This window comes from Delphinus delphis, chromosome 12, assembly GCF_949987515.2.
Source record: "Delphinus delphis chromosome 12, mDelDel1.2, whole genome shotgun sequence".
NCBI classification, from domain to species: Eukaryota; Metazoa; Chordata; class Mammalia; order Artiodactyla; family Delphinidae; genus Delphinus; species Delphinus delphis.
The window spans coordinates 67,749,384-67,866,764 of NC_082694.2; the positions used below are offsets into that span (position 1 = coordinate 67,749,384).

The 117,381-nt window shown below is 38.3% G+C and overlaps 4 protein-coding genes and 1 pseudogene across 7 annotated transcripts; 3 read left to right on the forward strand and 2 right to left on the reverse strand.

The window, feature by feature from the left end:
* The first annotated feature begins 348 nt into the window (after positions 1-348).
* TRMT61B (tRNA methyltransferase 61B) lies at positions 349-19,088 on the forward strand. Its single transcript, XM_060026884.1, has 6 exons — positions 349-1,062; positions 5,633-5,735; positions 8,750-8,940; positions 16,690-16,781; positions 17,493-17,719; positions 18,435-19,088. Exons 1-6 carry the CDS (start codon positions 349-351, stop codon positions 18,629-18,631), a joined length of 1,524 nt encoding a protein of 507 aa, XP_059882867.1. The 3' UTR covers positions 18,632-19,088.
* On the reverse strand, positions 18,901-52,641 carry SPDYA (speedy/RINGO cell cycle regulator family member A). Of its 2 annotated transcripts, XM_060026885.1 has the most exons (7): positions 49,848-49,865; positions 48,427-48,679; positions 46,340-46,398; positions 43,881-43,966; positions 39,198-39,369; positions 32,600-32,897; positions 18,901-18,989 (listed from the first exon to the last, which is right to left on the reverse strand). In XM_060026885.1, exons 1-7 carry the CDS (start codon positions 49,863-49,865, stop codon positions 18,901-18,903), a joined length of 975 nt encoding a protein of 324 aa, XP_059882868.1. The 2 variants fall into 2 exon arrangements, 1 of the variants encoding a protein (XP_059882868.1); XR_009521472.1 differs by lacking the exons at positions 18,901-18,989; positions 32,600-32,897; positions 39,198-39,369; ... (1 more) ...; positions 48,427-48,679; positions 49,848-49,865 and adding exons at positions 45,175-45,542; positions 52,523-52,641.
* A 7,300-nt stretch (positions 52,642-59,941) lies between these two features.
* On the forward strand, positions 59,942-63,297 carry LOC132435477 (phosphatidylinositol 4,5-bisphosphate 3-kinase catalytic subunit alpha isoform-like; annotated as a pseudogene).
* A 2,105-nt stretch (positions 63,298-65,402) lies between these two features.
* PPP1CB (protein phosphatase 1 catalytic subunit beta) lies at positions 65,403-102,997 on the reverse strand. Of its 3 annotated transcripts, none has more exons than XM_060026889.1 (9): positions 102,915-102,997; positions 102,560-102,699; positions 84,280-84,411; positions 81,732-81,962; positions 79,758-79,862; positions 77,578-77,649; positions 73,045-73,196; positions 70,137-70,271; positions 65,403-67,205 (listed from the first exon to the last, which is right to left on the reverse strand). In XM_060026889.1, the coding sequence occupies exons 2-9, from the start codon at positions 102,609-102,611 to the stop codon at positions 67,101-67,103; spliced, it is 984 nt and encodes a 327-aa protein (XP_059882872.1). In that variant the 5' UTR covers positions 102,612-102,699; positions 102,915-102,997; the 3' UTR covers positions 65,403-67,100. The 3 variants fall into 3 exon arrangements, with proteins under 3 accessions (XP_059882872.1, XP_059882873.1, XP_059882869.1); XM_060026890.1 differs by having other exon boundaries at positions 102,873-102,953; XM_060026886.1 differs by lacking the exon at positions 102,915-102,997 and having other exon boundaries at positions 102,560-102,754.
* A 5,425-nt stretch (positions 102,998-108,422) lies between these two features.
* Positions 108,423-108,806, forward strand: LOC132435479 (ubiquitin-fold modifier 1). Its single transcript, XM_060027603.1, has one exon. The coding sequence runs from the start codon at positions 108,435-108,437 to the stop codon at positions 108,657-108,659; it is 225 nt and encodes a 74-aa protein (XP_059883586.1). The 5' UTR covers positions 108,423-108,434; the 3' UTR covers positions 108,660-108,806.
* The last annotated feature ends 8,575 nt before the right edge of the window (positions 108,807-117,381 follow it).

Here is a 117,381-nt window from a genome sequence, read left to right on the forward strand (position 1 = left end):
CAACGCTTTGACAGGCTGTGTCTCTCTTAATCCTCTCATCCCCGGACGAGGCTGGTGGAGATTTGTCAGCAGTAAACTGTTTGCTCTGCACACATTCCAAAGAGGAAAATGGGCCCCTGCGCGGGAAAGAGGCCCGCTCCCGGGACAGTTACTCAGCGACTACCTCACCGAACCCCGAGCTGCCAACTCGGCCGCTGCGCCCCTCCTCGGGACGCAGGCGCTGTAGCGGAGTTCTTCCGGCGAAACAGCTGTCCGTCCCCCAGGCAGCTGCGTCAATGCTGCGCGCAGCGAGAGGCGGAGCCTCGGCCCTGCGACAGTCGCCTGCGACAGCCGCCTGCGCGGGTCGTCATGCTGTCAACCAGGCGCCTGGGTCTGGTCTTGCTACCGCTGAGGCGTCTCCGGAGGTGGCCAGGGTTCGGGACCTGTCCATTCCTGCGCTGCCTTGGGCAAGAGCCCTTCGAGAGAGCCCGGTTATTGTGTTGCAAATTCTCGTCTAGAGACGCGCGAGATGAAGAAGGAGAGCGCAAGGCGGCACAGAGGAAAGCCCCAGACGTAGAGTCGTCTCCATCTCTCCCTCCGCTCGTCCGGGGACTTGGGACCAGATGTCTTTCGTCACTGGAAAGCCTCAGACTACCGACGCCGCGAAAGGAGTCACCCCCTCGAAAGCGCGAGGGCTCGAGTGAAGACCAGGGCCAGTCGGGTCCCGCACACCAGGGATCCGGCGGTCCCTCGCTGCCCTGCGTGGCCCAGTCTGCCACCAAGGATGACGAACTTCACGTCTCCTCTTCCTGGTCAACTACCCGAGAGGTGCCTTTTCAGGCTGGGGAGCTGATTTTAGCTGAGACTGGGAAGAGAGAAACACAATTTAAAAAATTATTTAGGTTGAGCAATGCCGGACACTTAAATAGTATCTGGGGGGCAGTCCCGTTCAGCGAGATCGTGGGGAAGTTCCCCGGCCAGATACTGAGGAGTTCCTCTGGTAAGCACTTCATGCTGAGGAGGCCAGCATTGGAAGACTATGTATTACTGATGCAAAGAGGGCCTGCCATAACATATCCTAAGGTAATGCGATGGGAGTTAGGTTCATTTGGTTCCACCAAGAGCAAAACGGATGCAGTACTACAGACCTGATTAATGTACTTAAAGCACATCTCAGCACGTTTCAAGTTTTTATTGTTCTCACTTTTTTTTTTAACCAATGGCTATGACTTTTACATATTTTATGATTACTAATTTTAGGAAGAAATAGCCAGATTTTAATTTTAACTTGGGAGCCTCGATTCTCAGATCTGTAAAGTGATTTACTATATAGAGTGATGTGGACTCACTAGGCAATAAGAATGTGTATTTATTCCCCATAATTCTTAAGGTTGCGAGTTCAGCATTCAAGAGAACGTTGAACTCTTGGGGACAATTTTTTAGTACCACTGTGGCGATATTTTAAGCATCATATTTAATCAGGCATGTTGTTAGAGGTATATTTTGTCAACAATAGATATCAAACTATGCTTTTTTGAAATATATATATATATTTTGTTGTTGTTGTTTTTCGGTACGCGGGCCCTCTCACTGTTTTGGCCTCTCCCGTTGCGGAGCACAGGCTCCGGACACGCAGGCTCAGCGGCCATGGCTCACGGGCCTAGCCGCTCCGCGGCATGTGGGATCTTCCCGGACTGGGGCACGAACCCGTGTCCCCTGCATCGGGAGGCGGACTCTCAACCACTGCGCCACCAGGGAAGCCCTAAATATATTTTAAATTTTATTTTATTTTTGGCTGCATTTGGTCTTTGCTGCGCACGGGCTTTCTCTAGTTGCGGAGAGTGGGGGCTACTCTTCGTCGTGGTGCACGGGCTTCTCCTTGCGGTGGCTTCTCTTGTTGCGGAACACGGGGTCTAGTAGTTGTGTCACGCGGGCTTAGTAGTTGTGGCGCATGGGCTTAGTTGCTCCGTGGCATGTGGGATCTTCCCGGACCAAGGCTCGAACCCGTGTCCCTTGCATTGGCAGGCGGATTCTTAACCACTGCGCCGCTAGGGAAGCCCTCACTATGCTTTTCCCATTAGAAGAAAAAATTTATATGAAAACAGCTAAAATTAGACACTAAACATAAAAGGAATATTATTTATAAGTAAATTATCTACCTAGTTTCTTGTTACAATCTTATGCTAATCATCCTTGCTAGTGGTTTATTTTAATCATTAGTCACAGTCACTGTCCTTGAGCAGAATGTTCCTTTGTAACAACTCCTCCTCCTAGTCCTAGATGAGGAATCATTCATTATTTCTTTAGTAAATACTCGCCTACCTTATATATTCAGGGCACTATTTTAGGGAGGTGAAGCGGTGAACCACAGCCCTTGCTCTCAACATAGACCTTATGTCCTAGAGGAGGTGACAAGGAACAAACAAGTAAATGAAAGAATTCGATAATTTCAGGTAGTGCTAAGTGCCATGAAGACAAGTAGATTAACAATAACATTGTGTTGGGTAACCTGGGGGAGGAGAATACTTTATGTCAGGTGGTTAGAGAAGGTCTCTGAGGAGGTACATTTGATAAACTAATTAAGGAAGAGGGAGCCTTGCAAAGATCTAGGAGCAGAGTGCTTGCAAAGGGAAGAGTATTGCAGAGTTCCTGCTGTGGGCTGAGTGGGTTAGGTGAGGGAGAGAATGGTATGAGATGTGCTGTGGTTGGAGATATGAGTATTTTATTCCATGTGCATTGGGTGACTGTTGGAAGGTTCTAAGTAGGAATCCAGTCTATATATATGTATATTTTTTAATAAATTTATTTATTTTATTTATTTTTGGCTGCTTTGCATCTTCACTGCTGTGCACGGGCTTTCTCTGGTTACAACGAGTGGGGGCTACTCTTCTTTGCACTGCAAGGGCTTCTCATTGCGGCGGCTTCTCTTGTTGTGGAGCACGGGCTCTAGGCGCGGGCTTCCGTAGTTGTGGCTCGCGGGCTCTAGAGCGCAGGCTCAGTAGTTGTGGCGCACGGGCTTAGTTGCTCTGCAGCATGTGGGATCTTCCGGGACTAGGGCTCGAACCCACGTCCCCTGCATTGGCAGGAGGATTCTTAACCACTGCGCCACCATGGAAGTCCCTCCACTGACTTTTGAAAGCTGGTCTCCTCTGTAGAATTATGTAGTATTATCTTAATATTAAAAGTTGGTCTGAGGGAGCAATTTTGAATAAACTTCCTAATAGTTACGTGTAAAGTGTGAACATTTCACAGGGGTCAATATCAAGCACTTTTAGGTTTGGAGTAGAAGTATAGATGGCAACACTCCCTAAATTTTTATTTTTATTTTATTTTTATATATTTATTTATTTAGGCCACACCCTGTGGCTTGCGGGATTTTAGTTCCCCAACCAGGGTTTGAACCTGGGACCATAGCAGTGGAAGTGCCAAGTCCTAACCACTGGACCGCCAGGGAATTCCCAACACTCCCTAAATTTTTAAATTAATCTTTTCTGCTGATTTGCGTGTTTGGAATACTTATATAAGAACCATTGGAGAGTAGGAATTGTTGCCACTTAAGGCTAAAGTGCAGCCCAGTTATTAAAACCTTCTGCTGAGGATTAGGTTTATATTGTTGAATTAGTTAGGAAAGAGATTAAAATTCCTGCCAAGGAAAAAAAGGAAAAAGTCTGAAAAGATTGTTTGAAAGCCTAAAGTTTTAAAATGTATAGAAAACTCAATAGTAGAGTGATATTTCATAACTTCAGAGGAGTCTCCCAGTAGCTTCAAATCCCTTTTGGAAAGAGGCAAGGAAATGAATAAATGCTATTCCCACCCCAGTTTGGGACTGAAATCGCTAGGATGTGTAAAATGGGCTCCAACCTCATTCCATGGAGACCAGGTAACCTGAATGGCAGGAAGCAAAAGTTAAAGTGTGCTAACGTTTTTTTTTTTAATTTTATAATTCTAGTCTTATATGAAAGAGCCAAGGAAATAGAACTGCCTTCTCCAGGGCATTTCACTGAAATGGCTACTGGAGCTGCCTCCCACTCCTGTGTGAAGTTATCTGTGCCCCCTCCCACCTCTACTCCCACGTGCCTGGCAGATGGGAGAGGATATGTATGTCTGAAAGACTTTGAATTTGTTAATGAAACTTTTTGACTAATACACCTTAAGAATTATGTGTCTAAGTATCATTTGGTTCAAGCCTTAGTCCATCATTTCAGAAAATACATTTTGAGGGCTTCCCTTCCCTGGTGGCGCGGTGGTTGGGAGTCCGCCTGCCGATGCAGGGGACACGGGTTCGTGCCCCGGTCCGGGAGGATCCCACATGCCGCGGAGTGGCTGGGCCCGTGAGCCATGGACGCTGGGCCTGCGCGTCCGGAGCCTGTGCTCCGCAACGGGTGAGGCCACAACAGTGAGAGGCCTGCGTACCGCAAAAGAAAAAAAAAAGAAAATACATTTTGGCTTTTAATTAGATAACTGTACCTGTTAAATAGTTTCTTATGCATCTAAACCTATATTTAATACACAACTTTGTTGTGACTCAACAGAGGATCCTAGAAAACCTCCTGTTTCTTTTAGAATTTTCACATCAGCTTTTGCCAGAGAAGGAAAAGATAGTAAAACCTTACCAGATGTGCTGCTTATTAGCAACTTCGAAAGGTTTGTTATTGGGGGGCTGTTGAAATAAATGCTAACATTTAAAATTTTCTCTCTCTATAGCATTTGTAATATATAGTGAAATGATCAACAGCGTGGTTAGGAGATGTTTGGGAGTTCAACATCAGGTCTACCCCTGACTTGCCCACTTGATTCCTGGCTGTGTGACTTTGGGCAAATTACTTTTTTGATTTCTCATCCTTATAATGGGGATGGTGATACTTTTCTCATATTAGTATTCTGATTAAACAAGATAATGTTTGAAAGCAGTTTGCATAGTTAACAGAAGCCTGGCACCTGGTGAAGTTTCAATAAACAGCTATTACTACTATCATCCATGATATTCCTGTTAACAAAACAATTCTTTAGTTATAAAGTTTGGCAAATGAGTCCTCCTGTCTATTCCTGGTATCCTAATTCTAAATGAGCATTCATCATTTCATGCAGAGATTATGTAATAACTTCCTAACTGGTCTTTATACCTCTAATTTTTTTCTATTCTAGTACATCCTGTATTCGTCTCACAGATTAATCTTTATAAAATGCCATTAATATTACCTCAGTGACATGCCCCAGTTACTTACCAGGTTAAGTTCAGATGCGTTAGCATGAATTCAGGTCTCTCCTTACCGCTCCTCCTGAGATGGGCAAACTGTGTTTATTACTCTACCTCTTTTTTGTTTAAAACTGTTTCTACTTTGTGACTGTTTCCTTAAATTCTCTATGTCTTTAAGGTAGGGCAGTCTGCTGATTTCTCCTTTCTCTGAGCTCCTATTCTTACTTATTTTCTGTAATTTCAATATTATACTGAAGTGCTTCTGTATTTGCTACCTGATTCTTGAATCTCTCATTTCATCAAGTAAAATATAAACTTTTGGTAGGCAGGGCCAGAGTTTAATCCTTTTTTTTTTTTTCACTTCTTTTCTCCAAGTCCAACATAGTGTTTGTAAGCCTAGGTGCTTAGTACATATTTATTGGTCACAGAGTCACCCATGCTGTGTTTCAATCATAGGATATGAATATGATACTGTTGATGATGAATATCCACCCAGGTGATACTGTTTTGGAAGCTGGCTCGGGCTCTGGTGGAACGAGCTTGTTTTTATCCAAAGCAGGTAAGAGATTGGGATAAATGAGTTGAATTTAGATGACAAAGAAAACATTCAGTCTGTCCATAATAACGGGAAGTTAAATAGATACAGATGTTTCAGAAAATATTCACATAACTTTGTGATAGAGAGCATTCTTGAAATCAAATGTAAGCAACTGTTTTTCTTTCCATTTTGTGCATTTATTCAAGTCATTCTCTGTCTAACCCTCTCTCTGTTTGCTTTCTGTTGCTCCCTCCACGCTTTTTTTTAACTAAATTTTTTTTTAGAACATAACATAGCTACAGAAAAGTACACAGATCATAAGTGTATACCTCAATGAATTTTTATATCGTGACCACACTCACGTAGTTATTACCCAGATCAAGACAGGGAATGTTATTGTACCACTGAAACCTCCTCAAATCCCTTCTCAGTCCTTATCCTACCCAAAGGTAGAAGGTAGCCACCACTCTGACTTTTATCACCATTGATTAGTTTTGCCTGTTTTGAATCCTACGTAAAAGGACTCCTGTAGTATTGTACTCTTTTGAATCTGGTTGCTTTCATTCAACCTTCTGTTTGTGAGATTCAGCCACTGCATGTAGCGATGGTTATTTCATGTTAGTTGCCATTTTTGTAAGTAAAGCACAGTTTATCCATTCTGCTGTTGATGGACATTTGAGTTGAACGTTGTGAATAGTGCTTCTCTGAACATTCTTGTACTTGTCTTTTGTGCACACATGTACATGTGTTTGTTGATAATAGTGCCAAGTGAATACTCAGTATGAGAGAATATAGAAGGAGGAGGGCTGTCAGCTGCTGGAGAAGAGTCATATACTATCAGGGGCAAAGAATTATTTTTGCTGTTCATGAATAAATTAATACGTAATATAGAACTATTAAGCTAAAGCTAGATCACGAAGAATTTTCCTTTCTTTAAGAAAGTCTCTAAGTATTGTCAGTCGGTAAAAGTACTGCTTGAAGGTAGCACCTAATCAAAACTCAAGAGGTATATAGTAAACATAAATATCTGTTCATGTTCCCACCACTTGATTTCTGGTTACTGTTACTGTAGTTGATTATTGCTCCCTTTGACCACTTAATTCCTCTGATTGTCAGGATGGCTTTGGCTTGTTTGGCTGCCTCTGCAGTGTTCCCTTTCTCACCTAGTAATAGACAGCATTCTCTTTTGGTAGATTTTTTTTTTTAATCATTCATGTTGGTTTTATAAATGCATTCTTTTTTAGCTAATAAACATTGTTAGAGCAGTTGTAGGTGTATGTGGGTAGATTTTATAAAGATTACAGATAGACATATACTGAATTAAACTTAAACCTTTTGTTTTTTGACCTAATGTCATCACATACAAACATAATCCAACTTATACTGGGTCAGGAAATTCATTTTGGGCTCCTCACATCTTTTGTTGGACTCTTTTCTGTGCATAGTTAAAGGCAGCCATTTCTTCACAATCTGTGACAGATTCCTAAATGCATTTGACAAAGTGAATTTATAAAAAATTTGTGAAACAAGAGGAATGTTTGTATTTCTAATATCTATAGTGTTGGAGGAGTGTCATGGCATAAATAATCCCAAACTATGAGTGATCAAGAAATTATTGCTGTTTACTTTCAGGATGGATTTATTTTCACCATAATTTTCTAAGTGTTTAGCTTATGCTACTATTAACATTAACTTTTATCCCTTGAGAACATGATGACTTACAGCTGGACTTACATTTTAAAGAGACATGCTGCAATTTAAACTCTTCATTTTAACTATAGACTGATTGATCTGGGACAGCCTCCAAATGGTATCAAATCACCTCATATAGAGGTGGGTAGAAAATTAATTGCTGTAAGTTAAAATGTAGTAGTTTTCTGTGAAACTGCAGCATTACTATGATAAATAGTTTGAAAGTTTTTCAGACACACACAAAAATACAAGTATTGGGGCTTTCCTGATGGCGCAGTGGCTGAGAATCCACCTGCCAATGCAGGGGACATGGGTTCGAGTCCTGGTCTGGGAAGATCCCACATGCCATGGAGCAACTAAGTCTGTGCGCCACAACTACTGAGCCTGTGCTCTAGAGCCTGCGAGCCACAACTACTGAGCCCACATGCCACAACTACTGAAGCCCATGCACCTAGAGCCCATGCTCTGGAACAAGAGAAGCCCGAGCACCACAACGAAGACCCAACACAGCCAAAAATAAATAAATTAAAAAAAACAAACAAACAAGTATCTTTTAAGTATCTGAAAGGCCTAACTTCATCCATATGACATCCAAAAGACATGCAAATTAAAACTACAATGATAAACTATATGCAATTTTTAGATTGACACAGGTAAAAAGTTTGATAACTCTTTGTTGGAGAGAATATGGAGAAATAGGCACTCTAATACATTGTTGGTCGAGTGTAAATTGGTATCATTGTTTTTTTGGAGGACAATTTGGTAATAATTTTCAAAATAAAAATATTCACATATCCCTTGAGTCAGCAATTCCATTTTTAGGACTTTATCCTATAGATATACTGGCTCATGTGTACAAAGACTTAGGCAAAATAATTTTTATTGCAATATTGTTTGTTATAGCATAAGACTAGAAACAAGCTAAATGTTCATCAGTAGGTGACTGGTTAAATAAACTGTGACATTGTCATACAATGGAACATAATAGCTGTTTTAAAAAATGCAGTAGATCATTAATCACTGAAATGGCATTGGTAAATAAGAAGGAAGGTACAGGACAGTATATATGATAGATAACAACGTGTGTTAAAAACAGAGAAAGATACTTGTACACTTGTACTATAGGCAGCGACTTTCTCGGGAAGGGTAAATAACTATGGTGGAATGATTGTCTCTGATGAGGGAGATTGATTGGGTATTTGGGACAGGGTAGAGACTTTTGTAACCTTGAACTATTTGAATTATTTTTTCACATCCATGTAATATCTTTGCAAAATAAAATTTTGACATTCTTTATGTACTGATTAATACTGTGTAATGTCGTGATTTTTTTTTAAATTAAGTTGGATCACAAGGACGAGTCATAAGTTTTGAAATTAGAAAAGACCACCATGAACTGGCTAAGAAGAATTACAAACACTGGCGTGATTCATGGAAAATGAGTCATGTAGAAGAGTGGCCAGACAACGTGGATTTTATTCATAAGGATATTTTAGGAGCAACTGAAGACATAAAATCTTTAACATTTGATGCGGTAAGTTTTCTAAAGTAGTCCTATGATATTACCTAATACTGAGTACAAAGAAAACAGGGACCATGCTTCTTTTATATGGAAAAGGATCTTCTTTCATTATTTGCCCCATTTCTATCTCTAAGAGTGGGAGGAATATTTTCCTTTAATATCATGGTGGGATTCAGAGCAGAGAGATATACTGAATTAGGTGCCAAAGTTGTTACTAAATGTAGGGTAATGATGAAATACTAGGAGGAGTAGTTGAGCATCATGAACTTCAACGTTTCTAGGATAAAGGAATAATAATTTGGAAGCAGCATTGGGAGCATACTGAGCCCCGCACCTGACCTCATATTGTGAGATTTGGGGGAATAAATAGCCTTCAGTTTTGAGGGAAGAGGCAAGAGGCATCTTTAGACAGTTAAAGTCAGGATGTAGAGGAGTGTCAATTAAAGATGTTGAGGATAGAGGCATATTTATTGTGAACAAAGCTCCAGAAAGTGGAGTGGAGGGATTTGGGAGGAGAGGGAGGAGTGGGAGGTTGAGTTAGGGGAGGAGAAGCAGAGTAGTATGAAGATAAAAGGATAGACGACGAGAGAATGCCATTTTAAGCTGTGAACAGTGATGATGGAGATATGGGCCATAGTGCTATTAGATGACCTCAGAGTTTCACAATTCTAGTTTAAGTTGCCTTACCCTTGATGATGCCATTATCAGTTCATGGCTTGACACTATGGACTGAGGTCTAGGTAAGAAGTCTTCTTCGCTTTTCTTTCTTTTTTTTTTTTTAATAGATTTATTTATTTATTTTTGGCTGTGTTGGGTCTTTGTTGCTGCGCACGGGCTTTCTCTAGTTGCAGCGAGCAGGGGCTACTCTTCATTGCGTTGCACGTGCTTCTCATTGTGGTGGCTTCTCTTGTTGCGGAGCATGGGCTCTGGGTGCGTGGGCTTCAGTAGTTGTAGCACACGAGCTCATTTGTTGTGGCTCATGGGCTCTAGAGCGCAGGCTCAGTAGTTGTGGCATATGGGCTTAGTTGCTCTGCAGCATGTGGGATCTTCTGGACTAGCGCTCGAACCCGTGTCCCCTACATTGGCAGGTGGATTCTTAACCACTGTGCCACCAGGGAAGTCCCTTCTTCACTTTTCTTAATTGGCTATTGGAAGCTTATTTTAGGAACTTTATAAGGGAAACTAGGTGAGAAATGAAGTAAAGTTCAAAGAGGTGATTTTTATCAGGACTGCTTCCTATCTGTGATATAACTAAAGCCAATAGCTACAGTGGCACAGCTTCCTGGACACAAGGACCACAGTTTGTGTTTTTTTTTCCCTCATCCTTGTTTGGCTTGCACATTATATAGCTCAATAAGGGCAGAAAGAGGACTTGTTCTATGTAGGCCATCCATAGGAACGTCACAGATACGTGGGAGTTTAATTGGTCATCAGAATTCTGCTTGATGAGCATGAAACACAACAAAGGATTTTAACAGTATTGTTACAGCCTTGTGGAAACCTGCTGAAACATCCATCCCTGTTCCAAAGGAAAGAATACTCCTTACTAGATTTTTTCAATTGAATCTCTCTTGAATAATAGTGACAGATGAATACTCAGAGCATATAGAAGGAGGAGAACTGTCAGCTTCTGGGGAAGAGTCATATACTATTGGGGCAAAGAATTATAGTTGGTGTTCATAAATAAATTACTCATAATATAGAATTATTAAGTTAAAGCTAGATCATGAAGAATTTTCCTTTCTTTAAGAAAGTCTCTAAAAATTGTCAGTTGGTGAAAGTCCTGCTTGAAGGTAGCACTTGACCAAAACTCAAGAGGCGTATAGTAAACATAAATATCTTTGGGGGAGAGGATGTTTATTTATTTATTTTATTGAAGTATAGTTGATTTACAATGTTGTGTTATTTTCTGGTGTACAGCAAAGTGATTCAGTTGTACATATATATACATATTCTTTTTCATATTCCTTTCCATTGTGGTTTATTACAGGATATTGAATATAGTTCATACAGTAGGACCTTATTCATCTATTGATATTTTATATATAGTAGTTTGTATCTGTTAATCCCAAATTCTTACTTCATCCCTCCCCCACCCCCTTTCCCCTTTGGTAACCAGAAGTTTGTTTTCTATGTCTATGAGTCTGTTTCTGTTTCATAAATAAGTTCATTTGTGCTGTATTTTAGATTCCACATATAAGTGATATCATACGGTATTTATCTTTCTCTTTCTGACTTACTTCACTTAGTATGATAATCTCTAGGTCCGTCCATGTTGCTGCAAATGGCATTATTTCATTCTTTTTTATGGCTGAGTAGTATTCCATTGTGTATATGTACCACATCTTCTTTATCCATTCATCTATCAGTGGACATTTAGGTTGCTTCCATATCTCGGCTGTTGTAAATAGTGCTGCTGTGAATATGGGGGTGCATGTATCTTTTTGAATGGCAACTCTACTTTTAGTTTTTTAAGGAACCTCCATACTAGTAAACATAAATTTCTATGCATGTTCCCACCACTTGATTTCTGGTTATTGTTATCCTAGTTGATTTTTGCTTCCTTGACTACTTAATTCCTCTCCTAGCTGCCATCTCACCTCCTGGGCCTTCACACTTCCAATCCATTCTCCTCATCTTTAGACTAATCTAGTTCTCATACTGTCACTCTCCTGCTGAGAAACCAATTAGGAACTTTTCATTCAAAGATTTATGGTGTCCTTCAGCATCTGATCTCAACCTTCCTTTCTTTAGCTTTTTTATATAACCTGCCTATACTCCTGCCATCTCAAATGAGGGTAGATGAATTAAAAAAGGTGTTGAACCACAAAGACAAAGAGAACAGAAGAAGAAAAAAATGGCTAATAAAAGATTTTAAACAAATTTTAATACATTTTGTAAACAACCTAACCATCAAAAGAGGAATGGACATGGTGGAATACTAACAATGGTATTATTTAACATAGTGAAATAAATGTACTGTATCTACATCAATAAATCTCCCTGAGAAAACCATAATTCAAAAAGACACATATGTCCCAATGTTCAATGCAGCACTATTTACAATAGCCAGGACATGGAAACAACCTAAATGTCCATTGACAGATGAATGGATAAAGACTATGTGGTACATATAGACAATGGAATATTACTCATCCATAAAAAGGAACGAAATTGGGTCACTTGTAGAGATGTGGATGGACCTAGAGTTTGTCACACAGAGTGAAGTAAGTCAGAAAGAAAAAAACAAATATCGTATATTAATGCATATATGTGGAATCTAGAAAAATAGTACAGATGAACCTATTTCCAGGGCAGGAATAGAAATGCAGATGTAGAGAACAGACATGTGGACGTGGAGGGAAAGGGGAGGGTGGGATGAATTGGGAGATTAGATTTGACATAGATACACTACCATGTGTAAGATAGCTAGTTAGAACCTGCGGTATAGCACAGGGAGCTCAGCTCGGTGTTCTGTGATGACCTAGATGGGTGGGATGGGTGGGGGGTGGGAGGGAGGTCCAAGAGGGAGGGGATATATGTATACATATAGCTGATTCACTTCATTGTACGGCAGAAGCTAACACAACATTGTAAAGCAATTATACTCCAATAAAAAAAAATCTCATAGAACTTAGTGAAAAACGAATTATTCAAGAATAAGTATGGAATGGCTACATATATGTAAAATTTTAAAAACAGTACCATGTGTTGTTTGTAGCTATATACATATGTTGTAGAAGCATAAAATTATTTGGCAACATTACCAACTTCAGGACAATGATTATCTCTGAGGAGAGAAAAGGAGGGAGTGAATAGAGGGAAGTAAGTTTTGGAGTTTATTCATCCTGGTTCACTTAGGCTCCATAGTAGCCAATATGACCATGGGTAAATTACTTAATCTTTCTGTGCCTCAGTCACCTCATGTATTAAATAGGAATAGTAATCAATACTAATACCTATTTCATAGTGTTGTTGAGGATTAAATGAGGTGTTTCTGTAAAGTGCATAGAACAGTACCTGATATATAGTAAGCATTAAATTAGTATTAGCTATGATTTTCATCATTATTAGTTTTCTCCTTTTCCCTTTTCTCTACCTGTTTATTTTACTTTTTAAAATTAATTTATTTATTTGTCTGCATTGGATCATTGCTGCGCGCAGGCTCTCTCTAGTTGCGGCGAGCAGGGGCTACTCTTCGTTGCAGTGTGCGGGCTTCTCACTGCAGTGGCTTCGCTTGTTGTGGAGTACCGGCTCTAGGCGTGTGGGCTTCAGTAGTTGTGGCACACGGGCTTAGTAGTTGTGGCTTGCGGGCTCTAGAGTGCAGGCTCAGTAGTTGTGGCGCATGGGCGTAGTTGCTCCAGGGCATGTGGGATCTTCCCGGACCAGGGCTCGAACCCATGTCCCCTGCATTGGCAGGCGGATTCTTAACCACTGCACCACCAGGGAAGTCCCTACCTGTTTAAATTCTACTCTTCCTTCAAAGCTTAGATAAAAGGTTGTCTCCTCCATGGAATATACCTTAATCATCTAAGTGGAGGATTATCATCTTTCTCTGAATTACTGAACCACTTTCTTGATTCAACAAATATGTATTAGAGACCTGCTGTGTGCCGCCTACTATGCTAAGACAAAAATGAATTATACATTTAAAGGAGGTTTCGATATAGAAGAAAAGGTAGACATATAAACATTTATTAGAAAGACTCAGAAGCATGAAACATTATGGCTGTAGAATTGGGTCTAATGAGGAGATGAAGATGCAAATACAGTCATGAGGGACTAGATAGTGAAGAACACTTGTGTGTATATCAAGCTAGGACATGTGGACATTATCTTTTAGATAATGGAAAACTATTGATGAGTTCTTAAGTAGGGGAGTAGAATGTCCAGATTCCTGTTTCAGAATAATTCTGGTGAAAGAATGGAATTTACATAGTCTATGTAGAAAGCTATTGTAATGTTTCAACAAGATATGATGAGGTCCTGACCTAAAGCATTAGCAGTAGGATGAATCTGAGAAATACTAAGAGGTAGATTTGTAGGACTGGATAATTTTAATCCAAATAAAAGCATCAAAACCCCACAGATTCTCAAAAAAGAATTCAAGGTAAAGAAATAGTGACTGTAATTTCCTGATTTGAGTGGCTAATGAATGGTAATGTTGTTAGCTGAGCCATGGAGCTTTGGAATGGCAGGCTTCTTGGTAGTCTTATTTTTGGTCCTTGTTGATAATATACTAAAACTACAGTCACAGAGACCAATATGTCCACACCGTTGGCCCTTTGATTAGTCATTGAGATCTTTACTTGGATATCTAATAGGCATCTTTTTTTTTAAGTATTTATTTATTTATTCATTCATTTATTTATGGCTGCATTGGGTCCCTTTTGCTGCACGTGGACTTTTCCCAGCTGTGGCGAGTGGGGGCCACTCCTTGCTGTGGTGCGTGGGCCTCCCATCACGGTGGCTTCTCCCATTACGGAGCACGGGCTCCAGGCGCGTGGGCCTCAGCAGCTGTGGAGAGCAGGCTTAGTTGCTCCCAGCAGCTGTGGTGCACGGGTTTCAGTAGTTGTGGCTCACGGGCTTAGTTGCTCTGCGCAATGTGGGATCCTCCCGGACCAGGGATTGAACCCGTGTCCCCTGCACTGGCAGGCGGATTCTCAACCACTGTGCTACCAGGGAAGCCCTAATAGGCATCTTAAACTTGTGTCCAAATCTTGAATTCTCGAATATTTCTCCCCAAGCTTATTCTTCCCATTGTCTTAAATTATTTTCCTCAATAGTAAATGGTATCTCCATTCTTTCAGTAGCTTAGGATGAAAACACTGGATTCATTCTCACTTCTTTCTCTCACATCTGACAGCCAATTCTAATTCTAATTGGCTCTGTGTTCTCATCACATCCAATGCTATTTGCTATTGCAAGTCACCATCATCTTTCCTTGCCCAAGTCAGAATGTACTTAATGCCACTGAATTGTACACTTGAAATGGCAACTTTTATGTTATGTTTATCACATTCAAAAAAGTTTAAAAAGTCAGACCATGTCTCAAACTCTCCAGTGACTTTTCACTTCCTGAGTAAAGTTAAAGTCTGTAAGATTCTGCATAATCTGTCCCTCCCCATCCCCACCACATCCCCACCATCTGAGAACTCTTCTCTTACCACTGTCCCCCTTTTGTCTCCACTGCAGCGACTGTGGCCTTCTCAGACTCACCAAGCATCCTACAGCCTTAGAGCATTTGTATTTGCTGTTCCCTGAATCTGGAGCACACTTCCCCCCTCAATTTCCACAGGGTAACCTTAATCATTTTCTTTAGGTATCGTCACTGACCAGCCTATGTATAAAATAGTACTTCCTTCCCCTGCCCTGTCATTCTTTCCTTCATGTCCTCCTTTATAATCCTGTAGTTCTTCATGTCACTCATTACCCTCTGAATTACATATTTATTAGATTTTTGTTTACTGCCTATTCCTTAATTAGAAAAAAAGTTCCTATGAAACAAAATAGAATATAAGCTCCCATTATATTTTTACCACTTAGCAAAATACTTGGCACATGGTAGATGCTCAGTAAATATTTGGTGAATAAATTAATAATGAATGATGACCCATTATTACTGTTTTTTTTAAAACACATAAACAGAATAATTTCTAATTTAGTAAATATAATGATGTGCCAACTACATTAGATTTCTAGAGCTATCTATCAGTAAGTCACTTTATTTTCTATTTGACCGTATTTTTGTTTTCAGTGAATTTTTTTGTAATTTCATTTACTCTGCATTCATTCAACATCTTTTGAGTACAGCCCTGTATTTTGCAACTGAATGAAGAGTAAAGAAACAAGGGACATGATTCTTGAATTTTAGAATCTCTAAAATTAATATTCAACACTTTTGAACATAAAAATACATATTTGAGATAATGTGAATTTCTATTGCCAAAAGCTGAACTAAAGCATTGAAACTTTACATATACAGTTGACCTTTGTTTTTTTTTGTTTTTTTTTTCACGGTACGTGGGCCTCTCACTGTTGTAGCCTCTCCCGTTGCGGAGCACAGGCTCCGGACGCACAGGCTCAGCGGCCATGGCTCATGGGTCCAGACACTCCGCGGCACGTGGGATCTTCCCGGACCAGGGCACGAACCCGTGTCCCCTGCATCGGCAGGCGGACTCTCAACCACTGCGCCACGAGGGAAGCCCACAGTTGACCTTTGAACAACATGGGGTTTAGGGGCACCCCTCCTATGTGCAGTCAAAAATCTGAGTATAACTTACAGTTGGCCCTCCCTATCCATGGTTCCAACATATCCAGGGTTCCACATCTTCAGATTCAACCAACCGCAGATTGTGTAGTACTGTAGTGTTTACTATTGAAAAAAATCCTTGCATTAAGTGGACCCGCGCAGTTCAAACCCATGTTGTTCAAGGGGCAACTGTGTGTGTGTGTGTGTGTGTGTGTGTATCTAGGTATGTGTATAAAATATAGCTAAAGATTCCTGTATTATCAATATTGCCAAGTACAAGACATGCCATTACAATTTTTATGTAGTCAAGTACTATGACAAATTGTATAATTATAAGTATGCCTTTTTGAGAGGGGTAAAATGACAGTCATTAGTATTACATTCTAAAAAATGAAATACTTTAACTGGGTAATTGCTTTCCCAAAGTGTATCATTTCACCTCAATAAGAAAAGAAAACACATGCTTTATTTAAACAAAACTCAGTCTGATTCTCTTTCCCCCACTACAGGTAGCTTTGGATATGTTGAATCCTCAAGTTGCTTTGCCTGTTTTATACCCAAATCTTAAACAGGGTGGTGTATGTGCTGTGTATCTAGCAAAGTGAGTAATGTGACTTTTTGGTAATGATATTTTAAACACAGTTTTGTTTTAAGTACTAGGCTAAAGTGTTCATTTTGTAACTGAGTTAAGTGTATATGTTATCTCGTAAAACTGTTATGAAGGGCTTCCCTGGTGGCACAGTGGTTAAAAATCTGCCTCCCAACACAAGGGACATGGGTTCAAGCCCTGGTCTGGGAAGATCTCACATGCTGTGGAGCAACTAAGCCCATGTGCCACAACAAGAGAAGCCACCACAATGAGAAGCCCGCGCACTGCAACAAAGAGTAGCCCCCTCTCGCCACAACTAGAGAAAGCCTGCGCGCAGCAATGAACACCCAGTGCAGCCCAAAATAAATAAATAAATTTTTAAAAAAGTCAAAAAAAACCTGTTATGAAACAGCATATGTCCCAAATTCAGTTATATTGCTGTTTAAATCATCCTTTACATAAATGGTAATATAAGATGAATATTTCTTCTGACAATTTAGAAGAAAAGTTTTTAAAAGTGTAATGTGAACAATGACGTTATAGTCTCTTTATTGTTTTTACTTAGTATTCTCCTCTTATGTGCCCTAACTTGCATTTTTACATTTTTTCCGTTTTGATTTAAGCATACATAGCATTTAAATTGGCGTAAGAGGTATAGTGAACTTAAATATAAAGTTATTGTTGTAGTAGAAATTTAAACTATATTTTTCACTTTTTTGAAAGCATCACACAGGTTATTGAACTTTTAGATGGAATTCGCATCTGTGAACTTGCCCTCTCATGTGAAAAGATAAGTGAAGTTATTGTCAGAGATTGGTTGGTTTGCCTTGCAAAACAGAAAAATGGAATTTTACCTCAAAAAGTGGAACCTAAAATCAACAGAGATTTACAATTACATTCTCAAAAGAAAATTAGAATTGAAGGTGAGATGTTTCAAGAAGATGACCATGGTGAGCTTCAGTTTTATTTTATGCATGTGTTTGCAATAATAAATGGAGACTACATTCCTGAATATATTGGGCAATACATTATAAAAATATTTCTCAGGGATTTATTATGTTTTTCCTATAGAAATTGAAATGTAGTATTTATTCTGTTAAATTAAAATCTTTTAAGAGACAGAATCATGACTTTTCCTGCCTTTTATGTAAAACTCTGATACCTTTGAAGAACTGAACTTCTTATAATATTCATATTTTACTTGTGACAAGGGGATTGGCTTATGAAATACTTTAAATATACTAAATAATGTTGTAAATTTAGATCAGTGATTATCACTGAAGGGAAAGAATTTAATAGGACCCGATATGCAAATAGCTAATATTCCAAAAAGCAACTTCTAGGAATTTTTCAAAGAACTAAATTTAGGTCCTTGTTGTATGTACACATTACTTAGGCCATAAACAAGTTTTCAGACATCCATTGATTTATGATATGAGCTTATCCATTTGGTTATAAAACCATATATAGGTTTATCATGTCATCCTTGACAAGTTGTTTCTGTAAGATAACTGTCAGAATAGCTCCAAGACAAATGCTAAAAAAAAAAAAGTCTGAGAGGAAAAAACTTACAGGAAAAGGACAGTAATTTGTTTTTTAACAGTTTTGTGAACAAATTATAAAGTATTTTATGTAGCTTACAATACATATTTTGTTCTATAACAGAAGAATCACATTCTGATTTTCCCTATGGATCATTTCCCTATATTGCTAGACCTATACACTGGCAAACTGGTCATACAGGTAAGTTTTCCATGCTATATTATATGGTGTTTTCTTCTCAAAATTGCAATGACCTTACCTTTTCCTCCCTTCAAATTAGCTTTTCTTGTCAAGTTGAGGAAGTGCAAACCACAACTTAACTGAGTACCTCAGATGACAACTGATTTGAAGATGTGAAGAAAAATATCAAAATAGAACTTTGTATTGCAAATCACTACTTTCATAGATTGGTATTCTTAGCTACTACTATGATTTGTATAACTTTTACATGTAATTCTGAAAAGTAACAAAAGCTAGAGAAAGATGTGTAACATTTCGAAACTGCTTAAATGTCCCATTTTGACACTTGTCTTGCAGTTAGTTTGACATTTTGTAGTTAATGATTCCAAGTTTGTTTAGTTGAGCCATCTCATTCTTCACTTCCTGTAAACCACTCCATAGATTTGTCTTCCTTCATGAAATTAGTTTTCTTTTCTTTGTTTGATTGATGGTCATTGGCTACCAAAATAAAATATGCATTTTGAGATAAATTTTAGGTATCTGTGTATTTTAAGTACATATTTTAATGGCTTGTATGTGTCTTAAAAAATAACAAATCTGGGCTAAAGTAAATAATAGGGGGAAAACTGATAAGAATAACTATCTTAAAAATTGTAACAAAAGATGTAGCAATTCTTGAATCTCTTATCTTTCTCAGAATCATTTTAACAGTTTGAAAGAACATCAGAATTATTCTGTTATATAAATCAAATGTTTGGGGAATTCCCTGGTGGTCCAGTTGTTAGGACTCGGCGCTTTCACTGCTATGGCCCAGGTTCAATCCCTGGTCAGAGAACTAAGATCCTGCAAGCTGCACGGCGCAGCCAAAGATAATGTTTGGAGAGATACACTTTTTATACATATGAATTAATTAGGACTAGGGCTTATTATTATTCATAAGCACTATGAATAATGTTATTTACCATGTGCCTTACATTGTTTTAAGAACGTTATAATATCTTTTAATATGTGTAGCTCATCCTTAAGATTATCCACATTTTACAGATAAACATAAGCTTATAGTTATTATTTAAATATAGATGTTTTATAGGTTTTGAAGTAGTAGTGCCTGGGAGGATATATGCTACTTATCCCTTAGGCTAGAACTACTTAAAATAATGTACATATTCTAAATAACATTTTACATATTTTTCGTTCTGTGGAAAAATTTAGTCTAAAATCTCTGCCTTTTTAGACTTTACAGCCTATAGTAGAGATAGACATTAAATAATCACACAAATATAAAACTAAAACAGTTACAAATACTTCAGAGAAGTACAGGATTTAGTAGAGGTTTTGCTCTGATCAGGTAATTACCTATGCAAATGTCAATTGAGCTGAGACCTGAAGGGCAGGTAAGAGTTAACTACATCAGGGAAAATGAGAACAAAAAAGGCCAGTGATGGGGCTGACTGAAAGATAGGTAGGGGTCAGGCCATGGAGGATCTTGTAGACCTGTTAAGGAGTTTGTCTATCCTAAGAAAAATGGGGTGCTATTGAAAGATTTCATGAAGTAAGTGGTAACATGCTTAGATCTGTGTTTTGGAAAAAAATCACTCTGGTTGCATCTGGAGAACTGATTGAATCATAAGCGGAGTAGTCTTCTGGTACCATTTCTAAATGGTAAGTATCCGAACACTCATACAATAATAATGGCTTTAAAGTTTTCATAACATTTCCAGATCTATAGACGCTCTGATGTATATTTTTAGATTCCATCATGGAATACTCCCCTTTCTTCTGCCTTTCTATTTAACTACTAGTGAAATTCTGTCCTTCATTTATTGTTTTGAATGCAGGCCCTAATTGTACTTCTTGGAGAAGGGGCTGACTTAAGAGCAAAGAAAAGTTGTGCCTTCTCCTATTTCATGTAGAATGGCTTCTGTTCAGTACACTATGCTCAGTAGATGCTGAACTGAACAAGAGCTAACAGTGTCCATTCTAATAATGAGTTGAAAACCAAACTATATAAGCAAATAAACATTTATTTATATAGTTAATCAAAGTCCAGCTTAAGCCCTTTATCCATCTCTCCATTGAACACTAAGCATGTTTATAATCTGGCTTGTGGGACAGGTGCCTTCTTCTAAAGTTAGCTTTCTATGTTCATTTCTGGTTCTCATTTACCATAATATAAACTCCTAGAGATTTGTGAGTGGTTCACAGCTGTCTTCCCAGTAACTTCCAAAGGCCCTGACTTTTCCACCCAGTAAATCAGTAAAAGTTTGCTGATGGCTTGAAGCTTACACTGGATCAGGTGTTATTTCATCTGCTGACTTGGTTGTTCTAGGGGGAAATTTAAGTATATAGCTCGCAGGTTGTGGAAGACTTTGAGTTTAAACTTTATACTTCAGAGTCAGTAGGGAACTTCTGAAGTTTCCATGGTCATGTAAAAGCAGATACTTTTTAAAAGTTAGTCTGTTAGTGGTGTCTGAGTATTTAAAGGAAGGAAAATATTAAATCAGAAATGTCATAGTAATACATAGTATACAACTATGAGGTGATCTGTATTAATATACAACTATGAGGGGTGGAAAAGGGGCAAGTGTAAAAAAATATTGTGAAGGAAGAACCAGATAAGTTGGTGGTTCATTGGATGTAGAGGGAGAGAAGCTATATATATTCAAACTTTCATCTACTGTTCAGGCAAACAACTACTGTTTGCCTTATTTCTCTGGGCAAACAGGATTCAGCCCAGCTCATAAATAACTTCCTTGGAACAGCCTTCACTATGTCTCTCACCCTACAGAATTGATTCTGAAATCTTTTGTGCTCATAAATGTTGACCATATAGTTAGCATTGCCTTTATCACATCATTAATTTATAAGCCCTGATTATGCCTTCGTTAAGGATTTTAAATTGGGATGACTAGAACAGTGGTAATGACAAAAGTAAATAAGGAAGTTCAGAGAAGGATTTATTTCTGAGGAAAAATTCTTTGGTTTTAGATTGCATAATGGAATGTCTTGTGCCTGCCTACGTGACCCAGGACTAAGGTTTGGTATACTGCTTTTTTCCCTTGGCTTCACTCTAAAATCTGGGGAGTCCTCAGATAATACATAATAATATGTACCCATGTCTCAGATATACTAGCCTAGGTTAAGACAGCATAAGGTAAAGAGAAACAATATAGTTCAGTAAGTATAAAAATGTGCTGTCTATTCAGATAGAACTGGGTTCTCATCTTGCTGTTTTCATTGTTGCTGTTTTACTTTGCAGCTGTGACTTTTCTGAGTTTGTTTCTTCATCAGTAAAATGAATGTCATAGTGGCACTTCAGGATTTCTTGTGGGGGGTCAGGTGTTAAATGAGACTACCTTCATAAGGTGGCTAGCACGTGATTGGTGATTGTGATGCATGTAAGTTTGTAAAGAATGCCTCATCTATCTCATCTCTCTCATCTATCTCCCATCTATCTATCTCCCACAACCTTATCAAAATCAACTATTTTATTCTTAGTAAATGTCATAAACATGTTTATGTAAAACTTGTTCATTGAACGTGTTGTTTTGAGAAAAAATCTTAAGGCAGAAAAACATGTTTTTAACCTGAAAAGCAAGAAGTTGCTTGCGTTTGAAAGAAGGATGGAAGCATCGATACCAGCTATTGGTAAGTTTTATCATAAAAGCCTAAGCAGAGCATCAGCTCTTTGTGTCTCTCCTGGAGAATGAATTGAGTTGTCTGTAGCCACAAACCTTAGGTGATTCCAACCACCTTATATAGACTGGAGGAAGAAAGTTTTGCTGGTAGAGGCCATTTACTGAGCATCAAAACAGCTGCTGAGGCAGTAAGAGACCACTGTTCCTGATAATACCATGTTACCCTTAATCCTCTCCACCCCCCGTTAGCCCACTGACTTGTTAAGCCTACTGAGGGAAAATGAATGTAAACGTTTATTGGTCAAGTGTATGTATGACCAATAATTTTTCTTTGTATTGCCTACCCTCTGTCATCCTGAAACAATAGGTTTTACATTTAACCTTGAATTCCCACTCAGAACAAAACACAAATGAGTAAATACTTATTTCTTCCTGTAAAGGACCTATATATCCTAAACCAGGGTGTCAGGGCTTTCGTCCAGGGACAGGAAGAAAGCACAGTTCCATTTACAACTGCCCTAAGTCAAGTGCCCCACTTTTCATCCAAAATCCCTCAAAGACCTGCTTTCCTTTTTTTCCTCGAAGCAAGCTGACTAGCAGAGCCCCTTACACCCTGGGTGCACTCTGATTTCCCATTGAAATATCAAAGCCTAAACATAGGGTGTGACTACTTTTGATATCTAAGGCATTAGTTTGAATAAAATATAAGTGCTTCTGTTCTGCTTTCGTTAAATATGTGTTCAAATTATGGTTGGAATTCTCTCCCAGTTCACTCCATACAACCTTTCATCAGGGACTTTGTTCTTTTTTTTTTTGTTTAATCTAATTTATTTTTTTATACAGCAGGTTCTTATTAGTCATCAATTTTCTACACATAAGTGGATACATGTGAATCCCAATCGCCCAATTCATCCCACCACCACCACCACTTCCCCGCGGCTTTCCCTCCTTGGTGTCCATACGTTTGTTCTCTACATCTGTGTCTCAATTTGTGCCCTGCAAACCGGTTCATCTGTACCATTTTTCTAGGTTCCACATATATGCATTAATATACGATATTTGTTTTTTTCTTTCTTAGTTCACTTTGTATGACAGTCTCTAGATCCATCCACGTCTCAACAAATGACCCAATTTCATTCCTTTTTATGGCTGAGTAATATTCCATTGTATATATGTAGCACATCTTCTTTATCCATTCGTCTGTCAATGGGCATTTAGGTTGCTTCCATGACCTGGCTATTGTAAATAGTGCTGCAATGAACATTGGGGTGCATGTGTCTTTTTGAATTATGGTTTTCTCTGGGTATATGCCCAGTAGTGGGATTGCTGGATCATACGGTAATTCTACTTTTAGTTTTTTAAGGAACCTCCATACTGTTCTCCATAGTGGCTGTATCAATTTACATTCCCACCAACAGTGCAAGAAGGTTCCCTTTTCTCCACACCCTCTCCAGCATTTGTTGTTTGTAGATTTTCTGATGATGCCCATTCTAACTGGTGTGAGGTGATACCTCATTGTAGTTTTGATTTGCATTTCTGTAATAATTAGTGATCTTGAGCAGCTTTTCATGTGCTTCTTGGCCATCTGTATGTCTTCTTTGGAGAAATGTCTGTTTAGGTCTTCTGCCCATTTTTGGGTTGGGTTGTTTGTTTAATATTGAGCTGCATGAGCTGTTTATATGTTTTGGAGATTAATCCTTTGTTGATTCGTTTGCAAATGTTTTCTCCCATTCTGAGGGTTGTCTTTTTGTCTTCTTTATGGTTTCCTTTGCTGTGCAAAAACTTTGAAGTTTCATTAGGTCCCATTTGTTTATTTTTGTTTTCATTTCCATTACTCTAGGAGGTGGGTCAAAAAGGATCTTGCTGTGATTTATGTCAAAGAGTGTTCTTCCTATGTTTTCCGCTAAGAGTTTTATAGTGTCTGGTCTTACATTTATAAGTCTTTAATTCATTTGGAGTTTATTTTTGTGTATGGTGTTAGGTAGTGTGCTAATTTCATTCTTTTACATATAGCTCTCCAGTTTTCCCCGCACGACTTATTGAAGAGGCTTTCTTTTCTCCATTGTATATCTTTGCCTCCTTTGTCATAGATTAGTTGACCATAGGTGCGTGGGTTTATCTCTGGGCTTTCTATCTTGTTCCATTGATCTGTGTTTCTGTTTTTGTGCCAGTACCATATTGTCTTGATTACTGTAGCTTTGTGGTATAGTCTGAAGTCAGGGAGCCTGATTCCTCCAGCTCCGTTTTTTCCCCTCAAGACTGCTTTGGCTATTCGGGGTCTTTTGTGTCTCCATACAAATTTTAAGATTTTTTTGTTCTAGTTCTGTAAAAAATGCCATTGGTAATTTGATAGGGATTGCATTGAATCTGTAGATTGCTTTGGATAGTATAGTCATTTTCACAATACTGATTCTTCCAATCCAAGAACATGGTATATCTCTCCATCTGTTGGTATCATCTTTAATTTCTTTTATCAGTGTCTTATAGTTTTCTGCATACAGGTCTTTTGTCTCCCTAGGTAGGTTTATTCCTAGGTATTTTATTCTTTTTGTTGCTATGGTAAATAGGAGTGTTCCCTTAATTTCTCTTTCAGATTTTTCATCATTAGTGTAGAGGAATGCAAGAGATTTCTGTGCATTAATTTTGTATGCTGCAACTTTACCAAATTCATTGATTAGTTCTAGTAGTTTTCTAGTGGCATCTTTAGGATTCTCTATGTATAGTATCATGTTATCTGCAAACAGTGTCAGTTTTACTTCTTTTTTTCCAATTTGTATTCCTTTTATTTCTTTTTCTTCTCTGATTGCCATGGCTAGGACTTCCAAAACTATGTTGAATAAGAGTGGCAAGAGTGGACATCCTTGTCTTGTTCCTGATTTAGAGGAAATGCTTTCAGTTTTTCACCATTGAGAATGACGTTTGCTGTGGGTTTGTCATAGATGGCCTTTATTATGTTGAGGTAGGTTCCCTCTATGCCCACTTTCTGGAGGGTTTTTATTATAAATGGGTGTTGAATTTCTCAAAAGCTTTTTCTGCATCTATTGAGATGATCCTATGGTTTTTATTCTTCAATTTGTTAATATGGTGTATCACATTGATTGATTAGCATATATTGAAGAATCCTTGCATCCTTGGGATAAATCCCACTTGATCATGGTGTATGATCCTTTTAATGTGTTGTTGGATTCTGCTTGCTAGTATTTTGTTGAGGATTTTTGCATCTATATTCATCAGTGATATTGGTCTATAATTTTCTTTTTTTGTAGTATCTGTTTCTGGTTTTGGTGTCAGGGTGATGGTGGCCTCATAGAATGAGTTTGGGAGTGTTCCTTCCTCCTCAGTTCTTTGGAAGAGTTTGAGAAGGATGTGTGTTAGCTCTTCTGTAAATGTTTCATAGAATTCACCTGTGAAGCCATCTGGTCCTAGACTTTTGTTTGTTGGAAGATTTTTAATCACAGTTTCAATTTCGTGACTTGTGATTGGTCTGTTCATATTTTCTATTTCTTCCTGGTTCAGTCTTGGGAAGTTATACCTTTCTAAGAATTTGTCCATTTCTTCCAGGTTGTCCATTTTATTGGCATAGAGTTGCTTGTAGTAGTCTCTTAGGATGCTTTGTATTTCTGCGGTGTCTGTTGTAACTTCTCCTTTTTCATTTCTAATTTTTTTTTTTTTTTTTTTTTTTGCGGTACGTGGGCCTCTCACTATTGTGGGCTCTCCCGTTGCGGAGCACAGGCTCCGGACGCGCAGGCTCAGCGGCCATGGCTCACGGGCCTAGCTGTTCCGCAGCATGTGGGATCTTCCTGGACCTGGGCACGAACCCGCATCCCCTGCATCGGCAGGCGGACTCTCAACCACTGCGCCACCAGGGAAGCCCATTTCTAATTTTATTGATTTGAGTCCTCTCCCTCTTTTTCTTGATGAGTCTGACTAATGGTTTATCAATTTTCTTTATCTTCTCAAAGAACCAGCTTTTAGTTTTATTGATCTTTGCTATTGTTTTCTTTGTTTCCATTTCATTTATTTCTGCTCTGATCTTTATGATTTCTTTCTTTCCGCTAACTTTGGGTTTTGTTTGTTCTTCTTTCTCTAGTTCCTTTAGGTGTAAGGTTAGATTGTTTGAGATTTTTCTTGTTTCTTGAGGTAGGCTTGTATAGCTATAAACTTCCCTCTTAGAACTGCTTTTGCTGCATCCCATAGGTTTTGGATTGTCGTGTTTTCATTGTCATTTGTCTCTAGGTATTTTTTGATTTCTTCTTTGATTTCTTCAGTGATCTCTTGGTTATTTAGTAACGTATTGTTTAGCCTCTACGTGTGTGTGTCTTTTTTACAGTTTTTTCCCTGTAATTCATTTCTAATCTCATAGCGTTGTGGTCAGAAAAGATGCTTGATATGATTTCAGTTTTCTTAAATTAACTGAGGCTTGATTTGTGACCCAAGATGTGATCTATCCTGGAGAATGTTTCGTGCACACTTGAGAAGAAAGTGTAATCTGCTGTTTTTGGATGGAATGTTCTATAAATATCAGTTAAATCTATCTGGTCTATTGTGTCATTTAAAGCTTGTGTTTCCTTATTTATTTTCATTTTGGATGATCTGTCCATTGGTGTAAGTGAGGTGTTACAGTCCCCCACTAGTACTGTGTTACTGTCGATTTCCTCTTTTATAGCTGCTAGCAGTTGCCTTATGTATTGAGGTGCTCCTATGTTGGGTGCATATACATTTATAATTGTTATATCTTCTTCTTTGATTGATCCTTTGATCATTATGTAGTGTCCTTCCTTGTCTCTTGTAACATTCTTTATTTTAAAGTCTATTTTTTCTGATATGAGTATTGCTACTTCAGCTTTCTTTTGATTTCCAGTTGCATGGACTATCTTTTTCCATCCCCTCACTTTCATTCGTATGTGTCCCTAGGTCTGAAGTGGGTATCTTGTGGACAGCATATATATGGGTCTTGTTTTTGTATCCATTCAGCCAGCCTGTGTCTTTTGATTGGAGCATTTAATCCATTTACATTTAAGGTAATTATCGATATGTATGTTCATATAACCATTTTCTTAATTGTTTTAGGCTTGTTTTTTAGGTCCTTTTCTTCTCTTGTGTTTTCCACTTAGAAAAGTTCCTTTAGCATTTGTTGTAGAGCTGGTTTGGTGGTGCTGAATTCTCTTAGCTTTTGCTTATCTGTAAAGCTTTTGATTTCTCCATAGAATCTGAATGAGATCCTTGCCGGGTATAGTAATCTTGGCTGTAGTTTCTTCCCTTTCATTACTCTAAGTATATCATGCCACTCCCTTCTGGCTTGTAGAGTTTCTGCTGAGAAATCAGCTGTTAACCTTATGGGAGTTCCTTTGTATGTTATTTGTCATTTTTCCCTTGCTGCTTTCAATACGTTTTCTTTGTCTTTAATTTTTGCCAATTTGATTACTATGTGTCTCGGTGTGTTCCTCCTTGAGTTTATCCTATATGGGACTCGCTGCACTTCCTGGACTTGGGTGGCTATTTCCTTTCCTGTGTTAGGGAAGTTTTCGACTATAATGTCTTCAAATATTTTCTCTGGTCTTTTTTCTCTCTCTTCTCCTTCTGGGACCCCTATAATGCAAATGTTGTTGTGTTTAATGTTGTTGCAGAGGTCTCTTAGGCTGTCTTCATTTCTTTTCATTCTTTTTTCTTTTTTCTGTTCCACAGCAGTGAATTCCACCATTCTGTCTTCCAGGTCAGTTATCCGTTCTTCTGCCTCAGTTATTCTGCTACTGATTCCTTCTAGTGTATTTTTCATTTCAGTTACTGTATTGTTCATCTCTGTTCTTTAATTCTTCTAGGTCTTTGTTAAACTTTTCTTGCATCTTCTCGATCTTTGCCTCCATTCTTTTTCCGAGGTCCTGGATCATCTTCACTATCATTATTCTGAATTCTTTTTCTGGAAGGTTGCTTATCTCCACTTCATTTAGTTGTTTTTCTGGGGTTTTATCTTGTTCCTTCATGTGGTACATAGCCCTCTGCCTTTTCATCTTGTCTGTCTCTCTCTGAATGTGATTTTTGTTCCACAGGCTGCAGGATTGTAGTTCTTCTTGCTTCTGCTGTCTGCCCTCTAGTGGATGAGGCTATCTAAGAGGCTTGTGCAAGTTTCCTGATGGGAGGGACTGGTGCTGGGTAGAGCTGACTGTTGCTCTGGTGGGCAGAGCTCAGTAAAACTTTAATCTGCTTGACTGCTGATGGGTGGGGCTGGGTTCCCTCCCTGTTGGTTGTTTGGCCTGAGGCAACCCAACACTGGAGCCTACCTGGGCTCTTTGGTGGGGCTAATGGCAGACTCTGGGAGGGCTCACTCCAAGGAGTTCTTCCCAGAACTTATGCTGCCAGTGTCCTTGTCCCCATGGTGAGCCACAGCCACCCCCCACCTCTGCAGGAGACCCTCCAACACTAGCAGGTAGGTCTGGTTCAGTCTCCCCTGGGGTCACTGCTCCTTCCCCTGGGTCCCAATGCGCACACTACTTTGTGTGTGCCCTCCAAGAGTGGAGTCTCTTTCTCCCCTAGTCCTGTTGAAGTCCTGCAATCAAATCCCGCTAGCCTTCAAAGTCTGATTCTCTAGGAATTCCTCCTCCCATTGCCCGACCCCCAGGTTGGGAAGCCTGACGTGGGGCTCAGAACCTTCACTCCAGTGGGTGGACTTCTGTAGTATAAGTGTTCTCCAGTTTGTGAGTCACCCACCCAGCAGTTATGGGGTTTGATTTTACTGTGATTGCGCCCCTCCTACTGTCTCATTGTGGGTTCTCCTTTGTCTTTGGATGTGGGGTATCTTTTTTGGTGAGTTCCAGTGTCTTCCTGTCGATGATTGTCCAGCAGCTAGTTGTGATTCTGGTGTTCTCACAAGAGGGAGTGAGAGCACGTCCTTCTACTCCGCCATCTTGGTTCAGGGCCAGGGACTTCGTTCTTAATGCTTTCACCAATTCTTTAGTCCTTAGCAATCTGCTAGAAGACTTCTGTGGCAGCTTATTTTCACTACTGAAGGCAGGATTTCATCAAAGGGGGTAGCAAAGCATCACAGGAATTCAGGTTGTAGTAGAGTCAAACCGGGGTTCAAGTGTCACTCTCTCAGTCATCTTGGGCAAATGATTTAACCTCTCTAAGCCTCTGTTTCCTTATGTACAAAGTGGAGATACTAGTATTTACCTTGGGGTTGGCTGTGAATATTAAGTGAGGTTATGAATGTAAAATCCTTAACACATTGCATGGAACATTTTAAATATCTAGTAAATCTTACCTGTTATGAGGATCAAAGACTGTAGGCAAAGGGGCTAGGAGAGAGGGGAAGGATGCTAAAAGGAAACTCTTATTATTTAGCCTATGATAGACCCTATTTACTTTCAAATATGAGTGAACAAATAAAAATGCTTGGAGGTGTTACAAGGGAAGAGACTATACTGTCAGTCAAATTTGTTCAGTGATTACTATGGCCAGGGAATGGAACAGAAATAGGCAAGACCCCTACCTTCAGGAGTCTTAAGAGTCTAGTTTCTCAGTAAAACTTCAGTAGCCACTGCTAATCTCATAAGAATGTGGTAAAAATAAATAGGTGAAACTCTGAAATAATGTGAGTCTCATTATAGAATTAGAGAGAACCATAAGAAATCTGCCAGTCCCATCTTCAGATGGGTGAAAATCTGGGACAAAGGCATTATAAGAAGTAAAAAGGATCACTGCTGGTAGAATGTCATTCTGGTTCTGTTTCAAATCGAGAAATGTCAGAGAAGTACTCAACCTTTATAAATAATAATTTAAATGAAAATTAGGGTGTGGTTGACAAAGTATTTCCAGTTCATGCGATTATTTTCAAATTAATATAAAATACCATTGTTCAAAACCACTTAAATCCCAACAAAACAGAAATATGCAAATAAATTGTGGTACTTATAGCATGTCATGACTAAAAATCAGGTTTTCAAAGACTAAATAATGACATCGGGAAATGCTTTATGGGAAGTGAAAAAAAAAGCAAGCATAGATACATTATGGTTCTATTTTTGAAAATAGAAATAGAAAAGTGTATAGTATTACAAAGCTATAGTAACCAAAACAGTATGGTATTGGCATAAAAACAGACACGTAGATCAGTGGAACAGAATGGAGAGCCCAGAGATAAATGCACACGTATGGTTAATTTATGATAAAGAAGTCAAAAATATATTGGGAAAAGATAGTCTCTTCAATAAATGGGGTTGGAAAAACTGGACAGCCACATGTGAAAGAATGAAACTGGACCACTATCTTTCACCATGCACAAAAATTAATTCAAAATGGATTAAAGACTTGAATGTAAGACCTGAAACCACAAAACTCCTAGAAGAAACAGTGGGTAAGGTCCTTGACATTGGTCTTGGCAACTGTTGTTTGGATTTCACACCAAAAGCAAAGGCAACAAATGCAAAAATAAACAGTGGGACTACATCAAACTAAAAAGCTTCTGTACAGTATAGGAAACCATCAACAAAATGAAAAGGCAACCTACCAAATGGGAGAAAATATTTGCAAATCATGTATCTGACAAGGGGGTTAATATCCAAAATATATAAAGAACTCATACAACTCAACAGAAAAAAAAATCCAATTAAAAAATGGTCAGGGCTTCCCTGGTGGCTCAGTGGTTGAGAGTCTGCCTGATGCAGGGGACACGGGTTCGTGCCCTGGTCCAGGAAGATCCCACATGCCACGGAGCGGCTAGGCCTGTGAGCCATGGCTGCTGAGCCTGCGCGTCCGGAGCCTGTGCTCTGCAACGGGAGAGGCCACAACAGTGAGAGGCCCGCGTACCGCAAAAAAAAAAAAATGGGCAGAGGAAATGAATAGACATTTTTCCAAAGAAGACATACAAGTGGCCAACAGGTACATGAAAAGGTGTTCAACATCACTAATTAGTAGGGAAATACAAATTAAAACCACAATGAGATATCATCTCCCACCTGTTAGAATGGCTGTTAAGAAATAACAAGTGTTGGTGAGGATGTGGAGAAAGGGAACACTTGTGCACTGCTGGATGCAGCCACCATGTACAACAGTATGGCGGTTCCTAAAAAAGTTAAAAATAGAACTACCATATGTTCCAGCAATTCCACTTCTGGGTATTATCTGAAGGAAACAAAATCACTATCTTGAAAATATACCTGCACACTCACACCTATGTTCAGTGCAGCATTATTTGCAATAGTCAAGACATGAAACGGAAACAACTTAAGTGTCCATCAGTGGATGAATGGATAAAGAAAATGTGACTATCTTTTTATCTATCTATATATATCGATCTATATCTATCTATCTATATCTATATCTATCTATCTATCTATATATATATCTTAAAAAAGAAGGAAATCCTGCCATTTGTGACAACATGGATGGAACTTGAGGGCATTGTGCTAAGTGAAATAAGTGAGACAGAGAAAGGCAAATACTGTGTGATCTCACTTATAATATGTGAAATCTAAAAAAAGCTGAACTCAGGACTTTCCTGGTGGTCCAGTGGTTACAAATCCACTTTCCAATGCAGGGGACATGGGTTCGATCCCTGGTCAGGGAACTAAGATCCCACATGCCACGGGGCGACTGAGCCTGCGCACTCTGGAGCCTGTGCACCACAACTAGAGAGAAGCCTGCCCGCCGCAACGAAGAGCCCGCACGCTGCAACTAAGACCCGACACAGCCTAAATAAATAAATATTAAACAAAAATTAAAAATAAATTTAAAAACCTGAACTTATAGATACACCACCAAATGGTGGTTGCCAGAGGAGGCGGGGAGAGCAGGGGGAGTGGGTGAAGGTAGTGGAAAGTACAAATTTCCGGTAATAAGATAAATAAGTTCTGGGGATATAATCTACAGCATGGTGACTGTAGTTAACAAGATTGTATAAGTTAACAAGATTGTGTATTTGAGAGTTGCTAAGAGAGTGTATCTTAAAAGTTCTCATCACAAGAAAAAAAACCATAACTGTGTGGTGATGGATGTTAACTAAATTTATTGTGTTAATCATTATGTTATACACCTAAAACTAATACAGTGTTATATGTCAGTTTTATCCCAATTTTAAAAAGTGTGTAAAAGAAACCAATAGTTAATTACTGATAAAGCTGCATGGTGAGATTACAAGTAAATTTATTCTCTTCTTAAAACTTCTTTTGAATAAAATAAACATTTCAAAGAAAATGCTTCAGGCTCTTAAAATACTTGAGATCTATGGTGAATTAGGTTTCAGTTTAACAAAAGTCACATTAAAAATCTCTTAGTTTAGGTAAGCTACCACAAAACAATACCAAGACAAAAAGTAGTACTTGAAAAGGGGAAAACTTTCAATACTACTTTAACTCATATTGTTGTAGTATATAAATAATTATGTCCTCCTGCCTATAAGGCCTACTGGTCAATAGATAACTTGGATTTATTAATAACATTCATAGATCTAATTCTGACATATCTCTTAAGTCATACCTTGAAAACAGCTATAAGCTTGAGAAGGATCAACTATTATGTCCATTGGGAATGAGTTGTGTGATTCCTGAGAATGTTTCTCCACCACCTCTACTGTATCACTGGATGAAGATGATGATGAAGACAATCCCAGTCTAACGTATCTTCCTTTTCTACCACAGAGTGAACAATCTACCGGTGTGGCACTAGGTCCCCGGGGCAGTTGAACTTCATCTCTGTGGTAGTTTCTAACAGCTCCACTGTGATGCACAGAGCGTTCTCGTTGCCATATATAATGGGTTGGAGCAATGGCCATAACCTATGGTGGAAAGCTTTCTTTTAGAATTTTAATAAGATTTTAAAATTTAGTAAAATTAAGAACAAAAATTATAAATCAAGAACAAGCTACCTGTAAAACTAGATCTAAAAATCTGTCACCGATTTTTTTTTTTTTTTTTTTAGAAAAAAAGCATTTCCAGATAAGGCAATATTACCTATAAAGTGATTCATTGCTTGGATCCGTAAGATAATAATTGACAAAGTATTTAAATTATTTCAAACAGGAAATAGAACTGAAGCAACCTTCCAGGTTGTTCAATTCTGGATATTATAGGTTTGGGAAAAATAATACAGTTAGTCCAAAACAATACATAATTCTCTGGAATGTACTGGGTTGAAAACAATATTTTTAATTGAGGTTTCCAGCTATGTATGTGAGGCTAATCTTAACATGTTTGCAATCACAGCAAGAGATATGGTGAATGAAAACACAGGTTAAGGTGCTTAACCTCTCGGTTCCTATTCTCTTGTCTGTGGTATGGAGAGAATAATGGTGTCTATTGCAGAGGGTTGTTGCAAGGATTAGATGAGGGATTATTCAGAAAGTACTCAAGATTCCACACTACCTCTCAGGCATTGTTCTCTAAGGTCGGTTAGAGAACACACTGCCTTTAGAGTCAGGATAGACTTAGTTTCTTATTCTGGCTCTGCCACTTCCTAGTTGTATGATACTTTGCAAGTTACTTAACCTTTCTGAGCCTCAATATCTTCATATGGAAAACTGGGGATACCATCTGCCTCATAGGATTGTCCTGAAGGTTAAATATGTGTAAAATCCTTATCACATAGTAAACATCTGGCGAATGATAGCCATTTAAGACAAGCTAGCGAAGTGTACCTACCTGCTGACCTCATGGTGTCTAAAACTTCTAAACAGAATGTTAGAATGTTACTTCTAAGCAAAAATGTTTAGTTGCAGTTATCAGTGACCCAAGGTAAATGAGAATTGTAGAATTTGAGAGCTAGACAGTGCTTTTAAAAAAATTATTTTATTCAAGTATCTAGACAAAATTATTATTCAAAAAAGACAGACAGTGCTTTATTAATTGCCTAGATGAGTGATTTTCAAACTGGTTTGAGGAGCCCTAGGCTTCACAGACAACATTAGGGGTCGCAGGAGGGGCTAAGGGAAGACACAGCAGGTGGAGGACCTCAATTTGGGGGATTGTGTGTAAAATTTTGTTTGGAAAGAAGCCTTCTGCTGTTAAGAATGACAACCTTAAAACCCCCAGATTAAAGCTGATTCCCTCAGAAAATAGGGTTATTGTGCCTCCCCCAAGACAATGCATAAAGAATACTAGCAACCCTAATTTTTAAAGTGTACTTTAGGATTGGATTTATTTTATAATCTACTTCTTAAATCCTTCAAAACAGTTTTCAACCAAAGACATGTAATAAAGTTATATATCTTTTAAAAGGTAGAAGTAAATAAAGATATTAACTCTAAATATACACATTTCTATGCCAATGTAAAACTGGGTGCAGAGATACCCAAGGTGAGGAAGTAGAATATCAAATTTTCTTATTCCTTCCATATTTATCTACTATTTTTCTCAATATTTCTGTTTTTATTGCTCATGTCTGGAATGTCCTTTCCCTTTATTTGTCTTAGTATTTCTTTTCCTTCAATGCCCAACATAAGTCCCACCTTTCTAGAAACTCCAGCTTTCAGATTTTCTTGTTTTATTATTAATGCTATATTAGGACTCAGCATGTAAATGTTAGCACTCAGATGTACCTTTTTTTTTTTTTTTTTTTTGCAGTACGCGGGCCTCTCACTGTTGTGGCCTCTCCCATTGCGGAGCACAGGCTCCGGACGCACAGGTTCAGCGTCCATGGCTCACAGGCCCAGCCGCTCCACGGCATGTGGGATCTTCCCGGACCGGGGCATGAACCCGTGTCCCCTGCATCGGCAGGCGGACTCTCAACCACTGCGCCACCAGGGAAGCCCCAGATGTACCTTTTTATGCATGTAACCTATTCTGCCGAAAGCCCCCTCTGGACAGGAATAGTTTCTCATACACCGCTTTCAAATGCCTTCTCCACAATATTATGCAGTCATTAAATATTTTTTAATGATAGATGAAAATATTTAAGAATTAGAGGCCACTAACATTAGGAGCCTTCAGCAATATGATTTTTGTAGGAATCCTATATAGCAAAGTCTAGTGAAAAGAGCAGAGGGAAATATGAAGTAAAGGGCACAATATAGAAGATTTGGTACTGTTCTTTCTGCAATAAGCTAGACATCGTAGTCTCTCCACATGTTAACCCACCTAGAAAAATGCATGCACACTTACCTATTATGCTATTTAATTCCTGAGATAACATAATAGATATAAGTGCACTTTCTAAACTAACCAACATAAGAGATGGAGGCTAGATGTCAGAGAAAACAGAACACTGGGAAGCCATTAGATGTGAAGTCAAGTTCTGGCTCTGCCACTTAACTGATATATGATCTTGAGTAAATCTCAACCTCCTTGGTCCTCACAAGTATTTTTGTAAAGATAAGAAGATAATTTATATGAAAATATAAATTTGTAAAGCACAATGCAAGTGTATATTATAATTACTGTAAGCCAGTTTGTGGCTACTATCATAACTTGAGTTTATTTTAGGATATGTGACTAAAAAATGGGTTGACAGTATGCCAGTACTGGACTCTTAATAACAAATGCATAGAAAACTAAATTTCTAACAGCATGTCTTGCTACTATAATGCAGCAAACTTCAGGGCAAGGATGATGTAATACTTCTTTATAATAAACCTCCACAACACTGAACTTAGTGTCTTACTCATAAATTAGCTGTTAAATGAATACTTAAGAGAACAGGATAAAATCTACTAGGTAATTTCTTTTTCTGTACACCAATATGATTCAAATGTACCTGGTTGGAACAATCAAAAAAAAAAAGATCTTATCTTTATCTAGCTTATCTATCTGGATAAGGGTCAGTGCTAGGTGAGCTCGGTAAAGAATTATTTTTTGGAGGGCTTCCTTGGTGGCGCAGTGGTTGAGAATCTGCCTGCTAATGCAGGGGACACGGGTTCGAGCCCTGGTCTGGGAGGATCCCACATGCCGCGGAGCAACTAGGCCTATGAGCCACAAGTACTGAGCCTGCGCGTCTGGAGCCTGTGCTCCACAAGAGAGGCCGCGATAGTGAGAGGCCCGTGCACCACGATGAAGAGTGGCCCCCGCTTGCCACAACTAGAGGAAGCCTTCGCACAGAAACGAAGACCTAACACAGCAAAAATAAATAAATTAATAAATTCCTACCCCCAACATCCAAAAAATAAAAGAATTGTTTTTTTAAATTTTATTGATTTTTGGCTGCATTGTTGCTGCACACGGGCTTTCTCTAGTTGCGGCGAGTGGGGGCTACTCTTCGTTGTGGTGCACAGGCTTCTCATTGCGGTGGCTTCTCTTTGCTGCAGAGCACGGGCTCTAGGCATGCGGGCTTCAGTAGTTGTGGCACATGGGCTTAGTTGCTCCGCGGCATGTGGGATCTTCCCAGACTAGGGCTCGAACCCATGTCCCCCACATTGGCAGGCGGATTCTTAACCGCTGCACCACCAGGGAAGCCCAAGAATTGTTTTATAGTTTTGTTTATTTAAAAAAAGTTTTTAATCAAGTATAGTTGATATACAATGTTTCAGGTGTACAGCAAAGTGATTCAGTTATATATTTTTTCAGATTCTCTTCCATTATTGGTTACTACAAGATATTGAATATAGTTCCCTGTGCTATACATTAGGTCCTTGTTGTTGTTTGTCTTCACAGATAAGAAGGTATGAAAAAGAATCAGAAGCTTTAAGTTCCATTCATTCTGTCAGTCAGCTATATTTACTGAGCGCCTACAAGTCAGGCACTGTTACTGCATTCCTCTCTCCCTTCATCCCTAGGCAACCACTTTCTGTCACTTTGGATTATATATTCTTTACAGTTGATATAAATGAAACCATACAATATGTGGTCCTTTGGGGACTGGCTTCTTTCATTTAGCATAATGTTTTCAGGGTTCATCCACTTTGTAACATGTATCAGTACTTTATTCCTTTTAATTGTCAAGTAATATATCATTGTATAGATATTCTGTCGATCCATTAATTAGCTGCTGGACATTTCGACTGTTTTCACAACTATTGACTATTATGAATAAGGCTGCTTGCTATGAACATTCATGCACAAGTTTTTGTGTGGACATAGTTTTCATTTCTGTTGAGTATAAAACTAGGAGTGGAATTGCTGGGTCACATGGTAACTCTGTTTAGCATTTTGAGGAAATGCCAGACTGTTTTCCAAAGCAACTACATGATTTTACAATCCCACCAGAAGTGTATAAGGATTCCAATTTCTCCACATCCTTACCAATACTTGTTATTGTCTGTCTTTTTTTAAAAAAAATTATAGTCATCCTAGTGGGTATAAAGTGATATCTCCTTGTGTTTTTGAGTTTGCCATTTTTCTGATGGCTAATGATGTTGAGCATCTTTTCATGTGCTTTTATGCCCATCTGAATATCTTTTTTGAAGAAATACATATTCAGATCCATATTCTTCATATTTTGAAGAAATACATATTCAGATCCTTTAAAAAATTGGGTTGTCTCTTTAATACTGAGTTGTAAGAGCTGTTTATATATTTTAGATATAAGTGCCTTATAAAACAGATGATTTGCAAAATTTTTCTTCCAGTTTGTGGGTTGTCTCTTCACTTTCTTAATGGTGTCCTTTGAAGAACAAAAGTTTAAAATTTTGATGATGTCCATTTTATCTATATTTCCTATTCTTGCTTGTGCTTCTGGTATTATATCTAAGAAACCTAATCCAAGGTCATGAAGATGTAACCCCTATGTTTTAAGATTTTTATAGTTTTTAGCTCTGAAGTCTCCCCTCAGGTCTGACACTAATCCATTAATTGGTTCCTTTGGCCTGTAGTCATTAAACTAGATATGACTTCATTTTTTTTTTTTTTTTTTTTTTTTTTGGCTGCGTTGGGTCTTCGTTGCTGCACGCGGGCTTTCTCTAGTTGCAGCGAGTGGGGACTACTCTTCTTTGCGGTGCGCGGGCTTCTCATTGCGGTGGCTTCTCTTGTTGCGGAGCACGGGCTCTAGGTGCGCAGGCTTCAATAGTTGCAGCATGCAGGCTCGGTAGTTGTGGCTACATGGGCCCTAGAGCACGCAGACTTCAGTAGTTGTAGCGTGTGGGCTCGGTAGTTGTGGCTCGTGGGCTCTAGAGCAGAGGTCCCCAACCTTTTTGGCACCAGGCACTGGTTTCATGGAAGACGATTTTTCCACTGGTGGGGGTGGATGGTTCAGGTGGTAATGCGAGCAATGGGGAGCGGCAGACAAAGCTTCGCTCACTCCCCCACTGCTCACTTACTGCTGTGTTGCTCAGTTCCTAACATGCTGTGGACCAGTACCAGGGGTTGGCGACCCCTGCTCTAGAGCGCAGGCTCAGTAGTTGTGGCGCATGGGCTTAGTTGCTCCACAGCATGTGGGTTCTTCCCGGACCAGGTATTGAACCTGTGTCCCCTGCATTGGCAGGCGGATTCTTAACCACTGCGCCACCAGGGAGTCCCATATGACTTCATTTAATTACAGCATTATCTAGCCCACATTTACCAAACTTCTTTGAACTAGTACTGGCTTATAGTGATCATTGCCTTCCATTTAATTTTCTACTCCAAATTTTTTTAGTTTGAAACATTAACTTTCTTTACTGAAAACCAGAACATTAGATAAAATAATCTTTTAACTTTTAGTGTCTTTCTGCTTTATATTAATAGAATCTGGCATCAAGGAAACTTTATGTATGCTTTATGAAAAGAGGTATAGTTTTTAAACTTATTTTATACCATGTAGTTCACATTTAACCTTGGGAACTTGAAATTTTGATACTTCAACAGAAATTATTTAATGGAAATTATTATTCAGCTCCAATGTTATTACCATGATGTATTTTGGAATGTGCATGCTATTCTTTCCCAATATACTGGTGATCTTTTTAGAGAAACACTCTAAAATAAAAATACTTTCTACAGAACTAGGCTGCTCTGAAAAACAGAAGTGACAATTTTTAATTATTGTGGTATAAAATTAAAACATCAACATTGTAATATAAAAGTTGTACTCATGGTAATCATCAAGGTTAATGGTTTACACTTCATATACAAAAAAAAAGTGAAACATTAGAAGCACATTAAAAAACATAAAAGGAAAACTACATAAAGAGAAGACAGAGATTATATATATAAAACGCATGTAAAAATCTTACCTCCTCACAGCATCGCCGGCTTACAATAGCCCTATAGTCAATTCTATCCCAGAGTTTGTCCCTTAACTTTAAGAAATCAGGGAATAATTTTCTCCAGTTTTTCCCTAAAGCCCATGGAAAAATTTCATATTTGGATTCTTCTTCATCTTCTTCAACTGTATTGGCCAGATACCTAGCAAAGAAGACCAACAACTCAAAAAAGAAATGGGTAAAGGACAGGAACAGACAGTTCACACACACACACACACACCCCAACTTGTTTATAAACACATAAAAGATGTTCAACCTTATGCATGATTAAAGAAAGGTAGGTCAAAAATAGAGATACAGTGAATTTTACCTTGTTGAGTTCTGGATACTTTTATATTCCTATCAATCTTGAGCTTTGCTCTGGGATGCAGTTATATGGAAACGGTCTGATCCTTTCAAGTCTTGCTTTCATGATTTGTTAGGTGGATCTGGAGCAATGTTCAGTCTAGGGCTAATTTCTCCCCACTAAGGCAAGACGTTCCTGAGTACTGTACTCAGTACTGAATTACTCAGTGTGAATTATAAGTTTTTTCAGTCTGGCTGGTGGGAACAGGCACTATTTCCAGCCCTGGGTGAATGTTAGTCACTGTGTTCCCTCTATTCTTACAGTCTTTCCCTACACTCAAATACCTGAGGGGGAATCAGGCATGCATAAAAGCAGGAAAACCGGACAGATAAGAAGAATCATCAGTCAATCAAAACTGACCCACATGATAGAAGTAACAGACAAGGATACTAAAACAGTTATAATTATTCCAGATGTTCAAAAAGATTAGACACATTGAAAGTATACCTCTAGAGATGAAAACTATGTGTACAATGAAAACTACATTGAGTGGGGTTAACAGCAGATTAAATTTTGCAGAGGAAAAGAATTGTGCATTGAAGACATAGCAATATAAACTATCTAAAATGAAACACAGAAAAAAGGAAACAAAAATAATGAACAGAGCATCAATAAGCTGCGAGACAACTTTAAGCAGCCTAATAAAGGTGAAATTGCAATCCCTAAAGGGTGGTGGCTGGACAGAAAAAACATTTGAAGAAATAATGACTGAAAATTTTCAAAATTTGATGAAAACTATAAACCCACAAAGAATCTCAGTGCACTCCAAAGCACAAAACATGAAGAAAATTATACTAAGGCATATCATAATTAATTACTTAGGACCAGTAATAAAGAGAAAATCTTAAAAGCAGTCAGAGAAAAAAAATAAGACATGTTAGATAACACAGGAACAGAGATAAGGATGGAGCAGATTTCCCACTGGAAACAATGCAAGCTCCATAGATGACTTTCTAAGAAAAACAGGCGACTCACAATAAAAAAAAATTACAAAACATACAAGGGAACAAGGCACCATGAACAGAAACAGTCCCTGAAGTGTGAAGATACTGGAATTAAGAGACAAACACCCAAGAAAAGGGGGTCTTAAAAGCAATCAGAAAGGAAGGCAAATGATCCCAAGTGGAAGGTTTGAGATGCAAGAAGGAATAGTAATCAAAGATATATAGATATATGGGCAAATCTAAACAAATGTTGAATTTATAAAACAACAATAATAATGTCTAACATTTTGGAGGGCATCAGGTAGAACTAATAGAATTGCAAAACAAGAGAATAGAAGTTGGGAAGAGTGATTAGAGTTAAAATGCTTAAGGGTCTTATAATTAAAAATAACTAGGGCAATTGCTAAAAGAATAGATATAGAATGTAAGATTTCCAAACATGTAGAGGAAAAAAAGTGTCAAAAGTAAAAATATTAAAATCTCAATCAAAAATAAGATTAAAATGGAGGGGAAAGAAGAAAGAAAAAAATGGGACATACACAAAATACACAACAAGATGGTAGGAAAAAATGCAAATATATAAGAAACAATAGAATATTATTCTGCAGTGAAAATGAAATGAACTATAGCTACATGTATCAATAGAAATGAATCTCAAAATAATATTATAAAGCAAAAGAAGAAAGTTACAGAAGAATGATAATGGTAATTATGGTGTATAATTATTTTATTATATAGCCCCCAAATAGGAATAACCAAATAATATATTATTTAGAGGTATATACATAGAATAAAGAAAAGTAAGAAAATGATTACTTGTGGAAGGGAGGGGGCTCTAATTGGGAAACTGTGTGCTGTGAGTTTCTAAGATTTTGGCAATGTTCTATTCTTGAGTCATGGGTACATGAGTATTTGTTTTGCTTCTATTCTTTTACACACACATACGTATACATTCCATATACTCTTTTGTAAATATTTCACATTAAAAAAATTTTAAAGGCACAGAAGTGTATAGTACATCTCTATTCATGTAATATACACACTGGTTCATATATAGAAAATTATTCTAGACACATACAGATGAAACTGTTAACTGTCCTTGAGGAGGGAGGTCAAGGTCTTGAGATATGAGGAAGACTTACTTTTTTTTTTTTTTTTTTTTTTTTTTTTTTTTGCGGTAGGCAGACCTTTCACTGTTGTGGCCTCTCCCATTGCGGAGCACAGGCTCCGGACGCGCAGGCTCAGCGGCCATGGCTCACGGGCCCAGCCACTCCGCAGCATGTGGGATCCTCCCGGACTGGGGCACGAACCCGCGCCCCCTGCATCGGCAGGCGGACTTTCAACCACCGCGCCACCAGGGAAGCCCCCAAGACTTACTTTTAATTGTATACCCTCCTATATATATTTTTTAACCATGTGCATATTCATATTTAGTTACATTAATATAAAATGAGTACGTACATATTTTTATCCTCCCTTAAAATAACTATTTTAATATTACCTTATATTACATTATATATATATATTACCTTATTATAAAGCACCTCATTGTTAAACCCATTCAGTTATATGAGTCAAATCATGTCCTTTGTGAAATTACATAAAGTAATTTCTCACTTAAGTATCCCTGAGAGTTCTTAGTAAACTGTAGATAGAGCTGGAGGTTGGCCCCTTTCATGCTTGCAGATTAATGAAAAATCTATAATGGACTATGGTACTCCAGTATCAGGACCACATTATTATTCTATTCTATATTAACAATTTTTCAGCCTCAAGGTAATGAAATATCTGTCTCTTACACATGTAAGTTGTCTTCTAATTTGAAATAGATTTTTCTTGGAGCAGAGTCCATTTCTTTTGCATAGGGTTAATTATGTTTATTCAAATAAAGAATTAAGAACCTCCTATGTCAGCCACTGAAGTATGCAAAAAAAGTAAGATACACATTCCTTGCCCTTAAGGAGTCTACAGTCAAGTAGAAAAGGCAATCAAGTATGAAATAAATACATAACTGAAAGAGGATATAGGAAAATGATAATAGAAATTCAGAGTGTTATAAGAATATATAGAAAGGAAAAGGAGTTGAGTTAGAACTGTGGCTGAGAAAATATTTAATGAGAACTATTGAGTGAGGTTATATCAAAAGAATGATTAGATATAAAAATGTAAATTATAATTCATGTTACTTTTCATATGGAGCTTATAATACAACATGCAACGCAACCTGACATGCTACTACACAGTGTAAGCTAACACAGTGCTTTGCTGGTAATAACATTACAAAACTTGTCAAATCCAATTTGGGGCATCTGGTAAGATTTAAATAAAGTTTCTTTTGGTTTGTTTTCAATTTTCACGTGAGAAAAAAAACTATAAAATAGATATTGCATCAACATACAGATATAATACTAAGAGACACGTAAACAGCAGCTTAGTGTTAAATGGCTGAATTTGGCCATTGGCAAGTCACACCTGAATTTGCTGATTAACTTTTGTGACCTTGGAAAGTACTTAATCTTCCTCAGTTTCAATTTCCCCATCTGTAAAATGGAGATAATTAAAAAAATGTATCTTATAGGGAAGATTAGATGAGTTTATAGAAAACACTTTTGTGGTACCTTGCACATATCAATATTAGCTAATACTATTATATTCCCCCCATTTAGCAATCATCAACTCAAATTTTATATTGAGTTCATATTTTCCTATGCATGGGGAAATGTGTCTGCTGAAAACATGCAGAGATAATTTCTTCTAGTCCTATTTCTTGAATCACTCTTTGATTCTGAATTAAACAGACTTTAAATAAATTCTTCAGTGCTAACGGTTGTTGTGGTATTCAATTTAAATATTTTTATATGTAGTTCCCTAGTTAGGTACTTAAAATTATATTCATATATTCCAAACTGCAGCATTATATCCAGGTACTAGGTAGAAAAGGTTTTGATATTGAGATGTCTAGAGCATTTTCCACAAGCTGTCCAGTGTAAAAGGGCAATAATGATAATTTTTACTATACATTACATTTCAAAGAGAATATTCTGGCTTTTAAAAAAATCTCTAAGTCCAAAAGAGGAAAATTTGGGATAATTTATGTGGAACACTATATAAATTATGGAAATGTGAAAGGTACAATACAAACTCAAGTGGAATACTGAATAATAAATGTTAGGCATATGGCAGGATAAGACCAGTGAAAAGAACATAAGAATATCCTATTAAAGTAAAAAAACATATAGCTTTTAAACAGGAAGGCCTATTCAAAGATATACATCAGGTTTTAAACAGCCTCTATTTTAAATAAGGTATTGTATATATTATAAATAACTAGCACAAAAATCACTTAGTAGAAAGCATACTTACAGAGCAATAAAGAAATTTATCCTGGTATGCTCATTTATAGTAAATTTAGCTCTCTTGAAATAAACAAAGGTCATAGCCAAAAGATACTATAGGGAAAAAAGTTAAAAGTTAATATTAATGTTTTGCTTTCATAGTAAAACTGCTTTAAAATAGTTATGTTTATAAGCTAAAATAAAGCATTATTTATCCTTATTATAGAATTAGCTATTTATTTGAGTCCTTATTTTTTGGCTTTCTTTAATCCATATGAACAGTGAGAAATAGTTCTGGGTCATTTATGATTAAATTATAATTTTATAATTATAATTTTAACCTCTAAATTTTATTATTGCCATCTATTCAGACCTATAGAGAAGCTGAAATAATAATCAAGTGAATAACCACACATCCTTCACCTAGATTCACCAATTGTTTTTCTGTTGCCACACTGGCTTGATGTATGTGTATATGCAAAAATTTTTCCCCTCAACCCTTTGAGTTAGTTGCAGACATCCATACTCACTTTTGAAAATAATTTTTGAAAAATAACTTCTAACCAGAAATTAGAACAACATGGCTCTATTTTCACTGGAATAAAAGTGTTTTAAATGTACTATTAGGAAGACATATGTCTAGCCTGCTATTAGGACCCATGCCAGGTTCTGCCGGTTCTGCAAGTTAAAAACAAGTTATGATACTGATATATTGATAATAGACTCCCTTTCATAAAATGCCTAATTCATGCTACCTTCACAGGTTTGGCCACAAAGGTGATTCCAAATTTTCAAGGTAACTTTCAGTAGAGGATTCTTGATATATTGAGTGTTAAGATACAGTACTCCTGGCTACTTTAAAGGCACTGCCCCCTGCTGTCCAACAACTTTAATTACTGTAAGGTGCTTAAATTTGTAAAATTTAAAACTTTAGAACTCCACATGAACTGGATATTTTACATTAAGGCATTACTGTCAATTTTTAAAAGCATCAGTGACACTGATTATGTTTAAAAAGATCTCACCTTTTAGAAGTACATCGTTAAATATTTATGGATAAAATGTTAGGATGTCTGGGATTTGCTTCAAAATAATCCACGTTTGGGGAGAGAGATTAGAAGAAATAAGAATGGCCATGAGTTGATCATTGTTTTAGCTGGATGACAGGCACATGGAGGGTCTTTGTTCTATTCTCTCTACTATAAGTTGTATGTTTGAAATTTTCTAAAAATTTTCAAAATTAAAAAAACCCTCTGATTTTATTTTTATCTTAAGCTTAAAATAAGAGTTCACATCAATATGAAATTAGTGGGTATTTAATCATGAGCTAGTCTTCTGTTCATTCCCTTTTCTGTTGGTTGGCACATTATTTATTTATTTATTTATTTTTGGTTGCTTTGGGTCTTCGTTGCTGCATGCCGGCTTTCTCTAGTTGCAGCGTGGGGGGGCTACTCCTCGTTGTGGTGCGCGGGCCTCTCACTGCGGTGGCCCCTCCCGTTGCAGAGCACGGGCTCCAGGCATGCAGGCCTCAGCAGTTGCAGCATGCAGGCTCAGTAGTTGTGTCTCGCGGGCTCCAGAGCGCAGGCCCAGCAGTTGTGGCACATGGGCGCAGATGCTCCACAGCATGTGGGATCTTCCCGGACCAGGGATCAAACCCATGTCTCCTGCATTGGCAGGCGATTCTTAACCACTGTGGCACCAGGGAAGTCCCATAGCATGTTATTTTAAATGTAATACGAAGTCATGCTGAATTTTCTGATATGACTAACTGGTCTAAGATGACATTTATAAAGCTGAAATTCTAACTGATCAGCTAAACCTAAATAGTATAGAAACATCACAATCCCTAGTATATAAGTCAGCATCATGATGTTCTTTTATGAAACACTGATTCCTAAATAAAGAACATGATAAACTAATTTTACTCTACAAGATTATTGGGATTTGTTTTATCTAAATTATCTACAAAATATTAAAATGTGTAACAGACTGCCTTAGTGGAATGAATCTCAGATATTATTACCTGATAAAAAGTAATAATTCTGATCAAAACATATTAAGCCTAATATAGCCAATATTTTATAACTATAAATGGAGTATAACCTTTAAAAATTTTGAATCATTATAGTGTACACCTATAACTGATATACATCAACTAAATTTCAATTAAAAAAAAACCCAAAACAGAACCAAAAAACCCCCAACCACCCAAACAAAGAACATATTAAGTCTATATTGATTCTTGTTTTAAATCAAACAGATATGGGTTTAAGGTCATTTAATCAATAATATTTCACAATGCCTCAAGTATAGATAGAATGAATCTATGTTGTATGCTAATGGATTCCACTTTGAAGGAGCAATGTAGGCTAGTTCTTTTCCTAACCTTAATTAATAAGATAGAAAATCCTAATAAGCTTCATTAAAGTCCTGATAGCCTAGTAACATAATAATGCTGGTTAATGATTATACTGTTAACAAATTTACCTTGTCTGCAATTTTACAGCAGCAGTCCATCCACAAGAAATCTTGAATTAAGTCGTCATCTACAACAAAAGATAGCTATGACTTGTCTTTTGAAAACAGGTGGTTTCCTTTTGAAGAATTAACTTTTACATAAGACGATGACAAATGATGCTTAGAAATCAAACAAAAATGGCAGGACCAGGGTTGTCCAAGGTGTAGTTTTCAGTTCTTTAGCGTGTTTGCCATTGCAAGCGCTGTACAAAAAGCTACTGCTTTATTCTTTGGCTTCCCATCTGATTTGCCTTAATATATAGCCCAGACTGCAGGAAGAATGATAGAACTGTTTGATTTATTGAATATTTCTATAGCTCTTTTAGAAATATGTCTTGGGTAGCTCTAGATGAGCCTTTGTTGTTTTCCAAAATCAATCTTTAACAGGTGGAAATGGAATCTGATAAAAGATAAGTCTTTAAGACATAATGACTCAATGAATACTCTGTTTTCTAAATATGTTTTACTTTTTTTTTTTTTTAACTACTTTCTCCTTTTAGGTACGGGGTATTTTTAGTTTTGAGTTTTCTCTTCTCCTACTTATCTCTGTCCAATTATCTATTATCCAAATACACATGAAAATATCTATGTAAAGGAGATTCATAATTCATTAGTTATTTATAACTAACATTTAATTTTGGAAAAAACTGAGTATGACAAAAAGATCAACAAACATACTGTTAAAAAATGAATAACATCCAAAAAATAGGTCAGAAACACTCATTTCAATTTTAAAAGGCTAAAATATATAATCCCAAAATATATGGGTAGCTGTCAGAATATAATTTGAGAAAGATCTACTTTTTTCCATTTCCCCCTGCATTTTAAGTTAAATAAGCATAACTTCTTGTTATATCCTAGAAATATCATCAATGTAGTCAAATAAATGGAAAGTTCCAAGTATAAGTACTGCTTTTTTAAGAATAATTAATTTCTGCCTTGTTAATTCCATTTCTATTTCTTAAATTACCTAAAATGGTAAAGCCATGTATTTTCTCCTATTTCTCACATTCAGTTACAAATAATAATAAAGTTTGTGGGTAATAACTTCACTCTACTCTTAATAAAGAGAGAGGGAAACTTTTATTAACAGTATTCTAGATCCTGACAAGGAACATCTTTATAGTTCAACATTTTCTACCTGTATTATTTACATTTTGTCTTCTATTATCTTATTTTGCTTTTCTTTAAATCTTAACCAGCTTGCCCTCCTTTTTTTTTTTTAAAGATTTCTGTCCTCTCAGCAGGGCAAACACTCTTGTCCCCAACTCTCTCCTCCTTTATGCATATGCTTTCCTCTATAAGCAAGGAAGGCTGTTACCTGGATCTACCAGATAGTGATAGCTACTTGATTTGATTCAGTCCCGCAGATACTTACCAGAATCCATCTATCCAACCCTTTATTCCGTCTACCTTACTGCCTTACCTCAAAAAACAAAAACCAATCCTCTTTCTTGGCCAGTAGAAGTACTATAAAGAAGTTTCTTTTTGGCTATGTTTAAGAGGCTTATTAGCAAAGTAGCACTGTTTCATGATCTGAACAAATTCAAACTCAATTTCATTACATGAGCATGATGATAAAGCATAGTTAATTTTTAATAATATTCCCCAGATATAATACTGAAACTGCTCTAGGTTGACTAACCTTGCCAGTTTGCTCAGTTTCAGCACTGAAAGTCCTGGGAAACCCCTCAGGCCCAGTGACACTGGGTCAGTTGGCTCACCTGAGACTTTATGTAGTATTTATACTTTAGGTCAAACAAAACTCATGCTATGACCTTGAACTGCCCAGAATTTACATTTGACACTTGAATTTAAGTAGTCTAAAAGCTAGATGATGAATTTCTACTCTAAAAGTAATCAAAACAAACAAAAATCCAGCATTGAGGGGGAAAAAAAAAAAGGACTAAGGAAAACAAAAGGCAAATTTGGTTGGAGATAGAAAATCTGACATAGAAAATAACAGTATCCTCTTTATTATAAAAATGATAAAATAGATCTTATATTCTAATTTTTAAGTATTCTATAATTACCCCATTACAATATTTTAAACCTACCAAATAATTTAAAGAAAGCAGTCATTTCCTGACGCTGTATAACTAGACAGGGTCCTTTGGGGCGTTTAGACTTGTCGCTATTATGTGCATTTTTTTCAGATGCTGGCCAACTATCTTTAAAAATAGGACGCTTCAGGTTAATGGGTTTTTTAGGCTGATGTGATCTATTTGACTCTGATTTTACATGTACAGTGACAGTAGGTGGTGTCTCACAACATAGCTGATTATGCCTCATTTTGGTTTCCCACAATTCCTGTAAAAATAAAACACACAGTTATTTATCACACTCTTGTTCACTTCTATATAAAAACAACAGATTGGATGACACTATCAGATGCAGTCATAGGAAATGTTACTGAACTTGCTACTAAAATGTTAGTTATGACAATGACTCACATGAGAAACTGCTTTTAGAATTTAGTACCAAGAAAAGCTATGCTTCCTTTGGGTAACTGATATGCCTTCTCTTCCCAAATAATAAGATCCTGCATACTATTTTGCTTTGACTACTAGGGAACTCAAAACCAAATTTTAAATTATAGAAACTATGCTGAGTTTATAATCTATTTGTGGTATTCCTTTTTCCTGATAATTTTTATTCTGCTTGTATTGACAATTTTATCATATTATTATGTCAGTCAAAGTTTTTATACAATAAGGCAAACTACTTCCAGAACTAAATTATTATCAACATCAATTATTATATTAAAAAGCAATCTCACACACAAAAAAGCATATTTTCTAACTGGTTAATTCCTTGATATGTTATAAAACTCACTGATTCAACAAGCATTGATTGTTATTTATTGAAAAGTTAAATACAATTCTAGCAAAGAAATGCATGGTATAAAGTGCATTGAGGGATTCTCATAAATTGGTCACTTTAATATCTTCTTTTTTTACCATCTTTATTGGAGTATAATTCCCTTACAGTGGTGTGTTAGTTTCTGCTTTATAACAAAGTGAATCAGCTATACATATACATATATCCCCATATCTCCTCCCTCTTGCGTCTCCCTCCCACCTTCCCTATCCCACCCCTCTAGGTGGTCACAAAGCACCCAGCTGATTTCCCTGTGCTATGTGGCTGCTTCCCACTAGCTATCTATTTTACATTTGGTAGGGTCACTTTAATTTCTAAAGTTGTGAGTGTATGACTATGCTATTTGAGTGGCCAATTACCAGTGTGAATGAATGTAAACTGTTATAGACTAATAAAAATTGAAACAAAGTTAATCCATCAATATGTAACAATATGCATAATCATTACCATGTTTGGTGGTAATTAGTTCATGTGATTACTAGTTAGCATTACTTTTACGGTCAAAGTACTTATAGGGTAATAGGAAATGTAGTTATGAATAGCCAAAGCAGGAAACTACTCTAAGACCCTAATGAGAACCTCTGAATCCATAACTCACAGTGACCCAGGCAGCCATGCCTCCCTTGATGTTCAAGGAGTCAGGTACAGATTCTCCTTCCTGACCTTCAGCAACTTCCCTGCTGAAGGAAGGAATGGAAAATAAGATTGGATATAGTGGGGCTAGATCAGCACTGTCCAATATAATGTGAGTCACTTTATATTTCTAAAGCCACATTTAAAAAGTACAAATAAGCAAGTGAATTTAATTTTAGGAATGTATTTTATGTAACCTAGTATATCCAAAATACCATTTTAACATGTAATCAATATAAAAACTAATGAGATACTTTACATTCTTTTTTTCATACTAAGTCTTTGAAATCTGGTGTTTACACTTACAGTGTATCTCAATTTTGGATGCTAAATTTCTAACAGTTAAAGTGAAATGTAGTCTTACCAAAACAATGATGTGGTACATAAGGGAAAAATATTTTACACTCCTTCAGTATTTAATTTTAAATTAAATAAAAGTAAAAATTCAATTCTTCAGTTGCAGTAAAAATTCTTCAGTTGCACCAGCCACATTTCAACTGCTCAACAACCACATATTAGACAGTACAGGGCTAGATTATGAAGAACTAGGCAGAGTAAATTATATTAAATTAATTCTATAATCGCTTCTCCTCCCTCTATTTTGCTTCCCTCCTCTCCTCTCATCTTTCTTCCTAGATCCTAAGGTCCAAGCAAATCGAAGGCAATTATGGAGTTGAGGGTGGGGGAGTGCTACAAACTCCATAGAAAAAGGAATGCGTGATTAATTGTGCCTTGAGACTTGTGTTAAGAACGTTTTGCTACTTCCTGCCCGCCTCATCTGGGAGACAGCTGGAGGTCTCATCTGCATCTTTTTTTTTTTTTCCCCCTCAAAGAAAGAGCAACCTTACAAATCTAGATGGAAAAAACTAAATAGTCAGGATTCTCACATTGGGGTGTGGGGGCAGGCTTGGGGGAGTGCGGGACAGATGTGCCAGAATATAGAATGGTTGTGGCATATCTCCCAGGATGTCAGTTTTACTTAACGTTATTTAATATTAAGTAACTTAAAAGCATTGCTTTGTTAAAACAACCTTGGATATATCATGAAATAGAATGCAAATGTTCTATCAATCAAAAAAATAAATATGTTTTACACTATTCTGCTTCATATAAAATTTGAGAAAACAGAAAGAGGAGGAAATTCCTCAAATAGAGATTCACTGAGATTAATAACCAAACACTGGCAGGAGGGTTATGGAGAAGGACCTTAAGGAGAGAAGCTATCAATGCAACATTTTGGTCAAATTCCAACTTGAGGTAACTTCTATTTTTGCTCTTTATTTAGACATACTAAAAGAATGACAACAGTCAAATTATTAGTAGTATTTTTTAAGTTTGGCCGGCCGCACGGCTTGCCGATCCTATTTCCCCCACCAGGGATCCAACACGGGCCCTGGCAGTGAAAGCAACGATTCCTAACCACTGGACCGCAGGAGAATTCCCAAGAATTTTTTTTTTTTTTTTTTTTTTAAGACATTGGATTTTTCAGCACGACAGAAGGCAGAGGGACAGAGCCACCTGAGAATATACGTTAAAATACTGGAGAATAGACCTGGATTAAGACCTGATTCTCACTAGCGATTGGGTCTTAGGCTATTTAACTTCTGGGAGCCTCCATTTTCTCACTTGTGATACTGAGATAATAAAAGCAGCTATTTTTTTTTAGAACCTGGTACATAGTAAGTATTCAATTAAAGTTACTTACTAGGCATTGTTAATAATACATATTTTGTAGGCTTAGTGAGGAAAGGAACTATACGGATAATGCACAGTGCTGAATGCTTAGCAAAATCTCAATACATGGCAGCACTATTATTGTATCTTTTTTACAGGAAGGGTGTCTTCGAAAGAAAGAAGAGTCCCAATGTGACAGAAAACCAAATTTCACCTCAACTAGTACATGTAATTTAAATGTTAAAATTTTATTGGTAACAGAGACCATAGGTATTTTTTTAATGTGCTCATGATAAAGAATAAAATTTGTAGAGACAGGATCTCAATTTTAACATAGCATGGGTTTATCAGTCTTTAAATGTTAAATTACTTCTAAAGTTTTTTTATTTATTTATTTTTTAATAGAAGCTAGTTGGCCTCCAGTCGTACTGGCAATGTAAGAAAGGGACATTAGTAAATTTTGATAAATGGGCCAAGGGAAAAGGCAGGTGGGCGGGCGTGCTGCGGGAAGGCACGAGCTCTTTCCTAAGGGCCTTCCTTCCCGAGGAGGGGAGCGCCCGCTGAGGAGAGGGCACGGCTAGCACTTGGGGACGCACCTCCCCCCAACCCCTTTGTCCCCTCCCCTCCCCCGCCCACTAGTGAGCACGACCAGCTGAGCCAAAGAGCACTGTGCCGGCGAAGCCCGACAAACCCGGCCGAGGGGGGCGCCCCGCCTCCCTCTTTCTACTTCGCCTCCGTCCTCGGCCCCGCGGCCCTGCGCCGGCAGGCGCCGTACGACCGCGACGCCCCTCCTCCCCGCCGGCACCTGAGGCGGGGAACTCACGGGCGGAAGGGGCCAAGACGCCGCCGCTACCTCACACACTGAGGGTGGCGTCGTTGGGGGAGAGAGGGGACGGAGGAACCAGGCACAACCAAAACTGGAGAGTTGCCGGCGAGGCCCGAAGCCAGGGCGCGAGCGGAGAGTACCTGCGGAAAACCGAGGCTAGTGAGCGGGGGCCGGGCCGGCGGGCAGCCTTCCCCAGACGCCCCAGGCCTCAGACGGTTGCTCTGAGGTTACTCCACCGCGGCACGGCGGGCTCGGAGACCTCCCGCCAACCCGGAGCGAGGCCGGCGCGGGCCAATCAGCGCGCAAAGCCTGTCTCCGGGGGGCGGGGCCAGCCCAAGGCACGCGCGCCTCCCCTCCCACCTCGCGCTGCACTCGCAGCCTCAGCCGCCTGCCCACCTTGTCACGTTACCCGGCCTTGCTTTCCCTCCCGGCAAGGTGCTGGTAAAACGCCTCGACACTCCCAGACCGCTTCTTGCCTTCTAATGTAACGCCTTACCCTTGGACACTTACCAAAGTCAGGCTTGGATTAGAGCCATTTATCTTCCCTGCTGCGAGATGGAGAGGCCCTGCCGGGCTGGGACGTCGGGTCTTAATTTACCCCTCCTCCACCGCACCGGGCACACACACTGGCAGGAACGCGGTAAACGGAGACGTCAACAGCAGGAGGACGAAGAATCAGAGGTGAACTTCGCAGCAGCAATTGTAAATTACTGCTACGTTAAAATAACTGTAGAAACAGAGGAAGAGACAACCTAAACCAAAAAAGAAAGGTGTGAGCACCGTGGCTCTTTGTGAGAAGGGGTAATGTTATTCTATCCTGTTAAATCTATTGTTCCAAACTAATTTCTTCTACAGGAACCTTTTCTTTTTGACCTGGTGCCTGGGATGTAAGGTGCTTAATAAATGTTTGTTCAATGAATAAGTAAAAGGATTCTTCATAGCTTTTAAATTTTGTACGTGACATCTTTTACTCTTCGCTTCCCTTCTATCTAATGTATAACCTGCTTTTTTCCCCCTGTTAACGTATCATGGCCTTTTTTCATGTTGCTACAGTCTTTCTGAGTATTCTTAACGACTGCATAATAGTCCAGAGTGGATGGACCAAATGTAAATCATTTTGATATTTGCATTGCTTCTAGATTTTTCAGTTACCACAACTATCACACTTAAAAAGCAATTTGGCCTTGCGTATTTGTGGCACTTCCTAGCAATTAGTTCCTCAGTCAGCAACTCTGAAGAATGAATATTTAGTTCCCTTCTTTCTCGGGCTCTCACACAGCTAGATGATGGCAAAAAATCACCTACATGAAAGAGGACACAATCTGCAAACTCATTTTTCCTTATAAGCATTTTGGATATTTTCCCCATGGCCCTTAAATGGGGGAATGAACCAAGAAGCATAAACTGGTGGTGAAAACCTTAAATACTGATTCTCCTAGGAAAACACTGCTTTGAGCCTCATTCTCTCTTTCCCTGGTGGTTCTCTTTTCCACAAGGTATCAGGGTTTATTGTGATTACTAATTTCCAGCCTTGAGTACACAGAATGTTTACTGAACAATGAATGACTACTACAGGCATACTGCTTTGTTTTATTGTGCTTTGCAGATACTACATTTTTTACAAATTGAAGGTTTCTGGCAATCCTGCGTAGAGCAAGTCTATTAGCGCCACTTTTCCAGCAGCATTTTCTCACTTCATGTCTGTCACATTTGGCTAATTCTTGCAACATTACACACATTTTCATTATTATTATATTTGTTATGGTGATCCATGATCAGTGATCTTTGATGTTACTATTGTCATTATTTTGGGGTACCACAAACGGAGGCCATAAAAGCAAACTTAATGCATCTATAAATGTGTGTTTTGATTGCTCCACTAACTGGCCATTCTCTTGTCTCACTCCCTTTCCTCAGGCCTATTCCCTGAGACACAATGAAATTGAAATCAGGCCAGTTAGTAACCTTACAGTGGCTCCTAAGGGTTCAAGTGAAAGGAAGAGTTGCATGTCTCTCACTTTAAATCAAAAGTTAGGCCTCGGGCTTCCCTGATAGCGCAGTGGTTGAGAGTCCGCCTGCCGATGCAGGGGACACAGGTTCGTGCCCCGGTCCGGGAAGATCCCACATGCCGCAGAGCGGCTGGGCCCGTGAGCCATGGCCGCTGGGCCTGCGCGTCCGGAGCCTGTGCTCCGCAACGGGAGAGACCACAACAGTGAGAGGTCCGCGTACCGCAAAAAAAAAAAAAAAAAAAAAAAAAAAAAGCTAGGCCTCTTTTCCATAAATGGGATTGCATATAAATTTATAAAAAATGAAATATTTGATATGTACAAAAGAATATTAGTAACATATATGCAAGCTTAGCATAAAACAAAACCTCAAGAAGCCACTGCCCACCCAAAAAGCATGAACCTAAGATCCAAGGAATAGAACATTAAACAATACTGTTGAGATTCTGTATGCTCCTCCTCCTCTCCTTACTTCCCAGCAGAGGTGACTTTTGCTTTTCCCATCCCCCCCTCCCCAACTTACAGGATCTTAGTTCCCCCACCAGGGATTGAAAGTGCCGAGTCCTAGTCACTGGACCGCCAGGGAATTAATTCCCCCATTCCATTTTCTTTTTAGATTTACCGTATTCTTAAACACAAATCTTGTTTGAAAATTTAATACTCTTTGTATTCTTCATAGTTTCAAGATTTAGACACACTAATGAATGACAGTAAATCATTTTCATTCCTGTGTAGGATTATTCTGTAAATATACCATAATGAATCAATGCTTCTGTCAAGTCACTTGTGTTATTTTTTGCTATGAATGCTCTGAGTATTCCCATGCACAGACCTGGTTATCAGCTGCTATGCCTCTGTAAAGCCAAATTAGTTATTTATAGCTTGCACAGGCTCTGATGAGCTGGTGTCTGGTCAGTGCCCGTGTATTAAAGTCAAATATTTTGAATACTACAATACTTCTGTTTATATATGTATGCCCCATGGTGCACTCGTGGTTTTTCCATAAATGCTTTAAAGTGAAACTGATGGGTTTTAGAGTATGCACAGTTTCAACTATCCAAGATTATCAATGCTAAATTCATTTCCCAGGTAGTTTTACCAGTTTTAAGTAAGAGTTTCCATTAGTCGACATCTTGCCAATGTCATATTTTCAGTCTTTTTGTGACTAGATTATCTTTTAAGGTGTATTGTAGAGGACAGCTTTATTTTCAGCACCCCTTTTCTAGGAAATGTTCTACTGAACCTCCCAAACCACTTGGGTGTAGAGATAGCAGCTATATTCATGCAATATCATCTCTCTCCTTCCTCACTCACTGGAGTCATAAGGGCCGGCCCTTGATTCAAGCTGGGCAAAATTCCCTTCCTGGAATTTTGCACTATGACCAAGAATGCAGCCTGGCTGACTGCTCTTTTATATGGTAGAGATAAAGTCTTCAGAAGTATTAGGATAGAACAATAGTTAGATAGAAGGACTTTATAAAATTTCTCTCTAGAATAGTTTTCTCCACTGTACCTCACTTTTTTGCTCATTAATGAAAATATCTTTCTTGATTTCTCCCCATTCTTGCTTCTGCCTATGACATAATCCTTATTTGTTAAAATGAGGCAATAGCCTCTCCACTTTCAAGTTTTGATTCCTGGTTTTAAGTGTGCATATTTACTAGGTGACTTCTGAAACACAAAATGTTACACAAAACTATATCACTTTCCTAAAAATATTCGAAGTGGCTCACAACAAAGATGACTTTAAGGTCAATAAAACAGAACCTAAATAAACTATAGCAAAGGGGAGGCAAGAAAGTACCCATAAGGATCTTGGAAAGTTTGATTCTGAACAAGAGGCAACTTCCCCAGTGTGCCTGTCAGCAGCTAGCTGAGAAACGTTCCTTCAACTAACTGAACACTGACTTCTCATACTTACCAATATTTTACCAAATAAGGATTACAGGTTTGACAACAAACTATTTTTGCCATATAGACCCAGATCAATTTTCTCCTGAGACTATTCCAGCATTCTTGTACGAGACAAAAAGCAGTTAGATGAAGATAAATAAAAACTGCAACTATATTATTTTTTGCTAATTTCTCCAAAAGGTCACAGTGTCTAAATAGTGGTAGTAATAGTGATTTTTGAAACTCATTTGCCATTCATTAAACCAACATTTGCATACGTACTATGTGCTAGGCACTACTCTAGAAGCTGGAGACACATCAGCGAACAAAAGAGACAAAAAATCTCTGTCCATACATTCTAGTCAAAATTAGACTGATCTAGACCCAAAGGCTTCTAAGGACCAAATGGAACAACTTTTTGAAGGAACGCCCAACATATTAACGGATCTGTACAGCAAATAATTGATTTTCTTTCAAAAATGAAATAGATCACAATTTGTGTTAACCTGTCAGTGAGGATACCCAAATAGTTTAGGATACTCACTTAATAAAAGATTAGGGTACCCCACGAAAAACAGGCTGTACAGTACAGTAATAGAAAGCTGTTTTTTTGTAAACATATTTATTGAGTATATATGGTGTACTGCTATAAAGTGGTGTTTTCTTTTTTAAATTTATTTATTTAATTTATTTTTGGCTGCGTTTGGTCTTTGTTGCTACTTGTGGGCTTTCTCTAGTTGCGGCGAGCACGGGCTACTCTTCGTTGCGGTGTGCGGGCTTCTCATTACAATGGCTTCTCTTGTTGCGGAGCACGGGCTCTAGGCGCATGGGCTTCAGTAGTTGCAGCTCGCGGGCTCTAGATCATAGGCTCAGTAGTTGTGGCACACGAGATTAGTTGTTCCACAGCATGTGGGATCTTCCCGGACCAGGGCTCAAACCCGTGTCCCCTGCATTGGCAGGCGGATTCTTAACCACTGCGCCACCAGGGAAGCCCTATTAAATAGAAAGCTTTTAACCTAGATTTTTGATATTATCAAATTAATTTCAGTGGTGTTACCAGGCCCCAGCTAGAGATGGGCTACAAAAACCTGGGGCAATTATCCCAGGAGACAGGGATTTGTTTCTAAAACTTAAGGCATATACTGCATAACAGATGTGTAACAGAGAATGGGACCCTCGGCCTCACATAAGTTCTTCTGAGGTATTGAAGTAGGTTATTAATTTTTAATTTGGTAAGTTGAGTAGTTTCCTGAGTTCGACCGGAATACGATTTTTCAAGTGATTCCACCCCTCACGCCTGCATTCTCAGGAATCCTTATTACACTAAGAGAGCTAGAGACAGAGCTCATGTTTACCCCAAGAATGGTGGGGTAGGTGTCAGTCTGTTAGTAATCTGTTGGTAAGTGACAGCATTTTCAGAAACTATGCCAATATCAGTTTTTTAAAAAATATTGTATTCAATTTCTTTTTTTAATTAATTAATTTATTTATTTATGGCTGTGTTGGGTCTTCGTTTCTGTGGGAGGGCTTTCTCTAGTTGCAGCAAGCGGGGGCCACTCCCCATCGCGGTGCGCGGGCCTTTCACTATCGCGGCCTCTCTTGTTGCGGAGCACAGGCTCCAGATGCGCAGGTTCAGCGGTTGTGGCTCACGGGCCCAGCCGCTCCACAGCATGTGGGATCTTCCCAGACCAGGGCTCGAACCCGTGTCCCCTGCATTGGCAGGCAGATTCTCAACCACTACGCCACCAGGGAAGCCCCCAGTATCAGTTTGAGAATCACATATTGGAGGCAGTCGGATAAAAAAAGTTTCATCACCCCGGTTTTGTTTCCTCGGCTCTTTTTTCCTAAGAAATACACTAGGAGATTTAAGACTTAAGTTATTCCAGTTAAACGTATTACATACATTAAGGACTCCTCTGGACTACTTCTTTCCTGTTGTACTGTATTCTGTCTTTGTGACTTTGTCAATAATCATGTTTATACATGATAGACTATAAATTAGTGTGCTAAAAGGCACACTATTGTAATAATAATTATAGTTGGTGTAAAAGTCTTGATAGCTTCACATGTTTAGTTGTGGTGTCATTGCTCTCTCGGGAAGAATTTTGGCCTGTACATCCACTGAATAACTCAGATTTAAGAAGCTGCAAAAATTAAAACACATTTACTTGGTGAGCCCAGGCCAGGCTTGACTGAAAACCTCCAGGGATAGATCTTAGGTTCCCACCTTTTTGCACGCAGTATCAAAGAAATGCTGATTTTCTTTCTGACTTACTTCACTCTGTATGACAGACTCTAGGTCCATCCATGTCACTACAAATAACTCCATTTCATTTCTTTTTATGGCTGAGTAATATTCCAGTGTATATGCATGCTAACACATATATATGGAATCTAAGGGAAAAAAAAGGTCATGAAGAACCTAGGGGCAAGATGGGAATAAAGACACAGACCTACTAGAGAATGGACTTCAGGATATGGGGAGGGTGAAGGGTAAGCTGTGACAAAGTGAGAGAGTCGCATGGACATATATACACTACCAAACGTAAAATAGATGGCTAGTGGGAAGCAGCCGCATAGCACAGGGAGATCAGCTGGGTGCTTTGTGACCACCTAGAGGGGTGGGATAGGGAAGGTGGGAGGGAGGGAGACGCAAGAGGGAAAAGATGGGAACATATGTATATATATAACTGATTCACTTTGTTATAAAGCAGAAACTAACACACCATTGTAAAGCAATTATACTCGAATAAAGATGTTAAAAAAAAAGATTCGAAGGCAAAATACAAATTACCATGAATGCTAAAAGTTTGAGTCAAAATTATTTAAATAAAATCATTTTAGAAAAATTTTAAAAAAAAAATGCCGAATCTGTGAGCTTCAGGCAGTTTGTTCTCACTCCCTTTCACATACATACAACACACACCTCACAACACATTTGTAATCTTCCATTCTATTGATACCCAGAACAATCTGGGTTACAAGTAAGATTTTGTAACCACATTAGCTGGCAAAGATCCCTAAGAGGAAAAAGGATTTACAGCCACTTTTGTAAAAATAAGGTTTAATAAAAACACTGGCAATCTGTACAAGAAAGAAAATAATAAGAAATTAAATAAGTTTATGATTTAATGTCAGCCAATGTAAGAGGTGGTAGCTGAAGGAAGTTTTTACTTTAAAAATCTTCTAGGCGTTGTGGGAAGCAGCCGCATGGCACAGGGATATTGGCTCGGTGCTTTGTGACAGCCTGGAGGGGTGGGATGGGGAGGGTGGGAGGGAGGGAGAGGCAACAGGGAAGACATATGGGAACATATGTTTATGTATGACTGATTCACTTTGTTATAAAGTAGAAACTAACACACCATTGTAAAGCAATTATACCCCAATAAAGATGTTAAAAAAGAAAAAAAAAAAAAAAAATCTTCTAGGCGGCCGCTGAGGTCTCGGGCTGCTGCCGCCGGGCTGCTGGCGAGGCAGGGCTCGGGCCTGGCCGGGCAGCTCCGGAGCGGCGGGGCAGGGGAGCTGGGAGGCGGGGCTGGGACCTCGCCGGGACCCGATGCGGTTAGGTTCTAGGAGCTCCCGGCATTTCTGCCTTGGGACAGCCACGCATCTAATTCTGCAAAGTACTTTTATATGTAAAACTTGTAAAGGATCAGAACAATGCCTCCAAGACCATCATCAGGTGAACTGTGGGGCATCCACTTGATGCCAAGACTCCTAGTAGAATGTTTACTACCAAATGGGATGATAGTAACTTCAGAATGCCTCCGTGAGGCTACACTAGTGACTATAAAACATGAACTATTTAAAGAAGTGACAAAATACCCTCGCCATCAACATCAAGATGAATGTTCTTACCTTTTGTGTTACCCAAGAAGCAGAAAGGGAAGAATTTTTTCATGAAACAAGACGACTTTGTGACCTTACGCTTTTTCAACCCTTTAAAAAAGTAACTGAACCATTAGGCAACCATGAAGAAAAGATCCTCAACCGAGAAACTGGTTTTGCTGTTGGCATGCCAGTGTGTGAATTCGATATGGTTAAAGATCCAGAAGTACAGGACTTCGAAGAAATATTCTCAATGTTTGTAAAGCTGTGGATCTTACGGATCTCAATTCACCTCATGGTAGAGCAATGTATGTCTATCCCCCAAATGTAGAATCTTCACGAGAACTGCCGAAGCGCATACATAATAAATTGGATAAAGGGCAAATAATAGTGGTGATTTGGGTAATAGTTTCTCCAAATGACAAGAAGTATACTCTGAAAATCAAACCATGACTGTGTGCCAGAACAAGTAATTGCTTAAGTGATCAGGAAAAAAATTCAAAGTATGTTGCTATCATCTGAACAACTGAAACTCTGTGTTTTAGAATATCAGGGCAAGTATATTTTAAAAGTGTGTGGGGCTTCCCTGGTGGCGCAGTGGTTGAAAGTCCGCCTGCCGATGCAGGGGACACGGGTTCGTGCCCTGGTCCAGGAGGATCCCACATGCCGCGGAGCGGCTGGGCCCGTGAGCCATGGCCGCTGAGCCTGCACGTCTGGAGCCTGTGCTCCGCAACGGGAGAGACCACAACAGTGAGAGGCCCGCGTACCGCAAAAAAAAAAAAAAAAAAAAAAAAGTGTGTGGATGTGACAAATACTTTCTAGAAAAATATCCTTAGTGTAAGTATATAAGAAGCTGTATAATGCTTGGGAGGATGCCCAGTTTGATGCTGATGGCTAAAGAAAGGCTCTACTCTCAACTGCCAATGGATTTTTACAATGCCATCTTATTCCAGATGCATCTCCACAGCTACACCATATACGAATGGAGAAACATCTACAAAATCCCTTTGGGTTATAAATAGTGCACTCAGAATAAAAATTCTTTGTGCAACCTATGTGAATGTAAATATTCGAGACACTGACAAGATCTATGTTAGAACAGGTATCTACCATGGAGGAGAACGCTTATGTGATAATGTGAACACTCAAAGAGTACCTTGTTCCAATCCCAGGTGGAATGAATGGCTGAATTAAGATATATACATTCCTGATCTTCCTCATGCTGCTCGACTTTCCCTTTCCATTTGTTCTGTTAAAGGCCGAAAGGGTGCTAGGGAGGAACACTGTCCATTGGGCTGGGGAAATATAAACTTGTTTGATTACACAGATACTCTAGTATCTGGAAAAATGGCTTTGAATCTTTCGCCAGTACCTCATGGACTTGAAGATTTGCTGAACTCTATTGGTGTTACTGGATCAAATCCAAATAAAGAAACTCCATGTTTAGAGTTGGAGTTTGACTGGTTCGGCAGTGTGGTGAAGTTTCCAGATATGTCAGTGATTGAAGAGCATGCCAATTGGTCTGTATCCCAAGAAGCAGGATTTAGTTATTCCCATGCAGGACTGAGTAACAGACTAGCTAGAGACAATGAATTGAGAAAATGCTAACAGCTCCAAGCAATTTGTACATGAGATCCTCTATCTGAAATCACTAAGAGATTTTCTGTGGAGCCACAGACACTTGTGTATCTATCCCTGAAATTCTACCCAAATTAACTCTGTCTGTTAAATGGAATTCTAGAGATGAAGTAGCTCAGATGTACTGCTTGGTAAACGATTGGCCTCCAATCAAACCTCAACAGGCTATGGAGCTTCTGGACTGCAATTACCCAGATCCCATGGTTCAAGGTTTTGCTGTTCAATGCTTAGAAAAATATTTAACAGATGACAAACTTTCTCAGTACCTAATTCTGCTAGTACAGGCCCTAAACTATGAACAGTATTTGGATAACCTACTTGTGAGATTTTTACTCAAAAAAGCATTGACTAATCAAAGGATTAGGCACTTTTTCTCTTGGCATTTAAAATCTGAGATGCACCATAAAACAGGTTTCGCCTGCTTTTGGAGTCCTATTGCTGTGCACGTGGGGTGTATTTGAAACACCTGAACAGGCAGGTTGAAGCTATGGGAAGAGCTCATTAACTTAACTGACATTCTCAAACAAGAGAAGAAGGATGAAACACAGAAGGTGCAGATGAAGTTTTTAGTTGAGCAAATGCGGCTACCAGATTTCACGGATGCTCTTCAGGGCTTTCTATTGCCTCTAAACCCTGCTCATCAGCTGGGAAATCTCAGGCTTGAAGAGTGTCGAATTATGTCCTCTGCAAAAAGGCCACTGTGGTTGAATTGGGAGAACCCAGACATCACATCAGAATTACTCTTTCAGAACGAGATTTTTTAAAATGGTGATGATTTATGGCAAGATATGCTAACACTTCAAATTATTTGCATTATGGAAAATATCTGACAAAATCAAGGTTTTGATTTTCAAATGTTACCTTATGGTTGTCAATTGGTGACTGTGTGGGACTTACTGAGGTGGTGAGAAATTCACACTATTATGCAAATGCAGTCTAAAGGAGGCCTGAAAGGTGCCCTGCAGTTCAACAGCCACACACTATATCAGTGGCTCAAAGACAAGAACAAGGGAGAAATATGCAGCCATCAATCTGTTTACATGTTCATGTGCTGGGTATTGTGTTGCTATCTTCATTTTGGGAATTGGAGATGGTCACAATAGTAACATCATGGTTAAAGATGATGAACAACTGTTTCATAAAGATTTTGGACACTTTTTGGATCACAAGAAGAAAAAATTTGGTTATAAACGAGAGCGTGTACCATTTGATTTGACCCAACATTTCTTAATAGTGATTAGTAAAGGAGCCCAAGAATGCACAAAGATAAGAGAATCTGAGAGGTTTCAGGAGATGTGTTACAAGGCTTATCTAGCTATTCGGCAGCATGTCAATCTCTTCATAAATCTTTTCTCAATGATGCTTGGCTCTGGAATGCCAGAACTACAATCTTTTCATGATACTGCATACATTCGAAAGACCCTAGCTTTAGATAAAACTGAGCAAGAGGCTTTGGAATATTTCATAAAACCAATGATGCACACTATGGTGGCTGGACAACAAAAATGGATTGGATCTTCCACACAATTAAGCAGCATACTTTGAACTGAAATGATAACTAAGAAACTGAAAGCTCAGTATCTGGATTCTATACTGCACTGTTAATAACTGTCAACAGGCAAAGACTGCACAGGAAATGCACAATCCATGAACAGCATTAGAATTTACAGCAAGAATAGAAATAAAATACTATATAATTTAAATAATGTAAACGCAAACAGGGTTTGATAGAACTAATTCATTTCAAAATTAAGCTTTAGAATAATGTGCAATTTCATGTTATGCCTTAAGTCCAAAAAGGTAAACTTCATGATTGTTTGTATCTTTTTTTAAAAAACAAAAAATCCCCCAAAATATATAGAAATGATGAAGAAGGAAAAAGAATGATTTTTTTGTCTTGCAAATGTTTCATGTTTTGGAATGTGGACACAACAAAGTCTATTATTGCATTAGGTCCATGTAAACTGGAGTTTGATGTTAAATTACACTAAGATTGGAAAATAATGAAATTTTCTTATTAAAAATTTTTTTTCTAATCAGGGGATTTATTTAGAAATTCTGGCATTCAAAAGTACAGGTAAAACTGAACAAGAGATCAAACTTTCTACACTGTATCTAAATTTCACTTTTGTTGAAACATTATAAAGAGAATAAAGATAATAAAACTTTCATCATATACTTATAGGGAATCAATTTATGTTTTATTGAACTGCTGTTGATTTTGCAAGGTACCCTGTCACTTTAAACTCTCTTTAACCACTTTTTAGCTGTTTAAGGAAATTATAAAACACTGAAATCTACTAGCAAAAAAGGGATAGAGTATTTCTACGTGAGGGCACTGGTATAGTCAGGCTATTAAGTGTTTTCTCAGGCACAGCTTTTATTCAAGGATGGATTTACAGGGAAGAGAAGAGGTGGATTGAGTCAGGGCAGCAAGAGTAAAGTAAGCCTATTTTCCTTCTCTAAACACATTTTTAATGTAAAGATGTGAAAGAAAAAAATTTGTTCTTTTGGTTCAGAAGTTAACAGTTGCCAAGTAGACACAGGAATGTACGTGAACTTATATATGGAGATATACTTAAGTTCCTTGGCTCGATATAACACACTTTTATATACTCTTAAGGGACACATCTCAAGATGCTCCTGGTTTTCCCTTAGACAAATTTTTTTTTTTTTAAGGCCTATTATAACCTCTTCCACTTCCAACCAGCCACATTTTAAACTTTAAAATTCTGCTTGCAGGTATTTTGACTCAACATTTTGAACAAACCTGTCCTGCTGATCATGATTAAAATTGGTCCCTGGGCAAAATTAAAATAATGAATGGTAAAGCTTCAAATGTAATTTGTAGTTGATTCTTTCCATTCAAGAACAGAAATGGACCATAATAATCCATGTGATCATCACATTATCACAGTTATCTAGTGTGTTTAATGACTCTGAATGTCATGACGTTTAGAATAAATCTGAATATAGAAAATTATTAAAAATCAGAGGAAAAATGATATAAATTAGCAACAGGGAAGAACAAATTAGTGACACTAGAATTATAGGATATTTTTCTGCTAAGAAAGTTTTATTTATTTCAAGTAGCAGAGTTACCAAGCAAATAATATTTGTAATGAACACATTATAGGAATAGAAGCTGTTAAAGTATTTTAAGACTGCTTGAATAATTTTAAAACATGATAAATTCCTATTCTTCAAATTCAGCGACCAATATTAATTTGCTTAATTAGTGACTATTTTTTTCATATTCAGTACTGACCTGGCTAAATTACTACAAAAACCCAGTATGTAGGATCCAAATTAATGTGTTTTGACTATTACTAAGATTAATAAAAGACTGCCCTGTCTCCTGCCAAAGGTTTATTTTCTAGACCCCCTTCACACTACACTGATAAGAATACATCTAAAATTCTATTAAAAATTGCTCAACTTACTCTTCAGCTAGGAAGATATTTAAATCACATTAGATAAAAAGCCTGTGTGACCTAACCTAATACATCATATGCAGTACATGGACAATTTTAAAAAAGAACCAATTCAGTATGCGTTAAAAACATTAAAATCTATTTGAATAAAATGTGTTTAAATGTCTCATTGTAAAGGAAAAAAAAAAAGGAATAAAATAACCAGTCAGGCTTCATATCAATTAGACAACTTTTACTAAATGAGAAAACTACATTTAAAATGTGCTTTAAAACAAAATGGAATTAGAAAAAAAAGACATATGCATTTGAAAGAACGTTGCACTGTGCTGAAAATCAAATCTCTTGCAGTAATACAATACGCCAATTCTTAAAACGTAAGTTAACAGAATTCTCAATTTAACAATTTCAAAGACGATATTAAGGTCAAGAATTTCACATCTATGGTAGCACTTATAGAAGGGCATTTATAAATATGATGTCCATCCCTATGAAGCTTACAAATTTGACAACGCTCAATAAAAGCTTTGAGAATCACATCCAAAAGTGTTGCATCCAAAGCATCACAAATCTGTGTCCTGTAAGTTCTCCTTCTAAAATCTTTATGTTGACTTTTCTATTCCTGTCATTTGTTAATACTACCCTTAAAAAAAAAAGAGAACAGGAAAAGAAATGCTGCAATAAACCCTTGATCATGTACAGAAATTATTGCTACTATAGTTCACTACAAAGCATGTCTATACAATATCATATGAACTTTGATCATGAAAAATCAGAATAAAAATCTTTAGTGACATAAGCCTTACAATCGTATACAACATTCACATGGCAATATTAGACAGTCAAGCACCCAATACCCATAGTTGACAAATGTCCCACTGACCAGCATTCATTTAAATACATCCTTCGTACAGAGGGAGGAAAAAAGAGATAATGTCAGCTTTCCAAGGCTTGTCAAAAAAGGATTCTCATGTTCTGTGGATCTAAAAACAAACAACAACAACAACAACAAAAACCAAAAAACAAAACCAATGCAGGTGAGGGTGTTACCAGAAAGTTAAGCATGCCAAAAAGGTGTTTCGTGCGAATTAAAACCTAAAGCCAAGGTACCACATAATCACATTACCAACTAGTTGGGTATACTAAATGAGCCTTATCTTAAAGTTAAATGAAAATGCTACTGCACAATAGAGCATCAATAAGTTAAAATTAGAGTGCACAAATCCAAATCAGTGGCAATTTCTGTATAAAGCAAAATATTCACTATCAGCTGTAATGTTTGCCCAAACTGATTAAATCACTCGATTGGACAGTTTGCATATTTTTAAAAAATATCTCTAAAATTCCTTTTTACTGTAATGAGGCATAAGTTTTCTTAGTAAGATCAAACAGGTACATAAGTAAATAAGCAATGGAAAATTAAGGTCGATGAATGTCTTTAAAGCTCTTCCCACATTTCACTTTTTAAAATGTCTGGGAAAAAATTTAAAGAATTTACATTATTTTAGCAAAAACAAACAAAACAAAACAAAAACAAGCCCCAAATAATTAAACAACCAAGCAACACTAAAACCACATTACACAGATGGATCATCATGCTTTCATCTGGTTTAACTATCACATCTAGTTTAACTGGGATGCTTTTCAACTTTAAAAACTGTGATACGTGAAGATGTAAATTTAATGGGCAATTCTGAATTTGGATTTAACTGTTGAATATTATAACAGAGTATACTTATTACAATACAGTGTAGCACATCTTTCTATTAGAAAAAAATTTAAGATCCTTTACCCGTCTCCTTAAGTTAAAGGTGTGACATCATAAAGGGTGTCAAATGGCTGGATGGTTTTACAGTGCACACTTATATATTATGAAGTATGTCCTTAACAAATCTGATGGTTTCTTTACAGAGTTCCTTTCTTCACCTTTTCTTCGGTGGATTAGCTGTTCGAGGTGGAGTGACGGGACGTCCTGAATTCAGTCCACCATATTGGTACTTAGCTTTCTTTTCAGATGGTTTCAATATCTTAAAGTAAATAATTTAGTAACAATGTTATTTTTTCAAGTACAATAAGTTTAAGGAAATTACTGTTACAATAGTGGGCCTTTCAATAAATGACATCAATTATAAAACTGTAGAAGAAAACAGCAAAGTTCCACAAACATTTCTCACATTTAAAGAGTACAGTAAATGTCTGAATATTGCTATTACTGGTCATTCCATTGATAATTTTAAAATTTTATTTATTTTATTTTTTATTGGCGTATAGTTGCTTTACAAGGTTGTGTTATTTTCTGCTGTACAAAAGCTCAAGTACACAAATCCCTTCAACTACCCAATCCTTAGACTTAAGTATCAAAAAAATTTTCAAATTAGCGTATCTCTATGACGAAGAAAGAATACTAGTTTAAGAGTCAAAACACCTAGGTTCTCATCATAATTCTTCTACTATTTAGAGGGTAATTAGTCACAAACTCTTCAGATCTTAATTTATTATGTGTACACAGATCTTTTATTTTAAAAAAGCTATATTAGATACCATAAAGTTCACCCATTAAAATGTAACAAGTCAACAATTTTTTATATACTTGCAGCTATACAACCACTGCTATAATCTAACATTAGAACATTTTTGTCACCTCAGGAAGAAACCTTGTTCCCATAAGCAATCACTCCCTCCCTATTTCCATTCTCCACTCCCCTAAAACTCCCTTCAACTCCAAGCAATCACTACTTTACCTTCTCTATTGATTTGTCTTTTCTGGCTATTTTAAATAAATGAAACCACACAATGCGTGGTCTTTTGTGACTGGCTTCTTTCACTAAGATAATGATTTTGACGTCGTAGCATATATTAGTCCTTCATTACTTTTTTTTTTTTGGCCATGCCATGCGGCTTATGGGTTTTAGTTCCCCAACCAGGGATCAAACCAAGGCCCTTGGCAGTGAGAGTGCAGAGTCCTAACCATTGGACCCACCAGGAAATTCCCAGTACTTCACTACTTTTAATTGCCAAACAATACGCCATTTTATGGATATTCCACATTTTGTTTATTCACTCTTTAGCTAGTGACCATCTGGGTTATTTCTACCTTTGGCTGTTATAAATAATGCTCCTATGAATATGCATATACATGTATTTGAGTACCTGTTTTCAATTCTTTCAGGTCTATACCTAGGAGTGGAATTGCTGGGTCATATAGAAATTCTATGTTTAACTTTTTGAGGAACTGCCAAACTGTTTTGCGAAGCAGCCACACCATTTTCCATTCCCACTATCAATGCATAAGGTTCCAACATCTCCACATCCTCACCAATACTTGTTACTTTCTGACATTTAAAAATTATGTTTATTCTTCTGGGTGTAAACACAGCTTTAATCTACATTTCAGGTAGAGAATTTCAGTATTTACATAAAAAACGTGTAGAAAAGATTCATAAGCATTTTTATTCACAGTGTCATAGTGCCCCGGTGGGGCGGGGGCGGGATATATTAATACAACTCCATTATGGCAACTGTTGAAGGATAAGGCCTGGTTACTATGTTTAAACTGAAAATGAAAAATCAAACATTTAGCATTCAAGTCTACTAACTGATAGAAACAAACCCCTTCTACATTTAAAAAGAGAAATACAGTGTGTGATATTAAGGACATAAAATAACCTTTGCAAAAAGCTAAGTATTAAAGTGACTTAAGTCCATGAACAAGAATGATTTTAAGGAGCACACTAAAGTTAAAGCTGGTCTCTCTCTCTTTTTTTTGCGGTACGTGGGCCTCTCACTGTTGTGGCCTCTCCCATTGCGGAGCACAGGCTCCAAACGCGCAGGCTCAGCGGCCATGGCTCATGGGCCTAGCCGCTCCGCGGCATGCGGGATCTTCCCGGACCGGGGCACGAACCCGTGTCCCCTGCATCGGCAGGTGGACTCTCAGCCACTGCGCCACCAGGGAAGCCCTGGTCTCTTTTTAAAATGTAAATGTCTCTATGTTCACAAATTGATACTTTAAGATTATTTGGAAAATTTTTCTTAGGTAAATATTCTACATTATTTTAATCGAAGTTCATAATATAACTCTCTCCACTCAACGCCTGTCCTACCTATTCATCTTGCAGAAGAAAACAAAATCTAAATTATTCACTGAATTTACATTCTTTTAGTAGGTAAGCCACTATCTAAGGATTCATACAGGAATTTAACAATTTAAACATCTGCATCAAGAATGACTGACACGACTCAGGTTTCCTAAAACTCTAATTATGGGTTATATACCAAAAAGACTGGAGCGTTTGTGAATGAAAATAGAAATCTCTAAAGGAGTCTATGAGTGATTTTACTTCTGAACAAAACTGATTTTCTATACTAACTGAAGGGAAGAACACAATCTGAAAGAAAATTCTTCTGACAATAGTTTAAATTAGATTTCTAGTTGTTAAAACCTTTTGGTTACCAAAGGGGAAAAGGGGTGGCGGAGGGATAAATTAGGAGTTTGGCATTAGCGGATTCAAACTACTATATATAAATTAGATAAACAACAAGGTTCTACTGTATAACACAGGGAACTATATTCAATATCCTGTAATAAATCACAATGGAAAAGAATATGAAAAAGAATACATATATATGTATAACTTAATCACTGCTTTACACCAGAACTAACACAACATTGTAAATCAACTATACTTCAATTAAAAACAAAAGAGGGGCTTCCCTGGTGGCGCAGTGGTTGAGAGTCCGCCTGCCAATGCAGGGGACACGGGTTCGTGCCCCGGTCCAAGAAGGTCCCACATGCCGCGGAGCAGCTGGGCCCATGAGCCATGGCCGCTGAGCCTGTGCGTCCGGAGCCTGTGCTCCGCAACAGGAGAGGCCACAACAGTGAGAGGTCCGTGTACCGCAAAAAACAAAACAAACAAAAAAAGAGATTTCTAGTTGTTCAAAGTTTATATATTATATCATACCTGAAATGAACACATCAAAGTTTCATCCACACTCATCATTCCACCAGCATTATCAAACTCGCCACAGTAATTTGGGGCTGAAAATAGGGTTACCAATTGTCGCTTAGCAAAGAATTCATATCCATCTTCCACCACCTGGCAAAGGAAAAGTCAAAAGAAAAAACATACTTATTTATGTGTTCTTTGAAATTCTCAACCATTAATACTAATTAAGATTAATGTGACAAATACCTGAAAAAAAAAAACAAAACCCTGTTTTGTTTTGGAAGCTTGATTTTTGTTCCACTTTCTAATTTCCTATTAGTATTACATAGCCACACACTGAAAACTTTTACTAAGTTGAGCTTACTGTACACAGATCACGCTACAAAAAATTAGCTGCCTATAGATTACACTTCTTTGTGTGTAACTCTTTTCCTTAATGATTTAACATGACTTCTAGAATCTGTTGTCAATTCCTGAGTGAACTAAACAATTTGTGTTTCCCAGTCTACAGATTTGAGAGGTATGCAATGACATGTAAATATTTTCTATTTATTTTTAGTAGGCAAGAATACTTTCTAAAGTCTTCTAGGTATTCTGATTAAGCAAAATTATCCTACAATACTTGGAGAAAGCACTTCCACAATTATTTACATTTTTATATAATTCCTACTTTAGTATCAGGTACATGTGCCGGTTGTTATTACCTCATGGTAAAATTTAGATATTAACCTTTTCTGTTAAGACTCTGTCCACCTTATCTACTCCAGCTCAGCATACTGCTTGGCACTCAGTATGTCCTTTTAGTTCTTAGTTTGCTCGTTCACTTATTTATTCACGTATTTACTAAAGAACAGGGTTTTAAAAAAAGGAAATATCTGTAGTTTGTGTTGTTTCCCATCATAAATCTCTTAATTTTAGAGACAGTAAGTTTGAAAATAAGCAGAACAGGATTTTGGAGGTGTCTAGAAAAAGATCATGCAAACTAAGGTAGTTCAGTAACCTGACTTTTAAAAATCATCACTATTTCTGAAAAGACAAATGAATAGAGACCTATAGCTGAAAAAACTGATTATCAGTGGATATTTTATTAGGAAACTCAGCAACTCTGCCCTGTTATCTTGTGGAAGACTTATTTTAATTTACCTAAACTATAAATACAATGTTCACTGATTAAAAAATATGCCAAAAGCAAAGGATTTGGGGACATAACTTCACTTAATTGAACTAGGAAATTTTAATAGAAAAAAAGGCATTTGATATACAACATGTGCAGAAAATGAGAGGCCTGTCATCTCTGTTATCACATAGGATCACATAAAGAAGGTAGAAGTAGTCAAGGGTTATGGGCAGCAAGACCACAGAAAAAAGGGGAGTACTGTAGAATAGCATATAATTAACAAATTTTGCCTTAACGAAGAAATAACAAGGAATCTTTAAGTATTATACTTACAAATTTCAAATACTTAAAAAAGTAGCAAAAAAAGATTTTAAAAAATGCTTTTCAATGTATTTTAAATTAGTTATGTTCTAGAGAGCATGAGGACTTGATATATTGTTAAAATAAGCTTTTGTTAACAAACACTAACTACATGTTACAATATGTCAGTAAATTCACAAGGCAGTGGATATTCAAAGGCCAACAAGTCACAATTCTCTCCTTAAAGAGTATATAATCTGGGCTTCCCTGGTGGTGCAGTGGTTGAGAGTCCACCTGCCGATGCAGGGGACACGGGTTCGTGCCCTCGTCTGGGAAGATCCCACATGCCGCGGAGCGGCTGGGCCCGTGAGCCATGGTCGCTGAGCCTGTGAGTCCGGAGCCTGTGCTCCGCAATGGGAGAGGCCACAACGGTGAGAGGCCCGCGGAGTATATAATCTATCGGTGAAGGACAAAAAACCCCCAAATACGCCTAAATTGTACATGTATTTTTTTTCAATGAAAATTCAAATACACACAAAACTAGAGAGAGTTCAATAAACTCCCATTTACTCACCAACCTGATTCAATAATTACCAAGACTTTGCTACATTTATTTCATTTACCCACCCCCGCTTTTCTCTGCTGATGTATTTTATTTTTTTAACATCTTTACTGGAGTATAACTGCTTCACAATGGTGTGTTAACTTCTGCTTTAAAACAAAGTGAATCAGCTACACATATACATATATCCCCGTATCTCCTCCCACACTCCTTATCCCATCCCTCTACGTGGACACAAAGAACTGAGCTGATCTCCCTGTGCTATGTGGCTGCTTCCCACTAGGTATCTATTTTACATTTGGTAGTGTATATATGTCCATGCCACTCTCTCACTGCTTCCCAGCTTACCCTTCCCTCTCCCCGTGTCCTCAAGTCCATTCTCTATGTCTGCATCTTACTTTTGTTATTTTAAAACAAACCCTAGATACATCATCTTACCCTATATACTTGAGAAGGCATTTCGAAAAATATGGACATCCTTCTTACATAGCAATATGTATCATCACAGAGCTAAAACAATTAACAACAACTCCTTGATATCTAATACCTAGCCTATAATCGAATTTCCCCAATTGTCTCTTTACAGTGTGGTTTGTTCTTATCAAAATCCACACAGTTCATTTGATTTTTATCTATAATATGTAACTATCATATTAAAATGGGGTCAAATATTTCTAGAAAGCTTCAGACAAGAACTGAAAAATTTGTTAGTATTGCAGTACACTACAAAAATATATTCCTTTGAAACCTTTCCCCTTAGAGGGTGAGAAAGGGTTAACTAATCATTAGATTGTTAATTGTGAGATCAAGGTATAGGCTTTACCTCTTCTACTGCTTTCCTTGTATAATTAGCTTTCTTGGATCTCAATTTCCTCAAAAATAAAAGGAGTACACCTGGGTGAAGTTAATAAACATCAAAACATCCAAGTTTTCTTATTTCATACCTGATGAGCTCGACAAATCAAGTCTAAATCATGACGATTCAGAAATTTACTGACTACGTCAGCTCCAAAAGTGAAGGAAACACCACGATCATTTTCTCCCCAACCTTGCACATCCTTATCTGGGTCAGACCACAGCAAATCACAGAGCAACCCTTTAAAGAATAAAAACACAGCAATGAAAAAACAAAACAAAATTTATAAAATAAAGTATATCTACATCACATTTGTTCTCCTGTCCTCTTACCCTTTAATAATAGTAATAATCACTTGCCCCCTAGTATCCCAGCCTATCAAACTTAGCCATTTTTTGTTAAAGTAACCATGCAAATACAACTGTGCCCGACTTAAAGCAGTACTCGCCAACCCTTTCCACAGATAAGACATGTGTGCATGGCTCACTCTAAAGCATATATTGGAAAACTCTGTTCGTCTTTTGTCTATAGTTTCTCTGTATGGATAACCAATTGACCCAGTAGCATTTCCTGAACAGTTCATCCTTTCCTTACAGAGCTAGCTATCCTGTTTCTGGTGCCGTAGCCTATTCCATTAATCTACTTTATTTAACACTGAGCCAATAACACACTAGAGCTTTTAAATAAATCTTCCTATTTGGTAGGCCTACCCCCTGCTTAATATTTTTCTTCAGGATTGTCTTGGTTACTTTTAATCCTTTGTTCTTCCACATATAAACCTCTGAATCAGTCTGTCAAATTCTGTAGACCTAATCGAGATTTCATTGGAACTAATTTGATCTATATATCAATTTGATGGAAGAAAACATTTTCTACAAAGGCCTGGAGGATTTAAATAAAGTATATGGAGGAACAAAATCAGATCAGATCCTTGACTTTAGAATGTTTTGGGCTTAAAAAAAAGAGGTCAGAGCTAAAAATATTTATCTAAGTATCTTCATCTTACTAATAGTAGTGTAAATCTTAGAAGGGACTGAGACTATCTTGGGAATGTAAAGTAAGACGACCAGTAAATGAACAGGAATCAAACACTTAATAAGCAGGCAGAGAAGGAATGAGCAAAAAGTATTGGGAAGGAATAGTCAAAACAAAAGGAAGAGATTAGAATAGTAGGATCTCCTGAAAGGGTAAGAATTATCTAGAAGTAGGAAATGGTTAAGTTTCAAGTACAATGAACAAGTGGATTAGGACAAAAACCTATGCTATTTACAATTAGATTACTAGACCATAATGAAAGCAATATCTTGATGGTTGAGGGGAAGAGAGAGGGTAAAGTCAAGTTGTAGTGAGATTAAGAAAGGGTGGATGTTGAGATGGTGATATTTAGTTTTCTAAGAACTATGGTACTAAGGGAAGACTGTTGTAGAATGAGTCAGCTTTAAAGTTTTTTTTGATAATCCATATACCTCATAATATAGCTTATCACGAAAGGAGATCTTCATTTTGAGTCACAGTACAGCTTATCTTGATAGGGGAAGTATCTAAAACACCCTGTAGAAATCGTGGCAATGCACGCTTAATTTCTATCATTATTTCCTAAACTCCTGTCATGATGTTTTAAGAAATCCACCAGCATACAAAATCCACTGGGATGGTCTCAGTTTAAAAGCTCTTTCTGGTCTCTAAAGAATCAGAAGCTGATTCTTTAAATACACACACACACTGCTCTATAATGCTCATACTTTCCAGTCTGTTTCCACAGAAGAAGCAGTGAGGTCAAAATATTATTCTATAATTTTAATGTGACAATAAAACTAGAATGTAGTTGCTTTTGGAATTATCTGGAAAATGCAACAGCCTAGATGCGTACAAAATCAAATAACTGTAGCAGTAACAATGTGGCGTTCCTTAATCTTAATGGATTGAGACAAGAATCTCAGAGTCAAGGTTCAATGTTTATAACCCAATCCCTAATGAATAAGCAATATAATCATTAGGCTATTGTCTCAAAAAACATAATTTATAAATTAAATTTCTAAAGATTACAGAGAATATGAAAGCTCAAAATGACTGTTTTTAGCATCTCGGAAACTTCCCATTAAAATATGATAAAAAGAGAAACCTAACGTGCCATCCTTGAAACTGATTTATGTCTGAACTATACCAACAACAGAAACTCTGAAGATGGTATCACTTGATATTTATATTGTATCTTATTTTAAATAAATACCCTATTATTTAAATACTAGTTTCTATTAGGTTTGGTCAAATATATTCTATAATTATAATCAAAATCTGGAAAAATGCATGTTTTCTTTTTATAATCAATACAAAAACATCGTGTCACTCAAGTAAGTTATGAGACAACTTACTGCAATATGCAGTATGTTGGTGGCTTACTGATAATAGAGGATCTATACAACTGTTTATAACGGTTGCTTTATAGTCATGAGTAGCATTCTGAGTGGTATCATTACACTTTCAGTATACTTTAGTACACTGAGTAAAACAGTACAATCACACTTGAAAACAAGCAACCAGATGCATGTTATTAACAATCCAATTTAGAGGTTTAGCCATGATTTACTCAGGCACTGGTTCACAAATATTTTTTAATGCTTACTTTTCTATAGTCTTTGGATCTTAAGAGTGGGAAATGAAGTTAGTACCACCCAGCCCAACCCTATTTGATGAATAATCAATTCTCCTTTACAAAATTACCAATAAATAATTCTCTTATCAGTAAGCTAAAAGACCCTTCCCCTCCATATATATATAATGTTCCTAATGTATAATAGGATTTCTAGACCCTATGGCGCTCTAGGCGATCCTCATTTTAGATATTAGTTTGTTGAGAACTGATGAATACAATAGGTATACGGTGGGTCTGACTACACAGATAACGGGACAATTAATTCAATAATGTAAGTTTTTTTTTAAAGCCTGGTAGAAACTGAGCGAAAGGGCAATTTTGCTTTTGTTAATGCTTTTAATAGTGTGACAGTGTGACATAATAAAAATACTTTTGGTCCTTGTTCCCATTCCTGGCACAAAGCTAAAACCCTTGGAATTTCCTGATAGAAGTGTCTTGTTGTTCATAAGGAGCCTCCTTTCCATCACACCTGAGTTTAGGCTAATGAGGGGACCTAGGTGGATTGGGAGGGACCCAGAAACTTCACCATGGGACCCAGTCAGCACAAAGACCAAACACATGGTTAGAGAGTTAGAACTTTCAGCCCTCCCACTCCGTACCCGCCACCTCTGGGGAGGGGTGAGAGTGGAGGGCTAGAAACGAAGTTCTATAAAAACCCTTGAACAACTAGATTTGGGTAGCTTCCAGGTTGGTGAACACGCTGATGCCAAAGGGTGTGGAAGCTGTTCACCTACCAACACGGGGCTCTCCCCATACCTTTGCCCTGTGTATCTCTTCCATGTGGCTGTTCCTGAATTTGTATCCTTTATAATAAACTGGTACATGTCTAAGTAAAGCATCTGAGGAAGTGGTTGTGGGAACCTCTGAATTTGTAGTCTGCCAGGCAGAAGTGTGGTTCTCCTGGAGACCCCACTTGAGGCTGGCATCTGAAGTGGGAGCAGAATTGTGGAATGGAGCCCTTAACCTGTGGGGTCTGGGCTAACTTCAGGGGTTAGTGTCAGAATTGAAATGAACTGCCAGATACCCACATGGTTTTGGAGAATAGGCTGTGGTATGGAAAAACTGCACACACTGGTTGTCAGAAAATGTCACACAGAAAGGTACTGATGTTTTAAGCAAAAGTTGAACTGAGGAAACAACACACTAACTGCATTCAATTCACAGGTCTTCATGGTATTTTATGATATGAACACCGTAATCAGTACATATACCAGTACTCAAATATGAATAATTATCCTTTAAAAGCCAACAGAAAAGTCAGGGTAAGTGGCAACTGTACCTAACATTTATTTATAAAATTACATTAGGCTTATTTGTTAATCAACACAGCAATTTATCCTCAGTTGGAACTTATTTGCTTCTGTTTTATTTGCTTTACTGAAAATCTGAAAGTTATTCTCAATATCTGCATAGTCAATTTTCATATTTTTTTCACATAAATGTTCACAATTTTCATAACATTAACCACACATCTCTAGAGCCTTCTGTCTCACGAGCCTTAAGAGCTCTAAAACTTTGAAATATGGATGATACAGAAAATAACAGAAAACTACTAGATAAAGTAAAAGAAGGTAATTGTAACCTTGGTTAAGAAAGACTATTTTAATTTAAAAACTTTCGACTAATTTTTAACAACTGTTTGAAGAACATAACCAATGTTGATATGAATAAAGGAATTTAGAAAGACTGGAAGGTAAGGGGACTCAATAGCAGAACTTTTGTGAAAAGTAAGTTTGACAGAACCATATTATGGTTATATATAAAATTTAAAACTTCTGTACTTTGGAGTATTAGTGGAAAGTGAAATATTTTGTATTATTCCAAGTAATCTGTAGTTAGTTTATTGACTATAAAAAAAGCTCTATTTATTTATTACACAATACAATCCTACTTCCATTAAATATAATTAAGTTCAAATATGCCAACATTTTACATTAAATATTGATTAAACTTCTCTATATACTTAACCTGTATCAGGGACATCAGTGGGTCTCATAATTCTCCGAATCTGCTCCATGGATTGCAAGTCTGGTGACAGTCCTATAAATGAAAAGATGACTCATAGTACTGACATCGGAAAAATTTTCACTCAAATAAAAAGCATTTAATCAAAGTATTTACTATGTGAAATTAAGATACTTCAAGTGTTCCTTTCAATGTTATCTTTAATATATTGGGTTATTAAATAGAATCCCACTTTGATACAACAGAACATTACCATTAGGTCTTCTCCATTTTTCCCTACCAGGGGAATAAAACTTTTCATTTCAAAAGATTTTTCAAGGAAAAAAAAATCCTACCACTCTTCTTTCTTTCCAATCATTCCCTGCTCTTCATAGGTACGCACTCAATTCCAATCCTTCCTACTAAGAAGTTTTGCCACTTCTTACCACTTAAACATGTTTACTTAAAGTGCTCACCATGTCCCATTAAGACCTTCCTACATCCCACTCCAACATGCTCAATTTCTTACATAAAAGCATAACTGTTGATCAGAAAGATAAACAAAAAGCACATGAAAATACTTAGAAATCTTTTAAGTAACCTAGTATTTCTCTTTGGTAGACAATTCAAGTCTCACATTCCATATTCAATATTCATATTGCTACATTTCTATTCTTTTTTTTTAAAAAATTTTTATTGGAGTATACTTGATTTACAATGTTGTGTTAGTTTCAGGTGTAGAGCAAAGTGAATCTGTTATACATGTATCTCTCTCTCTCTTTTTTTTTTTTTTGGTACGCGGGCCTCTCACTGTTGTGGCCTCTCCCGTTGCGGAGCACAGGCTCCGGACGCGCAGGCTCAGCGGCCATGGCTCACGGGCCTAACCGCTCCACGGCATGTGGGATCTTCCCGGACCGGGGCACGAACCCATGTCCCCTGCATCGGCAGGCTGACTCTCAACCACCGTGCCACCAGGGAAGCCCCAACTACATTTCTATTCTTAACTATACTAATGTGCAAGAGCTACAATTTCTTCCATGTTTAGTATCTACTGTAAAATGTTTCAATTAACATAGTAAATTATGTCCTATCAGAGAATAAACAATTATTACCTCAAGCGTAGATAAGTGCATCAATCTGTCTTTTAGCATTTTTCTACCTTAATTCTTCCTGCACACAGATGAAAAACTAATTTTCTTATAGTATTTTCATTAAACTATCTCCCTGTACAAAAACCCAATATGGCTATTAAACCATTCAAAAAACTCCTTTGCTCAGTGTTCAAACCTCCATAATCTGATCCCATCATTCCCCATATATATTTGACATTCTAGTTAGGCCAGTCCTCACACATTCCTTCAACTAGAAAGACTGTCTCAAGTCCTTTTCACCTCCAAAACCCATGCCTCTGTAAATGTTTGCCCAACAATTCTCCACCTTTCCTGACTTTTCACTATAATTACTGTCTCAACAAATACACATAATTAAATTCCTTTCATTACTCAATTATCTGTTTTGAAAATGTTTTATCAATAGGTTTTAAATGCCTCAAGATAGCCAGATCATACACTATCTATATATTTGCACGGCATCTAGCCAAGTGCTAGACACATGTTAGTTTTTCAAATGAACTTTCATATATTCAAGGTTATTTAACACGTCATACAGAATAATTTATCATAGTACTAAAAAATTATTTTTAGGACTAAAGCAGACATATTACATAAAACCTAGAACTCTTGGCATGTGAGAACATTAAACATTGAGTTTAATATTATATATATGTTATATTTATATATTTATTTATATAACATAAATATATTTAGTATTGTATTTGGATTCTGATGAAAAGTATTTAATAAAGATGGGAAAATGGTCATGATCCTCTCATTTTTACTGATAGTAGAGGTATCCTTCTGTCAAAACTGAGGCAAAGGAAAGACATTTTTTCAAGCAAAACTCTGGTTTATCCTCATATGTGAAATTCTTTAAAGACAAGTACTAAATTTGCATTTTCATTATGTAAATAACCACAAATTTCTAGTTATTAAAAGACATTTTAGCCATGTTTCAAACAGTTTTAATCACTTGAGTTTTCAAATAAGCACTGCTTTGTTTTTCCACAGCATCTCAATTATTATAGGCCTTTTCTAAATAATGGAAGAAAAAGAAGAAAAACCCATAAGGTGAATTTATTAGTCTACCTCCATGACAACAGAAGATCTTCTCATCCACAATGGCAGCTATAGGCAGACAGTTGAAACAATCAGTGAAGGTCTTCCACAATTTAATATTAAACCTTCGTTTGCCTATAAAAAGGACAAGGAATAGAATAAATCTAAAACTGTTCTCATTAGTTATCTAACAGCAACAGACTTATGAATGATTCCAATTTTATGTTTATTTAGCACTTGTTTTTTCTATAATGAGTGTGACTTGTATACTTTTAAAAAGGTAATAAGTATAATAAACATTCAGCACCTTCAGTAAAATTACAAAGACTACAAATATAGTGCCAGGTGTTTTATGAAACACTTTTGCCTTTTAAGGTCACTATAATATAGCAACTTTGAAACAATCTAATAGACTATTAGTTTAATTTTCCGTTCAAAATGTTAAATACCTAGCCAAGTAAGTAAGCAGAAATGAAAAGGGTGCCTCTGGAGACTGTCCGCTTTAACTCTAGTGCACTGGTAACACGGCATAAACTTACTGCCAAGAAAGGAGAATTTCCAGGTGCTTAACTGGCTTTCACTTCTGAGTAAATTTTTACTTGGCACCATAGTAAGTATAAGTAGAGACACAAAGGCTATAATTTTCCTGCAGTCTAGCATAAAGAGCTACAACAAGCACAATCTCAAGTGCACGTTCACCTTTTTGGAGTTACTTGATTTTTCTGAATTTGGCAGTAAGTTGCAACAACTAACCCAACGGAGGGATAAAAAGACACAAAGCACTAATTTCCTATGCTTTTATGCCATAACCTGCCCCTCAATGAACAAGTATAACTCAAAGTGTTTACAAGCTGCTCTCAACATACATTTCATTTGATGTCACTTCTATCCTTGAGGATATTCAAGTCCATATTTTATCCTTTAATAATATACCTCTATTTCTAATGTAGCTTTAGAAAAGTGGTTGCAGCTTGATGTACTACAATCCACTTCCTGTCTACTGGTCTGATTTAAACAACTGAAACCGTTAACAGTACACGTTAGAAATAAAAATGCAATATGTAAAATCAAATACAAAATCACTCCCACTAGAATGTAAACTCCATAAGAATAGAGATCATCTCTCTTGAGCACTGCTGCATTCCCAGTATTTAGAATAGTACCTGGCATATAATACATCCTCAAACATTTGTCAAATAAACGATTACATGAATCAAGAAGATAGGGGTTCTAAAAGAACTCTACCATAATTAAGGACGGAAAAAAGCAAAAAGCGATTCTAATGGAGAATTCAGCATTAAAAAACAAAATTCAATTTGAAAATCATTGTTAATTGGTTCCAAATTTAATTAACCAAACATGTTCATTCACTCCCATACTCTAACAAAAGCAAAACACCAAAGTCAAATGTAGTAGGGTAATTCAGTAATTAACACTTGGAAACACTACCACACAACAGCGAATCAGTGATTTCTTACTGATGAAAAAGATTACAACAAAATAAGGACATCCAGAGTATTCAATATCCTTATCTCTCTAGTTTTACAGGCACAGATTAAAATTCTAATAAACTTCAACTTTTAAATAATTTTATAGAACTTCTCAATATTCTTTGTGACACAGGGTCAATAAGAGTTTCTGTCATATCACAAGAAAGTTGAGAGTTAAAACCTTAATGGAGACTAGAAAACCACAGGCTACTGTCTATAGTGACCTCTGTTCCACTTGGATATTTTTACTATACAAACTAATTATAAGAGGGCCTTTCAGCTGAGTAAGCTGCAATTAACCTGAAACAACATGACCAAGGAGATCCCCAGGAACCAATTTAATTAATAACATGTTTCCCAGTTTTAGGTTCCTCTTTTATGTAAGGCTCTCTTCTTGGGCTTCTGTTTGATAGACCACATTTTTAAAAACTCTGAATTGAAGGAACTCTTTTGAAATGGAAAACTATTAAGGAATTTTTCCTTTAATAAGAAATAAGCTTTTATTTTTACTTACATTCATCATAGAATCCATAAATGCGATTGATGCTAGCACACTCATGGTTTCCTCTTAAGAGAAAGAAGTTCTCGGGATATTTGATTTTATAGGCCAACAGCAAACAAATGGTTTCCAAAGACTGCTTTCCTCTGTCCACATAATCTCCTAAGAAAAGATAGTTGGCTTCTGGGGGGAAACCTCCATATTCAAATAATCGCAGTAAATCTGTATACTGTCCATGAATATCTCCTAAAAATAGAAAAAAACAGTTTTAGAAAATTGATGGTTACTGTGGTACACAGACAGCTTCTATGAAATGATTCTCAATGTTTATACCCTATGTAATCCTCTTCTCTTGAATGTGGGCCGTAGCTAGTAACTTACTTCTAACAAAGAGGATACAGCAAAAGTGAGATGGGCTTTCACTTCTGAGATAAAGTTACAAAAAATTGTAACTTCCCATCTTGCTTGCACTCTCTCTTGCCTTCTCTCATGCTGGATGATGAAGCCACCTAATGGAGAAGCACATCTGGTAAAGAACTAAAGGAGGCCTTTGGTCAACAACTCATTAGGAACTGAGGTCCTCAGTCCATTGGCCCATAAGGAACTGAATCCTTTCACAATTGAGCCCTGAGATGACTGCAGGCACAGATGACACCTTAACAGGCTGTGAGAGACTCAGACCCAAAGGACCCAGCTAAGCTATGCCTGAATTCTTAACCCACAGAAACTATGAGATGATAAATTAATGTTGTTAAGCCACAAAGTTCTGGGATAATTTGTTATGCTAATACAGTTACACTATCTGGTAGTTTAATTTAGGTCCACTTTTTTATACCTAGTAGTGAGCAAACAGCAAAAACTTAGAAATATTTACTATAAATAACTTCTACTACCTTCAAATTATTCCTGTATTAAAGCATTTGAGTATCTTGTTGAGAATATGACTCACTTTAATTTTAAGATGACATAATTTGCTTCATTTCCACAAAATTTCAACTACCACCTCTTACTTACAGGTGATACTCTAAGCTAATTAATTTATTCAACATTTACTTAGTTAATATCTCTTAATTGCTACGCACTGTATAAAGGAACACCAAGTACATGACTTAATAAGCCGCATAAGAGGAAAAAAGTATTTAAAGAGCACACTACGCATCTGCAGGTTACATGGTGTGAATGTGGATCACTAAAAAACATGCAGGGGAATGAAAAGGTCTGCATATAGCAAATAATCCTTGATTGAACAAAAGCTGATGGTTAAGTTCATAAAAGCTAAGTGACAAATACTAACAGTTACTAGAAGAAAAACTGCACCATCAAACCAAAAGTCAGTGTAATACAGCATTTATACCACTTCCCACGTTATGTGAACTACAGAAAAATGCTTTCTGTGCCAACAGTTTTTCTAGCTTTAACAATGCAATCAAACTGGGACGAAGTGAGAGAGTGGCATGGACTTATATCTACTACCAAATGTAAAACAGATAGCTAGTGGGAAGCAGCCGCACAGCACAGAGAGATCAGCTCGGTGCTTTGTGACCAGCTACAGGGGTGGGATAGGAAGGGTGGGAGGCAGATGCAAGAGGGAGGAGATATGGGGATATACATATATGTATAACTGATTCACTTTGTTATAAAGCAGAAACTAACACACCATTGTAAAGCAATTATACTCCAATAAAGATGTTTAAAAAAAATGCAATCACTCAACTAATTTTTTTTTTTTTTTTGGCAGTACACGGGTCTCTCACTGCTGTGGCCTCTCCCGTTGCGGAGCACAGGCTCCAGATGCACAGGCTCAGCAGCCATGGCTCACGGGCCCAGCAACTCCGCGGCATGTGGGATCCTCCCGGACCGGGGCACGAACCCATGTCCCCTGCATTGGCAGGTGGACGCTCAACCACTGCGCCACCAGGGAAGCCCCAGGTTAACTTTAACTAAGGTTAAAGTTTTAGTTTTTGGCCAAAAGCCACTGTAAGATTTGAAAGATCAAATACAAATTGTATAAAGTTATATAATCTTCAAAATAAATTAAAATGATCACATCTAAGTTAGAAAACCATGGTTATTGCCATACTGACCTCCGAAATTCTATACCTGTTTTTTCTAACCAGTGTACTGGCATGCCCTTTCTCCAGATCCTAGACAACAATGGATATCAATTTTTGACATTTTTTTTTCAATCTGATCAGAGTTCCAGATTTATTTTTAAATTGCATTTCACTGATTACTGGTGAGGCTGAGGATCTTATGTTTACTGGCCACTTGAATTTCTTCTACAATCTGCCTCCACCCCTTAAATTTTATCGTATTACCTTTTTCTTGTTTCTAAGAACGCTTTATATAGTGTGAACAGCAATCTCTTAATCTGTTGTATATACAGCAAACATGTTCTTCTTGTCTCTAACTTGTCATTTTATAAAAGTCTCAATTTCTATAATTTAATGTAATAAAACCTAGCAATCCTTTTTTTAACAAAAATTTTTAGGTGTTTCCTCAATCATCTTCAATGTAAATATAGGATTCAAGAGACTGTTTCCTACTTTACCCATTTACATACCACAAATTTTCAGTGGCGCTTCCAATTCCAAAAGAATAGGCTGGCTGAGAAAGATCTCCCGAGACTTGATACATAAGCCCCGAACTTCTGCTTCAGTCATCTGCACAATCTTTCCTGGACGACATCCTCGTACTGGTAAACAATAAACAAAATGGTCAGTTTTCTAAAATTTATCCATAAAATAATAATTCTTAAAAAGGAGTCATGCCCATATTTTGAAGATCAAAAGAGTCACGTAGGCAGCAAACTATCAGATATCCTGTTGTGTCCTATGGCTGACAGTAAGGCTGACAGTAAGGTTATTCCATGACCTCTGGCTCTTCTCTATCTCCACTGTTGTGGTTTCTGAGGCTCCTCAAAGCTGCTGCCATGGAAATGCGGTCTTCTTTGTTCTCCAGTGGCCAACTTAAAGCCTCACAGCCCAAGTGACTAAGACTCATTAATTAATATGGTTCTCAGTAACTTCTGGGATGGAGTGGGGAGGAATGGTCCATGGGTAGTTCCTTATTTGCCCTACTGAACTCAACAATCATTTCCTCTCATCATTACCTTCTCCACTGGCTCTTTCTCTTTAGATACACTGCTAGCTCCCATTCTATCTCATTTTAAAAAGGAAACAGAGACTATACTTCTATATACTCCTATCATTTCCCATTTACAATTAAGTCCATGAATTTCTTGCTAAAAATTGCTGATTCCTTTGTCAGGCTGAGAGAGGCTTAAAAAAAAAAGTCGTCCCCCCCGCCGTCAAAGCCTATTCGTGTATATATTCCATAAGTATAGTAATATATAAGTAACAAGGAGGAAACAGAGCCAATGTTGAAATGTGTTTTAAGCAAATATGACAGTTAATAAGATCATCTCTGAAATTCAAAACAATTATCAGCAGAACTGCCTTTATTATAAGAACTTAGCATAACTTCTACATTAGTACTAGTTCTCAAACATCAATTACCTACTTCCCATAAACATCTGAATTTTTTTAAGATGAAAAAAACACATCTAACTTTGTATCTTCCACTAAGTATCTAGAATACTAGCTTAGATTCAATGCTCTGCAATAGGAACAATTCTTAATCTTGGTATGAAATTTTTTAAAATTAATTTATTTATTTGGCTGCATTGGGTCTCAGTTTATCAGTCAACTGATAAAAAGGAATAAATCAAGGCCGCCCGTTGAGCATCTTTTCACGTGCCCGTTGGCCATCTGTATATCGTCTTTGGAAAAATGTCTATTCAGGTCCTCTGCTCATATTTTAATTGGGTTTTTTTTTTCATGTTAAGTTGTATGAGTTCACTTTTATCCATAAAGATATCCAACTGATTTAGCACCATTTATTGTAAAGATCATCCTTTCTCCACTGAATTGCACGGCTAACTTGGTAGAAAAATTAGGTGACCATACATGAATGGGTCTGTTTCTAAACACTCTACGTAGTCCGTTAACCTGTTTATTTTTACATCAGTATTACGCTATTTTTTTTTTTTTTTTTTAGTTGTGGCATGTGGGATCTAGTTTCCTGACTAGGGATCGAACCCAGGCCCCCTGCTTTGGGAGTGCGGAGTCTTAGCCACTGACCACCAGGGAAGTCCCAGTACTATGCTATCTTAATTACTATAGTTTTTAATAAAGTCTTGGTATCAGGTAATATAATCATTCTCATTTTGTTAAGATTTCCTGGGCTAAAAAAAAAAAAAAAAAAAGATTTCCTGGGCTAATCTAGGTCCTTTTGCATTTTCAAATATGTTTTAAAACTGGCTTGTCCCTTTCAACCCTAACTTGTTTTAACTGGGAATGAATATGTAAGTCTAGGGAGAATTGATACCTTAACAATACCGAGTCTTCCAATCCACGAACATAGTATTTCTCCTTTATTTAGGTTGTCATGTTTGTCTCAGCACTGTTTTACAGTTTTTAGTGTGGCAGTCCTGCAAATTTTTCATTAAATTGATGGGAGGTGAGGGGCGCTGATACTGTAAATGTGTTTTCTCATTTCATTTTCCAATTGTTTAATATTAGCATATAGAAATAACGGATTTTTGAAAACCGACTTTACTTCCTATTCTAACAGTTTATACATTCCTTTGTAGTTTCCAAATATATACAATCATGTCAGCTGTGAAAAGCCAGTTCTACCTCTTTTCCAATCTTTACATCTTTTATTTTCCTTCCTCACTGAATTGACTAGGACCTCCAGGACAATGTTGAATAGAAGTGGTGCTAATGGTCTTCCCTGTCTGGTTCCTGAACTTGGAGGGAAAAAACATTCTATTATTTCACCATTAAGTATGAAAGCTATAATTTTGTACATACTCGACTAGTTTGCTAAGACCTTTTATCATGAAGAGTCTTTAAACTTTGTCAAATACACTATCTCATTTATTGAGATAATCATAATTTCATCCCCTTTATTCTGTTAATACGACTTATACTGATTGTGCTGAACTTGGATTCCTAGAATAAGCCCCACCAAATCATGACATTATCTTTCTTGTATATTGCAAGATTCAATTTGCTAATATTTTGCCCAGGATTTTTGTGGCTATATTCCTGAGAGATAATGGCCAGTAATTTCCTTTCCTTGTTATTTATCAGATTTTGGTATTAAGGTTGTGCTAGCTTAAGAAATCAAGTTGGGAAGTGTTACCTTTTTTTTAATTTTCTGTATGAGACTTTATACAATTGGTAAAATTTCTTCTTTAAATGTTTAGGCCACCAGTGAAACCATGTGGGTCTGGAATTTTCTTTTTGAAAAGTATTCTAAGTACAAATTCATTTTCTTTAACAGATACTAGACTATTCGGGTTTTCTATTCCTTGTGTCAGTTTGCCAAGGTTAGTTTTTCATCTAAATTATCAAATTTATTAGCATTAAGTTATTTAGAATCTTATTATGCTTAAAATACATATATTTAAAACTTTTCTCTGAACCATCTGAGAATAGACTGCATACATCATGCTCTTTTACCCCTTAATACATCAGTATTATTCCCTGATAGTATCTCTTACACAGCCACAATACAAGTTATCAGATTCAGGGAATTTAATATTTATACAAATCTTTAATCTGAAGAATGTACTGAAGGGACTTCCCTGGTTGCGCAAATCTGCCTGCCAATGGAGGGGACACGAGTTCAAGCCCTGGTCTGGAAAGATCCCACATGCTGCAGAGCAACTAAGCCCTTGCGCCACAACTACTGAGCGTGTGGTCTAGAGCCTGATAGCCAGAACTACTGAGCCCACGTGCTGCAACTACTGAAGCCCATGCACCTAGAGCCTGTGCTCCGCAGCAAGAGAAGCCACCGCAATGAAGCCAGGCAATGAGAAGCATGTGCACTGCAACGAAGACCCAACGCAGCCAAAAATAAATAAATATATAAAAAAGTTAAAAAAGTTAAAAAAAAATAAAGAATGTACTACAATTTTAGTAACTGTCTCCATCATGTCTTTTACAGCATATTCTTCCCCAGTACAGAATTCAATCCAGGATTACATTATTGCATTATTTGTTCAATCTTTTTAGTCTCCTTTAATAGTGGTATCTCCTATATCTTTTTCTTTTTTTTTTTTTTTGCGGTACGCGGGCCTCTCTCTTCTGTGGCCTCTCCCGTTGCGGAGCACAGGCTCCGGACGCGCAGGCTCAGCAGCCATGGCTCACGGGCCCAGCCGCTCCGCGGTATGTGGGATCTTCCCGGATCGGGGCACGAACCCGTGTCCCGTGTATCAGAAGGCAGACTCTCAACCACTGCGCCACCAGGGAAGCCCTCCTATATCTTTCTTGATACTGGTAAATTTAAAAAAAATTTTTACATTATCAGTCTTTCTAAGGGGTTATCAATTTACCAATCTTTTCAAGGATTTCATTTTTAAAAAAAATCATACATCTTTTTATTTGATTTCTGCTCTTATTTTTATTATATCTTTCCTTCTACCTTTTTTGGTTATAATTTATTCTTCTGTTGTCTTGAAATAGTTTAATGTTCAGTCTTTTTTTCTAATATATACATTTAAAGCTATATGTATCCCTCTAAGCACTGCTTTTAGCTGTAACTGTAGAAGTTTTAACACATTTTCACTATTATTTAGATCAATGTATTTTGTAACTTTCACTGTTATTTCTTCTTTAGCCAATAAGACATGTGAAAGTATTTACATTACTTAATTTCTAAATACCTGAGGATTTCCCAATTATATGCTATTGATTTCTAGCTTATTACCAATGAATTCAGAGAACATATCTGAGATCTCTCCTTTCTTTCAAATTTAGAGATTTGCTCTATGGTACAGTATATTTTATTAAGTGTCCATACATACTTGAAAAGTATGTAATATCCTACAGTTGCTGGGTAAAGCATTCCATGTGTATCAATTTTACTGTGTTGTTTAAATCTTCTAGATCCTTGCTGATTTTTTTTCTTGTTTATTAGTTACTGAGAAAGGTGCATTAATCTACTATGGTTGTAGTTTTGTCTATTTCAAACTTTTTGTTCTATCAACTTTTCCTTTTTGTGTTTTTGACCTATATTATTACATACCTAAAAAATTTAAGATTGTTATATCATCCTGTTGAATTTATTCCTTTAAATTGTGCAATGCTCTTCTTTCCCTCTAGCGATTCTTCTTACCTTACAGTCTTTTTCTGGCATAGATATAGAGCCGACTCAGTTTTCTTTCGGTTAGTATGTGCATAATGTAGTTTCCTCATTCTTTTACTTACCCATCTGTGCCCTTAAATTTAAAATATGTCCCTTGTAAACAGTATATGGTTATGTCTTCTGAGCTTTGTCTGGAGTGTTTGCTCCTCTCACATTTACCATAATCACTGGGAAAACTGAGTTGAAGTACACCATCCTGTCGTTTGTTTTGTCTCATCTGTTTTTTATTCCTTTCTCTTTTCTTACATTTCTTTGGAGTAATTGCTTATCTTTTATTATTCCATTTTCTCCTCTATTAGCTCTTTAGTTATATATTCTTTTTCTTTTGGTGCTTACTCTAGAGATAACATATGCACTTGTGACTGATTTACCACTCTCCAGACTTTTGCTCTACAGCTGTCATATACTGCTCCCATATATTTTAAACCCCCCAAGTCACAATTATTTTAAACAGTCCTAATTTATATTTATACACATTTATTCTTATTGCTATCTTTCATTTCTTTCTGCAGTTCTGTGCTTTTATGTGTGATCATTTTCTTTCAACATGAACTTTCTTTAGCATTTTTTAGTGCCATCTATTATCAATAAATTTTCTTAGTTTTAGTCTATCTTTATTTTGCCTTCACTTTTGAAGCATATGCTCACTACATTTAGAATTGTAGGTTAGCATTCTTTTTTTTTCTTTTAGCACTTTAAGAGGTCATTCTATTGATTTCTGGCTTCTGTAGTTTCAGGTGATATATCAACCATCTCTCTTATTATTGTCCTGAAAGTAATGACTTCTTTCCTTTGGGAGCTTTAAAAAATTTTTTTCTTTGATTTTGGGAGTTAAGTCCATGATGGGTCTCAATATGACTTTATTTACATTATTCCCACTTGGAAGTCACAGACCTTCTTTAATCTTGTTTTGGTATCTTTCTCAATTTTGGAAAATTCTTGGTTAATATATCCTCTATTCCACATCTCTTGTCCTTCTGGGAATCCCATTACACATGTTAAACCCTTCCATTGTCTTCTGTTGCTTTCTTTCTGTACTTCCCCTCTATTTTTTCTCTCTCAGCACTGCATAATTTCTACTCAACTCTTTTTTTCCCCTAGTTTACTACTACTCTATTTTGCTGTTTCTAATTTGCTAGTAAATGCACTACCAAATTCTTAAATTTAGTTAATATATTTTTTTAGTTGTACAGTTTCCAGGTCTGATAAAATTTTTCTTTTCCTCTTTACCTTGAGCATATTAAATCAGTTATCTTCAAGTCTGTGTGATAACTCTAATATGTGAATTCTGTGGATTTATACCTTTTTCTCCTCTTGATATTTTGGTCCATTAATCCTGTTAGCATTCCTGTAGTATTTCACTGAATGAAATATTTGATTATGGATGAAAAACTGTACAATTTCTATATGACATCTTCCTCCATGGAGGGCTGTTTCCTTTAGCAGCAGAGTACCAAGGACTCACCCACATTTTCTTTTCTTTTCTTTTTTTGACTGTGTTGGGTCTTCATTGCGGCACACAGGCTTTCTCTAGTTGCGGTGAGCAGTGGCTACTCTTTGTTGCGGTGTGCGGGCTTCTCATTGCGGTGGCTTCTCTTGTTGCAGAGCATGGGCTTTAGGCACGTGGGCTTCAGTAGTTGTGGCACACAGTCTTAGTTGCTCCACGGCACGTGGGATCTTCCCGGACCAGGACTCGAACCTGTGTCCCCTGCATTGGCAGGCAGATTCTTAACCACTGTGCCACCAGGGAAGCCCCTCACCCACATCTTCTTGAGGGCTGGTCTACTTCATTTTGCCCTCAATCTTGGAGAGTGGCCATGATGGGGGTCTCAATGAAAAACTCAGGGTATAATATGGCCTCTCTCACTTCATAAAGACTGAACTTCAACTTGTGCCATGCTGGTACTGTGGGGGATGCTGGAATCTCTGCTCATATCCTTAGCTTCCCAGACACTGTTTTCTTCTGGTTTACTTAGAATCTTCCCTTGCACGTGTGTATCTTAAAAATCAATGAGCTTAGGGGGACCTGACTGCAGATTTTGAGGTTAGAGTCTATGTGATTCTCTCCTCTTTTAGACTTAAGTTTCAACTGCTTTAGTTGCCCCAGACTTCCACCTCTCCTCTTTAGTCCAGTAAGACTGCCACTTTTTATTTGGAGTCTATTCCCCTATGCCTCCAGGAGTGACTGTTGAACACACTGGTGCTTTCCTTTTCTTAAAGATCAAAACCCTCAAAAATTTCCTGTGTTGGTTGCTCTTCAACAGTGGAGTGGCTGCTCAAGTGAAAACAGAGAAGTACACAAAATATGATCATTGGGCACACACTAGAAATTCAGACGCTTACGTGAAGAATTTTGAGGAACACCTTGCCAAGGACTAGACACTACTGGCCTTAACCCCATATGTTATCTCAGCAAATGAGTCATTCAACTTAGGTAGAAGCATCAAGGTCTCCTGGTTCCTGATAAAATAATCTTTCTGCACAACCATGTTTACACCAGAAAAGGGGGAAAACACTAAGGCCTGAGGGTCAAATTTGGTCCAATCCCTGTTTCTGTGTGACCTGTGAGTTAAGAGTAACTTTCATACTTTTAAAAATAGTTGGAGGGGGAGGCGGGGGAAGAACAATACTCTGTGACACATAAAAATTATATCAAATTCAAATGTCAGCGTCCATAAGTAAAGCTTTACTGGAACAAAACCACTCTCATTCATTTACGTATTACCTATGGGTACTTTCACGATACCATGGCAGAGTTGAGTAGTTGCCATAGAGACCACATGGGGCACCCTCATGGCTTCGCACTGCTTCCCAGGGTACTAGAAATTGCAGAGATGCAGTTATAACTCAACAGTGTCTTCAGCATCTACTTACTGCTGTGCTGCAACATTTTATTTTACTTTTATTACCAGTGCATACTCATCATGTCAAAGGAAGAAAACTGAAATATGAATGTCTAAGGCCCAGTGGAGTGTGGATTATTTTGTTACTGAATTAGATGACTAGGCATTGTATTTATGACATTATAGCTGTGCTAAAAGAATAAAATATATGTTCACATTAGGAAACTAAGCACTTCTTCACAACATTCCTATCTCATAGGAAAGTAACAATCAAAAAAATTTTTTTAAATTGTAAATGGAATCTCATCACAGCAGAATTTCTTCACAAAAATAAAAATGAGGCTGCAATGAAAGTAAGCTTCCAACTGGTTCATGTATTAGAAAGTGAGGAAAGCCATTTACTAATGGTGAGTTAATTAAATCATATTTGTTTGGAAAAGCCAGAGAAGTATGTCCTGAGACTATAAACTTGTTTAAGACTATATATTTATTAGTCCTTCCGTAAAGACAGTTCTTGAAGGGTTGAGGACACTGAAAGCAACGTCGATAATCAGTTAAAAAAACAAAAATGATTTTGAGTGGTTTCCTTGGCTCTTGATGAGTTCACAGATATTGCCAATACTTAGCTTTTGCTCACTTGAGGAGCCAATGCTGAATTTGAAATGACTGAAAAGTTAGCCTCTATGAACAGTCTGTGTGGGACAACCACAGGCAAGAATACTTCCGAAGGGACTTCCTTGGTGGCACAGTGGTTAAGAATCTGCCTGCCAATGCAGGAGACACGGGTTCGAGCCCTGGTCTGGGAAGACCCCACAGGCCGCGGAGCAACTAAGCCCGTGCGCCACAGCTACTGAGCCTGCGCTCTAGAGCCCGCGAGCCACAACTACTGAAGCCCGCGCACCACAGTGAAGAGTAGCCCCCGCTCTCTGCAACTAGAGAAAGCCCGTGCGCAGCAACGAAGACCCAACGCAGCCAAAAATAAATAAAATAAATAAAAAGAATACTTTCAAAGAAGCTAAAGAAACAAACCCAAAACATGATGGAGGTAAAAATACTCATGGAGCAGGAAAAGACTTAGTTGGACAATTTAATAAAGCTTGTGAAAACTGAAGGTGTTTAAAGCTTATGGTGCAATCACTCAGTGGAAAAATATTGAACCAGTGGTATCAATGGTGTATTTCATTAGCTCTCATGAACTTAACCATTGTCAGTTACACAAATGTTTGTCAGAAACAAAAGCTGAATATCCTGACTTGCCCTACCACACAGCAGTTCAGTGGTTTAATAGTGATAAAGTTTTATTGTGACTTTTTTGAGCTGAGGGCCAATATCGACATTTTTCTGAATGAGAATCACCCTCAATCACTACTATCGAGCACTGAGTAGGTTTTATAAATTAGATCTTGCTGCAAACCTGATAATGTTTCTTAATAATTCAACCTAAAATTAAAATGTGAAAAAATACTTATGTGTGAAACATACACTATGCTAAGTCACTCTGACAACTAATGTTGCTTGTAATCACAAGCAAATGTCAGGTTGCTTTACACAGTTCCAGGGCTGTCAAATGTTAAAACAAGTGAGATCTCCATTCCCTCACAGATTTGCACTGGACACTATTTTCTAAGCTCAAACCACAGTTCTTACGGCATTCTTTAGACCTCAGTGTTAGTGCAAAATAAGTCAAAATCCATTTAATTGTGCAGGTGAGGAGCTTCCACCTAACCTCTCACTGGAATTGACTAATGTGCAATGTTATCACATGATAAAAGGCAAATATTAAGAGAGAACTAATAGAATTCTATAAATACCTTCCAAGTGATGACTAAAATCACTTAACTAAAACCACATGCTTTTGGATTGATAAGTTTCAGTAGTACCTACCTATCTGTGTTAAGACACCTTCCAAGATGAAATACATAGAATCTCATTATAGATCAGCATTAACAGATGAACACTTCCAGTTGATTTCGATGATACAGAACACTAACTTTGAACCTCAATTAAGCAAAATGTTCTCTTCCCCCAAAAGAAGTCCCTTCTTCTCATGATTACAAAAATTTATACTCCATCATTATTTTTCAAATTTCATATTCATGTAAAAACCTTTTCAATGCAGGTTTGTTTTTTAAATTACAAATGGTGTGTGTCATATATGTCTGTGTTGTGTATACACTAAATTTTATCTGTCAATAACCATCTGCTATTTTCTCCAGCAAGTTCTTACTAATAACTGTCTTCTCTAAAACAGAAAGAATGACAAGGAGAAAAAAACACCTAATTCCACTATTACATCTGCCACATGAAATCTTAGTAATCTTCATTAACCTTTAACATTTTAACCTCTACCCTACCAAAAAGATTCACTCAAGGTTACATACTAATCAACAGCAAAGTTAACATAAATCCAGATTTCCTAAATTTTTTTTCTAAGATGAAACAGCAATTTCTCCATATTTAGTATGAGTCTACTTTAAGCCACAAAGAAGAAAAAAAAGTAAAATTTTTACAGTTGGCTAGAATGGGGAATTTTGGGTTTAAATGAAAGAATTAAGCCACTGCCATAATTTCAATGTATCTTAAGTTTGCCTGCTTCATGTGATTTGAGCCTACAGATGGCCTTCAGGAGCTCTGTATAAAAACCCAAACTGTAATACTGTGTATGCACATACACATGTATACTTTTCTGAGAAGTCCGGGGCTTTCATGATTTTTCAGAGGGGTCTGTGTATTGCCGTAAGTTAAAAAAATCATTCCAGGTAAACTAGTAAACAAATAGATAATGAAAAAAGAGTGAAGAAGAAAATTAACAGATACAGGGGAGGACTAGACATTTCAGGAACAGAAGAAGGGAGCACCCTAGTCCTGTGGTTCTCACGAGTGTGATCCCCTTTTTCACTGTGTTGACATCTGCATGGTGCAAAAGCAATGGTGATTAAAACACCGACACCTCAGCAGAAACCAAATCAGAGGCACTAAATTGCCACACACAGCGAAACAAAAAAGGTCCAGTTTCAATTAAAAATGCCCTTGCCCTTGATTAAGCAGTAAAAACAATCAATTTTCTTACATCGCCACCAACAAGTATACATCTTTTTAATATTCTGCATGATGAAATGAAAGTATCCATGAAGCATTTCTGTTGCATATCAAAGTACAATGGTTGTCTTCAAAAAGAGCACTTGTATGACTGTTTTAGTTCCAAGCTGATATAGCTACTTTCACAGACCATCTCTTTTACTGGAAAGCACAAGTGACAAACTATGGTTATTCACACTTAAGATATTTAACAGATACTCTTGAAAATGAACAAAGTGAGCCTGTCACTTCAAAGAAAACAACTGACAGTATTTGTTGCTAGTGAAAATTAAAATTTTGGAAACCCTGTATCCAACACCATGAATTTGACAGCTTCTTCATACTTAAGGACTCTTCTGATACCTTGCTGTAATATTAACAAATGTGAATTTTTTGATGTTGTATAAAATGTGTCAACATTTGAACATCTGCATAAATCAGCTTAACCAGTATTTTCAAAACGACCAATGCATGTTACAAAGTCATTTGTAAGATCCATTTAAAATGCAAGATAGATAAATGGATTTTAATGTAAGAGAACAATATTTCAGATTCTACATTACAACTAACCTTTAAGAAATTATCACTTGTCGATTTCTGGTATAATGTTAAAGAATATCCACCATTATCTAAAAAGGCTATTGAAATACTCTTTCCTTTTACAACTTTGTATCTGTAAAAGTACAGATTTTCTTCATATACTTCAACCAAAACAATGTATCAAAACAAACTGAAGCAAAGCAGATATGAGAATTCTGTCTTCTACAAAACCAGACATTAAAGACATGTGCTTATCACTATTATTTTTGTTGTAGAAAACAAACTCTGATTATGTAAAATGAATAGGTTATTATCGTTATTTTACATGAATTAAAGAATATTTTTTTAAAGAATATTTAAAAATTCTTAGTTTTAATTTCTAACACAGTACTGATAAATAACTCATACAAATCAAAGTTCTTGTCCTCAGTTATTTATTTATTTTTTTGCGGTATATGGGCCTCTCACTGCTGTGGTCTCTCCCGCCGCGGAGCACAGACTCCGGACGCGCAGGTCCAGCGGCCATGGCCCACGGGCCCAGCCGCTCCGCGGCATGTGGGATCTTCCCGGACCAGGGCACGAACCCGCATCCCCTGAATCGGCAGGCGAACTCTCAACCACTGCGCCACCAGGGAAGCCCCTCAATTATTTTTATGAGTACAGAGTAGTCCCAAGATTCAAAGTTTGAAATCCATTGCTCTCTAGCCCCTAGCCAAAAGAAAGCATACACCGAATCTCCTTAAATCACCTTTCACCATTTAATTCTGCCTAAAAATATCTCTCCCCCTCAGGACCAACATTAATATGTCAAACCAGATTATAAATTCTGAATAATGGGAATAGGAAAGAAATGTTTTATACATACATACATACATACTATGTATGAGTGGTTGTATGCAACAAACAATGTGGAGGGCACATCTGTTAGATCCTCACAAGAAATAGCCTTCCTTTGAGGAGGGTCCAGAGCTCAGTAGCATAAGAAGCCCTCTATTACCTTACACTCAGGTTTATACTAAACAATAACAGTAGCTAACATTTTCTGAGCTTTCATTATGGTCTAAGCGTTCTACCAGTTTAATTGTTACAGATACATTATGAAGCAGGTCGATTATCATCCTCAAAATGCAGAAGAAACTGAGGAAGAGCTGAAATTATAATACATCCAGAACCTGTACCTTTAGCGAGTATAAACATGGTCCCCCACTATAACAATACTTACTGAACTACCTTGAATAAACACTTAATTGAGTATATATCTGTTATCATTCAGGATTCACATAACTATTGCAGTTAACGTCTGATGTTCATAAAATATGTTCCTTTCTGTCATTATATAACTTAGATCTTTCTCTCACTTTCACTCCAGAAGCCTGGTCATTTTCTTTCACTACTTTGGCTCAATTATTTGATACATATTCAAACAACACAGATGAACCTACAAGTACCTATAAAGTTTGCCTCTCAGTTTACTATTTAAAATAAAAAAGAGCCATAATAACTGCTAAATATTAGAGAAAGCTATATAATAGATGTCCTTAAATATGAAAAGTAACTTTTTTTTTTTTTTGCATTACGCGGGCCTCTCACTGTTGTGGCCTCTCCCGTTGCGCAGCACAGGCTCCGGACACGCAGGCCCAGTGGCCATGGCTCACGGGCCCAGCCACTGCGCAGCATGTGGGATCCTCCCGGACCGGGGCACGAACCCGTGCCCCCTGCATCGGCAGGCGGACTCTCAACCACTGCGCCACCAGGGAAGCCCATGAAAAGTAACTTTTGATTTCTCTAAATCTTGAAAATAGTAGGTAGGATTAAGGGAAAAGTTAAAATGGTGTTAGACAAGCACTCAAAGCAAGAAAATGTTTTGATCAATAGTTTGGAAATTGACTAGATGGGAACTCAGGCATAGTCTGATGAACATTCTAAGGATTAAATTCCTTTATGGGGAAATAAACTGTGTCAAAACCTCCAAATTACACAGTGCCAGCATATATCAAGACCCAAAGGCAACATTCCCACCAGATCGCGCATGTAACATAAATACCTCAATTTGTCTTTGCACAGATGTGGGTAAATTTGGGAAGGGAGAGCCCTGAGGTCAGTGACTATTAGGAAGGTTATGTATGTCCTCATAAATCACTTTGCTATACACGTGAATAGTGGGTAGGCAGATTAAAGGACAATTGTCCCTGTCCTTTTACTACTTTTTCTACTGCATGACAAGTACCCACCTAGACCAGGAACTGAATTCCTCCATTAAACTAGGAAAAGACTGGCAACTAGTTATTTGTACTTACTTAACTTCAGAATGAGTTTCTGCATTTTTAGTCCCCTACTTCTAATTGTGGAATAAAGACAATTTCTATTAAAGCATTTTCATTTTATCTTTAAAGATGGAAAATCTCTGAGGTACAGTGTATTTCAGAGAATGAGGTGTAAAAAAAAAAAAACTACATTTCACCTACCAATAACCAAGACTTCAAAGGTAATCATATTCAATCTTGGGGGAAGATGGAGGGTTTACAAAAAGAAAGATGAGTTGTAACCTTAATATCTTTCTGCTTCCTATCTTCACTGATCCCCTATTTTCCCAGAAAGAATAAGCCTTGAAATGGCTACTTACAGCTGCTAGAGGAGCAGTGATCGCTGCCTGAGGGTATAAATTTGTATTCACTCAAAATTAAATCCTAGAAGATTAAACTGGGAATCCCTATCCTCCACCACCACACCACTGCTAAGCCTACTGACATTTACAAACCATTTCTTCTTGCATCCCTATAGCCCAAGATTTCCAGGATCAAGGTTGTTTCTGAAACTTTAATTATTTCTAAATATCTTGACATTCTTAACACTGACGTTATTTTACCTGTTAAGAGTTGTTTGAGAACGTATACTACTGGAATGGATACTCTGTTAAAAGATAAATGTGGATAATAAGACTTCAGATGCAAAAAACCTACTTGATAAAATTTACTATCTTTATCTCACTAATCCTAAATCTTAATATAATCCTGTCTCTAGACTCAAATGTAAATAGATTTCTAAATCCCAATAAATCCTAATCTTGGTTTAGACATTTACCAGAAAAGCTCCAGCTCTGTATTTTCAAATAAAATAAAAATACTCTGGACTACTTCTTCAAACTGTCAAAATTTCCCTCACCTGCTGGAACTGACAAGAAAACCAAGCAACCAACCTAATCCCTGAATCTCTGAACAATGTAGCATCTTTATGCCTTCTCTAGCTTCTCATCTAAAAAGAAGCAAGAGAAGAGAGAAAGTATCCCTAAGACCATCTCCCCTATTCCTCAACCTGCTCTTTTTTAACAGACCTGGCCTTGGGTCTACACAACAACACTATCCCTGCAGAAGTTGAGGTTGCCGATATCAACTAGCACTTCCTTCAAACTGCCTAATCTTTAGACTGCTGGGTCATAATTAAACAATTTAATCAGAAAAGAGGCTTTAACCAGTCTAACAGTTCCTCAAAAAGTTAAACAGAGTTACCATTTGACCTAGCAATTTCACTCCCAGCTATATACCCAAGGGAAATGAAAACATATGCCCACACAAACACTTATACATGAACATTCATAGCAGTATTATGCACAACAGCCAAAAAGGGGAAACAACTCAAATGTCCATCAAGTGATAAATGGACAAATGAAATGTGGTATATTCATGCAATGAAATATTATTCGGCCATAAAAGGAATGAAATACTGACACATGCTACAACATAGATAAACTTTCAAAACGTTAAAAGAAGCCAATCACAAGAGACCACATAATGTATGATTTCATTCAGATGAAATGTCCAGAACAGGCAAAATCTATAGACAGAAAGTATATCGGGGTAGCCAAGTAATGGGAGGAGTGGTGAAGGGAAAAGGGATTTGTTGGCTAGTGAAAACAGGGCTGTGTTTGAGGGTGGTGGTGGTGAAAACTTTCTAACGTTGATTGTGGTGACTGATGGTTGCACAACTAAAAAACCACTCAATTATACACTTCGAATAGGTGAAACTGTATGGTAAGTGAATTGTATCTCAATAAAACTGTTGGGAACAGAGCTGGCACAATCTCAACCATCCGGAAGCAGTTTCCCACACAACCCTCTTCGCAAACAAGCAGATTCTACTCAACCTTTTTCAAGTCCTCCAAAATAAATTCAACATTTATAGTCTGAATAAAGCTCCCAGGTGATTTCTCTATACTCCCACTGCCATCCTAACTCCTTTTGGAACTGCTGATCAAAGTAAAAAGCTTTTACTGGATTTTCCAGGATACCCATAGGAACTAGCTTCAATTTCAACAAGAATGTGGTAGCAGGATCACTAAAGAGTGGTAGGCATCTTTGGCTTTGTGGTTAAGTAAAACTTAACTCAAGAAAATATACTGGCACTTCCCTGGTGGCGCAGTGGTTGAGAGTCCGCCTGCCGATGCAGGGGACACGGGTTTGTGCCCCGGTCCGGGAAGATCCCACATGCCGCGGAGCGGCTGGGCCCGTGTGCCATGGCCACTGAGCCTGCGCATCCGGAGCCTGTGCTCCGCAACGGGAGAGGCCACAACAGTGAGAGGCCCGCGTACCAAAAAAAAAAAAGAAAGAAATATACTGAAGGAACATGCACTATCCAAACAATAAATCAGTATACTGTTTTGCATTAAATAATAACAAAAAATTTAAACGTAAAAGGCACTTTGGAAGTGAACATCATTTGGCCACCTAAAAAACACAAAGAAACTCATAAAATTACTAAAAGTGTTATAGCTGATTGGTAATAAAAGTTACTAAAAGGGTTATAGCTGACTAGCAATCTGATGTAATAAAAAAATCAAGAATATGTTATGGAACTACAGTCAACATTTTAAAATGAGATCAAGTCCTGCTGATTTCCCCTCCCTTGTACAATACTTTCATTTAATACTGAAAACAAACAAGCAAAAAAACCTAACTATAGCTATTCTGCTAAGCAGCTTTACTTGAATTTGAGTTAATAATTAGCATGTAACATCACTGAAAATCAAGGCAGACAAAAGAATTCTTATTTGAAGATTAAAAACAATTATTTATTAGAAAATCCAAGTCTGTTAGGATGTCTTTGGACAGGTCTAGATTTTGGAAAAGGGAAGGAGAAGAGGAGAATTTAAGAATCCCAGGGAGGCACGGTCAAAACTAAACATACTTCCCGGGATTAAGAAGCAAGTAATGGTACTCTTTACTGTCAGAGAGCAGGCTGAAAAAGCCTGAAAGTCACTTGTTTAGACTGGGAGTTCCCTGAGTGAAGAGACTGTGTCTTATTTTTGGATTCCTGGTGACTGGCACAAAGCAGGTCAATAAATGCTTGCTAATTTAAAAGGGGAAAACGTCTGGAAAATGATCACCCAAAACCAGAACCCAACACGTATGTAATCTGAATTCACAGAAACAAACAGAATCACTTAGCCTATTTTCCTCACCGTATCTTTTCTCTTAACAACCTTGAACAATCCACTAGTGAAGTTTCTTAATTATCTATAATCTTAAAAGGGTGCATCTGACTTAAAAGATCCCATATCAAAGATTTAAAAACACATAAGTCTGCTGTGTTTTATGCCTATACAGTATATAAATATGTAAGTTTATGTAAGATAAAAATAAAGAAGTTGAGATACAAGCATCAGATTTTTAAATATTTACGTTTACAAGCCAAGTTCATGGTGAGCATAAACTTCCCCCAAAGTTAACAAGATATTAAAATTTTTAAATAGCTACACTTCCCTCTTATAACAATGCGTAACTACAATACATACACTTTTTCAAAGCAAATGTCTCACAGACCCAGTAAGATGTTCACATCTGTGTGAACACTGACTGCAGGCACCAGGGGGCCTCCCAAGAATAACTTGATAGTAAAGGAAAAGGCAAACAAGAGTTCCTGGTGAAACTTTGCTTCTTCCTCAGTCTTAAGAGACTCAGTCTTAGACTGCTGGAAGGCTTTCACATCTGGAGCAAGTATACTGTAGTTTGTTACACAACGGGTACACAGAGAACTGATAAAACACCGACACTTTGGCTGAAAAAAGGAACTAGCGCCCTCCCTTCCGCCCCCCAATCACACAATCTTCTTCTGCGATGATTTTCCAAATGTAAGTACACATTGTTTCACGGTGGCAAACAATTATCTTCAGGAAATTTGAAAGCCAGTAACAATGGATATGTAATCCTTCCACGGCTTCTGACAGAGAGAACAATAATTTATTTTTTTAAATGGCGTAGTTTCTTTCCTACACACTCACAAAGCAGCTAGTGATGACGCAAATTTTAGGGTAAAGGGATTCACTGGCAGAAGGCAGCGACTGACTTTGAATAATACCCTGGCCTCTCCATCTCTTCCCTTTCCCTCAATCCCCGACCCTCACATAAAACTATCCAATTACGAACAGAAGGGCCCAGAAACTTCAAAAGCTGCTAAGACCTGTAAATATCTTTTAAACACAAGAGAGGCTTTACAATCGACCTTTCCTAAGTTTGTGCAGAAATTAAATCCTGCTCAAACCTGCTAAAATTCTCAAACCCGAAAACCAATCCCTTCAGCAAACGTGTCTACATTTTTCTTGCGTGCATCTTCAGCTCGGTCAAAGACTTTTGGCTTACTATGCTTTAAAGCTAAATAATACATGGGCGGGACTCAACTCCCGCTCACGTTATCTTCTCCTTGAATAGAGTTTGTCCTGTAGCATCATGTAAAAATGCCGAACAGATCAGTCGACTCAAGGAGAAAATTTTTAAAAATTCACTCCGGTAACAAGAAGCGAAGGCATCCAAGGGCAAGGCACAAAGAGAACAGAGAAGAAATACACGTCCCACGGGTGTACAATGCCCCGGAGCACGCATCCCGGCACCCTCCTCGCGAAGGGTCACCCGGCACCCCCGCCGGCGCGCCGCCGTGCGGGTCCCCGAAGGTCCGCTGGGGCACTACTTGCCTGCGGGGACAGCCCCTGACGCCCGGCCTCCCCTCGGCCGTGTTCCCGGAGGCCGCTCCCCCCGGCCCACCAGCTTCTTTGCCCCCTCCTCGGGGGCCGCCTCGGGGCGGGAAGTGGGGGGTCCCCTCGGGCTCCGGCGGCGGAGGAACAAGGAAGGCTAAGGGAGGCGCCCCCTCCACGCGGCCGGCCGGGCCCCGACTCACCCTCCAGCAGTCGGGTGATGAGACTATCCACGTTCAGCTCCCCGTCCGCCATCTTGTCGGCACCAGACGCTTCTTCCCAGCAGCGGGAACAAGGGCTTCTCGACGGCGGACGCTGCGGCGACCGCTCGGCGTTCCCTCACCTAGAAGTCACGCGGCGTTTCGACCCCGGTTCCAACTCCCCCTTCCCCCGGGCCCTCCCCCCACCCCCTTCCCACCAAGCAGTGGAGCGCGCACACACTCGGAGGCACCCACGAGAAAAAAAATAAACAAGTGGAGCCCCCAAAAACCGGGCCGCGTCAGACCCAGCCCCCACCTCCTCTTCCTCCTCGGCACCGCCCAACTCCGCAAAGCTCACCAGCGCCGCCGACGGCCCCTCCCGCAGCGCCACTCACTTCACACCGCCCTTCCCCGCCACCGCGCCACGCAGCCCTCCGCGCAGGCGCACGGCGCACTCGCTCGCGGCCCCACCTCGCCCGCGGCCTCCGCGCAATCGCACTGGACTCGGTTCTCCCGCCGCCGCCGCCGCGCCACTGCCTTCGCGCAGGTGCGGCGGCCTCTCTCGCTACTTCCACTGCGCCGAATCTTCGCGGCTGCGCAGGTGGCGCCCCTGAGGCTCTCAGGGTTTGCTGCGCCGGGGAAGCTCCCGTTACGCAGAGCGCGCGTAGGCAGCGCTGACCTTCCCGCTTCCCAGCTTCCCGGGTCCAGGGCGCTCAGCAGATGTGGTTGTGCTCTTTCCGCCTTGCTTTTGTTTTCTTGGTTTCAGTCCCTGGTTTTGCAAGTAGTTCCTCGTTCCTGGTAAGCGGGAAACGCGGACTGCGTTACCCATGTTTGAAACTGGGTTTACACGTTTGCAAAGCAAGAAGGGGTTACTCTGCTGGAGCAGTTTGACGTTGCACGTAAGGGGTTTCATACCTTACGGTTCCACAAGGTTGGTTGCCCAAGTGTCCCTGGATGAAATAAGTTAAAGTGGGCCCTGGGAGGGTCAGCAGTAATAATATTTTACATGGGTACCGTTGTCTGCCTTCTATAGAGCGCTTTCACATATCTTACATCTTCCATTCTGTGGATACTGCTTTTCCACAGTGCATTTTGAACAAGAAAAATACCTTCATTATATATTGCTTAATCATCCTACCTTGTAATTGTTTTTGCATTTATCTCCTGCACTCGACCGTGAGCTCCTACACGGTAAACCCAATTTATCTTTGTGCCTGCAGCTCCCACTGTATCTGGTATGTAGAAGAGAGGGACAAAGAAACGCGGAGGCTCAGGAAGGTTGGTTGCCCACCTCTTCTTTCCACCACAGAATTCGGCCTCTAGAAAAGCAGGGGAAAGAGTAGCCACGCAAAGGATCTGGGTAAGCAAGAGTTTTTGGCCTGTTCTCAGAAGTGGTCAGACCAAAAGTCTTCACTCATTCCTCAGGTGTTTGTCCAGAAACTCACAAACAAGATGCTATCTCAAGCTCAAGGCAGTGCTTCTCCCACTCACATATCACTAATAATAGCTAACATTTATGAGATCCCTGTATGTGCTCTGGCACTGTTTTAAATGTTATAGTACATATTTCATTTAATCCTTACACCAGCCCTGTGAGGTAGGTACTATTATTATCTCTACTTTGTAGATGGAATTTATTGAAGCACAGTATGGTTAAATACCTAGCCCCAAGTAAACGGCAGATCTGGGATTCAAACCCAGGCATCCTAGTGCCAGAGTCTGCACTCAACAATTGTGATATACTCCCTCTCAGTGTATGTGAACTGAGATGCTTAAATATGCATGTGTTACAACATAAATGTCGAGAACACAAATCATACTTTTTTGGGGAAAAAGCATTATCCAATCAAGTGCTTTATGATGGTTCAGATGACTTACAGAGATAGGATTTCCTGATCCCTTTTTTTCTAGCTTTCTGTCCATTTCAAGATTTAGCTTGTGGATTGGTGGTGAACACAGAACAGGTGACAAGCTATAATGGTGATCCTGTCTGGAGTAGTTTTCACAGACTCTTATTGCCACCAGTTCATCTTAGGGCCTTTATAGGTGAAGAAATGGATCCTCATCAAACTCTTTTGTTAATGACCATTTATTTATACCCTGCTTTATTCCAGAAGAAGGGATTTAAAGTAACTTACGTAAATACATGAAGTAGGATAAATTTAAAATATGTACAGAGAAAAAGAGCACAAAAGAAAACCAAGAGTGGGGAAGATAAGATAAAACCAGCAGTATTGTATGTAAAATGCATGGTGTAAGGTCCTATGGTTTGCTAGGGATAAGTCACAAATATGATTCTAAGCTTTCTAGCAACCAAGGAAAGTTGCAACCAATGAGAAGCAAGTGGAGTAAGTGCTCTGGCTGAGCTGGAACTGAGACTTGAATAGACCAGCTTGTGGAGTTGGATGCCACTTTCCCAAATCTCTTCCATGAGCCTCTAAACGAGTAACAGAATGTTTAGAACACTTAAGGTGTCTTCTTATCCTCCAATTTTCATGGGGCCCATGAACCCCGTGAGAAAGAACTTTGAACCCTGTCCTCCATTAGGGTTTATATATATTCAGATATATTTAAGGGACAAGGGACACTCAAAGGAAACTGGATTGAACAGAGAGAAAGTGAGCATCTTAGAGAAAATCACCCCAAGTGGAGGAGGGCAGAGAGAGGCCGGTCTCAGCAGAGTTCTGGGAGTCAGAAGAGCTCAGAGGGTGGTTCTGAGTACCGTCTGGTACTGCCTGCAGCTGGAGATGCCCCTTCACCCCCACCCCACCAGGTTTTCTAGTGCCTTCGAATCCTGGGTAAGAAGGGACTATTATAAAAATGAAAGAGCTCTATCACTAGGGGCCCAACCAACTTTCCTGTGGGATCCCCCTCCAAAAATATTATATAAGAATTCAGAATCAGACGTCTTCAGATTTTGAAGCTTAGTGCATATACTATGTATTACTTAACACCCCAGCAGCTTCTGGGGCAGCTCACTATAAACTGAAGCATTATTTTTTTTTTAAAGAAAATCATATGAATATCCATGTCATGTAAGGTAAATAAAGACTGCATTTTGCCTCATATCAGTTCAAGTCAGAGTTGCCGTTAAAGCAGCCTCCCCACCCCGAATAAAACGTATTTATTGAAGGAAATTGGAAAACAAAGAAAAAATATAAAAATCACCTATAATTTCACCAGCCATAGCTAACCACTTTTCTGTTTTATTTCTGAATATATATTTATATATTTTATATCATATATAATATAATTATATATTTATTTATATAGACATATATATGTCTATATAAATTTACACCAAGGAAGTAGAGCATTCTTATGAAACTTTTCGTAAGCCGAAATGTCATAAAGCAAAGAAGCAATTACCCTAGGACACATCTTGCTAACAGGTGCACAAAATAAATCGAGATAAAGCACAGATGCTCACAGACACAGTTCAAAGTTATGGCAGCCTGATGCTGAGATGCTGAGTACAGTTCCTAGAGAAGGAACTTGGCGGTGCTTGATGTGTGCATTTCCTCTGTAATGGCTTGCTGCAGAACTAACGCTAATCACTATTTTTACTTTTCGCCTTTTTTTGTAACAGTGAAAATCCTCTTTGGATTTCTTTTGGTTAGCGGAAAAAGATACTCACGTAGGTCTTTCATAAAAGCAAAGTTGCATACAGTGAACTTTCTAAAAGCAGGGAATAGATAGATAGATGTATACCCATTTTGTAAAATGGGGATCATTCTTCACTTCCATTTCATCCTACTTGGTTATGTGAGTTTTCGTGTCACATTTATGTGAATCTCAGTTTTCAAAGTTTATTTAGACCTTAAAATGTGGATAAGCGGTTGAGGGCAGAGGAAGAGGTAAGAGGTGGAGATCCAGAGGTCAGAGGAGACAGTGCTGCAGGCAGCAGCAGCAATAGAGGCAGTCAGAGCCACGATGAGGTTCAAGGGTAGGCGGGTACCAAAGAGACAGAAGCCTCACTTGACAGATACTGACTCTCAGGAAGTTCTTGGCCTGAGTGTGAGCAGTGGTCCATGGGCAGAATGGGGGTTGTCAGTTAGGGAAGTCAGCAGCTTGGAAGCAGGACACGAGAAGGCTGCCATTGGTGTAGGAGCAATGTGTGGTGGGCAGCAGCTCTGTAGAGCACCTGAGCCTGGAGACCAGGAGACTTTAGAGCAGAGGACTGGCAGGGAGTGGTTCTGATTGCATGTAGGAAACTGCCTCCCTCTCTTTCTGGACATGTGGCAAGACTTAGGAAAAGGATCAGGCTAAGGTCCCGCTCCTGATGAGACCAGGATTGTTAATCCAAGAGACTAGAGGGCAAACTATTAGCTAGACTCCCAACCCAGTGTGGCTTTAGATAGTGGTGTGTGGGAGCCAGCTTACACTGGCTCATGAGAGCCAGTTGTTAAACTTTCAGAGAATTTTGCAAGCCAGTTGTTAAACAGAGTCATTATTTAAAAAGTAAATTATATAGACTTACAAATAAATATAACAAAAACAAAGGTAATTATTGCTCAAGATTCATCACATTCTATTTATGTTGCTACATTTTACTATTATGTATAGTCTAAAGGTTGTTAACATGTACTGTATCTGTATGGTGGAAATACTATATAATGAAATGCTGCTATGCATCTCTTTCTAACTCTACCTTCAGTGATATTATATTGGCCATAGTGAGAGCAGTATTTACACCAAGGAAATTAGCACATGTTACAAATCTATCAGCTTTTTCCACCAGAAAGCTGGTTGTTAAACATTTACCAGCATACCACTGGGCTTCGGGAGGCATAACATGCATGTTAATATCCTTGGGTAATTCCAGAACTGTCTGTGGAGGGAAATTGGACTTTCTGATTGTAAAGGACTTGGGGAATCATGATTTAGGGTCTTAATAAAATCATGATTTTATTTGTACTTACTGACAGGAAATACCTGGGCCAGACTAGTGCTCAGAGGAGCCCAACTATCACTGTGCTGAGATCAGAAAGATGTCCCTATGGAGTGTCCTCAAAGAAGGCACTTTGGAACACAGTGAACAGCAGCCTCATGATTCCTTTTAGTAAACACAGCACAGACTTTCATAGGGATGTTTTATATGCTTCTTGATATTAGCCAGTAGCCAATATGGTGTGAAAGTGAATAGGTTTAGGTAGCAAAGTGTGAAGGTTGTGATAGTGATATATAGCTCTTTGCTGCCTTGACTAATCCAGGATAACTTATAAATGAATGAATCAACATTCATCAGGCTGTCCTTCCATGAATATGATTCCTCTTAATCAAGTCTTTAATAGTCTTAAATGGCAGTAAGTTCTAAATTTTACTAGATATACCTTGAGGGCAGCCATTCTGTATATCAAATGTCATAGACTTTTGTAGTCAGCTTAATTCAAGGATACTGAGAAACCAGACAAGGACACATGCATCAGTAGGAGGCCACCCCTGTCAGTACAGAGCCAGACCTGGCATACACCTAGGCAGGGCCAAGAATTTTGCTTAGGATTTACTTTTGGTTTCATTTCAATACACACGTGAGAGAATAATCAAGCACCAGAGTGATCAGCTAAGCCATAAGGCACGTCCTCAGTCATTTTAGCCCCCCAAATTATAAAGCCAGGTATAACCAAATACCTCTTCCCCTGCCCTTGGCCAAAACCCTCCCCCTTTCTCCAGTTCTGACACCCCCAACTCTCTGTCTCTCTCTGTCTCTCTCTGTCTCTCTGTCTCTGTCTCTGTCTCTGTCTCTGTCTCTGTCTCTCTCTCTCTCTCAGTGGAACATTGTCTCTTAAGGAAACTCTCTGGTGTATGCTTCAAGATAAAATGATCACAAAATAAATGCCTAGGTTAGCGTGGGGTTTCTGTCCAGACCGGCTGCACCATGTCGAAGGTTTCCTTTAAGATCACACTGACGTCGGACCCGCAGCTGCCGTACAAAGTACTCAGTGTTCCCGAAAGTACACCTTTTACAGCAGTCTTAAAGTTTGCAGCAGCAGAATTTAAAGTTCCTGCAGCAACAGGTGCAGTTATTACCAATGATGGAATAGGAATAAATCCTGCACAGACTGCTGGAAATGTTTTTCTAAAGCACGGTTCAGAACTGTGAATAATTCCTAGAGATTGTGTTGGAAGTTGTTAATATCTGCTGCTTGGAACATAAAATCCCCTTCCAGAATAAATATTGGTATTTTTATTGTTGTAAAATTGGAGTCAGGCATTTGAAATCCTATGAAAACACCAATAGTTGATGAAGTAATGAAAGGTAACTCTCTGTCCCTTCTTGTTGTTCACACTCTTCATGTGAAGAGGGGACACTTCTCTGTTGAGGGTGTCATCACCATAGAAGGTCACATTACTACCTCACAGCACACACAGGTGGTTCGTTGGGGGTAAATGGATTATCCACCTGTGTCATAACTGGAGGGTGCTTCTGATCATTCTTTCTGAGAACATTTGGAAAAATGAAACTTACTGAATCTTCCTATTTGTCTTTGAGTTAAAAATGTAAAAACTTATCAATCCATACGTGGCAGTTTGCTTGATAGCATCTGACTTGCAGACACAAAAATAGTTGAATTCTTCATTATATATCGTTTATGATAAAGGATCACATCAATGAATAACTGTCTTTTTATCATTTAGCTTGTTTTAAAGTTTCAAACTTCTTGAGTTCTTATAAATTTTAATTTAAAATTCAAATAGCCAAAAATTGAATTTTTGATCTAGCCCCTTACGTGTAACATTGGTATCCCATGCCAAAGAGTTTGAGACTACAGTAGAAGCATCAGTTGCTGAATTATGCATTCCTTTATTGATCTTTTTTAAAAAAAACCTTTAAAACAGAAATCCTAATATCCTAGAATATTAGGATGATATTTCCAAATAACGTTCGGGGAGAAAGTATTGTTGTAAAGAAGATCTATTGTTCACAACAGAGCTCAAGGAAATGCTAACTGAAATGCTCACTAATTCTACCTACTGAAGACCCAACATTTAAGGAAGTGTTAAGATTAGTTACTAGAATGAATAAGAAGCTAGAAAAGGCAGATGGGGAAGCCCAGATGACCAGGCTTCTAGTAAGAAGGAAAGAAACAAAAATGAAGGGGAGCAGAAAGCTGTAACAGAGGGTCACAGAAAAGGCCAAACTGGATAGACAAAACTGCAGAGGCTATGTTGGGAAGAACTGAAAGGAAAATAAAATACTTGACATTGTTATAAGGAGCAGAAGGCAATCAGAGAAAGCAAAGCATAGGCCTTGTCAACATACAGATTTCAAAATTCCCCATAGAGAATCTAAAGAATGATAGGCATAAGGGAAGATTTTGTTTGCCCTTAGAGAGGACATCAATATCTGTGCACATCTTGAAAGGTGAAATGAAGGCTCGTAGTGATTGAAAACTGGTGCTTGACTTGCTGTATTCTAGATGGTAAGCTCTCTGTAGGCAGGCCTGGTGTCTGTCTTGCTCTTTCTAGGCCTGGAAATGTAGGCTTTCATTGAATATGTGTAGAATTATTCATGGATAAAGTATTTCTAAGACCAGTTTTTATCTAAGTGTGCATAGGCTCTAGGTTCATTGGGAAAAAAAATAATGCAACCGAATCAGTATCCGAAGGGTAATGTTGGTTAAGTTTAATGAAGTAACTAGATATTGTTCATATGTTTGACAAATGAATGGCAGGATTCTGAATTGTAAAGGGAAAAAAAAATTGTGCTGAGGTAGTATGTTGCTAATGTTTGGGGAATTTTTTATTTTTATAAACAAAGTCTGATGCTTAAAGACTCCTGGTCTTTAACAACATTAAGCCTCAGTGAACCAGAAATTTATGAATACACATTTTCTGAATTTTTGTTTTATTTAGATGTCCCCCATTCTGTTTCTAGCACAAAATTCTGCCTGATTTGTTACATTAATAAGTTTTATGATGTCTTGTACCATAATTTGTTTAATATTTTTTTCTTTGGTTGGAAAATTTTATTGCAGTATGTTCTTAAAAAATATTTTCTTAAAGAACTAGACATTTTGTTATTAAATAAATGTGATCTGTAACTTTTTGTGCAGAATGTTTTGAAGTGTTGTATTTAGTTTAAATGCTTTATTGGTACATAATTAATATCTTGTGAAAATACATTTTCTTATACCATAAAAAGAATAAATGCCTAGTAATTGAAGGAGTTAACTGTATAACTGTTAACTATAAGACAGTTAAAGTTGGAGGGCAGCTATCACAAAGGATGACTAATTTTTGAAGAGTTGATCTGTGGCTCTTTTTTTCCCTCATAACTAGATTACAGGGCTGTCTATTTAGGTCACTCCCTAGTTTGTTACAATAAAACCATGTCATCTACCTATATGAGATTGTTTCTCTTTCAGTGTTCTCCTATCTTTCTCATTCAAAGATATTTAAGAAATAACTCAATGTGTTTGTTGGTGAAGAAAAGTACACCAAATGGGAAAGTTTGTTTCAAATAAAACAGTTTAAGTGTTTTGTTTCTAATGAAGGTGGCTCTCCTCATATAGTATATCAAAATTATGTTTGTCACCTTTTCAATTGGAGAAGGTTTGCTTCTGAATGGTTTCATAAGTCTCTGTTTCAGTTGGCTTTGGTAAATAAAACAAACAAAGGGATATTAAGTTTTTAAATGTAGTTATAAAATGAGTGGCTCTCCCCTAAGACCACATTAAAATTAATGGCACGTATCTCCTAAAACTAGAACCAGATGTGTCTGTGAGCTGTGAAAAATATTTATTGGAGTGACATCAACCCTAATAGACCCTTTTATATAGGAAACACTGGTTAAATAGAATATTTTTCAGTTATTCAAATCTTGATTCAAACCAAATCTAGTCTACTATAAATACATTCTTAATTGAAATATCCTAATGTTACTTATTATTTGAGGACATCTTATAGCGAATAGACCTCCAAAGCAAAGTGAATAATGAATTGTTTCAGTATTTACGAAATATTTAGTATGTTTGATTCTGTACTGAAGAAAACATGATCTTCCCAACTTTCAAGTGGTTTAATGGCTATTTGGGAAAATGACCACAAAATGATTTGGATAGTGGGAAAAGCATTGGCTTGAAGTTGGGAGACCAAAGTAGCTGCATACCCTTAAACAAATCTCTCTGTCTTTCTGAACCTTGGCTTCATTACCTACAAAATTAGTTGCATTAATGATCTCCAAAGTTTCTTCCAGCTCTAACAAGTCTTTGATTCTAGGACACACAAATGAAACCCAAAATGTAACATAATATTGTACAGGCTGTCCCCAACTTAGGAACTGGATCAACTCCAAAAGGTCAATTGTTTGGAACACAGAATATATTTTCCCACAGAGACTGTGGTACAAGTGGCGGTTAAATCCTAGATCCGTCTGCAAAATCAATTTAATCCTTAATGTAACTGTAGAAGAGTATCCATGGTAATATGGACTCTAACCACCAATTACGTATAACAAAGTTTATGGGAAAAGCCATTGAGGGATTCCAATTTGGTATGGCAGAAAACAGCTATCAGGGTTTTTTCCACTACCTGAAGCAATAGGCATGAAGCAATTCTAGTTCTAATTTACAGGCAGACCTGGGCCCCAAATGATAAACAAAGCCTGGACTGGCAGCATGGAGAGTGAGGCTCTGATACCTCTGATCTCATAAGGGGGGCAGGGGTCGGGGTGGCTGAGGACAGTTCATAGTGTCTGGAGTTTTGGTTGCCAGGAAGGAGTTGGCTCCAAACCAAAGGATAGGGAATGTAAGGGCAGGAGGAAAAAAAGGGAGTGAACATGTATGTGCTGGAAACTTTTAAGAGAAAAGATGCAATTACTTTTTTTTTTTATTGGAGTATAATTGCTTTACAATGGTGTGTTAGTTTCTGCTTCACAACAAAATGAATCAGTTATATATATACATATGTTCCCATATCTCTTCCCGCTTGCGTCTCCCTCCCTCCCACCCTCCCTATCCCACCCCTCCAGGCGGTCAGAAAGCACGGAGCCCATCTCCCTGTGCTATGCGGCTGCTTCCCACTAGCTATCTACCTTACGTTTGGTAGTGTATATATGTCCATGCCTCTCTCTTGCTTTGTCACAGCTTACCCTTCCCCCTCCCCATATCCTCAAGTCCATTCTCTAGTAAGTCTGTGTCTTTATTCCTGTTTTACCCCTAGGTTCTTCATGACATATTTTTTCTTAAATTCCATATATATGTGTTAGCATACGGTATTTGTCTCTCTCTGTCTGACTTACTTCACTCTGTATGACAGACTCTAGGTCTATCCACATAAAAAGGAATGAAATTGAGCTATTTGTAATGAGGTGGATGCAATTACTTTTGATCTCACTCCCTTTGTGGTTGAGGAAGTTGAGATCTAGGAAGGGTACATTGCACTGACTTAATAGCAAAACTAGGACTTGAATCTAGACCTAATGATTCTTAGCCCAGATCCCTCCCCTCCCCTCTCCCCCTCCCCTCTGGCTGTCATGCTGTGCAAGAACCTACTCTCTTCATCTGCCTCTGTTTCCTGCACAGGAATCCCTAGAACCCTTTACCCCCACCCCATCCTTATCCTATTTTTCATCCTCTGGTCTTCCAGGGCAGTCTGGTCAACGATCAGCACAGCAGTTTTCTGTTTGGCCCATATGTGGTTTAACAGTGCCACCAACTCAAAGAATGACTTTCTAGTTGCCAGAAAGAAGCCCCTCAGACTCCTCTCCAGTTTGGTACAAACCACCTAGAGAATGAGACTGAGTAATCCCAAACTCTAGTGACATTGAGGTACTTCTAGTAGTGATGTTTCTGTTAAGTCAGAACCCAAACTGGCTGGGCGAGCCAGTGTCCCAATGCCCAGGTGACAGGCATTGCTCCTTTGTCAGAAAGAAGGCTTCTGGCAGGAGGTTCCTAAGTGTACCATGTGCTGGGAATTTTTACTATCACATTTAATCCCTCTAAAAATCCTGTGAGGTCAGTATTTTCCCTTTCATAGATGTGGGAATGAAGACTCAAAAGCCTTCGGCTTGCCTTGAGTCACCAGGTTGGTCTGATTTCTGAGCCCTGCTGGAACAGCCAGGCAGCGCACCTTAGAGACTGGGGCTGGTTCGGTGGACCAGCTCTGGGACACTGTTGTGAGAGGAAGTGGGAAGTGAGGAGAAGGGTGGGCCCTGGCAGTGGCTGTAATCTGCTTTGATGGCAGGGATAGCTTGCTCAAAGCAGGATGGGAGTGGGCAGAAGCTGAGTGATTTCTCAGTAGGGCAGATACTTCCGGAATGAGAGGGAAGGAGGGTTCATTCACACCTACAGCCAGGGGGAGGGTGGGGAATGCCTGTCCCACACACGTGAGAGGGCTCCCGGGCCAGGCCAACAGTCCCACTTACGCAACCCTGATTTGTCCATATTTTATGCCAGGCCTGCAGGAGTGTGGTTCAGATCCTGAGCTTTTTAGAATTCCTGAGGGAGAGAACAGTGAGGTCAGGTAAGGCCATAATACAACTGGTGCAGCTGAGGGGGCTTGAGCTGGGTTGTGAAGCATTGTGGGGTTTACATCAGTGCCTTTCACATAAAGTGTCTGTGTGTTTGTTGTCAGAATCATCTAGGGAACTTTTGGAAAATACCAATGTTTGATTTCCCTTCCTCCCCTTAGGAAGTCCTATCTAATTCTCAGCATTGGGAGTAGACGAGTAGATAGTTTCAAACAATGCCCTAGGGAATTCTCATAGGGACATGCATCCCTCCTCCATTTTTCACTGGCATTGATCTCAAAAGATAAAGCAAAACATAACAAAGAGACACTCAGGTAGGAGAGCCAGGGGAGGGCTCTTCCGGTGAAGGGATCTTTTCTGGTGAAGTTTGCAAAAGTATAAGGAGCCTGGAATGCCTGGGGCAGAGGGTGTACTCAGGGAGTGGTAGGAAATAGGGTGGGGTGGTTAAGATGAGCAGTCAAGAAGGAACTGGAATGCTGGGCAGGAGAGTTTAAACCTGATGCTGTTTGAAACAGGAAACTGTTCATGTATTCTCATTCAGTGATTATCTATTGAACACCTACTCTGTGCCAGGCACTGTGTTATGTGCTGGGGATACAGCAGAGAACAAAATAAAGTGTTTGCTCATCAAGTTTGTATTCTGGTAGAGGAACTGTAGGGTGATCAGTCCATCCCAGTTTGCCTGGGACTTTCTGTTTTCTGGGATTTTTTTAGGGGGGAGTTAACATTTTATTATTTTTAAAAAATTAATTAATTAATTTACTTATTTTTGGCTGTGTCAGGTCTTGGTTGCGGCACGCGGGATCTTTCGTTGCAGTGCGCAGGTTTCTCTCTATTTGTGACGTGTGGGCTCAGTAGCCCCATGGCATGTGGGATCTTAGTTCCCTGACCAGGGATCGAACCCTCATCCCCTGCATTGGAAGGTGGATTCTTAACCACTGGACCGCCAGGGAAGTCCCAACTTTCTGCGGTTTTAACACTGAAAGTGCCTTGGCCCAGGAACCCCCTGGGCAAAGCAGAATAGTTGGTTTCCTAGGAGGTGGAATGTGCATGCATGCCTGTGTAATACTAGGAGTCATAAAGAAACCTAAAGCAGGGTAAGAAGTTGGGGATAAAGAAAAATGCTTTTTTAGAGGGGGTGGTCAGGGAGGATCTCTGAGAACATGATAAATGAGTAGCAATCTGAATAAAATGAGTGAGGGCCATGGAAATATCTCAGAGTAGGTTGGTGAGGGGTGGTTATTTCTAGCAGAGAGAAATACCGTGTAAAGGCCCTGAAGTGGAAACATGCTTGACATAGATGAAGAATAGCCTTGGCAGAGAGGTTGAGAGAAGGAGGTCCCAAGAGAGTGAGCCGTGCCGGAGACACTGGATTATATTGAGTGTGATGGGAGGCTGAGGACAGAGGCATGACCTAATCCCTCAGAAGGTGGGGAAAACAAGAGTGGGAACAGGAAGACCATTTAGGAAGCAACTTCATTAGGAAGTCTTGAAAAGTTCCTTCTCAAAAGGTTTGATCAGGGCTTCCCTGGTGGTGCAGTGGTTGAGAGTCCGCCTGGCGATGCAGGGGACACGGGTTCGTGCCCCGGTCGGGGCAGGGCCCGTGAGCCATGGCCGCTGAGCCTGTGCGTCTGGAGCCTGTGCTCTGCAACGGGAGAGGCCACAACAGTGAGAGGCCCTTGTACCGCAAAAAAAAAAAAAAAAAAAAAAAAAATCCTTAAAAAAAAAGTTTGATCAGAGAAAGAGCAGGATACAATGCCATTCAAGTAAATGAGCCTGGGCAGGATTGGGCTGACCCAGGCTGTCCTACGGTGATGACATTGGGAATGGAAATGTGGAAACATCTAGAACTGTCTTGGAGACAGGGTTAACAGAAGGTGGTGGTGCAGGATTTACAGGGGGATGAAGGAGGGTGATGATTCCAAGCTAGTCTTCCACACATTAGTTTTCCTAGTTTGAATTTCTCCCTCAATTGTCCTGATCCAAACGTCATGGATCATGAAGTTTTCTACTAGAATGAGGAAGATTCCATGGTAGGGTCGCAAGAGCAGGAACTTGGGGTCATACAATCCAGGGCACACACCGTGGCTCCATCACAGACAAGCCATGCCCCTCAGACAGCTCACCTAATCTCTGGGGCTCTCAGTATCCCTGCCAGTAGAATAGGAATGATACTGCCTGGCAGAGTTGGGAGCACTAAATGAAGTAACACTCATAGAGGACCTAGTTCAGGACACGCTGAGCCGTCAGTCTGGGTTCATTCTCTCCCTCTGTTTACACCCTGGGAGTTCAGTATGTGTGCCTGCACATTTTCAGAAGTTATCAGTACTCTATATGTCATTTTGTGCTCTTTGGCCCCCTTTCCCTCTCCCCCAGCCTGCTTATTCCATACACACATTTCTCTGTGTTGGTGGAGTACACACTCTGGTCATCTTGTTCTTCTTCTTCCTCTTCACTGGCTCTGCCTATGTTCAGATGTGCCTTTCCTTTCATTTGGACAGTTTTAGAAACCTCCCAACCAGTCCTCCCATCGTCCAGCCTATACTCTTATATCCTTCAGGCCACATCATCTTCAGTATAAAATCTAAACACCTGAGCAGGTCTTGCAGAGTCCACGTTGCCTCTGCCTACTTTTCTGTAAACTCTGCTCCCTGATTTACCCCCGTCTTTGGCCCCACCCTCCATCCTCCATCCCTGACAAGTCTACTGTTTTATTTCTTGTGCTCCCATGGTAGTTTGTACCTACTGAACTTATCTCCCATTATTTGTGTGTAAAAAGAGCAAGGTATTTGGTGCAGGGGTTCAGAGCTCAGTCTCTGGAGCCACCCAGCCTCCATCCTAATCCCAGTCCTGTTACTTATCAGTTGGGCCTAATGATTAGGGATTAATTAAATAAACGATGATACTTCCCTAAACTGGAATGCCATGACCTTGAGCAAGTTATTTCATCGTTGTGCTTCAGGGACAATAATAATATCCAACTCACAGGGTTGTCGTGAGTATTAAGAGTTAATACATCTGGGCTGCCCAGGTGGCACAGTGGTTAAGAACCTGCCTGCCAATGCAGGGGACACAGGTTTGAGCCCTGGTCCGGGAAGATCCCACATGCCGCGGAGCAACTAAGCCCATGGGCCACAACTACTGAAGCCCGCACGCTTACAGCCCATGCTCCCCAGCAAGAGAAGCCACTGCAATGAGAAACCCTCGCACGGCAACCAAGAGTAGCCCCCGCTCGCCGCAACTAGAGAAAGCCCGCGCGCAACAGCGAAGACCCAATGCAACCAAAAATAAAAATAAATAAATTTATTTAAAAAAAGAGTTAATACATCTAAAGCACTTAAATAGTACCTTC

What these genes read in the sequence shown, in the direction of transcription:
- TRMT61B (XM_060026884.1), top strand. Translation starts at nt 349, where the DNA reads ATGCTGTCAACCAGGCGCCTGGGTCTGGTCTTGCTACCGCTGAGGCGT. An exon ending in AATCTTTAACATTTGATGCG is followed by an intron (nt 8,941 to 16,689) that starts GTAAGTTTTCTA and finishes CCCCCACTACAG; the next exon opens with GTAGCTTTGGATATGTTGAA. An exon ending in TGTGCTGTGTATCTAGCAAA is followed by an intron (nt 16,782 to 17,492) that starts GTGAGTAATGTG and finishes CTTTTTTGAAAG; the next exon opens with CATCACACAGGTTATTGAAC.
- SPDYA (XM_060026885.1), bottom strand. An exon ending in GCTGTAAAATTGCAGACAAG is followed by an intron (nt 43,967 to 46,339) that starts GTAAATTTGTTA and finishes TTTTCCCTATAG; the next exon opens with TATCTTTTGGCTATGACCTT. An exon ending in AGCTTATAGCTGTTTTCAAG is followed by an intron (nt 18,990 to 32,599) that starts GTATGACTTAAG and finishes TTATTTTGGTAG; the next exon opens with CCAATGACCATCAATCAAAC.
- PPP1CB (XM_060026889.1), bottom strand. Translation starts at nt 102,611, where the DNA reads ATGGCGGACGGGGAGCTGAACGTGGATAGTCTCATCACCCGACTGCTG. An exon ending in AGCGCCACTGAAAATTTGTG is followed by an intron (nt 81,963 to 84,279) that starts GTATGTAAATGG and finishes TTCTATTTTTAG; the next exon opens with GAGATATTCATGGACAGTAT. An exon ending in TGATTTGTCGAGCTCATCAG is followed by an intron (nt 70,272 to 73,044) that starts GTATGAAATAAG and finishes TTCCTTTGCCAG; the next exon opens with GTGGTGGAAGATGGATATGA.
- LOC132435479 (XM_060027603.1), top strand. Translation starts at nt 108,435, where the DNA reads ATGTCGAAGGTTTCCTTTAAGATCACACTGACGTCGGACCCGCAGCTG.